The 143,286-nt window shown below is 41.0% G+C and overlaps 3 protein-coding genes and 1 long non-coding RNA gene across 7 annotated transcripts; all 4 read left to right on the forward strand.

Moving 5' to 3' along the window:
* Positions 1–5,880: 5,880 nt before the first annotated feature.
* ZC3H15 (zinc finger CCCH-type containing 15) lies at positions 5,881–18,252 on the forward strand. The gene is made up of 10 exons (XM_071434442.1): positions 5,881–6,113; positions 7,952–8,053; positions 10,637–10,748; positions 12,233–12,385; positions 13,315–13,406; positions 14,514–14,696; positions 15,365–15,511; positions 15,714–15,818; positions 16,049–16,175; positions 16,398–18,252. The coding sequence occupies exons 1-10, from the start codon at positions 6,036–6,038 to the stop codon at positions 16,589–16,591; spliced, it is 1,293 nt and encodes a 430-aa protein (XP_071290543.1). The 5' UTR covers positions 5,881–6,035; the 3' UTR covers positions 16,592–18,252.
* Positions 18,253–22,491: 4,239 nt separating this feature from the next.
* On the forward strand, positions 22,492–27,904 carry LOC139593507 (uncharacterized). Its single transcript, XR_011680330.1, has 2 exons — positions 22,492–27,679; positions 27,772–27,904. It is a non-coding gene; the product is annotated as an uncharacterized lncRNA (long non-coding RNA).
* Positions 27,905–29,531: 1,627 nt separating this feature from the next.
* Positions 29,532–78,078, forward strand: ITGAV (integrin subunit alpha V). Its single transcript, XM_071434444.1, has 30 exons — positions 29,532–29,830; positions 33,779–33,906; positions 46,265–46,356; positions 46,856–46,970; positions 48,202–48,263; positions 49,810–49,855; positions 51,293–51,418; positions 52,105–52,149; positions 52,333–52,376; positions 52,465–52,521; positions 52,917–52,969; positions 53,366–53,568; positions 56,955–57,146; positions 57,260–57,305; positions 57,850–57,951; positions 58,664–58,722; positions 59,748–59,902; positions 61,286–61,423; positions 61,907–61,974; positions 63,175–63,322; positions 63,649–63,741; positions 64,780–64,859; positions 66,678–66,758; positions 67,655–67,760; positions 68,383–68,541; positions 69,545–69,658; positions 69,977–70,090; positions 70,184–70,291; positions 71,311–71,433; positions 71,805–78,078. Exons 1-30 carry the CDS (start codon positions 29,664–29,666, stop codon positions 71,898–71,900), a joined length of 3,120 nt encoding a protein of 1,039 aa, XP_071290545.1. The 5' UTR covers positions 29,532–29,663; the 3' UTR covers positions 71,901–78,078.
* Positions 78,079–82,073: 3,995 nt separating this feature from the next.
* On the forward strand, positions 82,074–120,862 carry FAM171B (family with sequence similarity 171 member B). Of its 4 annotated transcripts, none has more exons than XM_071434448.1 (8): positions 82,074–82,543; positions 104,837–105,073; positions 105,813–105,905; positions 106,196–106,351; positions 108,117–108,284; positions 111,798–111,914; positions 112,437–112,560; positions 112,832–120,862. In XM_071434448.1, exons 1-8 carry the CDS (start codon positions 82,330–82,332, stop codon positions 114,165–114,167), a joined length of 2,445 nt encoding a protein of 814 aa, XP_071290549.1. In that variant the 5' UTR covers positions 82,074–82,329; the 3' UTR covers positions 114,168–120,862. The 4 variants fall into 4 exon arrangements, with proteins under 4 accessions (XP_071290549.1, XP_071290546.1, XP_071290547.1 ...); XM_071434445.1 differs by having other exon boundaries at positions 82,188–82,543; positions 104,840–105,073; XM_071434446.1 differs by having other exon boundaries at positions 82,188–82,519.
* The last annotated feature ends 22,424 nt before the right edge of the window (positions 120,863–143,286 follow it).

Raw genomic sequence — 143,286 nt, forward strand, 5'->3', positions numbered from 1 at the left:
GTTTTTCTCTTCATTTACAGCTAAAATAATACTCTTCATGTCCATGAAGATAGCATCTATTTCAGATACCACTTATTCCTAACTTAACTCCAAATAAAACCCTATAAATAAGGCTGATTAATAATGTAAATGCCTATTCAATGTACCTTATTAATTCTTTTATGTTTAGGGAATTTTAACTTCAAATACACTCCTGAATTAGTAATATTCAATTCTATAGAGAGATTATAACTCTTTAGAATTCTTCTGTAGGCACAGAGCAAGCTCCAAGAACCCAAATCCAGATTAATACATTGAGAGAACACTTAGAAACCACATCCTTGGTTAGGCAGAGGTACAAAATTCCCAGAGAACAAACCCTTTAAAAGCAGCACCACACATCATAGCATTGCTGAGAAAATCCAGGTTAGCACACAGAGAACTCCCAGAAGGATGTTGGTGCTACCCTCATGCAAATCCAGGGAAAATCACACTGTTGACTCTGGATACAGCTCATCTCCACATCTCCTTATGGACACCAGTCCTGTCCCAGGTACAAGTAAATGCTGTTGGAAGAATATGACACTTGAAAAAGTCCCTCAGGGAGTAAAGTGCAGGTTTATCCTTTTGGCTCTTCCTCATTAAATCTCTTCCCAAATCCTGTATTTCTCAAAATTACTTTGTTACACTCTACCTTATTTAAATAACCAGAAGCATTCCACTTTCTTTTTTGTCCCTTGTTCCTGAAATGGAAAGACCTTTCGTAAAGCTTAATTTAATTTTAAAGTCCATATACACATACATGGCAACCATACATCTTTCCAGCAGCTTGACTTACAACTTGTGAAACCATGTGAGCACTCTGTAAATAACAGCAGAGTTTGAGTGCACAAATTACACTTGTTTTCTGGGTCAGGCACTCGGAACGTGAGGCAATTGTGACACCTTATGGCTGTTCCTGTAATGACCTCGAACACTTTAAGGGTAAACCGGTGGAAAAAAGAGAGTTAGGGGTTGTAAGTTCTGGTTTGGTCACAGGGTATGAGTAACTCACCCACCACCACAGCCCTGTTTGCAGGAGAAGCTACTCAGGACAGGCAATCCCACCAAAACCAGTTTGTGCCTCAAGAGCGTCCTCAGGCCTCCTTCTGCCACAAAGATGCTCTGCAGAGTGTCCTGACAGAGCAGTCACCCCAAACATGCCCAGTAAGCCACAGTTACCATAGCAACAGACTATGACCCCAGACATCCCTAGGAGAGCCAGGGGCAGCACCTGAGTACTCCCACAGCAATGTGCACATGTTGGTACCTCCTGGACTCATCATGATGGACTTGAATAAATCCAGCACAGCCTCTCATCAGGTTATCTTGCCTATAAACAAAAATAAAAAAATATACAGAAATTGACATGCAAAATACCACAACAATACTCACTGTCTACAACATTTCCAGCAGGGATGTAAGATCACTACCAGTCTCCCAAGAACACTACAAATACTCTGCCTTACCCTCAAGATATAGATTTACCCCTAATGTTCTTCAGGTGGCTCTCATCATTAGCCAGAATGTCTCCAGCTGACTTAAGTTAGGCTTCCTCCTATAAAACCCTCCACTGGAGAGAGGGGCAGCTTAAGGGGAAGTGTAATGGTTTGAACAGGTTACTCTCCTTTTTAAAGCTAAGTTAGAGATAGCCTCTTGAAAGGAGAAGTGATTTTATGTTGTCTTTGTAAGATATTTTTCTAAGAGATTTGAAATTTTATTTAGCTTAACAGGATGATTTATGTTGGAAAAGACCCTTAAGGTCATTCAAACCATTATTAAACTGTCTCCTGAAGTTTTACATCTATACTTTTTTCATATCCTTTCAAGGAAGGTGACTCTTCTGGGCACCCTGTTCCAGTGGAAAAATTTTTCCTAATATTCAGTCTAAACTTTCTTTGGCACATTTTGAGTCTGCCTTCTCTTGTCTGATTGGGTTTTTTTTGGGGGGGGGAAGAGATGAGCCCCCACCCCCTGCAGAGAATGATAAGGTTTCCAGAACTCTTTTTTTTTTTTCCTAGGCTAAACATTCCTAATTTCAAGAGCTTTTCTCAGAGGACTAAAGCCTGAAAGTGTTATTTCATCACAAATATGAAAAAAAGGAGATGGGGAGGTGAAGAAGATGAAATGAGTGTCCTTGCCTGTGTTATTTAAATGCAAAACAAATATGAAGGTGAGTAGGAGTTACAACTCTACAGCTGGTTTGACAGAGAAGGAAGGATCTGGAGATCTTGCTTTTTGTTCCAATTTAGGTGCAAGCAGCTCTTTGGCTGTATTTTTGTAGGTTCATACTCGACTTTCTCACTTGGCAGAAATGTATGGCTTGGTTTTTGTTTGGGGGGGGGAGAATAGGAAAATTTTTTAAAAAAATTAAACTGGGATTATTTTAGTTGTAGAAGATGCATGCACACCATAGTGAAAAACAATGTTAGTAAAGCTCAATGAGCTCTTGGACTGCCCACTTGTCGTTTATTCCATTATTCATAAAGCAATCAATGTTCAGAGGAACTAGAGTAAGAATCATAATTTTTGAGGTATAGCAAAAGAGGTGAAAATAAGTCAAGAAGCTTTAGTTATGGTAAGCCTGATATTTCTGTGGTTACTTAGGATTTTTAAATGAAATATTGTAGATGGTAGTGACTTGTGTTTGCTCATAATTCTAGCCTCAGCTAGTTCTAAATCTAATGCTGGATGCAAATTAGAACCAAGTTGCATAAATTTCTAGAAACCAGAAATAAGATACTGTTCTTCAGGCTTAGATGGATTAATCTTCTAATTATGTGTTGTATTTATGATAATCTTTGTGTTATCTATTTATGTCAGATCACAATGAAAGGAGGCAACAACATGGGAATAATTTTGCCTTTAAATTGGAAGACACAGTGGCTTATGCCACAAATGAAATAAATTTCACAGGAGAAGAAACCATTATGGCCTGGCTCATCTTACAGTGGAATCACAGTGATGTTAGCAGGAGTGTGACTGGCAGCAAGTTGTCCCAATAGCTCAAACAAAATGGGCTCATTTTTAGCCTGAATTCCTCCTGTGCTAGGCTCCCACCACTGTGTGGTGTTATTACAAATATGACCCAATGTAAACCAGCGTGCCTGCAATCAGGGAACCTCCTAGACCTTCATCTCATGCCTCTTTGTGACTCTGAGCCCAAAAACAAAACCTGGAATTCCTTTCCAGCGTTGTTCAGACTATGTAGATTGCAAACTGAAGAACCAAAGGGTCACCTGCAGCAGGTGACACAGGGACACACCCAGGTGGATTTGGAATGTGTCCAGCGACATGGGCCCAGCCATGCCCTCCCTGGGCAGCTTTTCCAGTGCTCTGCCACCCTCCATGTGAAGAAGCTGCTCCTCTTGTTGAGGCAAAACTCCTGGTGTGGGGTGCGACAGCCTGGTCAGAGAGGAAACGGGCTTTGTTTTCTCACAGTGGACTCGTGAGACTTTTTAGGGAGTTGGATAAAAATGATGATAACTTGTTAGTATAAACCTGCAGGTGGTGTTTTCCTACTCTGTGAGAAAGATGTTTTTGTTAGTTAGCCAATCAAGTAGAATGTGTTGAACTTGTCTATAAAAGAGAGGATTTTTATATTAAAGTCTCCTTCTCCTGCAGAGCAGCCTTGGAGTGGATTTGTGCCATTTCTGGCTCAACAGTGACACTAGTGTTTTGCTTTATGCCATAAATAAGGTTCATCACATCCCAACTCTTAGCCTGACACAGGCTACCTTGAAGTCCGCCAGTTCCCTGGGGAGAGATGCCCATGCAAGTGGCTGAATTGGGATTAATTATCACCTAATGGCTGTTTGTCCCCTGACATTTGTTTTGTGTGTCCTTCAGGATGCAGGAGATCCTGTTAAAAATGACCAGATAATATTGGCTTTTGCATTTATGTATTAGCTTTTGCATTTTATTGATTATAAGTATCTAGATACAGTACAAATTATTACCCTTTTTAGCTGCTTGTTAATATGATATAATCAGTTTAAGTAGTGTGACGAATAGAATATCTATGTATTGCTTATAGAAATAATAGTGTGATGAATGTATTGTACTATCGACCTTAGCAAAACATAAGACGTGAAAAGGCTCTTGTGTAACCAAGAGCAGTGTCAGGCCATCCACTGATTGACCCCTCCAAGTGATAACCATGACACAAACCAGAACACCAGAGGATAATTAGAGAATACCATGTTAATTTTAAGGAGGATCCACTAAATCCTTATCAGAAGATGTGAAACAGCAGGATGGAGACACAAGAAGAAATAAAATATATTGACCTCATGCACAGGATCTCATGGCAGCATGAAGAAGCCAAACAAAGGAATTCCCAAAACCTCAAAGTTCAGAACCAAGTTTGAATACTGTATGAAACACATGAATATGCATGTGATGTAACTGTATAAAGACAACACTGTCTGCAACTACCTGCGTGTTCTTTGGCCAGGAGCACCCTAGCACCGTTTCTCATAATCCTAAGCATGTGGAAAATCACGCTGCAAAAAGCCAGTGTCCTGAAGAAGACAGCAGAGTCCTGCACGATTCAATTTTATTGGAATAAAGGGAAAGAACCCACTGCACCATAGTCCTCTGGGCTCTCTCCAGAGTTTTTGGAGCACTCATATTCCTTTTATCCCAAACTCCTGGCCACAGGTTGCCTTCTGTCCTTTCCCCAGTGGCCGAGGCACTAGGAAGGTACAGCGTATTCCTACCAGAACATGGATCCTTATGCATCCCACAGTGCATGACCACTAAAACTAGCTTTAAGCCCAGCCCAGGATGAAGATGTTAATACTCGTGAATCTATCAAGCCTGCACATTTTTCCTAGAGTTCAAAAGCTCAGGCTGTGCTGGGTTCTGCAACAAACACGACCCACACGCCCTCCCTCCCAGAACCTGCCGGGCCCGTTCAGACCCAGTCGCTGTGAGGGCACTTGCAGCCTTTTCCCTCACACAGAAACCATCCCCTCTGACCAGCAGAGCACTGTCCCTTTCCCCTCACAAGGAAACCACCCCCTTGGACAAGCAGAGCAAGGTCCTTTTCCTCTCACAGGGAAACCACAGCCTCTGACTAGCAGAGCACTGTCCCTTTCCCCTCACAAGGAAACCACCGCCTCTGACCTGCAGAGCACTGTCCCTTTCTCGTCACACGTAAACCATCGCCTCTGACCAGCAGAGCTGGTCCCTCTCCCCTCACACTACTCTTTTTCCTGACAAGAGTAGGGTTTCTGACGCTCCCTCACGATGAAACCCCCGTCTCTGACCAGCAGAGCAGTGTCCCTCTGCCCTCACACGGAAACCCCCGCCTCTGACAAAGAGAGCACTGTCCCTCATGCTCCCTCACACGGAAACCATCACCTCTGACAAGAAGAGCGCCGTCCCTTTCCCTCACAATGAAACCACCGCCTCTGACCAGCAGAGCAGTGTCCTTTTCCTCTCCTTCACAGGGAAACCCTCGCCTCTTACCAGCAGATCACTGTCCCTTTCCCCTCACAAGGAAACCATCACTGACAAGAAGAGCGCCGTCCCTTTCCCCTCACACGGAAACCACCGCCTCTGACCAGCAGAGTAGTGTCCCTCACGCTCCCTCACACGGAAATTTCCGCCTCTGAGAAGCAGAGCAGCGTCCCTTTTCCCTCACGTGGAAACCATCGCCTCTGACAAACAGAGCAGCGTCCCCCACAACGAAACCCCCGCCTCTGACAGCAAAGCCCCGTCCTGTTCCCTTACACCCTCCCCGCCCCCGAACACCACGCACGCACCCTCCCTCCACGTCACGCGTCTCGCCCCACCCCACCCGTGACGCATCTCGCTCCGCCCCCGCCCCGTGACGCCAGCGGCGCGCGCTGCCTGCCGGGAGGCGATTGGCCGGCGGCCGGCGCGTTCCCATCGTGCCCCGCGGGACCCGTTGCGCCTCCCCCGCGGCGGCGGCGCGGCCCGAGCCCGTCCCGGCCCTTCCCGGCCCTGCCCGGCCCGAGCCCCGCGGGAGCGCCCCGGCCCGCCCCGCCATGCCCCCCAAGAAGCAGCAGCAGCCGGCGGGGGGCAGCAAGAAGGCGGACCAGAAGAAGAAGGAGAAGATCATCGAGGTGAGCAGGCCCAGGCCGCGGCCTCTCGCTGGGCCCCGCCGCTCCCTGTGGCCTCCCGGGGGAAGCGGCCCAGGAAGGATCACGGGGCCGGCACCTCTCTGTGCCCGGGGAGGCGCTGCTCGGAGTCAGCTCTGGCCGGGACATTGCCGAGCTGTGTTGGGCCTGAGCGTGATGTGACAGCCCTGCTGTGCTGTGCTGGCTTTTTCCCTCGCCCTTTCTCGTGTGCATCCTGGTGTGCTGTGCGTGCCCAGAGTCCGGCTGGCTGGGGTGTGCGTCTGTGCTTTTGGGGTAGGACCAGATCTCTCCAGAGATCGCTTCACACCTTAGTGATTCCTTGGTTCTTCACTCAGATTTGCGGTGGGTTCTGTTGCAATTTGACCGGATTGTTTTGGGTTTTTTTCAAACCTGCTAGAGGGGTGTGTGTGTTTGTCTATGCTGTGTGTCTGAATTTATACTGACAGTACAAGCAGGGTAGTTACAGAAATTTAAATATCTCCCTGAATTATTGGCGTGAAGGATGGTGCTCAGGTAAAATACCCGTGTAATGAGAGTGTTCCCTTTAAATCTAAGGTTGTGGGTTGTTGTTTCTGTGGTTTTTTGAAAGGTCAGGTTAGTGCAGTTGGTCCTGTGTTCTCCTGATATTGGAGTTCCCGAGGTTCCTGCTGAATGCAGATGCCCTGGAAAAATTCTGCTTTTTATTACAAAGAAATGTAGCTGAAAGTGGAGAAACTGGCATTAATTGTTAGCAGTAGATTCTTATATAAATCATAGACAGGGATTATATTTTCCATCTGTAGTTACAGTGGAAATCAAGCACGTAAATAATAAATTTTCTTTCCCAACTAATTGTTTTTGATTTCTCCAGTCAGCACCAAGTAACACAGGGAGCATGTTGTAAGTGAAACCAGCATGAGTCTGGAAACTTGGACCTGTTTATTTTGTAATTAATTTGTAATATGCTTTTGAATTGTTAGACTTCCAAAACCATATTTGCACTGAGCTATTTTCACTGGATGAACATCTGTTACTTTTTCCTTCAAGGAGGAAAATGTTGGTATCAAATCAAAGGCATGGATAAATTTTTAAGGCAGGTATTTCAGTTACAAAAAATAATTTCTGCCTCAGCTACTCATGTGAAAATAAGCTGGGTTTTTTTTGTGAATTTTTTTTCATAGGTTTGGTATAGAAACTTCTCCTTAAGAATAAAGCTGAAGATATAGAAGAAGAATTGATTTAGGCAGTGGATTTTAGGAAGTAGATACACCTGTCCAGACCTGATGTAGGATAAAGACTTAACTTCAAATTAGTACAGTTGGAGAAGAAAAAGCTCCCAATACTTAAAATAAAAAGTAACATGTCAGATGTGGTAATAGAAGAGTGATGTGTGTTATATAGGTGCCTGTGTGAATAGTTGAAGACAGAAGTAATGAGTGATTTCAGGTAGATAGAAGAGAAACCAGCAGTAGCTATGGCTTATCCTGTTTTCCCCAGCTGTTCCTTGGGTGGTCTCCAGTGCCATCTTGTCCCGCTGCCTTGAGGGGCCTGAGAGTGCTGTGTGTCCACTCTCACACTGATACCAGGCACAAGGGGCTCTGCTGCTAAAAACAAGAGCTCACACAAGGGCCACCTTCAGCAGGGAATGCTGAAAAGCCACTTCTGAAGATGATTTGAGAGTCTATATTTTGTCCTTACTGCTTCTTGCATTGCTTGTGTTGCTTGAGGAAACAATCTGTGTTTTACTGAAAGCCTGAGAGGAGTGGCATGGGTGGGGTTTCTGTTGTTTTGGTGGTTTGGGGTTTTTTTTTAATTAATATGGTTGTGTTTATCTCTTGATTTAGGACAAAACATTTGGTCTAAAGAATAAAAAAGGTGCAAAGCAGCAGAAGTTTATCAAGGCTGTGACTCACCAGGTTAAGTTTGGGCAGCAGAATCCACGTCAGGTAAGTGTTTATTGTGGAATGTTTTCCCACTGCACAGTCAAACCATCTTTCACTCTGTGCAGACACGGTGAGGAACTGAGGGAGAAGACAGTTGAGCTGTTCCTTGTGAGTGGCACAGATCTAGCTAACAGTTGTGTAAATCTTGTCTAGCTGTACCTGTGTGAAGGTAGTACAGAGTATGGGGGTTTGTAGGTTTTTAGTTTGTTGTTTGGTTGGCTTTTGTTGTTTGAAAAAAACTGCATCCCATCCAAACTCAGCTGGTCAGATTTGTCTCCACAGTATTCTGATAGTAGCATAATTCAGTTTAAGGTAAACCTGAAATGAAATAGTAGATACTGGCTGTCAGCAAAGTACAGTTGCACCTTCTATTTTTTCTCTTTAATTCTCACCTTATTTGAGAAATAGTGAGCAATTAAAATTAACAAGAGTTTTTACTAAAACTGGAATTGAAAGGAGATAGAAGTATAAATCTATATGTTCTCATTCTTCTACTTACAGAAGTATTTATTACAATTTTAAGTGGACACAAGTCTGTCAAGTCTCCATCTATTTGGTGAACTCTTTGATCAAAAAACCTGAAATTTTGAGCTGCTGTGTGCAAGTTGGCTCTTCTGTATGATGAAATAAAATGAGATACAATGTTTACATTATACTCAGTCAGAATGGATTTAATATAAACGATCCAGGTCTCTTATTCCTCCAGTGCTAGGCAATCTAGCTGTTACATATTTACACAGCTTTCTGTCCCATGAATAAGCCTGTAAAATAATAACATTTGCATTAGCTCAGTTCATGATGTCACGATACATTTCTTGCATAACAAGGAGAATCTAGCATGGCAGGCCCAACTTGAAAAGTAAAGTTGGTATTTGAGTCATTAAATCTAATCATTATTTTTTATTTGTGGAAAAGATTCCTTGATGTCACTTCAGAAGCACTGGTGTTATTCAAACACTTCTGAAACTTGTGTATGAAATCCCTGATCTGTACATGGCATGTATACAAAATGTAAAATAGCTAGCCTAAAATAATATTTCTCAAATACTGTTTGAGTGTTGGATGTCAGGATCAATTTTTTAAACCTGATTATACCTCTCTTATCTTATAGAATAGCTTTCAGTCAGGATTGTCCCTGAGAAAGAACTTTTTAAAGCAATTTTCCTTATGTCATGAGATTAAAATAGAAATGCTGTCAGAGTTTTAGCTTAGCTTTGGTGGTGGGTTTTTTTGGGGTTTTGTTTTTTGGGTTTTTTTCTCCTTTTTTGATTTGTTACGGTTTCTTTGATTTTTTTGTTTCTTATATTTTGGGGGGGTTTGTTTGTTTTTTGTTGGTTTGTTGGGTTTTTTTTTAAGACAAGCTTAAAAAAGCTCATCTTCAAGCTTTTACATCTCTGAAGAGAAACAAAAACATTCTTAAAGTACAGTTTTCTGTAGTTGACATATGTGGGTCTGTGTGTTATTTAAAATAGCATTTGTGAACTTTTAGTAGAAAAACTAGCCAAGCTGCTAAAACAATTTGGTGTGGTTTTGCCAAGTTCACCAGAAGAACAAAGCTCCTTTCTTAATATTACACTGTATTTTAGAAAATAGTACCCCCAGCCTTGTTTGTGGTGTTAGTCTCACAGGACCAGAGTCAAATAAACACAGAATCCTTAAGGGCAGAGATGACCTCTAAGATCAGTGAGTCCAGCCACTCACCCAGCACTAAGCCATGTTCCCAAGTGCCACATCCACACATTCTGAACATTTTTAGGGATGGTGAGTCCACCAGTGCTTGACACACCCTTTCAGTGCTGAAATGTTTCCTAAAATCTCATCTAAACATTGTCTGGGGTAACTTGAGACTATTGCCTCTTATCCTGTCCCTTGTTACCTTGAAAAAGAGATGGAGCCCCACCTTGCTAAATCCTCCTTTCCTATCTGATGCAGGAATGTTTCTCCCATGTCCTCTTCCATGTGTTTTCGTACCACTTTGGTATAGACACCTGCTCTGGGTTATCCAAAGAAGGATGAGGCAGAGTAAGGTATTATTTTTGTTAGACATGCAGTTTTTCTTCCCTGGATGAGCTTATTTTCTTGTCTTTGGTCCTTAGTTAAACAATGAAGCATTCCTATGTTGATATGTTGAGTCGATCCAAGTTGAAATGGTGTTCTAAAAGCACTTTCAACTTCTATGGACAGATTTCCTGGAATTTCCACCTGTTGTATAGATCAGAGCAAAGCAACATGTAGGGGACTCGAGAGGCTTTTTTTGTGCAGATCTGCACTGCAAAAGGAGAAGTTTCATTGCCTTTCATTGACTTTCCTACCTGTGAAGGTGCAGTAGGGGTCACTGTGAGACTACAGGTACCTGCCAGCACCTCTCCTCTCTGGCAGATTTACTTTGCTAAATACTTTGCTGTCCCTCCTGTGGGACAGACCAGCAAACTGCACCAGCTGTACACACAAGAGCAGCAATTCTGAGCCTTGCAGGCATCACAGGTTCCTTCATTCCTGCCCTTGTAAACTGATTTTGAACTATTGGCTATTTTAACCTGCAGTTCATGTGTAGTGAGTCCTGGCATCCTGCTCTTCTCTTCATAGGTCGCTCAATCAGAAAGTGAGAAGAAATTAAAGAAAGAAGATAAGAAAAAGGAATTACAAGAATTAAATGAGCTCTTCAAGCCTGTGGTGGCTGCACAGAAAATTAGCAAAGGTATGACTAACAGATTTCTCTTCATTTATGTTTTATTATTCATATAGCTACTTAAGGTATAATAACCCTTCAAAAACACCAGTTATTTTAATGAAATAGATGTGACTATTTCCTTCTCCATGCCAAGTATTTTGTCAGTCATGACTTGACACTGTTTTGGGAAGCCCTCTGGGGTCAGTAGATCATTAGAATACCAAAAGCTACATTGATGTTGGTCAGCACAGCTGAAGATACTTGGCTGTGTTCTGATTCATCAGTTAGATACTTCCGGATGTGTGGCATGATTTTTGTGTGTTTTCTGATGGTATTTAAAACAGCCTGTGTCCCCAGGGGAGTGTGAGCATCCAGAGAAAGAATATAAGATCATAACTGTTGTCTTAACAGAACACTAATACTCAAATCAGAGCTTTCCAGTTACTTGACCTCATAATTAGCAGTAGCATTTGGTTTGGGTCTATCTTGAGGTTGGATATTGAACAAACAAATTTTTTGATATTACCAAGTTTTTACTGACCTATCTTCTGAAGTTTATGTGCAATAATTTTTGACAAAAGAAGTGTGATTTTCATATATTTAAAGTAAACCTATATTTACTCATTGTGGCACTGATCAGCAACAAAGGACACTGTTCTGTTTGTGACCCACAGCTTTCTGTATCAGTTTTCTCTAAATCCAGCAGTTTTTGATTTTGAGTTATTTCAGAAAACTAATATTACCCAGATTTTTAGGTTGCATTTTAAGCAGGTGTTGCTGTACATATAATCACTTTCAGTCAAAAGTGAAGCATCGTGTGAAAAACTCAACCCTAAAATCTTCCTTGAGAACTTAATTAACACTGCAAGTAAAGTATTTCTGATTTAGTCACGTCTCATAAATACACTTAGACCTGCTTCTTTCATTGCTAATGAACTCCTAATGGTCAAATGATTTTTTGGTAGGATGAATTTTACTTAAACTGTAGTTAGGATGATTGGATAGTTCATACTAGAACAACAGTTGCTTATTTTGGGGTCTCTGATCAGCCTTTTTTTTTTCTATTATTAAAGGAGGAAAGTGATTGGAGTGAGTGTGTAAATTCTTGTAATTGATTGTAGGGCGTTGTTGATCTGTTGGGAAAAGGCTGACATCCAGAAGCTGCTTTGCTGTGTACTAGGGGCAAGAATAGCTTCATGTATAGGGAAGAAGTTGCACAGAATGATCTCTCTGATGTATTGTAATACACAAATGAATGATTTGCTCAGGCACACCATATTTATTTCTTTAAATAGTTATGGGCAGCTCTGATACTTGATGTAAATACCATGCAGTAGAAGTAAATTTGGCATGTTCAGAACATGAATTATGTACTTGCCATGAACACTTGAAATAAATTTTAATTTTAAAACGTATTTTCATTCCCTGCTTATCCTCTATATTCTCAGAATTTCTAATATATAATTTTTGCTTAAAAACTGTACTAAAATATAAAAACTTCCTTCACTCAGGTGCTGACCCAAAATCTGTAGTTTGTGCTTTCTTCAAGCAAGGCCAGTGCACTAAAGGAGACAAGTGCAAGTTTTCTCATGATTTGTCCTTGGAAAGGAAGTGTGAAAAACGAAGTGTCTACATTGATGCTAGAGATGAAGACCTTGAGAAAGGTACAATAATTGTAGAAATATACTGTTAAGCTATTCTGAAACTGGAATTTTAGATTTAATGTCTTCTGTATTGTTATGATTATGAAGAACAGTGACTATGGCAGTGTTGTTCTGTCATACAAGTTGCAAGTTGAGCAGTATTTGACCTTTCTTGCAGTTGCTGTTTCCCTCTTAAGTTCTGTAGAAGGGAAAGGGGGAAGTGCAATGAGCAACCAGAGTTGCCTTCCAGAACTGCTACTAGTGTTTGGCCAGAGGTGCACATTTCTACATTTAGGGGTACTTGGGAATTTTTTCTGTGACTTTCTCTCCCCATCTGACTTGTTGGCTAAGTATTCTGGATTTTACTTTTATTTAGCAGGGATTAGAGATTTTATAGAACTTGTTGTTTTCACATTTCCTTAGTTTCAGTCTTTATTTGAATTTTAGCCTCTGTCATCCTAAATGTATCTGATGGGGTCCCACAGACTCACTGCTAATGTTGTCATTGGTGATTTGCTTCTTTTGGTGGAAGCTTCTTTTGACTTTTAACACAGATAATTTGGTATTATCTCTTTCCAGCCTCCAGTTAGATTAGCTATGTTTCTGGATATTACCATCCAACTTTCTCTTTTGTTCTGTTGTTTTGTTTTTCTTCTTTTCCCTTGTCCACACTCAGTACTGTACAGATGGAATGGCACATTATTGAGTGTTTAACTCACACTTTATGCATTTCAAAATTAAAATTTCTAGGGCTTTTGAGGTAATTGTCTTTTGAGTGGCATGGGAGAGTTTGAAAACAGTATTTTAAGCACCTAAATTTATTTTCCCTAGTATAAGCTACTTAAAATGTAAGAATTGCATATTAAAACTGTAACTAGGCAGAAAAGCAGCTTGCTGGCAATATTCAGTATCTGGATTTTTCTGTGAAACCATCTGTTGTCTTTTTCTAGATACAATGGACAACTGGGATGAGAAGAAGCTGGAAGAAGTGGTGAACAAGAAGCATGGTGAGGCAGAAAAGAAAAAACCCAAAACCCAAATAGTAGGTCTTTTTTTTTTTACTTACTATTTTCTTAATTGAGCTCTGCTAGAAGGAATTCAGTGCAGTGCAGTCTGGCATTAGATGTGTTTTATCATGATGTAAAAATTTATAATGGAGTATAATAATAATAATAATAATAATAATAATAATAATAATAATAATAATAATAATAATAATAATAATATTCTGAGTAGATGGCTGGCCTGATAGTATTTCTTGTAATATCTTTAAAAATTCAAAAAACAAAACCACAAAGAAAACCACAACCCAACAGCACTCTTCAGTCCCTAAAAAGTTTTCTCATGTACATTACAAATGGATAGTAGGTGAAGTGCTGTATAGAAATGCTCAAGGTTTCAGCAGTATAATACATGCTAATTGCTTAGAAAATGCAAATATTGTGATCAGTGAAATCTGTTATTGCAGTGACTGAGATATGTATTCATTTATTTATGTCCTGGTTGACATACAAGCATTATAAGCTTTTAAATTTTCACCTAATTTATGAATTGAGAGTAATTTGTAATTCCTGGGCTCTAAGTTCAGCAATATTTTTTAGTTCTGCACTAAATGGCATAGTGGCATAATCCCTTTTTCATTCTTTGGGACTATTTCACCTCATTTTTAATACCAAGTAGTTAAATAGTCTATTGGTACGGCCTAAATTTGCAAAAGTTAAGCATTACTGTGGCTAAATATAAACTATGAATTGCTATTAAAGTCCTAGGATGGCATCTTTACCTCAGGATCCAGAGCTGGAAGCTTTAACAACATGTGAGGCAGATGCAATTGATTTTGTTTAAAACTGCAGCAATGTTGATGAGCAGAAAGAGATGTGCTGTTGGGTTTACAGAAGTGCAGAATTGCCAGTCTTCTGCCATCTTGTCTCTTTTAATTGGGATCACATTGAGGGATAAAGCTGTTGACCACATGAGTTTTAGATACTCAGTTGCAGTACTTTGTTTGCTGTTTTTAGTAGCAATGCATTTCACACCTTCCTTCTGCTCTGAGCACAGTTGGCTTGGACTGACTGAACTTCTGCCATGGGGTGCAAAATGCTGAGGATGGAAAGAGGACACAGTGCTAACAACCACTGTTTTTATACAGGTCTGCAAATACTTCCTTGATGCTATTGAAAACAACAAATATGGATGGTTTTGGGTCTGTCCAGGTGGAGGAGACAACTGTATGTATCGCCATGCCCTCCCTCCAGGCTTTGTATTAAAGAAAGACAAAAAGAAGGAAGAAAAGCAAGATGAAATTTCGTTAGAAGATCTAATAGAAAAAGAGGTAAAGTTGTTATGTATTTTTTGGTGGTAGTTGTTTTCATTACTCTGAAGAGCCACACAAAAAATTGCTGATTTATGATAAAAAACTTCTAGATGTTTTTAGAGCTGAATGAGCTGGGGCAAAGGATGCATAGCATTGATTCATGGTTTTGTTTAGAAACTATTACTTAGTGAACAGGATTAACTAGAGCTGCATACTTAGTGCAGCTGTTGCTTACCCTTTTTTAGGAGGCTTCTATTTCTTAACTGCTATTTCTCATTTATCCATTACAACTGCTTCTGTGGCTTTTCTCATCCCCACCAGTGTCTCCTTAGTTCTCCCTTAACTCTCTAATGAGGGAGCAGCATCAAGAGCACAAGGCCTTCTGAAGGTGTTGCTGCTCTGCTTCTTTCTGTCACCATTGCTTGGCAGGGCTGAGCTCTTGTCTTTCCTTTATTTTCTCCTCCAGTTTTCCTATTGATTTTCATTCCAACTCATCTCACTAACTGGAAAATCCCATGTTGAGTCCAATGTTAAAAAAGCGGTGCATGTTTAACAGTGTAAGAGTCTCAAGAGGGACTTGGAAAGAAATGTTTTCAATTAGTTTCTAGAAAAGAGTAATTAAATATCCAATTTGTTATAGCCTTTGGAAAGAGTTTCTGGCATTAATCAGTCTCTTCTCTGGACAGCGTGCTGCCTTAGGACCAAATGTTACCAAAATTACTCTAGAGTGTTTTATTGCATGGAAGAGAAGAAAAAGACAAGAAAAAATTGATAAGGCTGAGCAAGATATGGAGAGGAGGAAAGCAGATTTTAAAGCTGGCAAAGCATTGGTGGTAAGTTTTACAGTCCAATTCTTAGTGTAAGAAGAGCAAGTAAATAAAGTTTTGTGAGGAGGTAGCTGGCCTGAAATTGTTTTGCTTATTATTATTGTGTGTCATTTTTGTTTCCTTCTTTTGTGGTTGGTTTGTGTGTGTTTTTTTGTAAGCAGTATGAATTGCATGAGGTGCTAACTGAAGGTTTTTTTGCTGTGAATAGATCAGTGGACGTGAAGTGTTTGAGTTCCGGCCAGAGTTGGTTGATGCGGATGATGAAGAAGCAGATGACACCCGTTATGTCCAAGGAGCAGGAGATGATGATGAGGTAAAGGAAACAGGATTAAATCAAGGAATGTTTTAGTTGCATTCAAGTTTGAAAAATGTCAGTTTGAAAGCCCTTACAATGAAATTATGAGGCTTGGTTTTTAATACTGCCACAGAGTATATTTTATTGGAAGGTTCATGTTGAAGGTGACAAATGTTGTAGACATCTTGCAGAAGTGAGGATTTTTGTGGAAAAGTAATTAATGCAGAGCATCTTGGTTTATTTTCCAGACAGAAGACCCTGTGTGCATAAATGATGTAGATTTGAACCTGTATGTCCCCAAGGCAGTAGAGGAGACTGGTATTACAGTGGCTAGTCCAGAGAGATTCAGCACATACACTTCAGTAGAAAAAGATGGTGAGTTGTTATTTTGTCCAGCCTGTTTTCATAGTTGATTATCCAGCCTTGCATATTAACCAGGTACATGCAATTTGGCCAATATAAATCTGTGTGAATGTCAAATCAAGTAGCTTCTTCATAGTTTCAAAAATCAAAAGCGTGTTTAGTAGGACTGTGAATTCAGTTGGTGATTGAGGAACATGTGACACTGAAATGCCTAAGAATTATGTTTATTTTCAGATAATAAATTAAATGAAGCTTCTGGTGGTGATATAAACAACAGCGAGCAAAATGATTTAGATGAAGATAATGATGGAGATGGGGAATTGGAAAATGGAGTCATTGATGCAGTTCCAGTTGATGAAAATCTCTTTACTGGAGAGGACTTGGATGAACTAGAAGAAGAACTAAACACTCTTGATTTAGAAGAATGAACTAAAAAGCTCCAGTGAGGAATTAAACCTATGTGAAAACTGACGACATTTTTTTCTCCTTTTTGAATAGAATTCTTAAACAAGATGTTTATGGTTATGCAGCTGAATATGACGGGCACGTGATATACCAGGAATGTTTTCCTTCAATCTCATCTACTCCAGTCTTGGCTATGCTCACAGTAAAACATTCAGAGTAGTTCAGAATTACCCAACAGCTGAATTTGCAGACAGTGAGATTAAAACTTCCAACTAAGAGTAGGAAGTGTAACTGCTTTGCCAGTATGCAAGTGGGCAGTTTGACATCAGGTACAGTACAAAAATCCAAGTATACATTCTTCACAAAAAAACCGCATTTTTATTAGTGATTGTGTTGATTTAGAAACTGCCTGAAGTGGTTTTTAGGCAGGGTACTCTAATGGAGCTGATGCAGATTATGCTTCTTTAAGTGGTGATTAGCTTTATTTGATCAGCTGGATACTGAAGATTGTGAACTGATATTTCATACAATACCAGTACAGTGCCCTCTGTTTAAAATGTTTTAAACTTTCCCACCACCTTTTGCCAATAAATCTGTAAATAAAAATCATCAACTTTAAAATACCTGTGTTGATTTTTCTCTGCTAAGTAAGGATGTCATACCAAACTGTTAAGAGCTGGATTTCCTAATAGAGTGGTAGATGTTTTTCTCTGCAGTCTTGATACAGAAGTGATGGTGTTGGCTTCAGTTACATTTGGGCTACCTGCCATTACAGTTTTTTTGTCTACTCTTGATGCAGTGTAAAATTCAGCAGCCAGCTTTTCTCCCTTGCTGTTCTTATTCCCTGCCCACCCATTAACTGATGTAATACCTGCTGTACATCACTGACTGCTATTTCAGCCTCATTCTCTCCCCACTGTCTTTTGTAGATTAGTGAAGACCTCAGGCTCTGCAGAGCAGGGATGTTACAGTCCAAAACATGCCTGTCATGCCTTTGGTGTCCTCTAGATAACAGGAAGTTGTACAGGGGTAAGTTGCCTCAGGTGCTGTACCCTGCAGACTGCACTTCATTCAAGTCAGTCTGTCCTTTTCCAGTGGACTGAGTGTCTGCCACAAAGATTTCTCAGCAGTGGTGCTTTTCCAGGAGGCTGCTCCTCCTTGCCATACTCCTGCTGTACTGATGATACCCTTTGTATTGATTTTTCTAAAGCTCTGAAATCACTCCTTCCAGACCAGTGAGAGTTACAGCATTGTTAGTGAGTTTTCCCAAACTGCTTTTGGGTGGTAATATTAGCTTTACTGGTTATTTCTGGCACTGCTGAATTGACTCTTGTTGCTATTTCTAAAATAGCAGACTTAGAATTGTTGGCCTTTTTTGGGATCTTTGTGGAATTTGTTTTTTCCTGTAGGAACAAGAAGCAGTGCTTGGGAGAAAGAGGCCTACATTGACTTCTAAATGTAAGTGTCTAAGGAAAAGCTGCACTATCAAATATAAATATTTATTTATGCAGATTTTTCTCCTGTGGCCATAAATAAACAGAGTTGATGGATTACTGTATTATACTGGCCAGCAATAGAATACCTGGCTATCAGGACACTTAAGAATGCAATTCATTTGAATGTATGTTGCATAATTTTTCAAAGTTGTATATTTTAAATTGGAATAAAAGTAATTTAATCATTATCAAGGAAGAAAATGGCTATGTTTTCTGTCCTAGGGGTTGGTTTATTGTCTGTAATACTCATTTGATAATACTTATCTGTTTCACTGATGTAAATAGCTTAAATCTTTGCCAGCATTTTGTTCATTTTACTTGAGTTTTACAGTGGAGGAATGTCAGGGTGCCTCATTAATTTCAGCTAATAAAACCCTGATGGATAGGCAGAGAGTGCCTGTGTGCCCTCTTGGGTCTAAAAGGTTGGTTGTGGTGCACAGCTCCTTTGTACAGGTGTCATTTAAACATTCAGACAGTAACCTTGTATAACCCTGAAACTCACTGAACATCTGTAAGCTAGCTAAAGAAAACCTGATTTTCCTAGGCAGTAGCTGTTGACAGGTGACTTCACATGGGCAGGAAACAATAGCTGGCTGTCCCTGTTAGGATTTCACTCTTTTTTCCTCTCCTCTTACTCTGGCACAGCTCCTGGCTGGGCTTCCTCTTCCTCTGCCCAGATTTCCCACCATGAGAGCAGGGTGACTGCTCTTCAGGAGCCCTTTGTCAGGGGAGCATTCACACTTCTGAAGGTGGGGAACCCTCTGCTGCTGCATGTTCCTTCTGCTTTCATAGGGACTGCTGAAAGTTCTTCATCTTCTCATTTAAAGAACCTTGCATTTGTAGCTAATGGGGTTTCAGTCAATAAATGCTCAGTTGAAAATGAATGCCAAGGCATTGCTTGGGGTAGATGAATTATTAATGTTCAGGAAATGAGCAGTGATAGAAGGGAGTTCACTTGGATGTGATGTCACTAAGTTGTTCTTACTGATGCACATTTCCTCTGATAAATTACTGATAATTCCTCTGAAATTACTTTGATAAAAGTCAGTGAGTCACTTCTGGAAAAATGAGCTATAATCTCAATGCAAAAATAATGGTATCTTCATTTCAGTCTGTATGGGTCAAAAATGCAGTATTTCACTGTTAAAAGATCAGGCAGGCTCAGTGCAGGACTCTTGCTGTGTTGAGATTAGGCTGTAAAGCATCATAAGCCAGGTCAGAAACACTTTGCAATGAACTTGCTTTCTATCCTTGCAGCCTAGGCCAGTGTTTGCATCACCCTATGTTGCTCCTAACTGACATGAGCACTAGGTGGGAAATGCAGCTGTGGCTTGAGGGAGCACCCTGGTGTAGCACTGCCTTGAAATCACCTTTGGTACTGGCCCTGTGTGTGAACAAAACCAGTTAAAGGTGCTGCAGCAAACCCATGCCTTTGCTTCCTGGTGCTTGCTGTTGTGGGAGTAGAGTGTTGGTTGGTTTTCAGTTTTGGGGTGTATTAAAATCCCATTTCAGTCACACACAAACTGCTTGGACTGCTGAAACTGGCTAGCTTTAAATTCTTTGAAGTTCTGGGAGGTTTTTAAAGCCTGTGTGATTAAATTTTATGCTTGCCACTGCTTTGTTACTCACAGCTCCCTACTTTTTTTTTTTTTGTAATGAACACTGTTCACAAAGGCCTGGAAAAATATTTAGAATTAACTGCCAAGACTGACCTTAAATATTGCATTATCTACGAGTTGTTTGTAATAGAAGTGTTGCCATTTCTTAATGGAAAGTGATCCCCAACTGTTTTTTATCAAGAGGAGGTTTTATTATTGATAAAACTTCAGACCAAGCAGTAGTACTTAACTTGGCAATTTAGTATTCTCATAATAGATTTGTTTGTTTAATATGTTGGTTACAGAAAGAATGTACACATTCAAATCAGTATGTTTTTATTAATGTTTTCTTTCACAGCTTAGTTGGATGGGGAATAACAGCTGTCAAAAACTGTGTTCTGAATACTGAATTCAAGACATTCTGAATGCTAAATTCTAATTCTTTTGCAATGCTAATGCCCCTTTTAAAAATTACCTGAATATAGTAAGTAATGCAGGCTTAATTTTGGTAAGCTTATATATCTTGCAAATAACATGCTTGGAGATTTCATAAACATCAGTTGTTATCCCTGTTCCATGTGCTGCTTTGTAAAAAACTACTAAAACTGCAGCGTTTTTAAGCAGCTAAACTAAATATCTTACAAGGTTGGGCCTTTGTTTTCCTCACAGTGAATTTATTACAGCCCTAAGCTGAGAGGAAGGGATTGTTCTCATATGCAAATATCACATACATATTCACCTGAAGTGTCTCAGGAGCAATTACCTCCTGAATAATATGAATAAGAATTGGAAGAGAATTGGAAAAAATGAGATGTGGGAAGGCCAGAGGAGCTGCAAAAACCCATGTGACAGCAGCTGTGCTGCATCAGACCAAGGGACTGTGAATGACACTCCTAAAATGAGACAGCTGAGGAACAAAGAGGTGGCAGAAGGACAGGCCTGTGCCCTGCTCAGGAACACTTCTTTTACAGAGCTTCCAGCAATTCCTAATCTGGAACATTTCCTCTGCTAGATGGAGCCTGTGGGGCCTCTCTCTTCAGAGCACTTTCCCTCTTGCTCCCTTGAATCCCTCCACTTCCCAACCAACTTTTGGGTACTCGGGAGTTCCACAGCTCTTACATCTTGTTTGGAACATGACTCCTGCTGGCTTGGGTTATTCCAGGAAGTCATAATCTGTGCTTTGCTTTGACTTAATGCCAAATAGAGAAGGGTGGTGTAAAAAGAGAAGCTGATGTATTTCACTTCTGAAAAACATAATATCTTGATGCACTTCAGTGCTAGAAACAGGGTTTTTTTCAAAATTAGAAGCTTTCTCTTGACATACTTGATTTTTTGCTCTAAATGGGCTTCTAATAAGCAGAATCTTTTGTGAAGCAAATGTTTCACGAATGAAGTCTTTGCTTCTGGTTAGGTACCAGGTGTATTTTTCGGAGCTGTGATCACCTGAAGTGCTTTTACTGTGATAAGAGCACGTGACCCTTTTCTTTTTCCCCCACACTGCTATTGCAGGCTTGGAAGTGACCTTGGCTTTGCCTGTCACACTTACTTCTTCCTTTCAATGGATGCTCTGTCTTTTTACAGAGAGCAGCTGTTGCTGGTGTTAGCAATAAGGCCAAGATGTTTTATTCATTTATGATGTTAGAGCCCTAATATGTGACCACAATAGGCTCCTTCATAGCACATTATTGAAATGAATGCCAAAAATAATCAGTTCTTGCAATCATAAAATAGCAGCAGCAGCATCTCATCTGTGTTTAGGGAAAGAGATCTTGGAGGAAATATTTTTATCTTACATTTGTGGTTGAAAATGTCGTGTTGTAAGACATTTGGACCTAAATTTGAGCAAGGTTGACTTGAAACTTAGAGGCATTCCCTGAGTTACCCAATCAGACTTCAGAAATGAGACAGACTCCTAAATTAAAGAAAGAAACCATAGAAAAGAAAACATCACAGCTTTCCTTCAGAGAAGGAAAAAAGCAGAAGCAATCCTGAAGGAAAGAGATGAGCAAAAATTACTAGAGAAGGTTCCCAAGGCGAAACAATGTTCTCTGTACCATCAGCCATTAGGGAAATGTTCTATGGAGGCTGAATCCTTGGGCCTGTGCTTGAATGAAACTGTCTATCAGCACATAGTATGGATGTAGCACATCTCCTGCAGGAAATCAGCTTGTAACTTTTATTTCTCAGTCCTCTACCATCCTTTTTGACAGGATTCCTCTTCTAGGAGAATTCTTGTCCTCTTCATGTTCCACCTCCACTTTTGTTTCATTCCCTAGGTTTCCCTTCTTGTGCTCTGAACACAAGGCAGGCAGAGATGGGATCAAAGAGGACGTGCTAGTTTGGTCACTGTTTTCCATCAGTCTTAGTGATCTCTGACATGACAGGTACTTTAGTTCTTTCATTTGGCAGCAGTAGACTGCTTCAGAAAAAAATTGACTTCCTCTTCAAAGATTCCATAGTTGCAACATAATGCCTCCTTAAAATCAGATAACAGCCAAGTTTCTAGGTAAGAAACCTTTACTCTTCATTCTTCATCACTTCCTTTTGTTGTCTTCTCCCTCTGCTGAGTATAAACACGGGAAGAATCCATACCAGCTAGGCCAGCAGTCCTTGTGGAGGCTGCTGCTGCCTTCTCCCTGTGGCTCCCTGCACAGGCCTGGAGCAAGGCATGGTGTCCTCAGCAGTGTGCTTCCCTAGGGTGACTCCAAACACTCCAGGGGTTTGGTTATCAAATGGAGACAAGGAGGATTAGGAAAGCTGCTCAGAAGGAATAGAACAAAAATTATTTCTTTGAATGCTTGACAGACTGAAGTCAAAATTAGAGGGAACTATAAACTGTAAGGGTCTCACTGATGTGAGCTATTTCCTTGAACAAGCACCTGGGAGGTGGCAGAGCTGCTCTTGGTCTGCACTGTCAGCCCTACACCATGAGCTCTTCAGTCATTTCTTGTCAATGGAAGTCTGTATTCTGTACATGGCAGTTCCCACACAGTGCCTTCCACACAGAAATACCAAGTTCCAGCTCTGCACAGCAGTTGCTGTACATGAATAATTGCCCATTCTTTGTATGTATGGGCAGCCAGGACCAGTGGAATGAGGAATCTTCCCCCAAGAGGGCAAAAAGGGAAAAGCTTAAATGTGCTCTTTATTCAGGGCATGGAAGTGTCTGTAGTTTCCACCACTGATAACTGTTGTCAGCATTAACTCCTGTTTGATAGATGCAAAAATAGTTCTTTGACCAGCAGTGCCCAGCTGGGACTCTACTGGAGTGACCCCTGGCAGGCTGATGGCCTAGAAGCAAATAGTACAAATTTGAAAACAAACCAAACACCCCCAGCCCTCACTGCCCTGGCCAAACCCTCTTTTAGAATGGATAAAGGTTCTGATTATGTCTTGGTCTATGTTTAGTTTTATTCCTTGAGGGAAATTTTTGTTATGTTACTCAGCAATGGCATGGTCACCAATGTACAGTGTTTTATAGAAAAGGACATGCTTTGGTTTAATATTAATGGCAGACAGGACAGTATTCCTTGGACACAGTGGATCAAAAGATCATGGCTTCAAGGTGAGGGGGATTTGGGGTTCTTTGGGGAGAAAGGAGCATTTCTGCTTAGGGAAGAGGGAGGAAGTTTGGGGCATGCTAGAAGGTGGTAAGGCATCTTCTGAAGGCAAGAGGCTGGAGCTTATGGCTGAGCTGGTGTGTCAATGTGGAGAATGCCTGGGCTCAAACACTTAAATGCTTCTTGAGAGACAAGGGGAAGGAAATATCTCTCTCAGTGTCAGTTCATGTCATTACCATCTTTTAGTGCTTTTGTATTTGAGTAAAAGAATATTCAGAGTATTGGATACTCATCTCTATTCCTCCACCGCCTTTCAATCCTACTTGCTCTGCATCCTGTTATTATTTTGTTATCTAAGTCTTCAACACATTTAAAGTCTGAGCTTGTTACTAAGCACAGAGCAGCCTGAAGAATATTCCTTTCCCAGGGAATTTGAAAGTTTTCAACTTGTTTTTGTTCCAAATCCTTCAGCAGGAATGTGGAAGCATTACTGTAATACAGGAGCACTGGAGGACAGATGCTTCAAGGCAGATGTGGCATTATGTGCCTGGAATGATCAGTTAAAAAACCAACACAACTGCTCTGTGAGTCTGAGCCTTGTTAGATTCCTTTGAAAATGCATGATGAAAAATATCATAGAAAAAAAAATCAGAAAGTTAACAGAAAAAAATAGAAAAAAAATAGAAAGTTTGGGGGAAAGATTCCAAAGTTGTACATAAGAAGCTGTCATTTGTACTAAATAGGAGATGATTTCCACTAAAGGCAGGGATAACAATATCTCAGGGATACAACAGGAAGCAGTGGTCTCTGGTATTTCTGTATAAGCAGAAGCAGTCAAGAAAGTAAGAAACCTAGGAAATGCCTCTTGTCATCTGGAAATTGTCCATAAATGGAAATAAACTAGAAAGTGACCCATCTTCTGTGCCTATAGAGCCTGTGTGAGGGGAAGTGCTCTGTTTCACTCTGTCCCAGCAGAATAGTGTTCCACAAGAATTTCTTCCACTTTCTAAATAAAAACTGGGTGCACACTTGCCATGGATGATGGACTCAGCAGAAATGACAGTACCTAAAATAGTATGAAAACAGTGGCAGGCAAAAGAAGAAAAAGGAAGATACTAAGATGATGGTAGAATAAATAAATCTCTTCCTCACCTTCAGGGAACTGCATAAAAGCAACATGTTCTAGAGGGTCCTTGTGAATGTAAAAAGGCAGAATTAAAATTCATGGCATCCAGCAAGCAATGGACCTTCCTTCCAGGAAAGGAAGCAAGAAGTGGAGGAGAGAGTGATGAAGAGATGGGAGGGATGGTTCTTTGTTTAATCAAGTGTACTGTTAGCACTCCAGTATTCATTGTGACTGTTGTGTGTTTCCAAGCTTTGCTGGATACAGGCAGAAGAGTGGATCAGGAAGAACTGCAGCTCCAGGTGCAGAAGAGTGGATCAGGAAGAACTGCAGCTCCAGGTGCAGAAGAGTGGATCAGGAAGAACTGCAGCTCCAGGTGCAGAAGAGTGGATCAGGAAAAACTGCAGCTCCAGGTGCAGTTCTGTGTGATGGAATTGGCCTGTAAAGGAGCAATCAGTGCAGGAGTAACTCACATGGGAGCTGGAGCTTTCCATCTCATGGGCTGCACGGCTGCTGTGCCAGGTCAGACATTTCAGTGGGAATGGAGAAGCAGATGTACAGAACTTTCATTCACAATACAATATTCCATGGGAGACAAGGGCACAGCCTGTTGATTTCAATGCTTCATCTCTTTTCCCACTCTAGGAGCACAAAGCCAGTTCCATCATGTTCTCTAGATTAACCAATTCTCCCCATTCCCTTCTAAAAAGCTTTCCTGAGACCTTTCCTACCAGAAGCCCCAAGAACCCCATGTCTCCATGGCTGTCTCCTGGGAGCTCCATCACTGGGATTACCCAAGAGCAATGCACTCCTTCTGGGATAGGTGTGGTGACTTCCCTCTGGGCTGGTGTGTTCCCACACCCTCTTCCTTAACAGAGCAGGGTGGTATTTAGCTTTTTGTCTCTCTTACATCTTCTATATGCACACATATTATGAAAACATTTTCAGAGAGATGGTGCAGAGAATATTGTGGAGCTTGTTGTTTGGGTTTTTTCCTGATCCATTTCTCCCTTATTGCATTGTTTCCTGTCCAAGTTGTTTTTTGTTTTTTTTCCTAGGGGGGAAGTACTCTTTAAAAATATCTAAGTCTTTGGGGGTGTTACTGAGCAGCATCTGGATTTATTTGTTTGGTAATCTGCTGAAGTGCTTTGTGAAGCAAAAACTGAGTCACATGTGATTTATAATGACCAATTTTGTCAGACTGAAGAAATATGAATCCTTGGGTAAATCAAGCAGTGCTGTCCCTGAATTTAGTGCTATGAAATCCTAATGTTAAAAAAAAAGTCTGGTGAGTAATGAGCACTCTTTAAAACAAAAAAAGGGTATTGCAGAAAGACTTTGACTAAGGCTGGAGTAATACAGCTATCAGTATTGAGCAAATCAGACAATATCCTGGTACAGCTCACTTCCTTTTGATCTGGGAGATCTCAGACTCTGTGCTAGGAGCTGCTTCAACAAATGTAGCCATACCCCTGTTGTGAAAACATTGCCCCATAGCCCCGGGCTAAGGACAGCTTTTGCTAACAGCAGAATGAGATTTGGCTGATGTGAATTGCTCATACAGCAAATCAAGCCTAAGCATCTCTAGTGGTTTTCTCTTGTTTCACCACTTAATGCTTCCACACTTTTCAGATATAATGTTTGATTTTTCCCAATGAATATCAAAGATATTACTATTAAACAAAATCAAAATAAAAAGGCACAAACGGACCAAAGCAAACAAATATGTGAAGTCCATCTTTTACTTTGTTTTCTACTGCCTTGTTAGAAACTGAGTTACTTCTTGAAAGGTTTGTTCAGAGCAGCTAAGCCTCTTGGGAAGTCCAAATGTCTGCATGGCAGGAGAGGAAAATATTTACTAAAACTCTCACATTGATGAAGGCTTTTCTGGAACACTAATAGTCATCTCCATAAACAAATGAATGGTGATTCTTTCTTTGCTCCAGAAATTCATTCTGCTGGTACTGTAAAGCACTGAATCCACTTAGAAGCTGAAGTTTATTGCTTACATACAGGACCCCTTGCTGGCCCTTTGAAGTAGGACCACGGTGGTTTGCCCGTTTGCAGTTTCTACTGAATTGTGGCACTTTGTCCATTTCTTCCTGCTGCCTTTCATGTCCTGAGGTGGAGACTCAAAGGCAAACATTCTGAAATACTCTGTGTTACAGGCTGGACACTCTGGAATAGCAAAAAATAATACCTGCCTACCAAAAGTGCTTTGCATCTTGTAAAGTTTAATTCAGCTGTGTTAACAGCTTGTTGTGTGAATAAAAACTAACAAGACCAGTAACTTGTAAGAGAAATATGAGTTTGATCTGTTGGATAGAATTGGAGTCTTTAGTCTCCAATCAATTCCAAAATAATTGCATTCTGTTTTGAATACAGGCAAAAAGTTTGGTGGCTTAGAAGGAATCCAGGCCCTGCCCACTTCTCAGTTGTTGGTTTTCACCACTGGATTATCTTAGCCTGAGAACTGAAAGCTACAGCTAACAAGCAAATATGGAAACACATAATTAACTTGTTTACATTCTGCACTATGATCTCATTGGCTGCTCCTTATCTATTTGTTAGTCATGCTGAGAACTGAACCAACTAGGAAAGAAAATCACATCCTCACTGGAAGGCTGCTTGCTGCTCTACATAAAGAGCAAAGTCTGGGTTTGACTTTCACTCTTCTGTCCAGGATTCTGTCAGGAAGGGCAGCTCGATGCAAGCAACAGAATCAATCACACAACCTCTCCTGCAACAGAAAGCACTTTCCTTCATTTCCAGTAAGATTGGCTTTGATTAGAAGTGCATCCCAAGCCTGTACACTCCACTTTCTTTTCCCGCGTGGAGGCTGGGGGCTGTGCTGCCATATAGGGAGCTGTGCCTCGGCTCTGGGGCTGTCTAGACTGCTTGACTCCGATCGTGTTGGGAATTAGGGCCAGACAGCAGCGCCGCCGCTTCCGCCGGCAGCCGTGACTCAGTGCCTGGGAGCGGAGCTGTGCTGAGTCAGGGCGGCGGCAGGAGACCTCACCTTGGGCAGCCCAAAGGGGCACGGAACAGCTGCGAAACAACAGCCCTCCCAAAGGGGGGAGAGCCTTTGGGGTGAGGCATGAGTGCCCCTGACTCTGCTCCTATGGACTGGCTTTGCAATTTCCGACAACAAGAAGTGCTGCACAGCCAGTCCCTAGGAAGCCAAAATTGATCATATGTAAAAAAAAATCTAATATCTTAAAGATAACTTGTGTGATGTTTTGTAACTGCTTGTGTGATGTTTTGAGGTTATACAGTCCCTAGGAATTTTTTTGGTAAAAAAATTCTAGTATCTTAAAGATAACTTATTCTGCACGTGTGATGTTGTGAGGTTATACAGTCCATAAGAAAAAAAAATTGATCATTTGGTAAAAAAAATTAGTATCTTAAAGATAACTTATCCTTCAGTGCTTGTGTGACATTGTGAGGTTATACAGTCCCTAGGAAGCCAAAATTGATTATTGGGTAAAAAAAATCTAGTATCTTAAAGATAACTTATCCTTCAGTGCTTGTGTGACATTGTGAGGTTATACAGTCCCTAGGAAGCCAAAATTGATCATTTGGTAAAAAAAAATTCTAGTATCTTAAAGATAATTTATGCTTCACTGCTTGTTTGATGTTGTGAGGTTATGCAACCAAGTAGAGAAAATCAATCCTCCTTTTCCCTTAGTTAATTACTGATCAAAATACTCATAAACCACTCTTTTAGTTTATTGCCCTATTTACTGGAGTTTGGAAACTTATTAACTCATCTGCAGTTTTGCTTTGATCAGGTCTGTAGTACAAAAGCTCTGAGATAAGTCAGTAAAAACCAATAAAAGTAATGTGGAGTTTGTTTGGTTGGGTGTTTTTTTTTTTAACCTGTTGAGGCAGCAAAGTTCGAAAAATCAGCAACAAGTATCAAGTTTATGTATTGAAACTCCCCTTCTTGATAGAACTTTTAAGAGGCTTCCTGAAGAAATGATAATTAATAGCAAGAACAATGAATGGAACACAGGAGTAACTGGTGGTTCTTTGGGTTTTTCTCTGCTTATTGTGGAAATGTTTTTCTTTTGGGATTCCTGTTAAACTAAATCAGCCCCTCGGTAAATATGTATGGGGTATTTTTAACTTTTATTTAAGGCTTGAAAGATCATTATTTGTCCTGTCGCTTTTTATCATGCTCACAATGAGGAAAGCAAGAAGTTTAGACTTTTGATGGCAATAAACTCCAGTCCTGTTATGTTGTACAAATGAATATGAATTATTTGCTCTTTGTAGGTGCTCAGCATGTTTTCTTTTACCTGAGGCACCGCTGTACTCAGCAGATGTTGAACTCTTCTATGGGCTGAGGAGGACAAGGCTGCAGCTGACTGAGCCAGGATGATAGTGCTAAAATGTTATTCGTGAGAGAGGCTATAAGAGCTACAAAGTGCAACTGAGGAGATTGGGGCTGCACCAGCTGATTCCTCCTTAGGCGGGCAGTGCAGGGGTGCAACAGTAACAGAGACCTCCATCAGGGAGGATTTGGGGGTTTCCTCTTCCCAGCCTTGCACCTGCTGCTGGGACCCTGGAATTTAAAATTACTTCATGTGTTTGAAAATCAGGGGTTTTTCTTTTCCTCCACGGCTGGGTCCACATTGGCACTCCCTTCACTCTTTGCCTAGCAGCTTTCCTGGAAGACTGGTTCAGAAACAGTCTTGGTAAGAGACTGTTCAGACTTGGTAAAAGACTGGTTCGCCAAACAGACTTGGTAAGACCACACACGGACGTCTCCCACTCTTCAAATTTCTAGCACTCCTTCATAGGCTGGTACAATGGTTTGTGCTGGAAGGGACCTTAAGGACCATCTCATCCACCCCCTGCCATGGGCAGGAACACCTTCCACTATCCCAGGTTGCTCCAAGCACCATCCAACCTGGCCATGAACACTTCCAGGGATGGGGCAGCTTCTCTGGACAACCTGTGCCAGGGCTTCATCAACGTCACAAGAAATGTTTTCCTTGACTTTCCTCCAGCCTTCGGCTCGGGCAGATGCCGAACGGGATGCCTGGAGCGAGGGCAGCTCCGGGCCGCAGTCCCGCGGGTGCCGGGCTGTGCCGGGCGGTGCCGGCCGCTCCCGGCGGAAGAGAGCGGCGGCCCGGGCTGGGAGCGCCCAGGGCCCGCCCCCGGCACCACATGATGCCGCCTCTCCTTCCTGCCGCCCCCGTCCCGGCCAGAAAGGGGAAGTGGCTGCGCTCCGCTCCCCGCCCCGCCGCGGGAAACGCGGGGCCGGCGCTGCTCCCGGCAGAGCCGCGCCCGCGGAGCAGCGCGGCCGGGCCATGGCGCGCCTGGCCACGATGCTGCTGCTGCTGCTGCTGCTGCTGGGCGCCGCGCTGGCCCCGGGCAGCGCCTTCAACCTGGACGTGGAGCGCCCGGCCGTCTACTCGGGCCCGGCGGGCAGCTACTTCGGCTTCGCCGTGGACTTCTTCGCCCCCGACCCGCTCTCGTAAGTGCGCGTCCCGTCCCGCCCCGTCCTGCCCCGTCCTGCCCCGCCGAGCCGCTCCCCGCGCTGTCCCGGCCGGGAGCCGGGCGGAGGATGCGGAGCTGCCCCCGCTCCCTCGGCAGCCGAGCCGGTGCCTGGCGGGCCGGGGCGGCTCTCGGAGGGGACGCGGCTCTGCTGAGGCCCCGGAGCGGGGATGGAGCCGGTGCCGGCCCCCGGAGGTGCCCAGCAGGGACCGCTCCGCATCCCTGCCCCGCTGGGGCGGCTCTCGGAGGGGACGCGGCTCTGCTGAGGCCCCGGAGCGGGGATGGAGCCGGTGCCGGTGCCCGGCAGGGACCGCTCCGCATCCCTGCCCCGCTGGGGCGGCCCTGGCGGCCGGGACACCAAACCCATCCCCGGCTCCGGCGGGGCACGAACCTTGTGCTGCGGGATTCTCTGCGTAGCCTGGTCTCACGCAAACGATGGTGGTGATAAATACGGTGTAGAAAGATGTAGTTATGGTATTTTGGTCCCTGAAGCTGCGTCCCGTGCGTTTCAGAAGATCTGCTGTTCTCTCCTTGAGTGTGCTTTGCGGGAGTGCTGTGTTTGAATTGTGGTGAGTCTGTGCGAGTCACCGAGCTGCTGAGGAGTCTAGAGAAGGAAAAGTTCCATGTAAGCACTCTCCACGTCTGCTTCCTGAATATGTTCCCGTTTCATGTTAAAGATTAGGCAGCGTATAGTCGCTGTTGCGTTTCAGACCTTTGAATCCTCGCCTCGCTAACTCGGTGTTGCCAGAATGAATCAGGCTCTGGCTCTGAAATGCGGGCTTACAGTAACATCCAGCTTTTGTCGCTTTTCCCCCACTCCTCTCCCATCTTAAGGGCTGTAAGACTGGAAAAGCTGCTGGCTTTCATCCTGCTGAAGGGATATTCTCTCTCCCCCCTTAATCTTTAGCTTGTAAAACTTTATAAGCAAATTTCACAGCTATTGAGCAAGTCTTTCTGCAGTACATCATCTAGCTTTGTTTGCATTTTTTTATTACTTACATATATTAGAAGCCATCCTGCCTTAACTTGCACATGTTGCACCATCTTTCTCTGCTATCTTAAGTCTTGGTACTAAAAGAAAAAAAGCTTCTATTTTTGTCCCGCCCTTTATTTTTAAGTCCACATGTGTGGCTGCAGAGTTATCAAGAGACTGGTAAATGGATGTAGTAAACTTTCTTCCTTGCTTTCTGATAAGGAATTGTGTGACACAGCTCTCCATGAAATCACTATTTGGAACCTTTCCATTATTTTTATAAGAACTATTGACCTCCAAGTGCACTGCTGTTAAAGAAAACAGTGTGGTTGTCAGGCAGCATGAAAAGCTTCTGTATATTTCAAAGGGAATACTCTCCTTGTTTGTTTGGATTTGGGTTTGTTTTTTTTTTTTTGTCATCACTAAAATTTTGTTTGTACCTGCTAAGCTAAACACTTTATTTTACATTAAAGTTCATAATTGACCCAAGTAGCTCTGCAACTTTCACAGGAACGGGCTCACATGAAGTTCAATTTTCAGTTTATGCCTATGGACACTGATATTTTGCCTCCTGGAATAGCCAGAAATACTTGTATGCAGTGTCCAGGCATATGGGGTGTCACATGGTTTTTATGCCTTTCTTTTTGCTTTGGTGAGCTTTTATTCATCACCTGTTTTAGAGCTTTTGTTCATCACCTGTTTTATACATCAGTACTAGAGATTAAGTCAGCTTCCTTGGGCTAAAGCTGTTTGGATTGCCTAGCCTGACAGCAAAGGCATGCTGTTAGTTCCTGAATGCTCAAGCTGCTGCTTCACAGTCTATTTTGACCTGCTGGATGCCCAACTGAAGCATATTTAGAAATCCAGGATGAAAGTCCCATTCCAGGAGTGGAAGTGGTGGTGTTGTGTCAGGGTGTCTGACAGTGCGCACAGCTTTCATAGGAGCACAGCTGCATAACAAATGAAATTTCTCACACACCCTCTGCTTCAGAGGAGCTGCACTTGATAGTCCAGGAGGCACCTCCAGGGAAGGCCCAGTTTCTTTGTTGCCCATGGAAAGCCCTGGAAAGGCACAGCAGAGGTGCCAGAACACTCCTAGTGTTGCCCCAGCATTGGGATGGGGTGGATGGTTCAGGAACGTGATGCAGGAAATTGGCAGTATCAAAGCATAGCTGGTGTATTCCCATGGAAATACAATTGTCCCTCTGCTCCCTCTTTCCCAAAGTATGTGGATTAGAGACTTCTAAGAATTTGGGTAATTTGCATGTTATTATAAGAGCTGTGGCAAAGTCTGCTTGCTTGGTCTCTGATGATGAAAGTGCATTTTTTTTTTATTTGGGGAGAAGACCTTTGTGGAGCCACAAAATGATTCCTATATTCCTGTTTAATAAACTTCACCACAAATATTAGCTTAAGAAAAATTTAAAATATATAATTAGAATGAGAAGAAATAAATCTTTTGAACAAGTGTTTCATTTGGGGGACTTCCCAAAAGTCAGTGGTACAAGAGTAAAATGGGAGGCAAGCTACAACTTGTTTAAGGGATTGTAATTATAATAATTGATATGTTTCTTTACTTGGCATTATAATGTTAATTTTTAAGCATTTCTGTTCTGCCCAGAGAGCTGATTTTAAGTTGATTAAAGTGTTTCAAATTCCTTTTCTAAAAATCTAGGCAGTCCAAGAATGCCAACTAAGGAAAATAAATTGATTGCCAGCTAGCCTGGATTTTCTATCAGGGTCCATGCCAGGACATTTCTAAGGTTCTGAAAATTCACACAGGTTGAAAACTGGTCGATCTTCACGTGAACTGAGCTTTGATGAGGTGCTCCATGTTTATACCTATGCTTATCTCTTTACTGAAAAGGAGCCTGGAGAGGGCTCTGAAAACCAGAGCAAGTTTGATAAGCCTGGGTTTGCCTGCCTGTAGACATTCTCTCCAACCAGTCCTGCAGCTTGTTCAGCTAACCCAGCTTCCAAACCAGAGAACTGCAGTGCCTGACAAGACTTGCTCCTGCAAGCTGCGTTCCCCTTCAGCAGTGCAAAGGGAAGAGACAGAGCAGACTCACTCTGATGAAAGCAAGCGCTCGATTTTGTCTTCTGAGCATGACTTCATGCTTCACACTGACTTTCTCAGTCAAGTGCTGATGTGTCAAGTGGGTCTCAGAGGTGCTGGGGCTCCTGGAAAGTCCTGGGAGGCACCAAGAGCCTTGCTCAGTCCGTTTGTTAGTTTGGCACTTCTGAATTTTGCCACCTGTGCAGGAACAGAGCGCAGGCAGTTCCTGCTCGGGGGGCACCGAGCAAGTGCCTGGAGAGGCAGAGGTGCAGAAAAGCACAGCAGATGCTAATGAGAGAGTGATGAGCGTGCAGTGAGTGTGGGTGAGGATTCATTAACATGCAGATCTGTCGCTCGGGGTGGCTGGCACTTGTAGGCTGTTTTTGCAAGAGCCCTTGCTCAGGCAGGGCTGACTCATCACGTTCAGTACGCGCTGAGCTCCCAGCCCGCTGCTGCTCTGTTTATACATTGTTTCCATTTTTGACTGACTTCCCTGAATTACCCTTACTCACAAAATTAACAGAGACTATGCCGCCTGATGGCTTTCGTAAGGTACAGAAGTGCACAATTTCCTCTGCTGCTGTACACGTACATATTTTTGAAAGGAAAAAAGAATAATATGAAAGGTGTTTCTCTCATTTAAAATATAATCCTAAGGAGGCCTGGATACTTTAAAATTGTCATATATTTTTTCCTCTTTTGGTAAATGGGTTTTTTTTTTTTTGCATGCAGAAAAGAGAACCTCATATGAATTTCTCTGTAACTGAGAGTAGTTGAAGTTGGATTTAGATTACAGCAGGCAAAACTTCTGCTTTATTAACCTCTTCAGATGTCATAAAGTTATAACAGCTGTGCCTTAGGTGTTGAAACTTTTGTTCTGCTTCTTCTTTTTCCTGCAGGACATATCTTCTGGTGGGAGCCCCAAAAGCCAACACTAGCCAGCACAACATCATAGAGGGAGGGCAGGTGCTCAAATGTAGCTGGAACTCAAACAGGAACTGCCAGCCCATTGTGTTTGATGCCACAGGTAATGTGTGGGTCACTGTGGGGGAGATGGGATGCCTCTGCTCTGATGTGGGGAAGCAGAAAGGTTTCAGGTCCCTGTGGGATTTTTTCCATGGTCAGTGTGAATGTGGTTGTTTTTGACTGGCAGCTACTCAAGGCTTGCTTGTGCTCTCCTTTTCCTCTCCTCTCTTTTAGAATGGTTGTCCCTGGTATGTGCTGAAAGCCTGAGTGAGCAAACATTATTCTTCTTGTGTTTTAACCTATTTATATTTATCCTCTGTACTCTCCAGCAATCCTAAAACATTTGGCAACCTAATTCCCAATGAACCCCGAGGGCTTTTCTTCCTATTAAGGATGTGTCATATGAGGAAAGATGCTTTTCAATATCAGCAAAGGTGGTTTAGGCAGAGATACCCAAAAGTTTCATCTGAAAACAGGAATTTGGCCTAAAAACTGTGAAAAAATACCTTTTTAATTTTTTTTTTCCTCTCAGTGTTTGTGGCCTCTGTGATAGCAGCACTCAGGTCATAGGCACTCCTTACCCATTGCTGAAGCACAGAGGAGCTGAGCAGCAGCAGTGTGGGCATGAAACATTTCAGTCATTCTCCATGCTCTGGTGCACACAGTGATTTCCACAGGCTGTGGCAGGTCATGAGAATGCTCTGCATGTGCTTTTCTGCTCCAGCCACTCGCTGCTGAATCCTGTTTTCCACAGCCTGTTTCGGGGCAGCGGAAAAACCTCCCCATGTCACGGCAGGGGATTAGCAAGACCCATGTGGTAAGGCAGAGGAAACACCTGTGCCTTGAAGGTCTGGTTGCTTCTAATTCATTCTCTTCTCTGCCAGTATTTTGGCTTGGCAGCCTAAAAATTGCTAGATTGATGCAGCCTTTTTAAATAGGGTGCAATAGAGTGGAGAAGCCCTTCTTCCAATTTCACTGTCAATAGATGCCACAAAGGGTTGTTGGTGTTTAGATTTCTGAAATCTTCATATCTTTTTGTGGAAACCACTATGTCACCAGTTTCCTTGCAAAAAACAAAAAGGACAAAAGTATGCAATGGCACCCACAAGCCCCAAGTCATTATCATTCCTTCACCCATTTATCATTCTCTCATATCATTCTATGGGAGCATATCTGTCAGATTACTAAAAATCTCTAATCTGCTGCAAAGTCTGACTTTTTTTTCTGCATCAGTGTCAAGGCAGCAAAACCAGATTACAACTATCTTCTTTTTGTTGTTGTTCTCTGGGCTTATTGTTTACTAGAATACAAGTGTGCTTTTTGTTAGTTTGGGTACTTTTAAGGAAGAATGTCCCTAGTTAATAATCATCATTAATATCATAGCATGTAGGTTCTAAACACATCTTCTAATGGGAATTACAGTATATTTATGGGTTTATGCTGTAAACATTTGCAGTAGGCTTTTCCATGTGCCAGGTGGAGTTGATAGAGGCCACACTGCTTTCCTGCATGTCTGTGCTTAAGGGACGTGCTCCTGGGCAAACAGACAAGTGTTTTGCTTGTCATTTTCCTTTAAGGTACAGCCATGTTAATTGCTTGAAATTTAACAGTAAAAATAGCAGGTCATGAAGGCTTAAGAGGATTTCTTTCAGGCAGGCTTTAACTCACTCCAGCTTTGAGGCAATGAATGGAGGAATAATGCATTTGTCAATTATTATCCTGGTGAAAAGGGGCATTGTATTTCAGCTTGATAAAATAATGAATGCCCAGAGACAAAAAAAGAAAATGTCTTTTTCTTTGTGCATAGCACAATGCTCGATTCCCTGTGTTCTGGTGACAAAGTCAGTGCCAGCACTGGGAGCTGCTGCTCCTGCCTGCCCCTGCCTCTGCCTTGTTAGGGCACAGGGATTAGGGAAGGCTCCTGACCCACTTTGGGAAACAGGAAGTGGAAGGTCTGACCACTAACTTGTGGTGCTGATGCAAAGGGGCTTTTTGTAGATGACTAAATGCAGCCTCTGCAGGAACCCAGGCTCATCCATCTCTGCTCATCATTTGTGCAATACCATCTGTAATTCCAGAGGTATTGCTTAGCTCTGCCATACAAGGCAGATTTTTTATTCCCTCCCAGATTCACTGGAAAAACCAGGGTCTGCATCATTACTTAGATGTGTTTCTTCAGAATAATTTTCTAGTTGCTTACAGCCAGTGAGAAATCTGACCTGGGAGAATAATGGGAATGCTTGTCCTTGTGGCATTTCCTTCATTTCCTCTGTTTGCCTGACGATGCCAAACTCTGTCAGTGGAGCTGGGTGCCCTGTAATTAGCAGGAGTCATGACCCTATTCCTGCTCCTGCTCCCTTCTGCCAGGTAGCACAGCTGGAAATGCCAGAGCAGGCCAGAGGGAACAGTGGCAAGGGAAAGGAGGAAAGAATAAGCCTTGTTCTGACTGTGTAGGGTTGTTTTTTTCCCATTTTTTTATCACAAATAAATATGAGACTAGGTGTTTACAGAGGTCCTGCAAGCAGGGTTTCTTCCTCTATATGTTGTTCATTACTATTAATTAGGACTATTTCTCCTTAAACATACCTTGTTTTTTATTTAAGTTTTTCTAGAGCTTTATGGGTCCATTTCTCTTCCCCATCTGTACAAAGGCCATGCTGAGCTCACTGGCTGGACAGGGCTGGGTTTTATTTTCAAGCTCTTGCTTTTGGCTTTAACATCATATTTGCAGACCAGCACGGTCATTTGTGTGATCAAATGCCACAGCTCTTGTGTAGCCCAGGAGGGAAGGTGCCAGCTGCTGGAGAATAACCTTTGGAAGAGTTGTTCCAGCCCTGAAGTTCAGCAGCATTGGTTGCTCCCTTGCACTTCCCCTCACCCCAGCTGCCCTGGAGGAAGCTGATATGAAGTGTCATTGAGCTGATAGCTCCTGCACTACAGAATTCACTGCTTTGTGTATTCCTTCCTGTGGGTGACCACTCAGCTCTGTCAGGAGTGGGGGTCCATTTGTGCAGTGTCATTTATGGAGCTCTCAAGCTGAAATTACATGTATTGCCCTCCTTTTCATATTTTCTTTTTCACCCTTCCCATCGGCCTGTAACATAAAATCCAAAATCAAACCAAAGCAGTTGTTATAATTTTTAAACCTCTGGCTAAAAAAGCAATGTTCTTTCACAGCATATTTTCTCATTTAAAACAGCAATATATTTCATGCAATCACAGAATGGTTTGGATTGAAAGGGACCTTAAACACAATTTAGCCCCCACCCCCTGCCATGGGCAGGGAGAATTTGTGGAAGGGAATCTCCCCTTGTCCTGGATCTCTCAGCACAGTGAAATTCACTGGAGAATATTCTGTCTGTGTGTTTCTGTGCACATTACACTAATTGCTTTTGACATTCTGGTATATATGGTGGCTTTGGAAGGCAAAATGTTTATATGGCACATTAACACTTCCCAAATGTAAAGATGCTTTGCTGTGGGGCTGCTCAGCCTTTCAGCAGTGACATCAGTTGGCTTTGATTTAGCACAGTTGTGACTGTGTGAAAGTGGCATAACAGACGCGTGTGGTGGAGCCTGAAATTCAGGGGTGCACGTGGCCCTGCTGCATGTGCTTGTGTCACTGGGCTAGAAAATGAATACTTTTTTAAAAAAAAGGACTTTCTAATGTCTAACACAGGCAAGTGTTTCAGGCTGGCTTCTGCTCTTAGGAGCACCTCAAGGTAGTAGGTTAAGAAGGACCCAAGCCCCACAGCAAGCTTCCTAACCTGCACACCTCTGCTGGCCCTACTGCAAAACTGAAATATGAAGCAGTGCTGCTGTTACTTTAATAGGTTTTCCTGCAAGTCTAGATGGAAACAGGTCTGATTTAAATACCTTTTTAACCTTATTCCTGTTTACCTTGTTAATTCAGCAGTGAAGGTGCCTCTGACACAAAACTGAAATTTCTGGCATTGGTTTTCTTCTATATCTTGACTTCTTTCTACAAGCGACAAAGCATGACCACAATTTCAATTCAATTGCTATGTAAAATACTTGGAATTTTTCCCCTCTGTCCCAGTTAACTTTCAGACTTTCAGAATGTGTAGGAGGCCCCATTTTTTCAGGACAAACACTGAAGGGAAATTTATATTCTCAAGATAGCATATTCTTCAAAATTTTCATAAACACAAGCAATGATGATAAATCTTTTTCCCCTCTGCAAGATGTTTTGCATTCAAAGTAACCAAAATCACAGGTTGTAGTTCAAGGTAAATATTGATCTTCATTCATTCTTATCTGTTCTCCACATTGAATAATGTTGTGACTGAAAATTTAGTTATTTTTTTTGTTTAAATCCATTGAAATAGGGGATTTTGTGAATTTTGTGAAGGTATCTGGGGAAGCAAATAGTGGAAAAACTGCTGTTACACCTGACTGAGCCCTTTCTACCAGACTGCCCAGAGATGTGGTTCCTCTCTTAGAAAGTTTAACACTTGGCTTTCTCTGCCAGCTGCTTAACAGCTTTTTCCAGGAAAAACATATTTCTTGTGGGCAAACTCTGAAGGGAATGCACTTAATAAGCAGCCCATTTTCTGTTCCTGATCAGTTCTGAAGCCAAGGCCCAAACCCATTCGTTTTAAAGATGTTATCAGTCTCCATTTCCTTTTTTCCTCTCCACAGCCTTCACAGACTGGCACAGCAAATTTTTCGTGGGCAGCACCAGATATTGCCAATAGTGCTTCCATAATCTTCCTCAGGAAAAAGATTCCTGGAAAGTTAAAGGGTATTGCACAAGTTAAATTCGCTTTGTGTAGCTGTCCATTTTCTGTGTAGAAAAGTAAACATATTTTTTTTCTGTGCCAAAGGAGGCTCAGAAGTTCACTGAGCCAGACAACAGAACCAGTGAGCAGAGGGATGGCCAAATTTGCTTTTTAGGAAAATCAACACATCATCTTTGTGTTTTACTTCTGTGTTTTACAGTTAGGCATGCATGGAATGGCAGGGTTGATACACTTAGCTAACTGTCTAGATAAATACCTCCATTATTTGCCCCTGGAATTTTAGAGGATGATTTTGAGTTTTCACTTCAACAAACAAAAAATTATTCAGAGACCCAAGTAACCAGTTGGGGTTAATCAGGCTACACATGTGGCAAATTAGTGTAAATCAAAGGTTTACTATGTGCTTGCTTTCCAAAATGAGACAATCTTCATAATTATTTATATTCTTTTACTTTTCTTATTGAGGTTCTAGCTCATTATGACTCAAGAATAGTGGGAAATGGTTTGGTAGAAATAGCATTTCCTCATGTGTCTATGGCTTTTCATAAAAGTTTGACCAAATTATTTTATTACCTGCTGCTATTTTAAGAATTAAAATTTTAAAATTTAGTTGAGAAATGTATCTGCTGCAGTACAAGAGACTTGAAACTGTAGCTCTTTATGTCAGCACCATAAAGTGCAGTCCTGAGGCTGCCCCAAGAGCTGCTGCATTTAGAATCATCTGATGAAATGCAGACAGCTCTACAAAGTGTTACAAAGGAAAATATGCTCATAAAAACCAATTTGAACTTCTATGCTAATGAACTGCAGATTTCTTGAGCAGATTTTGTGTTTAGCCTAGGAAGATTTGCTTGTTCAGACAATGGATTGTTTTGCTTTTCTGAGACCTGTGGTAAACCAGGGATGCGTGGCGGAGTGGTCATTCCTCCTCCTGGGAAAGCTTTCCCTGCTGCTTTCATTCTCTGCAGCAGAGCTCCAAATTCAGGGCTGGGGAGACTTGCAGAAGCTGCTGAATACCAGAATCCAGGAGTATATCAAGTGTGGTGTGTTTTTGCTGCTTTGGGAAAAGAATTCAGTGTGGTCTCTGCCTGGAGAAAGTTTTATCACTGACCCTTGTATTGTGCCTCCTCTTCCTCCTTCCCATGTTTTGATGCAACAAAGTGATTTTAGAGAAATTGTTCGTTCTTAAATGCTTTTAGATACAAATCTTTGGAGACTTGGATATTTTGTTTTGTGCTAAAAGAGGAGAAGGAGACTTTTCAAAGGAAATGCCCTTGTAAAGAACTCTCCTGATGACTCCTTACATTTGCAGATTTGTTTTTTTTCTATCCCCCGAGTGGGTGATCCAAGACAATAGGAGGCTTTGTTTGGAAGCCTAAACCACCAGTTTGGCATGGCTGGATCTATCTGTGACCTATTTACTTGAAGTGGGTGTTTTAACTGCCTCAGGCAGCTTTGAGCTGTAGCACTGCCCCGGTAAGATCTGCTGATGAAGTTATGGCTGCAGTGGGTGCCATGAGCTTACATTTCCCTTCTGGAGATTTTGATCATTTGTGCAAAACAGTCAATTGTTCAAAACTCCATCATTTCCACTTACAAAATAAGGAAGTGTGGGATAGGTCAGTGTTCTTTGAAAATAGCTTGTTCTAACAAAGTGCTGCTTTATTTTTGGCTGATTGCTTTATTGGTATCGCCACAGAATCCACAGGGGAATTTCAATCACAGAGACCATTGATTTCATCAACTATAAAGCAATAAATCTTGTGAAGACCACGCATCGATTGGGGGTGAAACTGATTGATTTTTATCTGGCTAAATCTCTCATTAGCTCAGTCCCTCTGAAGTTTGCTTGTTTTCCTTATCCTTGCGCTGGGTGAGCGGAGCGTGCCTTGGGATCCGGGTGTCGCTCTGAATGCAGAAGAGAGGAGCAGAACCTATGGCAACTCCTCCCCACGCTGTTAGAGCTGACAGCAGAGAGCTGCTCATGCTTTAGTGATTAGCTAGAGTCCAGCCTGAACACTGTTGGCTCTGTCTGCATCTGCCTGGCTCGCAGGGGGATGACGGCTTGGAAAAAATAAAGGCGGCTTACTTCTGTTAGGCAAGGGAAAAGATGCTTTTGTTCCAGCACTGCCCGGGGGAAAACGTGGCTGTTCATACCTCAGGAGAGGGAAGGGGAATAGTGGGAAGGTCTGTATTCCCCTCTGCCTGAGTCACTGCAAAACACAGTGGATAAACCAAGGTTGCTAAAGCATCGGCTGCCTCCCAGCGTGGGCAGTTTCAAGGGAAGGAGAGCTCGGGTTCGCTTGCTCCTGCTGCCTCAGCTGAGGCTGAAATCGCTCCGATTTTGGTTGTAATGATGGATGGAATTGACAGATAGACAGATAGATAGACAGATAGATGGATTGACACTGCATAGAGTTCTCCTGTTATGAAAAGAGGGCTCTTGCATATTTTATAGCTTTGTCTTTTGGCTAGCTGCAGTTTCCTTTCACCTAGAAGGGCAAATTCATTTCCGTACAATCAGCTTAGTTACAAAGAGATTTATTTTAAGGAGAGGTCTGTGAATTGGATGGCTATTTACATTTTACAGCTTCTTAAGTGTTTTTAGTGTGATGACACTGAGCCAGGTTGCATCAGTTCAGTGGCTCTTGACTCATGATCTTCTCTGTTAAGTCTGTCTGAAGATAGGGGTAGATGTTTTAATTCAGTTTGTTCATTACCATAAAAACAGGCGGGCTGCAAGTTACAACTGGATCCACTTACTCAACAGCAGGACTTTCCTAGTAACTCCTTTGTTCCTGTAACTGATAGCATTCACCTTGGGAAAAGAAGGAGCCAACTATCCAAAGGTGATAGTTCAAAGAAATCCATCACTGAAAAAAAAAAGTGATCTTTTTATTATATTTGGAACACGGATTTCTTATATTTTTATTATATTTGGAACATGGATTTCTTTTCTTTTTCTGCAATTTCTACCCAGCATCTCTCCACATTAATTTTCATTTTTCAGTTCAAATCCTAGGGAATGTGCTAAAGAGACAGTGCTCCATTGGTCCACCAGCAACACACCTTTTTTTTTTGTTTGTTTTGTTTTAATTTTAATTCTGTTCTTGCCCATCCTTCCACCTAGAAGGTACCTTGTGAGACAGCACAGTTGACTTGACATGTCAGCCCTTTTTCCCTATTGCAAGAGTCATGTAAAATCATCATGTGATGATGCCTGCTACAATCAGAAGGAGCAAAGGAAAGACCAGGGCAGAAGCTGCCTTTAGAAATAATAGCCCATGGCCATATGACATAATCCTGGAATTAGTGACCCATCAAGTGCAAGTCCCTGTAGCAGTTGCATTTTAGTCTGACAAATGACATTGTATAAAAACTCTGAATGTTTTCTGCAATAAATCTAGTCAGAATATAGTTTGTCCTGCCTGGATATATTTGTTTGAATGCCTTTTTAAAGGCTCTTTCAAGGCAAGGTTGGATGGAGCTCTGAGCAACCTGGTCTAGTGGAAGGTGTCCCTGCCCATGGCAGAGAGGTTGGAATGAGATGACCTTTAAGGTCCCTTCAAACCCATACCATTCTGTGATTCTGTGATTAAAATGTACATCATTGGCTTAAAGACATGTGTAGGGTATTTTTGGGATACTCTGAAATTTCGGAAATACAAGAAAAGGCTGTGAGAAATACAAAAAGGCTACGAGAACCCTTATAGTACTAAGGCTGATTATAATACATCAAAGCATTTGGGCTGGATTTATAAATCCCTGGATGTTTAAATCTTACTTGTAATACAGTTTGGTTCATTTAAGGTAGGTACTGTTTTTTGGGGGTTTTTTACTATGTATATATATATAACTACCACTAAAAGTTATACAAAGATAAAATAATAATCAAGTCAGGCTCTTCTTTGCAATAAAACACAGAAGTGTTTTATGGCAAAGTCAGTGTTTTATTGCAAATGCTGAAGTCAGTCCTGTACCTTCCCATGACACATCTCCTTTATGGTATAAAGTGGCTCAATATTTAACTGTGGTTAAAACTGCTTCAATGAGGGCTCACATTCAAGTGTTTTAATGTTTGTTTTTCCCAGTCATGAAGCAAAACTCGAATGGTTTCTTGTTTAAAGCGAGGGGATTTTTGTTGAGTTGGTGTTTTCCAGAATTCCTCATAAAATTAATTTCTCTTTGGATCTGAGAGAAAGGCTTGTAATCTATTTGCACAGTTTTTCCTGGGGAGAATTCTGAGTGAGTATAGGTAAAAAAAGGTTAATTTTCTTCTCTTATGGAGCGTTAACATCAGATTTAGCCTGTATCAATTTTTTAGCTGAGACTTCTTTCTGTGTTTCCAATGTACAAATTTTCCACTTGATCTAGATCTTCTGTCCTCATGTACTTTCCAGTGCTGCAGCCATTCTCAAGCTGAACTCAAGGCCCTCCCCCTAAGACCCCCTCACTTAAAGCTGTGAAGAACCTAAAGAAGCTTTGGATACAAGAAAAACCCAATCTAAGGCGTTTTAGCCTTATAGCACATCTTGCTTTGTTATGTTTGCTCTGACACAGGGCAACTTGACTGTGATGTTTGCAGCATGTTTCTACAATAGAGGCGCTATAAATAACTAAAATCCAGCTTGCCAAATTGCCTCATGGAACACATTTTTCTGTGGGGTGGTGGGGTTTTGTAAGAATTCTTCATTTGTTGTTCAGGCCTTCAGAAATGACGATGCTGGCTTCTGAAGTCATGACATCTGGCACATAAACTCCATTTGGCACACAATTATCTTTGTGGTCGTGTTCGTTTGCTTTCCGCTTTGGGGATTTGGGGTTTTTATGTGCCAGCTTCTGGTTGTATCTGAAAGATACATAGAGATTTCTAATATTAGCCTCAATTTAAAGCTGAATCAGGGCTTTTTAATACTGTAGAAAAAAATGTTTTTGTCCCCTAAACACCAAGGGAGATGCTGTCCTGGACACTGATCCCTCTTGGCAGCCGAAGGGTGCACAGGGAAAGGGCAGAGAGGAGCTGTTCTGGCAGTCTGTGCTGCTTGTTCTGCTGGCTCCCCTCTTCTCCAGTGCAGCATAGACCATGGGCAGGTGGCACCAGTAACCAGGACTTGCCTTTCTTTTTACTGGATGTTTTATTCTTATTATTCAGCCCAGACTTCAAGGATCTCATTTCCTTGGCAGCTGAGATAAAATCAGGCTGATAATGCAGAATAGCTGCTTACTCCCTATTACAACACAGCCTTTCCTTCTACTTCTTGCCTGTGGTTTTAAACTTAAGTGGGAGGTTTGCATCCTTTATAGCACCTGGGACAATAGCATTCTGCTTTACACTGTGAAACTGCTATACAAGCTTTCATTTTTGCCATGCATACATAGTGCTGTCTAAGTATCCAACAGAAAAGTACAAAATGCCACTCTGCAACTATCCCCAAGTTGAACATTGTTTAAAGCTGTGTTTGGCAAGTAGAGCTGAGACATTTCTTTGTATTCAAAAGTAGCTGGAGAAGTAGAGGGCAGAAGCCAAACCTGTCTTTCCAGGCTACGTAACCCAGGGTGTGGTTAAAAGATGAATTAACCACTTTTAAATCCCTGTTGGTGTCAAAAAGGATATAGTTCCCAGCCTTGTGTTGCTGTCCTCTTAGCACTGCTCCCCTCCCCATGCAGCCAGCTGGGTTGGAACCTCATCCTGCTGAATACTTTTCTAGGAGGGTTCATTCTTAGGTGGTTCATGATGTGAGCAGGGGGAGTAGTGCCAAGAGAGACACAGGCAGCAGGAATGAACCTGGGGACTGAAGCAAATGGGAACTGCTGCCCCTTTGGGTGGCAGCTTCATCTGAAACTCACCCAGTCATGCCTTTGAGCAAAACTGTCTGTGGGTGGATATCCATAGTTAAAGACAAGGAACAGGAAAAAATGTGTGTGTCAGAGATAGTTCCCTAATTGGAAAACATCTTGATCTGGGTTTGTTTTTCTGTGCCATTAAAAGGTAGCATGCAGGTCTCCAAGCTACATTTTAACCTGTACAAGGGTGAGAGTATAAAGGTTGAATGTACATCAATCTGTGATGTGCTGACCATCAGCAATGATTTATGTTCAATGTACATAGATCTGTGCAGATGTGCTGACCATCAGCAATGATTTATGTTCAATGTACATAGATCTGTGCAGATGTGCTGACCCTCCAAGCCTTCAGCACCAGCCCAGTAAGAGATGGAGGGGAGGTGATGGAGGGAGGTGAGGTTTGAGTTGCCTTTGATGACATTAGAAAAAACCACAATAGTTCTCTGTGTTGCAATGTGCTTGGCATTGGTTTCTGTGTAGTTCTAATCTGAGAGCAAAAATAGTCCAGATACTTGCTTGCTTTGGCTGAGTCGGCAGATTAAAATCTCTTTTGTCTTTTCCGTGGGACTTTCCTAAAGGAAGTAACACAATCTCTGCAGACAAAGCATTCTTTACAAGGTGTAAAACAAGCAGGGAAATTCTGGTCCAAGTGGCCACAGTCACTGATTCATAGCAGGGCTATGGGTTTGGGGATCCCCTGGCACTCTGCAAGTGATGTGTGGCTGCTGCCTCATCCATTCCTGTAGCTTTGGGCTCTCTAAACCAGCCAGTTAGGGAACTTTGAGCAAAGGTATGTTTTTCAAAGTGTTACATCGATTTTCTCATTATGCTGGCAAAGAGTGCCTCATTTTGGCAATGGAAGTACAGAAGAAACACCAAATAATTCTATTATTTTATATATATATATAGTGTGTATATATATTATATATTATTATATATTGTCCTATATATATAAAAATATATTTATATATTTTATATATATAAATATATATTTATATATAAATATATATTATATATAAAATATATATTTTATATATTTATATATTTTATAATAAAATATAAAACTATTTTATATTTATATATATAAATATATATATTATATATAAATATTTATATATTTATATATTTATATATAGCAAATAATATAATTATAAATTATATTATTTGCTATATATTTTCTATTTTTTTAGCACTCACACCTGCAGAAGTACTGCTTGTTTCTACCAGCCAGCATCGTGGAACAGACACCAGTGCAAATTACTCAGTCTTTACCTTGCTCTCTTTCCCCATATTTTTTTAAGTTTGCAAATTTCCTGCTTTGTGCATTGCATTGACACTCAGAATAGAGATGTTACCGCTTGGTGGAATTAGGAGAAGGAGCTCATTCCTGATTCTAGCCCAAGCTCACATGATTTAATGGAGGCAATATTTCTTTTAGAAGCTTCAGAGCTAACAGGGCTTTGGCTCTGCTCCTTGAGCAGTGCTGTAATCTGCTTGGAAGTCAAATATCTCAGCTATGAGGTATTTACTGTGTGGCTGTCAAACACGCTATAAACTTTGAGCTCCCACAACTAATCACCATTGTACCAAGGCTCTGTGTGCAAAAATAGCTGGTTTGGGCCCTTGATATAAAAAAAAATAGTAATAAATCATTTTTAAAGCCTGGTTCCATCAAAGTGTGATATTCTCCAATGTTGCTGTTCCTGGTTTTCTCTGTATGCATCAAAACCAATGGCTTAGTGTGGGGTTTCTTTTTCATTTTTGCTGTACAGGTTCCTGTGAAATTATGCTGCTTTTTTCTTTTCTTTGTAGGTAACAGAGACTTTGCTCCTGATGATCCGCTGGAATTTAAGTCTCATCAGTGGTTTGGAGCCTCTGTGAGATCCCAAAATGATAAAATCCTGGTAGGTCTTTGATGCCCTTCAGATGAATCAGTACTGAGATATTGCAGTGGAAGAAAATGGGAAGAGATCCAGATAACTTAGAATTTAAACAAAATCCTACTAATCAGCCAGAACTTTCTTTTTTTCAGAATTTCTTAGCTAGGCTTTGCTTAACTCCTTATAAACAAAGCTAGGAGCATCTTTTCCAGTTTTAAGGAAAGTAGTAAAATTAGTTTGAGTTAGAATATGTTATAAATTCTTGATAAACTCTTCACAGCTGTTGCTTTAAGAAAATATTATTTCTCAAATTTTTGATATAAATTAGCTGTTTATAAAACACAAACTGATGGTAATTCTGCCCCACTGCTGATAGTATAAATCTCCTCTAATAACACAAGACACATCTGCCAGGTTTTTTTGTTGCTTTTCTGTAGAAAATTGGAATTTCATTGTATTACTTGCTACCCACCAGTATTTTGAAGAGGAGTTTATTTCCTCACTGCTGTGTGCTCTTCCCTAGGCCTGTGCCCCACTGTACCACTGGAGAACTGAAACAAAACAAGAGAGAGAGCCTGTAGGAACTTGTTACCTGCTTGCTGGGTCAAAATTTGTGGAATATGCTCCCTGCAGGTCAAGTGAGTATAAGGCATTTGGGTTGCTTTTCTCCCTGGAATTCCTCTTGTGTCACATTTTGTGTACATTTTGGAGTGGAATTTCTGCCTTCCATGTATGGCAATGAGAACAAAACTTAAAAACTAGATCCAGACATCTGAATTCTCTTTCAGTTGAGGTCCATGATGCAGACCTTGTTTTCTCCACTGTAGGCCAGAGGAAAACCTTAGGTCCAAGAATCACTGGGCTTGAGGGCTTCTGTTGTTGAAGGGACCAATTCTGTAGTAATCACTCAAGCAAAATTATTTAGCAAGTGCTTTTTCCAAGACCAACTCTGGAATTCTTATGAATCTCAAGTATTTTATCATTATTCAAGTACATTAAGGTGCAAGCTCATTTTAGAAGACAAGATTTTGCCAAAATAGGTTCTGATGTCCCTATGTGTATACATCTGTAGTCATGCATTGTTTATATTATATCAACTGTTGAACATTTGGAATCTTATTTTCCAAATGCTTTGCATTTATTTCCTCTGGTTGGGCTGGATTATTTAGAAGTTTATAACCTAAAACTTGAATGTTGAAGTTAGGATTGACTTTTTATTTGCTGAATATCATTTGTGAACAGCAGGAATAAAATCCAGCCTGGTCCAGCATAACAAGAAGTTTAATAAGTATTAAATTAAATCATGCCTGTTAAGCAGTCACACTTTCAGAGAAGGGGCTCCCAGCATTTCTACTCTGAAGCTGTATAATCCTAAAATTGATTCAGCTATAACAAACCTTGCTGGGATGAGTCTCAGTATGGAGAAATTTTTTCAGCCAGATATGTTCTTTTTGTTTTAAGCCAATTCAGCTTTCTTTTCCATACCAAAAGAAAAAAAATTATCCCCTCTTTTCCAAATATCTTATTTCCTGAATAGAAATTGCAAATACATTTTCCCCAAGACTTTTGAAGATGAAACACAAAGGAACATGGGGTTGCTGTTTGTTTGTGCTAGGCTAGAGCACATGCTAATGTTACATGTCTATTAGGCCAGCCCTGAAATTGTTACAGCATTTGGTTGGGACTTGTTGATAAAGAGAAAATACTGATTAAGGAGAAAAGTATTCCAAGGTTCAAGTTTAGGAGTGCAAGTTTACATAGGGAGATGCATTGTAAAGTATCTGCAGTGCTGCAACTGATGGAGTACTGACAATACTTTATTGATTTCTTTTTCTCATCTTTCCTTTCTATCTTTTTTTCCTTTGGTAGCAACTATTGATGCAGATGGACAGGGATTTTGTCAAGGTGGATTTAGCATTGACTTCACAAAGGTATGTGATTTTTATTTTTGTCATTTCTGTGGGTCAGCAGACAGCTGCAAGTTAGCAAACCCTCCTGATACAGAGCACTTAGAATCACAGCTATTATGAAACCAAATTTTACTGTTCCTGGTGGGGAGCTAACCCACAACCAAACAAAATTTATGAATAAACCCAAAAATAACTTGAAACCACTTAAAGAGCTTTTATAAACCTTTTTCTCCCTACATCTTCAGAGCAGCACACTTTCACCTCTTGTAGGAGCCATGTCCTGAGCAAATAATGGGCTTTCCCAGCTGCCTGCCTTACCCTCTGCTGCAGCTGGTCCTCAGGTGAATTCAGTGTGATAGTCAGGATTTTTGTGACCTGGCATTGGTGTTACAGCTATTGTTATAGCTGTTGTTATTTCTTTAGGAATGACAACTCAGGGAGCTGGTGAACAATGTGCTTGTGAATCATATTTGATTTTCTCATCAGCCAGCAGAAGTACAGGGCTGTTTTACTGACTTGTGTCTCTTCTGTGCTCTCCCTGCCTGTTCTAGCTCTTTTTTTTTTTTAATTCACTATTACTTTTGAAGTCCAAGCACAACAAAACTGTGCACAGATCTGAGAAGGTACTATGGTGTTTTATATTGTGAAATGGTTGAGCAGAGTCAGGACGTGTTAGGACCACGCAAGCCCTGTTTGTGATGTGGCTCTTTTTTTTGGGTGCTCACATCTCAGGATGAGGTCATATCCCATCACTCTTTGCCCAGGGCCACTCTTGGTTTTCCTCCAGAGGAAACTGCCAAGTGCAGGAGAGGGCTGTGAGTGTTTGGGTTATTTTGCACACACCCTCAGGGTCACTGTGCAGATTCCAGGCCCAGTTTAAACCAACTTTGGGCTCTAATCCAAAACCTCAGAGTGGGCAAGCCAGGGTGTATCTCCAAATGTCTGACCTAGATTTTTCTGAGTGGTGAATACAGGAGTTTTTAGGATTAAAACCTGAATAAGTGGCTTAATTATGCAGCAAAGCCTATGGCCTAATTCAATTCTTACAGAGCAAATTCCCAGCCCTGGGATAGCTAAGGTGGTTAAAGTTTCATCAAATGGTTGGTGAATTGCAGCTGTGCCAAGAAATGTGGAGTGGGGGAATTACATCACAGTTATTCTGAATTAAGCTTTTCTAGTGTTAAGTTACAGAAAATGGCAGAGGCAGAAGATGACACTATTTTGTGTACTCACCCAAAACATGATGTAACACTGAGTTTTCTCCTAATTGTGTTCCTGTTGCCATACATTTGTGGGGGAAGAAGTGTCTGTTGAGATAAAAACAGAATTCTGCCTAGAATTCTAAACGGGTGGAATAGTCACTGAAGGTTTTTGTTAGCATTTTACAGGATGCATTTCTAATTAATCACCCCTTCAAAAAGGAAAATGGGTGGTTGTCAGCAGAGCTGCAGTGATGTACATACACGGGATTTCTTCCCACAAACACAGGATGTGTTTTCTGGATTTAGATGTGCTTCATGTGTTTTAAATTTTTCTTTCTGTCTTCCTTATTTTCTTCCCTTCCAAGGGAGACAGGGTGCTGCTGGGAGGACCTGGAAGTTTTTACTGGCAAGGTGAGACATGTCATTTAAGTCACAGAGAAGATGACCTTTATGATTTTTCTCTTTATCCTCTCACCCATTTTGATCCACAGTCTTCCAGCTGCTGTCAGAGTCTTTGTCAGTAAGAAAACTGACAGAAATGTTCCTTTGTCCTTAATATCTCCTGAATAATCAAGGCAACCACAGATAATGGTTGTAGTAATGATAGCAGAGATGACCTTTGTATTTTAAATAATTCCATGATCATTATAAGGGCGTTTTCCTGGCACATGGGATTTGTTTTCAACAGCAGGAAAAGTTTCCTTTAGCATATTTTGTTTTGCTATGTACACGTTTCATAATTTGACACACAAAGAGTGCATTTTCAATGACAAATATCCCCTCTAAAGAGAATTTCATTGTTTTCCTCTGATGGCAAAGATGTTTTGCATTTGTCTTAATTGGTTTGTGCCGTGGGGCACGTTTTACCTCTACCTGGCATTACCTGTATACTTTCCTCATGTGGGATTCAGGATTATTCAGCCTTTAGCTGCAGCTCTCTGTTCAAAGGAGGTGCTGCTGTAATCAGGACACAGCTGCCAAACTCTGCTGCCTGCTTTTTAATGGAGCTTCTAACATTATTAATAGATTTTCTGTATCATGCCAGCCTACATGTAGGTGCAGCAGCACAGGAGGCTTGTTCCAGTCCTGTGTTTTAAATTACAAACAAAATCGAATTATTTAAGCTAAATTGCAGATGCAGTATCATATAAATCAGGTTTCTGTATTTATTTTATAGTTTTTTGGCAAAAGTGACACTTCATCTGCCAAAACAACCTCATCCTCTTCTACTACTACCAAAAAAAGCCCACTTGGCTTTGAATAGATGACAATAGTATGCTTCTGAGAACAAGACTTTTCATCCTAAACTTTTATTCCACATGCTGAGCTGCTGGAGGAGGAGTTTTCTCTTCATACACATGTGAATATGTATGTGAAGTGCCGTTCTGAATGGGGGTTTTTGGTGATTCAAGCTTGAATTTAGACTCGAAGAAAAGAATGTAAAGGAGTCACCACCTAGTGGCTGATGAAGTGAAAATGGAGAACATGGCAATACACTGGGCTCGTCTCATTTTTGTCCATTTTATTGGCTTCTTGTCTGCCAAAATAGGCCCTCCTGTTGTGGTATTTGAGCCAGGAGCACCAACAGGGCTCAGTTCTACACAACCATGAGTGGATGATATCTCACCCCTGCCTTAGTTTGATCCCTGTTTTCAGTGAGAACTCAGTGTGTGCCTTTGATCCAATATGTGAGCGTGTTTTTTGCTGGAGTAGGATCCATATTTTCACTTGTGTCCTTCCTGGTTCTGCTGCAGTTGGCTCCTCTCTGGTCAGTGTTGTGTAAGAGCCTCTGCTTTTGAGGGCAGTGAATTCTGGTTGTGGTTTTCAGCTCTTTTTCTCTCCCTTTAGGCCAGCTGATTTCTGACAGAGTGACAGAGATTGTGGCAAAGTATGACTCCAAGGTCTACAGCACCAAGTATGATGACCAGTTAGCCACCAGGCCTGCCAGTGCTGCTTTTGATGACAGCTACTTGGGTACGTGGTGGGAAACCAGAAACCTCCACCTGCAGCACTCCCTGCCAACATCTAAACCACACAACTGCCATTTCCACATCTAACAGACAACAAGGGAGTGACATTCCTGAAAATGCACTCATTTATGTGTGATGTAGTTATTTATTGTAGTTATTTTGCCATAGGCTTGATTCAAAAAGCACCCGATGACAAAATAAATGGAAGTATTTTCATGATTTTCTGTGATTCAGGCTGAATATGGGAATGGCAAATGTATGATTTTTATGTGAGAGGTTAGTCACATAGGTGGTTGGTTGTTTGTTTGTTACTTAAAAGCAGCTGTTTCTAAATAACCTCCCAAAACAAAATAAAATGATGTTTTGGAAGGAAAACAATGAGGAGTGGGAAATCATCATTTTGCTTCATGTATGTCTAACCAGGCTCAGAAAAAAAAAAACAAGGCTGTACCAGGACAATTCCCAGGATAATAATTTTAAAATTTTCATCTTCTGCTCTCAAATTCCTGGATAGTGATGAGTTACAGCCACTCCTGGAGTTTTTCATAGTCTAAGCTGCTGCAAGGCAATATTTATACCAGTGCATTTTAAGATGAAGAGAGGAAGACTGTGCACAGAAACACTTGTGAAAAGTGTAAAGAGAGATGAAAGGTTCAATAAGGTTTTTAAAGCCTGATCTTTTCTCTGCAGGTTATTCAGTGGCTGTTGGAGACTTCAATGGTGATGGCATCGAAGGTAAGCCCCTTGCTTCAGTAAGAACACCATGGTAATAGGCTGGGCAGATCTTCCAAACCAGTGGTGCAGAGCACAGGGAAATGCTAGGAAGTGAGTGTTCAAGTGCTAGGAATGAGCTGTTCTGTTCAGCAGTCACTGTGCCTTGAGACCTGACTCTTATCTGTGTCTTGCTTTATGTTTCAGACTTTGTATCAGGAGTCCCACGGGCAGCAAGAACTCTGGGCATGGTAAAATAATTTGAAACATTAAAGTTTACAATAAATAAAAAAGGTGACTATTGCTGGTATGCTGTAATGTGTATTTCTCCACGTGCAGGTGTCCATTTACAATGGGAAAAACATGTCCTCCATGCACAACTTCACTGGAGAGCAGGTGGGTGGCTCTGCTGGCTGTGGTGGGTGACCAGGAAGCCTTTCCTATGTTGCAGCAGTATTTAGGGTACTAGATAATAGTCTGCATATTACTGGCTTGATTGCCAAAGCAACATTTTATGAAGTCTGAGGGAATTCTAATCTTATTTAAATAAAGGAAATGCTGCCTGTTTTGAGAGCTGGGAAAGAGACTGGATCATGAAAGGGGAAATTGGAAAAGTAACCGATGGGTTTACTTTCTAACAGAGTATGGAAGAGAAACAAAAAGGAAAGGAACAAAAAAAAATTTGTGGCATATATTATCATCACTCTGATGTGTTTTGTGTACAGATTTGTGTAAAGTTGTTTGTTTGTATCACTACAACTCATGGGTTTGGTTTGAATTTTGTTTTCCAGATGGCTGCCTATTTTGGGTATTCAGTGGCTGCCACAGATATTGACGGGGACAAGTAAGTGTCCTCTTCTCTCTCTTCTCACCAATGCCACCCAACTTGTTTCTGGAAAGAAAAATAAACAACCTTTTAATAAAAGGTCTTTCCCACAATCTAGATTTCTCTCTTCATTGCTGGTTTAACACATCTGCATGACTCCTTTGCTAACACTCCACATTTGTTTTAACATTTGCTTTTGTATTTATCTACATTTATTCATGTGTATATTCACATGCTTAAGGCCCATTAATTTTTTGTATATTTGTGCTTACTTGGTCAATAAATATTTGCTTTCAGCTGAATTTAAAGATAGCTAGCTTTCATCTGAGCGTTGACTTCAGTGCTGAGCTAACAGTGCTGAAGAGAGTGAATTTTCCTGCTGCTGCTGAAGAGCTCTGTCCTGTTTTGGTCCAGTTACACAGATCTGTTTATTGGAGCCCCTCTTTTCATGGATCGAAGCTCAGACGGGAAGCTTCAGGAGGTTGGCCAAGTAACCATCTGCCTTCAGCGAGCCTCGGGAGGGTTCCAGACAGCAAAGCTGAATGGCTTTGAGATCTTTGCGCGGTTCGGCAGCTCCATCGCACCCCTGGGGGACCTGGATCAGGATGGCTTCAACGGTAGGATGTTGATTTGTGGCATTCACATTCTCTGAAAAAAATCTTTTGCTAAGGTTCTTTCTTCTAGGAAGCTGAGAAGCTTCAGAGAAAAGGAAAACAATTTTTATCTTATTTGCTTTTCTTGTGTTTTGCTCATGTGGAATGTATTTGGAGATGGTTTACCCAGAGGTGATTGCCTGGTTGGATTCTGGTGTGAGCTGTTTTAACTCTTTGGCCAATTGGGGCCAAACTGTGTTGAGACTCTGGAAAGAGTCACAAGTTTTCATTATAATTTTTTTTAACATTCAGTAAGTATCCTTTCTGTATTCTTAACTATAGTTAGTATAGTATTCTTTAATATAATATAGTACTATAAAGTAATAAATTGGTCTGCTGAGAACATGGAGTAAGATGCATCATTCCTACCTTCGTCGAGGCATTCCCTGATTATACAATATTGAATCTTGATCAGGATCTTCTGGTTGTGGAGGGTGATGCCTCACGTTTTAGCTTTTATATTTTTCAGATTCTGTACTGCTTTAGTGTGTAATTCTGAGCTTCATATTAGGGAATGGTAACAATTCCTTCTCTAGCTGGGGACCAAGGACAAATGATCCAAATTTCAGGCCCAAGAGCACAAACAATATGGGCTGAAGAGAGAAAAACAAGAAGGGTGGGATTGCATGGGCTAAAGCTGTAATTGGACAATTAACTCCAATATGCAAATGGACCAGAACTTATAAAAGTGAGAGACCCCATGACCAGGTGTCCATTTTGTGACCATTTTTGTTCATCTTTGGTGTAGCCCTGGCTGGGCTCCTGTACTGCCCAAGGTGCATCCATCGAGGCCTTCTAATAAATCCCTACTTTATTCTTTAGGGCTCAGTTTAGTCTCTGTTGTAGGTCAGCCTGCACAAGGCAGCAGGGGAGCCCAGCCAGCCCAGAGAATGTGGATCCTGCACACAAACCCTCAGCGCTGTAGCCGTGAGCGAGTGAGGCACGCTGAGGTTTAGACTCCCTTCGATGCTTGTATGCTACTCCCAGGAATGCCAACGGGAGTTCCATGGATGCATCGAGCAGAGACTACACCACTGACACAACATGGACTGCTCTAGCTCTTACACTGACCACTTGATTGTTTCCTAAGCCATGACCACAATAGAAACTTCAATAAAATACCTGACTCTCCACTGTTACCTGTTAGGACATCTTCAACATAATTTTCCTCCTTCTGTTGTTTAAAGACCATTTTCCTCTCTGGAAACACAATGATGACACAGAAAAGAAGGTTTGATTTCAGATTGCTGCTTAAAAATGTTCATATAAAAAAGATCTTCCTGAGAAAAGAGTAGGATTTGTTTTTTTTTAATTTACTATTCAAAGTGGAAGAGTTTGGTGGAAATACTGCGTAGCGGCTACAGCCAGATGCACCAAGAGCTGAGTGTCTTGAGTGAGTAACTGGAAGAGAAGTTTGAGTCTGACACAACTGGAGCTGAGACTCTCAAACCCCTTGCCCAAGCTTCTGGTTACTTTCTGACAGGAATGAAAAACAGTAAAGCAGACAAGAATCACAGGGTGTTGAGATGGACATCTCCAGGAATCCTAGGGAGAACGCTTTTTAATGCCCATTATGCTCCAGTGTTGCCTGAAGAGTAGTGGGAATTTGAGTTCCACCAAAAAACTTCATTTATTTCCATTCTGCTTGCAAGCCAAGTATTTTCTGTTAGATCAAAAATTAAAATAGATGGTTACTTCAAATTCCCAGGTAGCTCCAATTTATTTTTGATGAGAATTTCACAGTGTAGTTGAAACTGAAAGAGACTTTTTTAGTTGCTAACTGGACATAGAATCAGTGTGAAGATGTAATATCACTGCAACTATTTACAGAAGACATCAGAGAGCTGACAGCCAAAATTCCAGTCACTTGATGAGATTATCCCAAACATTTTTTGATTCCACCATATTTACATTTGGAATACACTGTAGGAAAGAGAATCATAGCAAAAGCTGCCTCTTTCAAATGGCTTTGCTGTTATTTAGTCTGTTTGTTTTGGGTTTTATTGCTCTGCCTCATTTTGGGAGTGTTAATTAAAATGCCTTCCACCACCGCATGGTGCAAGATAGGAATTTTTACTGTCTTCATGAAGTTTGTAAATAGGAGTCAAAAATACGAAGCTGTAAACTTTTGAGTACTTATTCTTTTCATCAAACTTTCCCAAATTTCAGAAAAGGGGAAGGAGAAACATAACTATTCCAAGTAGTGCTTTGTGTTTGGTCCTTGAACTGTCTGTGGAAATGTTGAAATTAGATCATATGTGCACTTTTAAAGCTGTCCTTACAGATAGTATAATTAGCATTTTGTTTGCTACCGTTTATTAATCATTAACAGTGAGTACTTTTAAATTTAAGAGATAAAATAACTTCACTAACTGGAAGTTCTCCATAATGCATGCTGCCAAGCTATGAGATAGACTGGATTTGAATATTTACCATTGGCTTAGGATGATTTAAATTTTCCAGAATTATTAATATGTCCCACCCTTTGGAGGAACATGAGCATGTAAAGGAAATGGGAAGAGAGTCACACTTAGCTTTGTGGTTTGGCACCCACAGTGACTAACTCTGCATGTTTTAATAATCTCAAAGTCATCCCAAATCCTTATGATTCCATTGCAAAAAAAGTCACCAAAGTGGAGAAGGTTTTGTAGAACTATTTCTCCCCTTCCTCTCCCCACAAAAGGCTGTGATGTGTTCTTGTTAAACATTTATACTTTGTAGAAAAAACAGCATCCAATAATAAAAGGAAAAACAGAACAAATAAAAGGAGTAATAAACAAACAAATGTTGATGAGCATTTTAAAGGGTGGTTGCACGTCCTCCCTACTGACAAGTAATAGTTGCCTCTTTGAGCTCTTATAAGCTTTTGGAAGTCTATTCCTTACTCAAGATAGCTCAGCTACTTTTGGAGGCATAAAATTAGCAAGATGGCTTCTGTTGCAGTGTTAGAAACAAAAAAGTTTAATAAAAGGCAAAATAACAAATAGAGAAAAACTGAGTTAGGTGCAAGAAGTTTTTGCTCTTGGTAAAACACTTCACAGAAGCAATTAGTTTCTTTCTTCTTTTTCTAGTAAATTGCTTAGGTGAGACTTTTTGGCTTCTGTCTAATTAGCTATCTTTAAGTTTGAGGTGAAGTCTTCAAAGTCTTATGAGGTGTCTTAGAGAGAAACTTCTAAGCTTCTTTCCTTTTTGAGAGGACAAAAGATAATTTTGTCACTCCGTCAACAAAGAGCACATTCCTATCCTGACACACACTGAAACTGTAATGTCAGAAATTACTGATTGATGTCAGCACAAATGTGTTCTAATTTGTGTCTGGTGACGTTGATGGTTCTTCTTTTGGTTTTCAGACATTGCAGTTGCTGCACCATATGGTGGAGAGGACAAGAGAGGACTGGTGTACATCTACAATGGAGGAGCCAGTGGTTTGAATGCCATCCCGTCCCAGATCCTGGAAGGGCAGTGGGCTGCTCGCACTATGCCCCCCAGCTTTGGCTACTCCCTGAAAGGAGCCACAGATGTGGACAAAAATGGATACCCAGGTCCTCTGCCCCCAAATGGCACTTGGCAATAACTCAGTAGCAGCCCCACCCTTAAGAAATGCAAGATTTCACAAAGCAAGGTGTAATGTGTGGTGTGTCTCCTCTCTTTCTAGACTTGATTGTTGGAGCCTTTGGTGTTGACACAGCTGTTCTGTACAGGTAAGGGTCCCTCTGTGCTTGTACCTGACTGAAAGCTCAACCCACAAAAAGAAGCAGGATCAGGGAAGTCTGAAAATTTGGCACTCCACCATCCAAACCTCTGGCGGTGAAAAAACTCTATACTGCTTTTTTTTACTGAGTAAGCCTATCTGCAGTCTAAAATTCATCTTTCTCAATAATATGTAGTCAGGAAAAAAACATTAATAAGCTGTCTTCAAGGCTTTCTGAGTGACAGTTTTCTAGATTCTGACACAGCAGCTGCAAGCTGTTACACGGCAATCCCAATATTCTTATCCCAGCTTGCTCATTTTGGGAGAACATGTTGGCCTGTGCTATAAGTAGATAGGACTTCCTCTTTACACAGTTGTCCATGTTGTGGCTGATGGAAATGAAAAGGCACAGAAAAGCTTCATTTAGTCAGTGGTTACTTGTTTTTCTTGTGGTTTCACTAAATACTGTGTGTTTGTGTATATTGCACAATTTGATGGGGGGGCATTGTCAAACATGGTGTTGAGTGCTCTTTAAGAGGATGTTTTCTTTGCAGGGCAAGACCAGTTATTAGAGTAAATGCTGCCCTAGAAGTTAATCCAACCATTCTGAACCCAGAAAACAAAGCCTGTTCACTGGGAGACATAAAAGTTTCTTGGTAAGCAGAGTATCTATGGTTCCCTTTGAGGGGAGGGACTTCTTGGGTTTTAATTTTGTAAGCTTCCAATTTTGAAAGGTCTCAGAAAGTCTAGTCAGCTAATAAAAAAAAAAAAGGACAAACAGATTTTTCTGAAAGAGAAAACAATATGAAACATGAACTCTCTGACAGCAGTTGGAGGACTAGCCCTGTCTTTAGTAAATGCCAGCCTGAGTCTCAAAACCTGCAGGGACTGCCAGGTATCCCTGTGAGCAGAGTAGGGCCTTCCCAAGACATCAGCACATCCCAGGGTGTTTGCAGTGTTTTTACCCAGTAACAAACACACTGGGGCAATGATCTGCTCTGTAAACTGATTTTGCTTCTGGCTCCCAGGCCTTTATCCCAACCCACTTTCCCTTCCTACTGCTAACTTCCTTTTCAGGGTCAGTATGGTAGGTTTAAATATCAGACTCATTTCATTACAGAAGTAAACATTCCAGTCCATTCCAGGTGATTGTCCCTAGATGAATCAAGACTCCAGAACTTTGCAGTTTCTGCAATTCTGCCTACTTGTTAATGGATTATAGTTTCTCTTCCATCAGTAGAAAATAGCTTTTGGGAATGAGCTAGAGTCTCAAAAAGAGGATACATCTGAACAGAAATAAATAGTGAGGAATTTTAGAAGAAAATGAGAGAAAAAGTGTGTGAAATTAATTTTTTTCTTCCCAAACAGCTTCAAAGTGAAGTTCTGCTTAAAGGCGGACGGCAAAGGAAAGCTCCCCAACTCACTCAGTAAGTTCTGCTCACTTAAAAATTGGAATTTTTGTTGTATTGTTTGCAAACATGAGCACTGGTCATTGTTGTTTTCATGACAAACAGCTGGGTGCCCTTTGCAGCCTTGCTGCCACTGGGATGGCATGTATACATCCATGGGACTCTCCAGCAGGCTCTTTTGGCTGCAGTGCTGTACAAGTCATTTGACCATATCTGAGACTTTAAACATATGTTCAGTTATGTGGTTAACCAGTCCTGGAAAGCCTTTTGTGTTCTACAGAATTTGCAGTAACTCTCATTGAGGGGAGTTTCAGACAAGAATATTCAAGTATGTGCTTTGCTGGGCCTGAGAGATGCAGACAAGCCACAGAGAACTTGTCACATCCTGTTGAGATTATGACTTTCTGATTAATAGCAGTGACTTTTTTCATCAGATTCTCAGATCAGAATCAGGAAAAGATTGTTTCAAACAAGTGTTTAAGTTGTCTCCAAGAGATTTTGTAGTGTGGCAAGCAGCCTGCTGCAATCAGGTTTTGTCTACTCACTAAAAATCTTTTCCTTATTTTCTGTGGCACGTACAGAGGTGGTGTGATCTTGGACAGAGGCTCATATTAATATCTGTTATGTATTATAAGTTTTATTATCTATATCAAATATTTCAAGTAATTCGATTAACAATAGCATTTAAAAATACAAACGTTATGTGCGACATTGCTTTAAATTTTCTAGTGGAAAAAATTCTAACTTTGGTTCTTGCTGTTCTACAGCAATTGCAAATTATAAGTGTATCTGTGTTCTTAAATATTTCCAGTGTTTAAGGAAAAAGCAGAATCCAATTTAGGACAGCAGCAGTGCTTGAGAAGTAATGTAGTGACAGATTTTACATGGAAAGAACTGGAGGTTTTAAGAGGGGCAAGTACTAGCTTTGTGTTGTACTTGAAATCAGTGGCCAGCTCAATTTCTGAGGGAATTCAGAAATTGTGTTGCAATTCTGTGTTGAATGGAATGAAACATCCCTAACCCAAACCCTTTGGCTGGGCCAGATTTCCAGGTGGAGCTGCTGCTGGACAAGCTGAAGCAGAAAGGAGCCATCAGGAGAGCTCTGTTTCTGCACAGCAAACAGCCCAGCCACTCTAAGAACATGACAATTACAAAGGGGGGCAAAATGAACTGCGAGGAACTCGATGCCTTCTTGAGGGTAAGCAGCCATTCATGTTCCAGGCAAATAATTTTTGGTGCTTTGTCTTATTATAAGTTCATTGTGCTAGGTGTTTAAAGAAAAAACAACAAGAAAAAAATGCTAGGAAAAAACTTTGTTTTCAGTGGATGGACCTGAAATTACTAAAAGCATACATCTGTCCTGAATTACTGCTGCTGTTGCAGCATGAATGATGAATCTTCTTGTGGCTAAGGTCCTGGTCCCTAAATGCCTTGGAAATTCAATTCAGGACTTTGTTCTGGACTTCTTGGATAAGCCATCCAGGCACCAAATTAGTCATAATTTCCAAGGAACATGAAAGTCAATAAGCAGAGGTTGTCCCCTCTACTTTGGAGGTTAAAAATTGAAGAAAAATATGGACCTGCAATTGACATGCCAAAAAAAGCAAATAGCAGAGGAGATGGAGAAAGTTGAACTACTAAGTTTGCTTTTTCTCAGTCTTTCTGTTTTCATCCTCACAAATATGAACAGATGCTAACACAATTTAAAATTTTCATCAGTAGAAGAACCATTGTGTGTAGCTATGTAAGTTCTGTGCAGCTCAGATTTATCTCTGAGCACTTATAAATCAAACATAAACAATCCTTGCTTCCCATTAAAAAAAACAAATAAAAATGCTAGCAATCATTAAGGATTTCATGGAGGGCAGGTAATACTTTCTTTGACCTGACTTTTGTGAGTGGGTTATATACAGAATTAGACATCTCAGGGTTAGCAAAGATTTAGCACATTTCCACCTGGCGTTTTCATAAAGAAAGTAATGACACATGACCTATGTGAAATGATCATAAATAGGGTGTAAAACCAGTTTAAGACTATTGGTAATCAATAAGCTTCTGCCCATAGAAGGCATCTTCTGCAATAAGATCCTGAATGAGCTGTGCTAGAGTCAGTAGTTTTCATTACTCTCAGAAAGGAAGCAGGGTTTACACTGAGCAAATCTGTGGCAGATGTAAAGCTAAGAGATGTGAGTTTGTAAGTTCTCTGAAAGGCAGGATCAACATTTGATAAGCAGAATGATTTCAAATGAACAGCATGAAAGTCAGCAACTTCCAAGTGCCAAGTAATAACTTCAGGAAGGAAAAATTTGAAGTCCAAAGATGAATATCTCTGAGGGATCTTAGAAGCAAACTGAGGTTGGTCTGACAGAAAAGAGCAGAGCTGTGCAGCCTTAAGGCTCTACTGGATTTCCATGACTTCATATTTCTGTGTGCTCCAGTTTTCCATGTTTTAAACAGGCATGTTCCTGCTAAAATTGTGCAGGTTTTCTGCCAAGAGATTTTCTGCTTTGAAAAGAGCTCAGAATTTTTCATGTTTTGGCCTCTCCATTTGAACTATGATTGAAATGTTTGGTTTCCTCAGGATGAATCTGAGTTCAGAGACAAGCTGACTCCCATCACTATTTTCATGGAATATCGTCTGGATTACAGAACAGCTGCAGATGCCACAGGATTGCACCCTATCCTCAACCAGTTCACTCCTGCCAACATGAGCAGACAGGTACCCTGCTCACACAGCCTGGGATCAGAGAGCCCAGAGCATTGCTTCATCTCAGGGAGAAAATCAGTTAGAATAGTCCTGCAAGGGTTAATATTGAAGGCTTTCACCCATTCTCATACCATGCTGCTTTATGTACATTATGTTTTCCCCTGTAGTTCTATTAAGGTAACATGAATAGTTTTTCTGCTCTTTTTTACAAAGTTTTACATTTGTTTGTAAAGAGCAGCAATCCCTTAATATGAAGGGATTATTCAAAGTATGGAAGGATGGTTAAGGTGAAGTCCTAGAATTGCAGTAGGGCAGGATGAGGCACAGTGACCCTAAAAACTCATTTGTTTTCTTCTGAGACTAATGGCATGAAAACATTTCATAACCAGCTATGGGGAATTTCTTTTAATGTGCTGGTGAAACAGTATTATTGAAGATGTATGTTAGAACAAATGAAGGAATTATTACAACAGTATGTGTTTGATTTTTCCATAGGCCCATATTCTGCTGGACTGTGGGGATGATAACATCTGCAAACCAAAGCTGGAGGTGTCAGTAGAAAGGTAAATACATGACAAAAATACAGGGAAAAATAATTTCCCTACCTGAGGTCTAAAATTCAGTAACTGGTAATACTTTTGTTTAAGAGATGTGTTGAGATAAGTAGGACTCCTGATTGTATGCAATCTAAACTCAGGCTGATATGCTCTAATGAAAACCTATTTTCTGCTTTGGAACCTAATGTCTTTGGCATGTAATGCACCACTCCCACCCCAGCCTCCACTATTAAGTAGGCCATATTTATTTATTTATTTATTTATTTGCTAAGCTGGACATGTGTAGTGAGAATAAACCACAGCTAGCTGCCATTGTTGTGTTGTTTAATATTGGTATCTCTGTTGTGTTGTTTAATCTTAGATAGACACGTGAAGATGTGATTTTATCCAGCAAGGGGAGGAGTAGGGCTCTCTTGTCACATGTATGAAAAAAAATTCGTTGGTATTGGTAGTGTCTTTTATCAAACCTGAAGCAAAGAAACAGTTTGTCAGTGGTAATTCATTCATGAGCCTGAGCTTTTTTTTTTTTTACTTTGTGTGGCCTAAACCCTCTCTTGCTGTATTATCTCATAATCTGTTTTTTAATGCATTATAGCATATGCACATTGTAGATAGGACACTTCACAAGCACTAATTCATGCAAACACCTCAATAACATTTGACATCAGTGCAGATACCCTGATGTATGCTTGTAGTTGGTGAAATGAAAATGCATTGTTTGCTAAAATAATCTCTTTGTGTCTGCAACCAAAGGTATTGCAGAGGTCTTGGCTCTATTCTGTGTAGCTGAGCTTTCCCTTGAGTTTTGTTATAAATATGTGCTTGTACCTCTGCAAAGTGGGCCTGTAATTCAAAATGTGCACAGGGATTTAGGTGCCCATAATGATTTGTTCCTTGTGAAAAAGAGGTCTTTGTGGTTTTTCGTTTTGTGGTTTTATAGGCAAGATTCTCACAAAAGAACATGTAATACTTGCTCCATTTGTACTTACTTGATCCATGTAATACCTAATCTATTTGATTGTAGGCACAGGGTTTTTTAAAAGTACCTTAGAGCTCTCCTGACACTCCTGAAACAAAGGCACTGCCTCCAGATTTCTCTGATATTTTCCTGACATTTCAGAATGTCTCCCGTTTCTCTACGTTCAGCCACTTCCATGCAACGCGAAACCCCAGTGCAGAACTGATTTTCACACTGTTTTCCTGCAGTGACCAGAAGCAGATCTACATTGGTGATGACAACCCCCTGACCCTGATTGTCAGTGCCCAGAACCAGGGGGAGGGAGCCTATGAAGCAGAGCTCTTCGTCGTGGTTCCACCCCAGGCGGATTTCATCGGCGTCGTTCGCAACAACGAGGTAAAATCCCAGCTGCTTCTCAGGAGTCAGCCTTCACCTGCTGCTGTGGAAGTCTCTAGTGGCTTCTATTATTTCAAAGCACTGAAAAATGATCCATTTTTTTCAAAGCCCCTCTCTTTTATAACCTTGAGAACAGGTCTGTCTTGTATCAGAAACATTTTTCTCCTTGGAGTCTTCCATACTCAGATTTTATTTCATTTTATTACCTGGCTGAGAAATGATATTAAAATTAATACAGCATATCTAAGACTTCTCTCCAGGCTTTCATCCAGGTGCTCAGATGTAAAGAATGACATTCCTTAGTGGTTTTTTCTGGTTTATTGCAGGCTTTGGCCAGACTGTCATGTGCTTTTAAAACAGAGAATCAGACTCGCATGGTGGTTTGTGACCTGGGCAATCCCATGAAAGCAGGAACTAAGGTAAGGTTTGGTCCAACAGGTGTCTGGTAGTCACCCAGGGGGCAGGTGGCATTTTCCTTAATCACAGCAGTGTTTGGGCAGGAAGTTTTCTCCCAGGAATTTAAGATTACACCTGACATTTAGCTGCCCTCATTTGGTTAGTACAGAGGTAGTTGGTTTTAACTTTTCAGCTAAATTAAAGGCTGGAAGGAGTGTTCATGAGTTTTGTGATGCAACTCAAAAGAAGTCATTCATTAAATAGTGGAATTAATGGACTTTGGTCCATCATGAATTTTTTATATTTATCTGACATGTATTTTTTAGGATATAATCAAGAGCTAGCTCACAACACTTCTTTCTCTTAGCTCATCTCTTTTCTGCCAACTTTCATGAGGAAGGACAGAGTTTTGTCTAGTTGAAACCTCTGCAATTCCACCAAATGTAGCTGAAATTGGAAGAATTAAAAAAATTATTAGTGAGACAGATTTTAAGGTGACATGACATAGTAAGTCTTATTTTCTGAGGAAATGAAGTGAAAATCAGTCACAATTACAACAATTTCATGATGCTTTTCTTTCAAGAGCCATCTTGTATAAGATGAGTAAATACTATTTCCAAAATCTTTTGAAGTGTATCAAGCTGAACTGCACAGATTGTGTTAAGCATGTGTTAAGCACAGATGTTAAAGCAAATATGAATTGACTTAGACCAAACCTTGGGAATTAAGTTTGAATCATTAAATTAACCATTAGATTACAATACTTTTTGCAGCATCTGGGGAGGCTCAGTTATGTGTAGGAATGGCTGAAGTAAGTGTGGGGAGCAAGATACCCTCGTTATTTTGTATTTTATGGCAGTGATGCCTTGGCTGGACATACCAGAGGGCAGTACATTTCCAGCCTGGGGGAACTGGACAACTTGAATTTGCCAGTTCTGTGTGTGTGTTCTCTCATCACCAGGAGTCTCAAGCAATTTCACTGGAGTCTAATAGCACTGAGAATCTTTTCATGTGTGTTTTATTGTGCTTCCAACTGAACCACAGTGCTTTTTTTCCCCCAGCTCTTGGCTGGCCTGCGTTTCAGCGTGCACCAGCAGTCTGAGATGGACACCTCTGTCAAGTTTGACTTGCAGATCCGGAGGTATGGAGATCCCTGAGGATGAACCTCCCCTGGGAGAGGACACACACAGCAAAGAGACTGCAAGCCAGCATCATTCTGGCCTAATTCTCTTGTCTTTGCCTTGTGATGGCTTGAAACATAACCACACTGAGTTAGGTTTCCTGAAATATGGGAAAAAATTAAGAATATTTGTATGTGCACACCACTGTGCTCTGCTGGCACTTGTGGTGCCACAGAATGACTTTGGGTTTACAGCCCTCTTTTCAAACTGGTGCTTGAACTCTGAATTCCTTCTGAATTCTATGTATTTAGAGGAGGAGAGTCTTTCAGGGCAGGCAGTGTATGGGGTAGTCCAAGCAGAAGCAACCTGCAGTGAACCATCACATCTGGGGTGTCTGTCACCTTCCTTAGGCTGACTGGGGTTTCACCTGAAAACCCCTGACACCAAAGTTGAAGATTCTATGGAATTTAAGTTTGTACTATGTGAACCATCCTAGCAGCCAGCCAGAAAGAGCCTGAAAACTAAATGGAACAAAACAGTAGTGTTCATGTTAGTAATCAGATGAGCACTGTCATATAAATCTGATATATGATTCTGAATTTGTAACTTCTGGAAATGATATTTAAGGTTGGAGATGTGATCATTAGGACTATCTTTAGCCAATGCAGTTTTATGTTGTTTTTAATGGACAGTATGAATACACCTGTTTTGGTTTTTCCCCATGGTGGACCAAAAGCACTTTTTTTATTTCCATTTAAGGGATTTTTTTTTTTTTAATGTAGTGAATAAACTCATCTCATCCACATATGCATTTATCATCTATGGGATTAGGAAAGATTAAAGCTGCCATTCTATTTTAAGGATGGCTTCTTTTGCCATACCAACCAAAGGCCTTGGCACATGAAATATCTCTTTGATCTCCCACTGCTCTCTGCTGAGTTTTCCCTTCTCCATCAGGTGTGCCAGTGGCATGGGACTGTTCTTTGCAGGAAATTATCTGCTCTGGGGTGTCTGTCACCTTCCTTAGGCTGGCAGCAGTCACACGCTGCTGTCCCAGGGTCAGAAACAGTCAGGGAGGCTGCTCAAGCCATGCTGGTCTCCTGATGGAAGAGGAGGGAGGTTCCTGAAGTGTTTCAGGCCTTTCAGGGAAGGAAATTCCTTCAGTGACTGGTGGGTGCAGGAAGGGTGAGCAGAGGTGCCATGGAACAGAGTAATCACAGTTCCCAGTGACAGGCATCACCAGGGATTATCTGGGACAGCTTTTAGGGATCCCACTGCTTGGCTTAAACTCACAAAGCTGGATCTGCAGTGCTGGCTCAGTTCCTAGCAGAGCAGGTCTAGTCTCTAAAAGAGTGAGGTATTTACAGGTCAGGAGGCAAACACTGCTGCAGGTGTTGGCTGATTACAGCAGCAGGGAAGAATAATTAGAAGATTCAGGATTCTTTGTAAAGGAAAGTGTTTGGCTGGGGGGACAGGATAATCAGATGTGTCAAAGGAGATCAAAACTCTGCTCCCAGCAGCACTTTGAGGGGGTGTGTTCCCTGTATTTTCTTACATGAGAGCTGTAGGACAGAGTCAGCATTAACTCTGTGTCCTTCACCAACCTCTCCCTGCTGGGGCTGCCCCACACTCTGCACAGGCTGGGGCTCCATGCATGTAGGTGAGAACTTGCTGGAATCTTATCCTCAAAGCTATCCATAGTTTTTAGCAACTCTGCTTTCCTACAGGGGGTCAGGAACCATCCTATGTTACATGCAATTACTTTCAAGTGTGGAGGGTTTATTAATTAAATACCTTGCTTATTTAATTTAAGAATTTACCTTTTATTTTCCCTGCAGTTCCAACCTGTATGACAACCTGAGCCCAGTAGCATATTATCAGGCTGACCTTGCTATTTCAGCAGCTGTTGAAATTAGAGGGTAAGCAATACTATTTTAATTAACACTTTTAAGGAGCTTTGCACATTTGCTTCTTTATATTCACTGAACTTCCTTTCAGGTCTGCATAAGTTTTCCAGGAAGGTTTAGGGAATTTTGAATCATAAGGACAATATGGTTTTCTCTAACCAGCCTTTGGACTTTTGGATCTTAAATAATTCTAAATAATTACAAAATTGATTCCAAAAAGGAATATTGTGTCTCCAGTACTAGAGATATTTTTAGAAGAAGAAAAAAATCACCCCTTCTCGTTTGTAGTTTTACATTTCTGCAGGTCACTTTTCTCCTCCACAAACTGACTGGGGTTTCATCTGAAAACCCCTGAAACCAAAGTTAAAGTTTCTATAGAATTAATTTTGTAATATCCTTCTTAAGCATAGTATTAATATTGTAATGACTTGGTTACTCCATCACCTCTACTTCCCACCTAAAAGTCCTCTTTCTTGACCAGTTAACTTCGATTCCTGAGTCATAATTTTTAAAATTTTCCCCTACATTCATTATTGTGACAAATTTGTTCAGTATCTGAGAGGTGGGGGATGGCACACTGGAAAAGCATGATTGGCATCTTCACTGCTTTCAGGGCTGAATTACTCTCAGGACTGTACTGCTAAGGCTCTACCAATATTTCTCATTATCACAATATTTCACACTGGTTTTGTTTGGATTACATGTGTTTCTTTTATCTTTTTTTTAACCTAGAGAACAGACCTGAACATTTAATACTCAAACCACTTCTGTTCTTTCAGGTTTTATGTAGAGGATGGAGGAGCGGAGATTACATTTTAAGCATGTTGATTTTTCCCTTTAGGTGTTCTAGAGAATCCCATTTCTTTTTTCATGCTTGCTAATAACACCTCCTTTGCTCTGCTGTTTAGTGTGTCGTCCCCTGACCACATATTCCTTCCCATTGCAAACTGGCAGCCAAAGGAGAACCCTGAAACAGAAGATGACATTGGGCCTCTAGTTCAGCACATCTATGAGGTGTGGAATTACTGCTGATTTCTGTGACATGGTTCTGTGATAAATGAAAACAAATCTTTTAGTGTAGCTTTTCTCTGGTGTCAATTAGGATTTTTTTTTTCTTTTTTTTTAATTTTATTTTTTTAATGCTGGGCCAATAACTGGTATATCCAAGAAGGGTTGGAATGCCTGAAAATATTGTAACAGGGCTTGATTACCTACATAACTACACATATTTTATTTTCTTGCCTTTTGAAATCTAGATAAAACTTTTGAAGTAACGTGAACTCAGGGAATGGCTAATGCCTGTAAATTATTGTATTCTATCTGTTCTGAATCACTACTCTGAAGTCTTTTGCTGTGAAAAAATTTAAGTATTTAAAATTTCCTTTAAAGAATTATCACAGATTTCACCTAGATTGTTTAATTAAGCAAAACTTACCAAGAGAACTGTGCGAATATTAATAGTTAAAAGTTTTAGCACTTTTAGGTAAAGTTTTGATGCTGTTGCCATAAGTGGTTAGGGGTGGGGGTAGTGGCAGTATCACATTTGTGGCTCAAATATAAAGTAACAATTCTATGCACTTTAACAGAGAGAGTAGCATTATTTATTTACATCTGTAAATTTTATTTTCATAATCAGCTGAGAAACAATGGTCCAAGTGCATTCAGCAAGGTGATGATGACTCTGCAGTGGCCTTACAAATACAAAAACAACACGCTCTTGTACATTGTGCAGTATGAAATTGATGGTCCCATGAACTGCACTTCTGACATGGAAATCAACCCACTGAAAATTAAGGTAAGCAGGACTTTCCCTCTGAGTGGAATGAAGTTTGCTTGGCTGTTTTGTAAGCACTCGAAATAGCCAAATCCCTGAGAATTTGACAAACTGAGATAGTTTTTCATCTGTGGCTGATGAATAAATCTTCACTTTTCCACACTACCTATCAATGTATATAGCAGGTGAAATAAAAGGTGAACAGCAGCTGAAAATTATCAACTCAAAGATCAATTTGTCTTGTTTCTTTTTATTATGGGGTTTTCTTTTTTTTTTTTTTTTAATTTAACTTCAAGGCTGTTCTATATGAGTTCTCAGTCAAAACCAATGGAATTATAATAAATGTGGTCATGAACTCAAACCTAAAACAAGCCAGATACTTCTGGATTGTTTATTTAAATTTTCTGGGTTTTGTTTCTTGGAAGAAAATGGTATTTTTTTAATATTAAGTTATCTATTTATCCAATTGGATAAATTCATCCAATTTGGATCAATTTATCTATTCATCCAAAGGCCACAAAGGACAACAGGGTTTAGCTATCACCACCAGCAAAACATGGGATTTACAGAACAGAAGAAACTCCTTTTTCCTGGGCTGGACTAGGCAAAGAAACACCAGATAGAACCCAGCAAGTTTAATTGAGTGTAAGGAGATTTGATTTCTAGGAGAGTTTAGAACAAGCAACAGAAGTCAGTGTGCTAGTTCAAGAAGAAGTCAGTGTGTTAGTTCAGGAAAATATCAGTATGTTAGTTCAAGAGCAAAAAAAGGGCTGGGGGAAGATATTCAGTGTATAGAGCAACAAAGAATGCTTGTGTATCTTTGATAACCAAAAAGCAACATCAATGAATATATAAATACAAAGTTCCTGTGCTTCTGCTCTGCCATTTGCAGTGATTTATTTTCAGCCAGAGTCTGAAGTACAGCTAGCATAGGAAGAAACTTGCAGTGAGGTATTTTCTTGGCCTTCAGCTTGAAGCCTGCAGTATGCTGAGCCACTGTTTGTGTTCCCTTGGTGTGTGCTAGATTTCTGCTTCCAAGGATGAGGAGAGGAACGACACCCTTGGCAGGGAGGAGCAGCGCGGGCACCGCGTCAGCCGGAGGGACGTGGCTGCCGTGGAGGGGGACGTGCACACCCTGGTGAGCTCCCAGCACTGCGCTGCTGCCAACACACCTGCACTCCTGGCCTGCTAGGAGTCCTGAAAAACAAGTGCCAGGAGGATTTTAACTCCCTAAACATGATTGGGAAAAAAAAATCTCTAATAGGAAATTAACTTATTGCCTTATCACTGCCTTTGTAACTGCCAGCTATAAGTAATTATCCAATAGTGGAGGTTATTTAATGTATTTCAGTAGTTTGTGGTGCTTTGCCAGTGTAGGTATATGGGTAAAGTAGTGCCATTAAGGACTTTTCAAATATTTTCACACTTGGAACATCCTTCCTATTTTTATACACAGGGCTGTGGAACTGCTGACTGTTTAAAGATTGTCTGTCAAGTTGGCCACCTGGAGAGGGGAAAAAGTGCAATATTGTATTTAAAATCACGCCTTTGGACCCAAACTTTCATGAATGTGAGTGACTGGGAATATTCTGTTGCTGTTTCTAAAACATTTAAAGTGGTTTTTGTACCCACATGCAATACTAATTTTGCTTTTCTTACACAGAAGGAAAATCAGAATCATTCCTACTCTCTCAAATCATCTGCTTCCTTCAGTGTTATAGAGTTCCCTTATAAGAACCTTTCCTTTGAAGATATTCACAATTCTACAGTTGTAAGTCATTTACATACATATACAATCACTTCAGAATTGGTGCAAAGACAGTTATTGTTGAGTAATACTTCTATGACTTGATATCATTTTAATTTTATCAGCTATTTGTTTCATGTATTTATTTCACTTGTGCACGTAGAGTTGAGGGTAAAAACAGACTGGAGTTGACAATATTTGTGGCTTGAAAGATTTAATTGAAAATGAAAATAATGATGGTGAACAGTCCTCATGTTCCTCTTAATGCCATTATTGCTAGAGAAATATTTTATTTGAAATTTGTTTTCAACTGTAGTAGCGCTTACAGCTGGAATAATGAACTTTCATCATATTATATGAGGCACTATATATGAACTTTATATGTGAGGGTGGAACAAAAAGACCTTCTGTGCCTCAGGGGGTTTCAAAGGGAAAGGAGACAGGGTGCAAACAGAAAGGAAGATATATCTGGGCTGGCAAATTGAAAGTTTTTGGTAAGCATTATAGGATTAAGAGATCTTAAGGAAAAGGTAGAAAATTATTATGATTAACTTATTTTTGAATATGGTTTCTAATGTCTGTTATTAACTGGGGCTTTTTTGTCTCACATCATGTGGACTTGATGCTTTGTTTCAAAGTATACTGCCTTTTAAGAAAAAAAAAACCTATAAAGAAAAATCCCTTAATTATTTGTCTGTAATTCCATCATATTTCCAGATTCCTAAGTTTTACTGAAAATCATCAAGAATTACAGAAGACATGTTGCCATGTTACCACTGATTGCAAAAAAAAGAAAACCCAGGCAAAACAATCCCCAACCCCCTACTATAATTTAACTTTAAAATCCTATTAAATTTGGGTCAGTGAAGTCATTATGTCACCAAGAATCTATGGCTTTTCATTCATTCTGGAGAGAAAAAGCAATTTATACTGGATTAAGATTATAATCATGATAGGGTAAAGGTATACAAGATTGAAAATGCATGGATGAACTCAGCATGTCACTGTGGAGCAAAATGTGATTTATTGTGTTTTTCTGTCAGGTTGCTACAAATATTACATGGGGCATTCAGCCACAGCCCATGCCTGTGCCAGTGTGGGTTATCATTTTGGCTGTGCTAGCAGGGTTACTGCTCCTGGCTGTTCTAGTGTTTGTCATGTACAGGGTAAGTTCCTGTGTCTGGGGGGGTTTGTATCATTTGCTTTTCCCTACTAATGATGTATTATTTCATAGAGTACTGGCACTTTGCAGAAATGCCTTGCTCCCTGTATCATCTGAATCTGTTGAGTTTTTGAAATAACTGTAAAAGCTTTTCAGCTTTGTCAGGAAGAAGCTGAATAGAAGAGCATGTCTATGATGGTGCTGAACTCAGTTTTAGTTTTAAACTGATATTTACTTTCTTTGGAGGTCAAAAATGAGGGAAGAGAGTGAAAAGACAGCTTAATCAGTTAAGATCTGATCATGAAGGAAAGGGAAAGGATGTGTGTATGTTCTGCAAGTCCCAATGCAATTTCTTCCTTGTTCCCTGAATCACAGATGGGCTTTTTCAAACGTGTGAGGCCACCTCAGGAAGAGCAAGAAAGAGAGCAGCTGCAACCACATGAGAACGGGGAGGGAACGTCAGAAGCTTAAGCAGAGTTTTATCTGTAAGACATTCTGAAGTGTACACTTGCCTACATCTTGGTCACAAGTATTGGCTTCCCCCTTCATGAGCAAACACTCACCAGAGCAGAGCTGCTGGTCTCAGAAGGCATCAGCACTGTGTGCAAAACAAGGGCAAAACACTTAAACCTCCCTCCTGCATTAATGCTGTTCCTGCCTGCCACTAACACATCTGCACTGACCCCTGGGGCAAACTCCAGTGACAGCAGTGCTGGGATTCTGCTTGCTGGGACACAGGACACATCATCTTCTCTGGTTCATGCACTGACTCTCCATGAATTGCTACCCAGATTCTGCATTTGCCCTTGGAGCCAACAGCCTCCAGAAGTGCTGGCTGGATTCCATGGTTGGTTTTGGTTGGAGCACACTACATTTCATTGCCTAGCTCTTGAAAGTCAGTTGCACAAAAAAAAAAAAAGGTGAATGTAGCTTGTTTTACAGTACTGAAGAATGTTCTTTACCCATTTGCTCTGATGATGATTTTTTTTCTCCTGCTCAACAAATAGGAAATATTCAGTGGAATCAGTCACAGCTGATACCTGTTCTGCACACCAGTCATCTGTCTTGTGGTTTCTCTCCAGACCTTACAAATGCTGTTCTCCATGTCCTGGGTCTCTTACTGTAGGGATTGAGCCTGCAAGCACCAAGTGAGGGATAGAAATCTGGGGCTGATGTACTTTCTGTGGGATTTGGGGAAAAGATTCAGGGCAAGATCCCAAGACTCTGCTGTGTATTTCCACAGTGCAGGATCCAGGTGTTCCACAGAGTCCTTGGCACCATGGATGCATTCATGCCCTGCCAGGGACAAGATGCTGGGCTGTGGCTGCCAACAGACATGTCTGAGAAAACCTTGGATGCCCACAAGTCACACCTGTGCAGGGTTTGAGGTGAAGGATAAATTACTTGGATGGTATTTTGGTTTCTAGCAGAGCACTGGAGGGGCACTGTGTGGCACAGGTTACCTGGTGAACTGCAGGGAAGCTGTGAATCCTCACTTTCCCTGCCTGGCCATGCCCAGGTGCAGGATGGAGTGACACAGGGGCTGTTCACACCAGGCTCTCTGCCAGCCACACCCATGGATCTGGATTTCAGCTGCACTTCAGCCACACTCACACCTCCCTCACCTCCTGCCCCCAGAGAACAGTGAGTCAAATGAGGCAGGGAAGAGCTGGCAGTGCACAAGGGTTCAAAAAGTAAAGGCTGATTTGGCTTGTTTCATTTCACTCATTCATTGTTCCATGGGCTTGTTTCATTGGATTCATTCATTGTTTCAGTCCCTGCATGTTTCTTTGCACAAGACATTTCATTGCACAAGACATTTCATTATGTTTAATGCATTTCATTACCAGAAAAGACACTAAGTATTTTGATCCATTGCTGGTTTTTGAACATACCAAAAGGTCAGTGGTTTAAAGCCATGGGTTTACATCACTCTCAGCTTATTTCTCTCACCATTGGTGTAGTAAAAGGAAACTTCTTACACTGATTGAGACAAGAGCATTGTCTGTGCATTTCAGTAGACAAGGAACTGCAGAGCAGGAGGTTGTTCAGCTTGCAGCCACAGGTTGCACAGATCCTACATACCTGGACATACCTGAACCATTACTAAGGTGCCTTCTATGAGATGTGTTTATTCTCTTTCCCAAAAAGAGAATAAATTACACTATAAACTCCCTGTGTGCAGTCAGGCACACAAAGGAAGACTTCTACTGTTCTTACACCAGTGAGATTTCTATGTAGACAAATTCTTGAAAGGGCAAAATCTCTGGTTTGGTTTTGGACCTTGGGGTTTCTGTTCATAGCTGCATCTCCCCCATAAATACAGCAGTGCTCACTAAACCCAGAATTTTCTGAAATGAGCAGTTTGTTTCAACTCTGATTTTTGCATCCTTTCAGGGGTTTAAAATCTGCCAATGGCTTTTGTTAAGTCCATTTTTACTTGCTGATCCATGATGGCATCTGAGAGCACTGAGTCTGGGAGGGGCCAGTATGTTCACCAGATATAGGCTTGCATATTTATCCATTTACATGGGTTGGGTTTAGACACTTTGTTTAGATAAAATTAGTTTACATGAAAGGATGTAGGGCATGATTCTGCTTTCAAGGTCTTCAGTGTGGCCAATGTTTTATTTTTGTCTTTATTTTTAGTATTGTTACTAGTAATGTAGTTGAGAATCAGGAGTCAGGCTTTGATCCTGGCCTCAAAATGTGACTTTGGCATTTTCAGTTTCTTACATGGGCTTGTGGTTCTCATGCTTTGTCAGCTGATTATCTGTGTGCAAGCAGCTTGGTTTTACTCAGTCTTAATCTCAGTAGGGTAAGAGGTTTAAGAGACTGCCAGACAGATTATAGCTCTAATTCCTCCATGTGTGCTTTCATTACATGTACACTCCATGGTGACTTGAAATTTATTAGACTACTTGCATGTGTAGGCTTTATTAGGAGGTGAAAAAGAGTATTTAAATAAAAATCATGGTCAAGATCCCTCCTGCTCACATGGAGGGGATACCATAGCATTGCTAATGTCAGTGCTAATTGCATCCTAATTTTACTGGAAATTCTCTTTTTGCTGATTTTCAGGATAAGAAGGTACATTTTATTGGTACAGCTGCTGTAGCTATAGAAAGTATCTTCCATTTTTGAAGTTACATAAAATAAGACTTATTTAAGTGATTTTTATTTCTTGCCTTCTGCTGAAGGATGAAAACAAATAGTTGCTTCTTCCATGTCCATTAATTTCCACTTAGGTTCAAAAGACCACAGTAGCATATGTAAATGGAGTATACAGGTTATTTAGTGAGCATAGGTGTAACACCTCAAATTCAGTTTAAAGTAGCATTTGTGTTTCAGGGAGATTCCAAACTGGAAATTTTCCTGAATGGGGGTGCAGGAAACTTTTGATAGTGTGTTCTAGATTCAGCAATAAGAGTCCAGATTATGTATGTACTTGTGTCAATATAAATTTTATACTAACTTACAGGCATTGATGTATTCTTATAGCAAGTGCTGTAGAAGGATGTTAAAGCTTTTAAAGAAACTTTAGAAAAGGTATTTTAGAATGAAATTAATGCCTTTGAGTCGAAATTGGTATGCACAAGGTGCATACTGGAAGCATTTAAAAAATACAAGTACAGTAACAGAGAATTAGCCTTCTTTTAAGAGCTATGTTTCAGGAGCAGATTTTTTATGACTATAAAGTCAACAGCTGTGTAATTATTTAGACAATGAAAACATTTTAAAAGAGCTATATCTTTTATAATGAAATATGAAGTTATGTAAGTACTCCAGTTTGCAATTGATGCAGCATCTCATGATCAATACTGAAAAGTGATTTATATTACAGAATGCATATTATCTATTACTATATTTGACAATATTTAGAAAATGTAAAGCAAGGAACCTAATTTATAGGTTTACATTTCTTTCAAGAAACTATGAAATTGTGGAAATAGCTTTTGTTTAAGCATGACTGTAAAATCAAATATGGGCTCTATTTATCAACATAATTTGAAATCTTTGAGTAAGTTTGCCAAGTTATCAGGGTTTTTTCTGTTTTAAATCTTGATCTACACATTGATTTCCAATTCACATAATGCTTGTGGAAACTTTTTAAAGTTTACTATGTGTGCTCTTTCTTTATAAAACATTTAATCCAAGCAAAGGTATTAAATATTTAGTTGTTTCTAAACTTGAGTCCATGCTTAAATAGTCTTAAAGGGTATTTTGAAAATACTTTAGCTATAATCTTGGTGATTTGAAGGAATCATGCTGCACTTGGATTTTTTGCAGCATTTGGGTTTGTTGTTGGTTACCCTGACAGAATCCTAGAGTATTTTTTCCTCCACCTTCCCAAACAGTCTCAGAGCAGCATTACACTGGTTTTTGGTTAGTCTGGACCAAAGACAAAACCAGGTTTTGTCTTTGGTCCAGCCTAACGTGACCCTTTGAACGTGATTCTTTGTGTCCAATGCTGCTGGCTGTTAATGAGTTGGGAAAAAAAAAATAGATATTTTATTACAGAAAAACAGGACTCCAAAAGCTAAAAAAGGTGATGGCAGGGCCCAGAGGAGATAATTTTGGTTTGTTCCTGAGGCGTGCTGAGCTCTGTTAGCAGTGGCCCTGTCACAGCCAGATGCCACAGTTGGGATCATGACTATTGCTGAGCTCTGTGACTCCTGTGGGATCTGAACTCCTTGGATGGGACCATGGCTGTTGCTGAGCTCTGTGACTGCTGTGGGATCTGATCTCCTTGGGTGGGACCATGGCTGTTGCTGAGCTCTGTGACTGCTGTGGGATCTGAGCTCCTTGGATGGGACCATGGCTGTTGCTGAGCTCTGTGACTGCTGTGGGATCTGAGCTCCTTGGATGGGACCATGGCTGTTGCTGAGCTCTGTGACTGCTGTGGGATCTGAACTCCTTGGATGGGACCATGGCTGTTGCTGAGCTCTGTGACTGCTGTGGGATCTGAGCTCCTTGGATGGGACCATGGCTGTTGCTGAGCTCTGTGACTGCTGTGGGATCTGAACTCCTTGGATGGGACCATGGCTGTTGCTGAGCTCTGTGACTGCTGTGGGATCTGATCTCCTTGGGTGGGACCATGGCTGTTGCTGAGCTCTGTGACTGCTGTGGGATCTGAACTCCTTGGGTGGGATCCTGGCTGTTGCTGAGCTCTGTGACTCCTGTGGGATCTGAACTCCTTGGGTGGGACCATGGCTGTTGCTGAGCTCTGTGACTCCTGTGGGATCTGAGCTCCTTGGGTGGGACCATGGCTGTTGCTGAGCTCTGTGACTGCTGTGGGATCTGAACTCCTTGGGTGGGACCATGGCTGTTGCTGAGCTCTGTGACTGCTGTGGGATCTGAACTCCTTGGGTGGGATCCTGGCTGTTGCTGAGCTCTGTGACTGCTGTGGGATCTGGGCTCCTTGGATGGGACCATGGCTGTTGCTGAGCTCTGTGACTCCTGTGGGATCTGAACTCCTTGGATGGGATCCTGGCTGTTGCTGAGCTCTGTGACTGCTGTGGGATCTGAACTCCTTGGCACTGAGTCTCCAGCCCCCAGGTGCCATATGCCATGGTCTGGCCTGGCTCACTGCCAGTCCTCTGCCCACCCAAGGGCCGTGGTGTTTCCTTTTTTTGTGAGGACCTTGCAGAGCCAGCATGCTCACTGGAGGTGATGGGTTAATTAATTCATAATGCTGTTGGAAGCCTTTGATCACCCACATTGGGTGAAGCTTGGTGTATATTCTAAAGTGTGTCCACTACTAACTCGTGAGTGCTTCAGAACTGGGACCAGCTTCTTTAAGGCCATGGTGGAAAATTTGAGTAGAGGCTATAGGATAATGGGGTTGAGTCTGTAGTACTACTGCTGTTTCATGTGGCTGTGGTATTTAGTTCTGTTTTTTCCCAATGTGTAGAATTTTAACACGGCACAGGAAATCTAACCTTTCATGCAATGACTTTCTCCAGATATGCTGCATTAAAGGTGAATAACTTGACCTTTGGCTTTTGCAAAGTAATGAAAGATTTCATGTAGCATTTGCATCTTAAAAAAATCCTTGTACAGGTTTTGCTTTTCTAGTCCATGAAGGAAACCTGTATTTGCTATGATACACATATGCTGAAAATGTAACATTTTATTTCTTCATAATGGATATTTTTTTTGCCTTTCTTTTGTGTTTGCTCGTGCATTAAATCAGTAAAGCATTATTTGCACAAGCAGAAAATTAACATACTAACGAAAGTGCTGCATTTTATGTTTCTTTGTCATGCAGTAAATACTTGCAGCATAAATGGGAATATTTTCAGTTACTATGAACTTGTTTCAAAGGTCTTCGGTACATTTAAGGAGAGCAATATACATTTGAAGTCACCTTATTTTGTATTAAATTATAAATTGTGCAAAGAAGTGGGTATTGTGGCACAGTAATTTTGTACTGATATGAAATATATAGCTATTAAAGCTATGGTTTGCTTTTTAACTCATTCTTTTCATCCTAAGGCAAATTTGAGTGTTTTTATTAGGTTGTATTTTTCTATGTATATATATACAATTTCAAAATACTATTGATTGGGTAAACTGAAAAATGTAATTATTGATTTGATTCTGATATTTAGAATTTTGGAATAAAATACCTCTTAATCAACAGAAATTCTGTTGTAGGTTTGTTTTTGTTTGGGTTTTTTTAGCTGTATTTTTTAAATGCATTTAATTCACCAGAAATATTTCATAATGTATATTTGTACTCCACAATTACGTGCTTAATTAAAAAACCTTACATTTACACAACTTTTAGGTTCGCACCTCAAGTGGCACCTTGAGTCAAAAAATCTTGTAAAAGTAAGAAAAATTATCTAGTCACAGACTATATTCTATCACCATCAAACTGATTACCAGCAGAAATTTCTGCATACCAGAAATAAATATTTTAGACTTTATAGGTGCCAAATTGCTGTAAAAAATGATGGCATCTTGTCCTGAGGTTAGGAAAATTCTCAGAGAGCTGGAGTTTCTTTCCTTGTTGTATATTTAGTCTCATTTTATCTCAGTGTTACATTTTTTCTGATTACCAGTCATACTCACCTGTGTGAGTGGGGTGACAGCAATATTTTGTGTCACAATAAAGGCATACATGAGTGTGTTTTATTGATAAAACAGTGAGAAATAAATGTGAGATTGTGAACACTTCAGAAAAACTCCAAACTAGTGAGTTCCCTGGCTTGCTAGTAGAGAATTTGTCAACCTAAAGGGAAGAGTGATAAAGGAGACAGAAAAGGTGAAAATCTGATATTTGTAGTTTATTTACACCTCCCACTGATGTCACAGTAGCTGTACCTGATGTAGGAAACACGACAGCAGCAAAGATGTTTGTTAAAAGCCAAACATGGCTCTTAGCCTTTGTTCAACACACCCTGCAGCCAACACAGGCCTGGTTCCTGTTAAATAAGATACCTGCACTTGGAGAGCAGCACAGGGAGCACTACATCTGCCTAGCAGCCCCAAATTAATATATTATTATTGAGAAATTAGTGACAACAGCTGTCTCATTGCAGGAACAAGGCAACAGAGTGCTTTTTCAAGTTCCCATTTTATGGTGTAGCCACTTCAGGTAAGATGGTGGCCCATGCCTCGAGGTAATTTGCATTTACACCACTCCACTGGAGCTCTGCTGCTGTGCTTTGGCTCTTTGCACACCTGAATGATGCTTCACTGTGTGTTTTGATCATTAGTTCGTTTGTAAATTAATTGCTAATACATTAATACTTCACTGCATATCAGTACATTAATATTTTTAAATCCCCGGTTCAGACATTCTCAAGAACATTGTGAACAATTGGAAATAATTTGAAAAAAAATATTTATAGGAACTTCTCATCAATAGATTGTCTGATCTGCATAAAGAATTGAGGTTAGTGCTGTCAGCTGCCCATCTTCTCACAAGGTATTTCACAATCAATCTGTTCCACTGCATCTTCCTGATAAACCTCCTGAAAGTCTGGTGCTGAATTATTACCCCTCTTGACAAACACTCAGGACATGCTAAGACTCGGTTTGCAGGACACAAAAGCACAAAACAGATCTTGAAAATGTGAGAAGAATATTGACAGTAAAATACCCCATTGTAATTGACGTTATTTGTAGTTTTACATGCAGACCTGGCCTGTGTGGCACTGCTTTTGAGAGTTTTGCAGAGTCCACACAGATTGACATTTCTGGGTCAGTTGTGCACACATTTTCAGCCCTGGCACAACAGCAGATGCCAAGTTCAGTGGTTGATGGCAATGGTTGTAATTTCTCTGCAGTTTGAGGAGTGTGTAACAACCTTTAATGACTGCAGGAGTTACTGCTGGACACAATTCCTCAAGAGAATACTCAGGTAGTTGAAATAAATCACAACAAACCTTCATTTCTTCAAAGAAAATTTGTTTAAGAAGAAAATCCTGATTGTGATTGCATTTTTTTCTGAAATTAATGTTATTGTGTATCCTGATTTTTCCTAGTAATTTTTCTAAATGTAATACAGACAATTAATTTCCACATGTTATTCCCCATTTGGAGCCATTTTCAAGAAAGCTTTTATCACACATTTAACAGATTTCTTCCCCCCCAGAACTTTATAAATGAATAATTGTGCATATTCATATCATCAAAATTAATTTAAAATGTTCCAGCTGCCAAGTTGGTTCAACTATTCCTCAGCAAATAATTTATATCTTGTTAAAAGCTCACGTCTGCAAACATTTGGGAATGAATTTGTGATCTGCCACACCCTCAGTCACCAGACAAATTCCTGAACAAAGGAAGCTCAGAGCAGCAGCAGCAGCAGCAAGTTTTCTGCAGGTCCCTTTCTTCCACCTGGGACCACAAACAGTTGCAGGGAATCCAAAATTAATTCAGCTCTAAGAGTGGCTGTGCAGGAACAGCCACTTTTCCTTCCCAGTGCCCACATAAAAGGTTAAATTAGGAAGCTGGGTGAGAGGATGCTAATTAAGCAAATAGGCACTGAGCATGTCTGCTAAACTAAAAAGAGATTTTTTTTTTTTCTTTATGAGCTCCTGGAGGAGTTTCACATGAAATAAATGATTGTTTTATTTGTCTGGTTTTTGTGGTCCTTTGCTGCCTTTCAAGAAAAGTCAAAATGAAATCAGGTCTTCATGGCAAAGGTTTTTTTTTTGGTGCTGATTAAGAAAAAAGAGATTGACAGATTGACAATAAAGAATATTATTGAGAAGTACCTGCTGAGGAGAATGTGCATTTCCCACTACCCTGCAAGCAGTGACTGTTCCAAAATGGTGCCAATGGACTATCAGCAACTGCAATAAAAGCAAATTGTATTTACTATGTCCAAAATATATTTCAAGTCGTTGTTAATGGCAGTGAAATAATTACTTTGTACTGTATAGAATCACTGGAGGCATAAGGAAAAATATTTTTTTTTTCAGATTTTATAAGAGATATGTTGAAAATATGCACAGTAACCTGTCAGTTCTTCCTTTCAGTATGGGCAAATTTATACCCTGCTACAGTTTGTGACTCTATTCCTCCGTTTCTCTTTCAATGAAGAAATTTTCTGCGATCTGAAAATGACAGGATTTGGCCTAGTATGTTCTAGTGTCTAAAATAAACCTTTTATTTGACTGATCTTTGTTTATTCGAAGGCAATCCAAATAATTTTATACTTTCCAAAGAAGTTTCTATTCACCATTTCAACATCCACTGAAGATTTAGCGTTCACCTGTTCTGTAAGTGCTCACAGAGAATGGGATGTTGGCCTCCCTGGAATCCTGGCACGGGCAGTGTGAGCCCCTGGGGCTGATCCCAGTGTGTGCTCAGCTCCCGGGCACACAGGTGGGGCTGCCTGCTCCGGGCACTTTGGTTTGTCTGGATGTGCTCCTTTTCCTCGGGTTTTGGGGTTTTTCCCCAGCCTTATCTGCTGTGACTGCAGTGGTTTTCCATTACCCACCCTGGGCTGTGTGGATACACCCAGCTGGATACACCCAGCTCCCTCATCAGGCGTGTGTTCCAGTCGCTGTGACAGCCTGGAAAATGACATTACATCTCCTAAAGCCTTGATCCTGCACACAGCCATCTCCCTGCCTCGTGTGCATGTTTATCATGTTTATTCCTATCAGCAGTTCCTGATACCCAACACTGCACCGATCAGCAGTATAGAGAATAAACATTTTAGCTCTCTCTCCTGAATGCAGTTTTTAGAATTAAGGATGCACAAAAGTGAAATTGGAATGTGTATACATGTGTTTGTGAGGCCAGAGAAGGGCCTGAGGAGCAGCTGGGGGAGCCGGGCGTGTTTATTCTGGGGAAAAGGCGGCCCAGGGGACACCTCGCCGCTCCTGCAGCTCCCTGAAAGCAGCAGCAGAAGCCAGATGGGCTCAGGACGAGAGGGCACAGCTTAAGGGGAGGCTTGGGATGGACATTAGGCAGAATTTTTCGCAGAAAGGGTGATCAGACATCGGAACGGGCTGCCCAGAGAGGCGGCAGAGTCACCATCCCTGCGGGTGTTTAAGGACAGCCTGGAGGTGGCCCTCAGGGCTCGACACGGCGCTCTTGGGCCACAGGCTGGACTCAGTGACCTCGGAGGCCTTTCCCAGCCTTCCCAGTGGATTCCGTGCTCCCGTGGCTCACTGACACCGCTATCGCCGGCAGCAAGCGCGGGGGGCGACGCGAGCGGGCGGCCTCGGAGCGGCGACATCCCGGGCACCGGGGGCAGGGGGGCGGCGACATCCCGGGCACCTGGGGGAGGCGGCCCCGCTCGGCCCCGCCCCGGCACGTCGGTGGGCGGGCGGGCAGCGTCGCCGCCGCTGCAGAGCCGGGGCCGCGGGTGCGGAGCGCTGCGCCGGCCGCGCTCCCGCAATATGCCTCCGCTGCCCGCGGGCTGCTCGCCATGCCGGGCACCTGCGGGCGCCTCTCCGCGCTGCTCCCGGGGCTGGCGGCCGCGCTGCTGCCCGTGCTGATGGTGATGATGATGGTGATGATGGGGCGGCCGCCCCCCGCCGCCGCCGCCGCCGCCGCCGCCACCCGCCCGCAGCAGCAGCGAGCGGCGCTGCCCGGGGGCGCCCCCGCCGCGGCATCAGGTACCGAACCCTCCTCTGTATCAGGTACCGAACCCTTCCCTGCATCCGGTACCGAACCTTCCTCTGCCGCCGGTACCGACCCCATCCCTGCGTCCGGTACCGCCCCCATCCCTGCATCTGGTACCGAACCTTCCTCTGCGTCCGGTACCGACCCCTTCCCTGCATCCGTTACCGACTCCATCCCTGTATCAGGCACCGACCCCTTCCCTGCGTCCGGTACCGACCCCGTCTCTGCATCAGTTACCGAACCCATCCCTGCGTCCGGTACCGACCCCATCTCTGCATCCGGTACCTATCCCATCCCTGCATCCGGTACCGATCCCATCTCTGTATCTGGTACCGAGCCCATCCCCGCATCCGGTACCGAACCCTCCTCTGCATCAGTTACCGACCCCATCCCTGCATCCGGTACCGATCCCATCTCTGCATCCGGTACCGATCCCATCCCCGCATCAGTTACCGACCCCATCCCTGCATCCGGTACCGAGCCCTCAGCCGGTACCGACCCTTCCCCTGCATCCCCGTTCCTCCCCTGCGGGATGGATGGCTGCTGTCCCCAGGAGCGGGCACTGACCCGCACCTTGGCTAGCGGGGCTCCAGGGATTGCTGCTGGCTGGCAGGAATGGCCCCAGGGAGCCAGCCGAGCGTCCGTGCAATAGAAATGTATATGCGTGTCTCATAGACGGGTGTTTATTTCCGTGTATATTTCTGTGTATATTCCTGCGTCGCTTTAAAAATAACCCAGCTGATACGTGTGCGAGCATCTTGAGCCTGTCAAATGAGTGATGGGGCTGCTGAGCTCGTTAGTTTTTGCAGCCCCTCTGCAGATGCTTACCCAAGAGCACGGAAATAATGTGCATGTTTCAGCTTCAGGCCTTGGTTTTGCAGCCAGATATTTTGGGGGTACCCCTTTGCAGAACCAGAGTGAATAATGACGTGACTGTACTGTCATCTGGTTTAAAAAATATATGTATAGTCTGAAGTTTAGGGGCTCAAATGAGGATAAACCCACTATTTTTCTTGCCATACCGCCTTTCACCAAAGAATTTCAAGATGGTTTCAAGCATGAATTAAGACCTTTTAACACCAAGGCTCCATTTCAGCATATCACTGGAGCATATGTTTCATTTTTAGCATATAGGCATGCATGCTTCTGTTTCCAGCTGACTTCAGGAAGGTATAAAATGTGCTTAGGCAGATGGTTAATATTTTCCTGAATTGAAGCCAATTTGCAACGCTGCCGATGTATATTTGTTAATTAGGAAATACAAGCAAAGATATTAAATAGCAGTATTTGCTTGCAAATTCTTTAAGATGTAGGATAAGTAACTAGATTTGATAGAAAATGAACAGAGTCTTAAAATTTTCTTTATACACTCCAAAATGCCTTTATTTACTCTTCAGGTCTTTTTTTTTGTGTGGGTTTGGGTTTGTTTTTATTATTGTCTTCCAAACATTTAAAACTGTAGCATTTTGAAGAAGAGCATTTGATGAACATCTTGGTCCTTGTTTTGTTTTTTTTTTTTTTTCATTTCCTCTGATGATTTTTCATTAGTTTGCTTCTTATCATACTTTTAGTAGAATATACCATTAATCACCAAGCAAACACCACTTAAAAGGCATTGGCAGCATTTCTGGCTTGGGCAGTGAACATTTTGCTCATTAAAAATTGAGTGCCAAAAAAAAAAAACAAAACCAGAAGGACAGTTTTTTCTAATTCAATGATCCTCTTTGGTTTCAGGTATTGATTTCTTTTCAAGAAGCTCTGTTACCTTATCTCCTTCAGCCCTGGCCAAGGTCTTTGTTGGTATCTAACATTTTGATGCCTCTTCTCTTGGTTTGCTGTTGTTTTTGCAGGCCCACCTGCCCAGCTCTTGCTGCTTTCTTTTATTTGCTTTTTTGAGGTATGAGAGTCCAGAAAGTGTCTCCTAGTCCACAGCTTTCATCATGATCACTCTCAATTTATGAATGTTAAAAGTTATTATTTGAGCTGGTTGTCAGCATTTGTTTATGTTAGGCTTACATATAGAAAAAGGTTTATTTCACTTGTTGGCTGGATTTCTACATGATCTTGATTAATTATTTTTCTTTTATAAAAGCTGAAAAAAGCCAATGGTAGACTTTGAAAAAGATAAGCTAATTGCTGCTCTGAAACTTTTATTGCTCTGAAGAAGCTACTGAGCACCCTTGGTTTTTTTGTGCGGCATTTCAGCAAAGCATGTAAGCAATTTTTGCTTTATTGACATTTTGGACATTTTTAGAAGGAGAAGAGGACTCCAGACATATCTATAATGGACACTAATGTCTTTTAGTGTTAAATGATCATCGGATGGTTCACAGCTGCCAGGTAGGAGGGCTAAAAGGCTGTTGCCTTTCCAGCAGAGCCATCCCCCAGGGCAAGGGGCCACTCCTGCAGCTGCAGGGGCTGGAGGCAGCTCTGCCTTCTGCCATCCAGGAGGAGCCTGCTGAATTTGGGTTTGTGCAGGGTGATGGGGACCTCAGGGCAAGGAGGAGCCTGCCTGAATTTGGGGTTGTGCAGGGTGATGGGGACCGAGAGAATTTGGCTTTGTGCAGGGTGATGGGAACTGAGGAGGAGCCTGCCTGAATTTGGGGTTGTGCAGGGTGATGGGGACTGAGAGAATTTGGGTTTGTGCAGGGTGATGGTGAATGAGGAGCTTTATCCTGCCTGAATTTGGGTTTGTGCAGGGTGATGGGGACCCCAGGGCTGCCCAGCAGAGCAGGTTTATCCTGCCTGAATTTGGGGTCGTGCAGGGTGATGGGGACTGAGGAGGAGCCTGCCTGAATTTGGGTTTGTGCAGGGTGATGGGGACCCTGGAGCTGCCCAGCAGAGCAGGTTTATCCTGCCTGAATTTGGGTTTGTGCAGGGTGATGGGGATCGAGAGAATTTGGGTTTGTGCAGGATGATGGGGACTGAGAGAATTTGGGTTTGTGCAGGGTGATGGTGAACGAGGAGCTTTATCCTGCCTGAATTTGGGTTTGTGCAGGGTGATGGGGACCCCAGAGCTGCCCAGCAGAGCAGGTTTATCCTGCCTGAATTTGGGTTTGTGCAGGTTGATGGGGACCCCAGAGCTGCCCAGCAGAGCAGGTTTATCCTGCCTGAATTTGGGTTTGTGCAGGGTGATGGGGACCCCAGAGCTGCCCAGCAGAGCAGGTTTATCCTGCCTGGCCGGCAGGGCACAGGGCAGGGCTGGAGCTCTCAGCCTGCTGCCCTTTGACGTGTGTTCCCCTATCGATGGCCCTGTTCTGTCGAAGCTCATTACAGCGTTTTACAGATCAATTCCCTCCCGGATTTAAGCGGCTCCTGCCGCTGGGATTGCTGTGCTGGCTGAGGAGGGATGCTGAAGTCAGCACAGCTGTGGGCAGAGTCTGGGGTGCACACTCTGTGCTGACATGGAAGTGCAGCAGGGAGAAGGTAGTGGCACTTCATGACTTTTTGTTCATCTTTCTTTTTCCCCTGAAAACAGCAGCAAACTTGCCACTGCCAAGAGAAATAAGTAAATTCTGTAACAAGGCAGAGAACACATCCAAGAGGGACCCAGTTCATGGAGTTATTCTGACTTGTCACATCTCACAGATACAGGCATTCTTCCAAATTAAAGAAGAAAATAAAAAAATTGGAGAGTGAGAAAGACAGGCCTCTCTGCTTAGGGTGGTGATTGCTGGAGTGGAGAACCTGCCTTGGTTCTTCCTTGTTCTTAGTGATTTTTTGCATTTTCCTTGTGGCAGCTTGGAAATCTGGGCTCTGGTGTGCGGGAGCAATTGAAGAGAAACCTCTAGGAGCCCCAGATATTCATCATTGAGGTCAGCAGGCTTGAGCACAGAATTCAGTGAATTATAGTCCTGGCTCTGATCCAGGCCAATCTGGTTTTGTTTTCCATGTTCCCTTTTCTTTATCTTTATTGAGGTGCATTCTTCACAGGAGCTGAGAGTTACATTTTTTAATGTTCATGAGGCTTGGGCTATCCTGATGTGGGGCATTATTATTCCCTTTCTAATGCAGATATTGCTCTATAAATAGAGCAGGGACCACTAATTGAATAAGTGATAGTTATCTGTATCAGCTCTGGGGCACGCACTGAATGAGCAGCTGCAGAAAAAGCAGCTGTGTCAGTGGCAACTGTCACTTTACACAGGGTGACATACAGCAGCTTCATCTTGGAGGCGTTTTACCATGTTGAGACATTAAATTAGACTTGAACAATGTTTTAAAATAGGGGTTTTTTTTCCCCAAGTGTGGGTAGTCCCTGTACCTTTTGTAATCCCGGCATGAACAAGAAAAACCTTGCCCTGTTATTTGTTATAGACCATGCCCAATCTGCCTCTTGGTCCAGAATTCAGGGAAAAAGGAATTTGTCCTGATTTTTGTGATTTTTTAAAATTTTTTTTTAAGCAGATAGCTTTGCATGCAGTGGGGAGATTAGCTTGGTTCTGTGGGGTGAAATTCTGTAGCAGCTAACAGCGGTGCTGAACAAAGGAGAGAGGGGATTTTTTGGAATTGCTGTGTGTATTTTTTTGTTAATACACAAACCCCTGTTAGTGGAGACAGATGAGATAAATATGTGATTGTTGACAAATGCAGAAGAAAATCAGAGATTACTTTTTTACCTGCTGGAGGCAAATGCACTGCCTGGATGCTGCCTGTGGAATTTGGGTCTGAGCCCATGTCTCAGCACTGTCTGCCTGCATGTGATGATCATTGGCTGCCTGATGTGAAGCTGTGCTGTAGACAAGTCATTTCTGGCTCAGAGTTTTCTAAACTCTTTTGTATGTTGGCTTAGTTTCCTCCTACTGGAATGATCAGGAAGAATTTCTCATGCTTCCTTTTTATTTGAGACACCAAAAGAGAAACATTTCTCCAAAACAACAAGGTGTTTGTGTGATTTACTGCTTTTTTAATCATGGTGTTCCATGTTTCTTGCTGTAGAATATTTTTCCTAATGACTTGAATATTGGTGTGTAGCTGATACTAATACTTGGGTATTTAGAGGAGCATTTGGTTCTGGTATCTTGTTCCATTTGTCTGGGTTTGAATTTGAGCAATAACACATAATAATGCACTTAACCCCATGGTGTAGTGTGACTGTCTTCTTTGTCACTTGATGGAATAATCTGTATGGTTCGCTGTCCCCAAAGTCCCTGGATTGGGGATTAGTAGGGCAGCAATCAATCCAGTTTTGTTTTAGAGCTTTTGTTGCAGTCAGATACCACAGGAAAATGAGTGAGGAATTAAAAGCTGTGTGGGAGATTCTTTAGCATTCCAGTAAGGAAGGAAATTCAGTCATTTTCATGGCTCAGCAGTTATGTGGGATACAGTTGCTGCTCAAGGAGCCAGGGCTGTCTGAATGGAGGCTTCTGATCAGAGCTGGCATTATTTTTGTTTTATACAAGCAGCAACACAACCCTCTTATCCTGTGGATACTGGAACATAACTGGTGTCAGGGAAAAGGTTTCTTTTCCTTGAAAATAGAAGTGTTACATGCACATCCCAGCCAAATGGTTTAGTGGTTTAAGATAACTCCACCTATAGAAATCAGCTCAGAAAATGGCCTTTGATCTGCTGTTCATTTTTCTCAGGATTCCCAGCTCTGGTATTTCCAGTGGTGGCTTCTCAGCCAGGTGAGACAATGCAAGACTTGGACATGTCCTGATTTGTTGGAGATGATGTTCTTAAATGTCTGAGCTTTCTGTGCTGTTCTAGGACTTGGTAATGCCACCAAATATCAGGGAGGGCATTAGGACACTGAGAGGGGATAAAGCATCTGCAGCTGGAAATGGGAATGAATAAGGAAAAAGAAATATTCATAGATGCACGTGCTCCAGGATATAGGTCACTCAGTTGCTAACACAAGAAAAAGAGGAATTTGGGGTTTTTCATGGTAAAGCACACATGAAAAAAATATGTGCTACTTTTTTTTTGGTTTTTTGTTTTTTTTTTTTTTTTAGGAAGAGAATCTGCATAAACACAGGGGTACTGAGAAGCTCTGAAGAGTGAGAGACATCTCTCCTGAGCTGAAAGTTTGCTTTCACTGAAACCTGTAATACATTATACAGCATCATGCTCTGTACTTCAGAAAGCTTGGTTTCAGGAAACTTGCCTTGATAGTAGCTTTCATTGTGAAGAACTGAGAGAGACAATGTCTTTTTGGGAATTGTTGAGAGAGACAATGTCTTTTGGCATTCTTGGAATCAGGGCCCATGGATACATGGTCAGAAGTGGCAGGAAAGGAGGGATTAATGATGGCAGGAAGGTGCCTGTTGCAAGGTGGTAGTTTTTGCAGCTCTTGTTTGTTTTGCTAAAGTTTGCTTCTTGTCAATCTGTTGGCAGAAAGTGCACCATCAAAGGGCAATTGCTATGTAAAAACATTCACAGCATTACTGTCAGGCTGAGAATTTGGAATGCAGCTGCTATCTGGGTCACTGGGGATCTGTAGCAAGCTTTCTCTGTGAACTAGCTCAGTAGATGAAGTCTTTGAAGACACAGGCAAAGATCTAAGAGGAAAGTTTATTCCAAATAAACTCAATTCCTGGTGTGTCAAACTTAGCAAAACAGCACGGGTTACTTTGTTGTCTTGAAAGTTGCATATTTTTACATCACTGTATCCATCTGTAATGAGTGGGGACTTGAGGCACAATGTGACAGAGCAAATGTGTCTCCTTTATTGTTCCTGAGACTGTGTTTCACTCCTGAATCACAGGTTTTACATCTGGGGTGCTGCAGGAGCACCCAGGTTCTGTGATCAACCATTTCCCTTGAACCATCAGAGTTATTTTATTCTCAAATAACTTTCTTGTGTTCAGCAGGTTGAAACCACCAGGTCTGGTTCCTCCTGCTTAATCTTGGCTTGCCAGGGGTGTTGAAACCATCAGGTCTAGCTCCTCCTGCCTAGTCCTGGCTTTGCCAGGGGTGTTCCAGCACAGCTCCTGCATGAACTGCCCCCTTCCACACATGGCTGCAAGGAGTTGCATTCAGGGGGCTGCAAAGCAGCTGCTGCATTTCCTGCCTTGCTTCTCTGGCACTGCTTGTAGCAGAAAACACAAGGTTTGAGAACACTTTTCCTGCCAGCACAGGCTTGAGGGGAGGATGTATGAGTGTGCACAGCTTTACAACGAGCACTAGGGAAGGGTATTTGCTGGGGGAAGCTGAGCTAGGGAATTTGGGGTTGGAAAAGTAGAAGAGAATGCATTCATCTTGCAGAGCTCCCTAAGCCTGGTGTTTAGGAGGGCAGGTTTCACTCAGGGTGTGCTCAGCTGGGAGAGGCATTCCAGATCCTGTCAGCAGAGCTGGGTTCCTGGGAAAGGGAGAGGGCAGTCCTTCCAAATTCTGAGCCTGCAGCACGGAGCACAGCTCCCTTTCACATCTACACCAGGTTACAGAGGGCAGCCTTTGGGCAGCTTGCTGCCCTGGAATCTGGGGGGATTTAGGTCAGGATGGGATGACTCTTAGATCTTCCATACAGCAGGGCATTCATGGACTGTTGTGTGAGCAGGTTCTTGCTCTGGAGCACTCCTGTGTGTGGAGGACCCTCCAAAGCACCTCCTGCCTTAGCACAGCTTCTCAGCCAGAGTGCAGGGCTGTGTGTGCCACCAGCACTTCTGGCCAGTACAAAAACATCTGCTGTGAGCTTCACAAGGAGCTGTGAGCTGTTTGTAGAGGATGTGGATAAAGTCTCCTCCAGTCTCAGGTGGACCAGCTCCCCTGACTTTCCAGATCCTGTGTGCCCTCTGGCTGTAAGCAGGTTGTGCATTGTAGCTCGTGGCACTTGCATGGCATCACCCTGGTGATGTGTGGCCCTGCCTGATGTAGCTCCTGGAAGCCATCTGTGTGCCCTGCTGGGGTGGACAGGCCTGGCAGTGATGTTCTTGCCTGTCTGTGTGTGCATAAGCCCCCTAAGTCTCACCAAGGACAGGCATGAACCCTTCTTTCCCCTCAATTTCTTGTCCTTCTTTCTCTTCCCTGTTTATGCTTTATCCTGTGGACTCCAAGAGAGTCTCTGCTGTCTGAGAGAAGTCAGGCTTCAGGGCACAGTTGTCACAAGGTGGAAATGAGGCAGTTGCAGGGTCAGTTCTTCCTTCTGGACTTCCACATGACCCTTTCTGCAGCATTCTGCATTTACTGTTGACAGGGCCAGGTGCATAAGAAACTGCACTTCTACCAAGGGAACAGGCAAGAGGTGGCCTCTCATTGAGATTACATGGAATAAATTGTGGCTTGTGGTGGGTTAGAGAGCAAAAACCAGTTTTGTCCCTCTACCTTGTGATTTTTCCTTGCCCCATTTTGAGAAATGTGCTGGTTTTGGTGTGGGCCTTACCTGAGCCACTGGCAGTTGCACAAGTTAAGCTGCATGCCAGCTGTGGTGGGGGATTTTGGGGGCTTTCTCTGTGTGTTGAACCTGATGCAGTGCTTATGATGAGTGTGAGGCATGCACTGAGCCATGTGCATGAGGAGCTCATGAAACAGAAGAACAGAGAATCTCAGAGCTGCTTCAACATGTCCCCAGCAGGCTGTGGTTGGTTGAAAGCCATTACTGATGTGAGCACTGCACCCCAAAAGTGCTCTGGGGTCTGTGGAGTGTTCTGGGATTGATGAGGGCTCCAGCCTGTGCCTCTGAGTGTTGGCTTGGGTGCTTTCACTAAACACAGTGTGGCTGTAGGCAGATCAGCTGGAGCACTGACTCACTGTGGGGCAGCTTACTGTGGGAAAGAGCTGAATTTAGGTGGGTTTTGTGTGTTTGCTTCAGTGTGGTCCTTAATAGTACCTCTGCCTCTTCTGAAATGTTTTCTTGTATTTCACATACTTTTATTTTCTTTATTTCTCATTAATCTTTTACCTGTATTTAATGCTTGAATTTTCCCACTGGTGTGTGCACGTAGCTTTCAGGGTTCAGGTTGTTTTAGTTTCATGTCAGAGCAGCCCTTTCATTACCTAAACTGATTTTACTTTCAGAATCGTTGGTATTACTGTTTTCACTTACTGCAAGAGTTATCATGTAATGCCATGCAAGACAAAGTATATCTTTTTACCCCATTTTCCATAATGAAGCATGGAACTTGCATCACATTGTGAGCCCTAAATTATCATAGGATGGTGTACTCCAGGTAAAACTTCCAGACAGATTTGCTAAATGTATTAAAATTAAATTAGCAGCTGAAAGAGGTGAAGATGATACTTGTTGGTTTTATTTTCTCTGATTTGAGAGTAACTGAGAGTCTGGCTGGGTGTTTAGGCTGGAGGGGCCATTCTTAGAGCAGGGTTGGCACTGACCTCACACCTGGGGGCTCTTCCCTGTCAGGCCATGGAAGGCTGCAGGATTGGGGAACCTCTCTGGACAACCTATTCCCATGGCTGTTTGTCCTTAGAGAGAGAAGCAAATCCCTTGTCCAGTCAGATCCTTGCCTGCAGTTGGGAATTGTTGCCCTGCCATGCATCTCAACAGAGCTCTTGGCCCTTTATCCCTGGTAAATTCCTGGGAGAGGGAAGGCTGTTGTTTAGGGGCCCCAAAATGTTGTTTAGGGCCCCCAAAACCTTCCCTGTGCAAGGTTAACCAAGGCTCATGCCCTTCATGTGCCTTCCCCTAATGCTAGAACTGGGACAAGGTGGAGTTACACCCTCTGCTGCAGATTTGGGGCTGTTCCATAAATATGATGCATGCAGTTGGCTCAGTCTGCTGAAATGGATACTGGTTATGAATCTTGGCAAAACACCAAATCTATTTATTATTAATGACTCTGCATGAGCAAGGCTCCCAAATGAAACTGATTGGAACACTCTCAGGGAAGTCATTTTCTGTGAGGTAGCAAATCTGGTTGGTAATTTCTACGTGCTAATCTGAGCTGTACTGGAGAGAAGGTCAATGATGTCAAGATATTTGAAAATATTGTCTGTTTTGCTGGGATGAAGAAGGAGGTGCTTGCCCTCTCCACCTATTATAGGCTCTAATGGAATTAAGAAAAGCTTCTTCATGTAATTGTGGAAAATATTTTTCCTCTGTTGTGAAGCATTTCATTAAGTGACTGAACAGGAGAAATGAGTAGTTTTATGTTGGGTAAATGCAGGATTTTGGTAGATGATGTGTTTAGAATGATAAAAACTGTTAATAACGTGAATTATGGCTTGTGATAAATATCACAGATGCTTATTCTGTTTCTGGGAGCAAAGGAGAAAACTTACTCTCACTGGGCTGCAGTAGGGAGTTTCTTTGGATTACAGACCACTGAGGTAGAGAAAAATCCTCTAATTAAATTCAGCATGAGACCCAGTGAAACATTTGTGAGACCCTGCATAGTTTGGGTGCAGTGTTGGGCAAAAGAATCTGTCATGGCTGTTTGCCTCTTAATTAGTTGTCAGCTTCCTTCTCCCTCTCTTGTGGTTTTTTTGGGGGTGTTTTTTCTTAAGAACTTCCAGTAGAGAAAACCTGTCCCTTGACAAGTCAGTCTGCTGGATTCTTCAGTGCTCCATGGCACAGATTGTCCCAGAAATACTTAAGGGGATTTGTTTCCCCCCAGTCCAGCTGGCACCATCTCAGAGGTGCTGAATGAATCTTGAGTATTTTGGGGTGGAAAAAAGAAGTTGCTTACTGCCCCGTTCTTAGCCTGGCTGTCAGCAAAACCATTTCCACCCTCCTGGAAATGTTTCCATGGAGCTAAATCGTTTTCCCATTGCTCCCTACAGGACTTGGGGCATCTGCTGGGAAGGGAGAAGTTGTGCTTGTGCAGGAGCCAGCACAGCTGGGGCCTTCAGCTGGCTCTGGAGCACTTGGTGTGGGGCTGAGCTGCAGCAGGCAGGGGTGACTCTGAGCAGCAGTGCCTGAGCCATGAGTGCACCCAGCTCTGACACCCTCCTGCACGGCACCCTTGGCCCAGTGCAGTTCTTGTGCTGCTGTCCTGCTGCCCTTGTTTTGCTCCAGCCTGTGGCCTGATGTGCCAGAACTTCCTCTTTTTTTAAACCTTTTTAAGCTCTGGGCAATAAGACTCATTTAAAATGAGTAGGAATCTGCAATCATTTTTCTAATACCTGGTGCTCCGTATTCTTTATGTTGTGTTTTTTCATCATTCACTTTATGAAACTCCACTTTAATGAAAATTTCTATATGGAAGAGACTGTAGCTTGTTGGGTGCTCTTGCTTTGTTGCTGCAATATGAATTTCCTAACCCTTGTGATAAAAAATTCCCATTCCACATGTACAGAGCTACCCTTAGGGAATGTTGTCCTGCAAACTTTAAATTCTATTTCCTCCACATATGCCTTTATACATTGGCCTTCTTCCAAGGGATTAGAGAATCTTTTCCTGCAGGTGAAAGACAGACATTGCAGCAGCATTAGAAATATCTTTCTTGAAGGAGTGGTATGAGATTTTACAGCTTTAGGGGAAGAAAAGTACTCTCAGACAAGGGTAGTGACCAGGTTGTTATTGAAAAAATATCTCTGAATGCAGCAGTGGTTGTCCTTTGCAATTAGTGAATGATGTGCACTGATGTTTGAATTTCTGGTTTGTGGGCTGTATTGTGCCACAGAGTCTGTGGATGCATCTCTGGCTGAAGGTTTCACAGCATTAAATGTCATGTTTGAACAGGTGCTGCTTTGTTTTCCTGTGATTTTTTTTTTTCCTCTCCTTCTGTCAAATTGAGGGTGTGTTTAAAATTGTACAGGGTTTTTTTTCTGTAAATTCCACTCACAAGCCACCACTAGGAATTCCACAAGACAAATGCTGTACCTGACTCATTAGGACTAAAAAAATAAAAATAAAAATAAAGGTGATTCATGTTGTAAGGGTACTGGAATATTCTTTCTGTCCAAGTATATTGACTGTTAGAGGGTAGGTTTGACAAATCGTTCAAAATTCTCTACAAGAAATGGTCACATTTTTGTCAAGATGCTGCTGCTCACTGATTTATTTTTGCTGTGTAAATGCTGAAGGTTTAATTGTGAAGTTCATCAGTGGGAAATCCACATTGTTGGCTTACACTCTAATAGATACTTGCCCATTTTTCTTGAATATAATTCTTGTATATATATATATTGTGGGGTTTATGTATGTATGTATATCTTGAATATAAATGTATGTACATTATATCTTGAATATAATTCTTGTATAATATATTGTGGGGTTTATATAAAACCCCCATATTTAAAATAGAGTGTTATGAAGATTTCATAGTATAACCCTGTGTACTTTTTCCCCCAATATTCTGTAACAAACTGAATTTTTAATATTTTCATTCCCTCAGCTCTGGTGCAAGGTAAAATGATACTGACAGTGGTTTAAAAAAAATGAAAGAGCAGCATTACAGGCTTAATATTAGCCTGAAATGAAAAAAATAACCTTATAATGGCCTCTGAAATGCCTGGGCAAAGCTGTTTTATTTTGTAGGTTTTGGGAGCTCTTTCTAGTATTTGCTTGCTGATTTTAATCTCTTTCACTTGCAAATTTATCTCAATTTGAAAGGTAGATTTTATTTAAGATTTTATTCTTGTAATATTAATAATTTATCTCACTTATATCAAATTACAGAAGACGATATTTAAAATAAATGACTCCTAAATAAGTGAAGCTCTGCAGCATTTCATCTTGTCTGTCTCCCTTGCCCCAGGAAGGTGAATTTCTGCTTCAGTCTTCCATAGTAACCACAGCTCTGAGAGCCAGGCTGGCTGATTCAACAAAATAGCAGCAAATCAAAATGCAGAGTTGCTATGGTAATTTTAATTCTCATAGGTTTATTGTGTCCTGTGAGTTCCCATGTTCTGGCTTGGGTGGTGACACAGCCTGATTTTAATTTGTGAGGAAGGCACAAATGGTGGAAAAAGCATCTTGCAACTGCTCACCAAATGAGTACCTTGCAGCAGTACATGCTGTGCACTTGAAATGATCCCAGTGAATTTTTTAAATGACATAAATGCCATGCAGTGTTGAAGGAATACAGGGGGAAAAAAAAATCCCATCTAACCTTCATGGCTGCTTTCCTGTCTGAATTTCATGGCTCTTGCTTAGGTAGCCCATAAAAATATATCAAGGGGAATTTTCCTTCTATTTTCTATTTCTCACCAAGAGCACTTCAAAGTGCTTGGGGCTTGTTCCCACTGGATAGGAGGAGAGTGAGTGCTTAGCAGCTTTATGGATTAGCCTGATGGCATTCTGCTGCACTTCTTACAAGCAGGATCCTTCCAGGAAGGTGTTCATTGATTATGCAGCAGTAATCATCAGGGATACTGCCTATGATCATCTGGCTTATTTTATTGATTTTGCAGGACTTTAATTTCATTAATATTTGGTTCCTGTCAACATTTGTGGAATGATTATTGTGCTTATGCAGCTTTTTTATGCCTCTGGTCTGAGACTTTGGGTGGAAGTGTAACCACTTCTAAAGGCAGAACACATCTGGTTGTAGAAAATGGCTATTTTTGTTTATTTATTCAAATAAGTCATCAGATCAGTCCTCATATATACAGCAGATCTTCAAACTGAAAAAGCTATATATGCCTATGCAATCACACAGAATTTGAATACTGAGGCCACCCATATTATAAAGTAATCCAAATCCATTAAAATAATTGCAAGCACTAAAAGTTAGCATTTTTAAAAATGTTTTTTGTCTTTTTTTTTTTTAATGTGAACTGAAGGCATTGCTGCAATCAGTACCTGCACAAGTGTGTCATGGAATGAGATGGATGGGAATTTAATGTCTGTTGGGAAGTACAGACATAATTATACTGGGCAAATATCAGATCAAAATGTGGCAGCTCAAGTTTGCCAGAGTTGAATACTGGGCATATTTAGTCCTGACTAAATTTCATCTTGCCTTTCAGTTGCTTTTGAATTTGGATGAGCTGATAGCAAAAGCTGTGGGGAGGGCAGTTTATTGGTTTACACTGACCTAATGCCTATTGGCTACTTTGGAAATCCTCTCAGTGCCTAAGTACTAATGAGGCATAAATTAATATTTTTCAACAAGTATTCAAGGACAAGATTTCTAGTAAGAATGTTTTGCAGTTTTCTTTACCTCTCTCTACAAAAAGCAAATCTCCTTTTCCTCTTGTTGTTTGCTTAAGGTTTGTATTTGTGTATGCACACAACTCTGTACAAAACATAAACCCCTGAAAATGTAAAAGGAAAATAATTCTGTTAAAGTGAAAAAAGTAATTATTCTGCTGAAGTGAAACAAAATTGTTGTCAGTAAATAAATGCAACTAACAACTTTTTTTTTTTTGTGAAAACATCAGTAAAATGCAGTGTTAATTCTATGTAAAAGTGGTGCCATGTCTGTGAATACTTTGGCTGGGAAAAAATGGACAAGGTATGACTCAGATAAACATTCCATTTCACTGGTGTGTTGGGGTTTTTTCTTTGTTTATTTACTTCTGTTTCCCATCAAAATCCCTTTAAGAAGGGAAAAAGGCTTTGTTCTTTTCTGTAAAATATCTAACTGTGTGTTAGTAGGCAGTCAGCTTCTTCTTACTGTCTGATACAGTTTTATTATCATATGAACCTGCATTGGGGGTCTGTTTTGAGCTAAATATATAATTAGTCTTAGACCTATTAATTTACTGAGAACCTTGAAGTTTTCTCTGGATCATGCTAATTTCCCAGAGGCAAATCCCTGGCAGTTTTTCAGTCTGCCAGATTAGAAGTGTCCCTTTCAAGTGCTCACCCTGACGGCTTTGATTCAATGCATTTCATTTCATGTAATAAATTCACCACTCTTTTCAGTGTGAGGCTTGCAGAAAACCTCATCTTTAGAATAAAGTCTTTTTTCATAACCAGTGATCTCCCTGGCTAAAATATTCCAGGGACTCCTCATCAGAGAGTTGGCTCCAGGATGGATTGAAATGTGGAGGAAGGAGACTGAGCAGAGCTCTGCAAAGGAAGGAGGACGTGATCAAAGGCAGGGGGAAATAGGAAGTGGGAAAGGGAGTTTTCAGAGCAGAAAGCAGGTGTGTTTTTGTTTGAGATGACTGTTGGGTTTACATCTCTTCCTGCATTGTTTTGTTCAGCTCTCAAGAGCAAAAGCATCCAGTTGTTCCAAGAGATGCAGCCCCTTCTTGGTGTGTGGCACTGAGAACAGTGTGTGAAAGGTGTTCTGAGGCTCTATTTTGAATTTTCCTAATAAGGTGGGAGGAAGGGCCACCTGAACACTGTAGTGTGTGCTGAAATGATGCATGTATTGACATGAATGAGCTTCTAGTAAATAATTTCCATTTCCTCCTAACTCATATAGAGGTGCCTGACAATTCTGGCACTTTGGTCTGCACGTGCCTGTCACAGAATAGCTGTGATATTCTCATCAGAGAAATAAGGTGAAATAAGGAAGTGTTTCTCTGTATCGGAAATAAAGCATTGTTTGAAGCAAATATAAAAGAATTTGTTTGAAAAACTCTCAGAGTTAGAATGTAATTTTTTTTTTCCCAGCAAAAGCTCACTTGAGTAGCCTGATGTGTGACAATGCTTGGCCAACAGTGTGCTAAATTTCTTTTTTTTTTTTTAATTTCGAATCTGTTACACTTTTTCTTGACTGTGAAGCAAGAGCTTGGTGGAAGCAGCTAGATCTGACTAGATTGGGTTAAACTTCCTCCTACAATAAAAATTACTGTAACAGCTTTTCCCTGTGTAAAAGGGACTGCCTGTTCCCCCCAGGATCTACCTTTTGCTCCCTCCTAATTGAGATTTTGTAGATGCCTTCTGTGGAAATTGCTTGACCAGAAATAGGGCAGTGGGAATACTGTGGTGTCCTACTTTCCCAGACCCTGTTTTGCTGCTTTGTCCTTGGAAATTGGTAATGTGCTCTGTGTTCCTGCAAAAATGTTTGCCAAAGCTTCTCTTAAATGTACATCCTAGAGTTTGACTTTGCATTAAAGTATTTTAAGGGAGTGCAGAGCTACAGAACTGTGCTGTACAGATGATGTGGGTTGGCTGTTCATACACAAATGCAGCAAATACTGATCACCTCTGTGCTTCACTTTGTTTTAAAATATCTTTTATGGTATCTGTATTGTTTAAAAGCAGGAAAACATCAATATCTTTTCTCCAAAGAGCATTTCAAGGTGCAGCTCCTACTTGCTTTAAAATGAGAGTCACAATGCTGCCACTTTGCCTAAAGATCCACCTAAATAAGGCAATTTTTAGCAATTGCTGCAGTCTATGTCTGCCTTTATGTACCCCTGTTCTTCACCCAGCACTTTGGGGTTAGTGTTGAGTCCCTGGCTGGAAAGTTTTTAACTCCCAGAGTGATTCTGGAGAGGGTTGGTGCAAATTTAGCCTCCTGCTAAGTGCAGAGTGAGCCTGTCAGTAGTTGTCAACATTCAAGTATTTTCTTTTTGCAGCCAGGTGGAATGATTGTATTTGTTATCCTAAGCATGTGTTGTTTTTATCTAAATCTAAGGTTCTCTTTTCCTGATTTTTACAGCTGGTTAGGTATTTGCTGAATTTTCTCAGACCTTTTGGGAACAGCGTGAGCTTCTTTGCTTCTCAGTTCAGTCATAAGTTGTAGAAAATGAAATATGCAGATTGTACTTACAACTAATTAATACAGACAAAGTGAAAATTGCACAGGCCAAAACACTTGTACTGTATTTTTTATTTTAGCAGTGTTCCTGTTCCATTTTAGGGAGGACAAATAATGTTCTGCTATTTATTTTCTGCTTCTGTTTTAAACCAGAGGAGTAGCACATAAAACATCCTTCTCAAGAATCACGTAATTAGTTTCTAAATGAGATCTTCTGATCCCAATTTGGAGCAGATAGAATGATTTGTGCAGAGTTAGGAGGATCTTTGTACATGTACATGCCCATTTGTACTAGGGCCTATAAATTACTGCATGCAGTATGACAGGATAAAAGAGCACTGATAGCTAACAAATGAAGCCCACATTTGGCTGTAGTGGTTATTAATTAGATTTGCAGCTTTATTTGATAGCTATGAGAAGCATAATTGAAAACCAGGCGGAGAGCTTCACCCCAGCCTGACCATAACTCTCACAAGGCACCCATAAAACAGTTATGGGAGTTTAGGGGTCACCTATTGTGTCATTTCCATGCACTGTGCAAGGCAGCAAGCTCAGTCCTGTGCCAGTGACTCCAGAACAGAGGTACCCACAGAGGGATGGGGTCTGTGGGGAGGGGGCTTGGCCCTGCACTGTCACCCCCAGCCCTCAGGGGCTGCACAACTGACCCTCATCTGCATGGGTTTTTCATGAACTGAAGGGGCTTCTACTTGCCCCATCATCTTTCTTTCTTTTTTCCCCCATTTCCCCCATCTTATTTTCCCCCACCTTTATTTTTCCCCCACCTTTATTTTTCCCCCCCATCATTTTCCCCCCCATTGTTTTTTTCCCTATCTTTCCCCCCCTTTTTTTTTAATTTTCCCATATTTTTCCTCTTTTTTTCCCCAGCTTTTGTAGCTTGTCACTGCTATTACTTTTAGTAGTTTTAAGGGAAGTAGTTTGCTAGTTTTAAGGTAATTCTAAGAAGTAGCAATTGGTGTTTGTGGGCAGGGGGATGGCTTTGGCATGACCTTTTTGTTACTGAAGCCAGATGTGTGTTGCCTGTCTGGATTGTGTATTCATTGATTTCCACCCCCCATTGCAATATTGGATGTGTAGTAAAACCCTTTATTCTGATTACACATTGTTCCCTTACAGATCAGTGCACCCTTCATATCCCTAATTGTGCTAAGCCAAAAAATGTGGTGTTCTATGAAGGTAAAGGATGGAAGAAGGGTTCTTCACTCAGCTAAGATCAAGGAAATGGCACAGCCTGGGATTTCTCTGCCTGGTTAGGAGGGAGCCACAGAGCTCATATCAGCTCATATTGTCTGCCATGGGTTTAAACACCTCTGGGCAAGGGTGAGAGAGGAGTCTTCTCTGAAGGAAGGAACTAAGGAATAATTTGATTAAATTACCTTTCATCCCATTAGATAATTGTTAACTGGGTAGCTGTCTGTATGTTTGAGAGGAGTAGCTGCCTCCTTCCAGGTGCAGAACCTCTGTGGCTGTAGGAACTTGGTGATTAATAGAGGGAAAAAAAGGGTTTAGGGCTGGCAGGATGTGTAGGAATTCCCGCTGGGCAGTGCCCTGTGTGTGGGTTTTCACCCCCATACCTCAGTTATGTGGAGTTTGGAACATATTGGTGCCTGTGAGGGCCTTAGCCTTGACCATGGTAATTAAATCTCACATACATGGTAACCAGATGACATGCTTGTCTGCAGAATTAAGAACAAATTACATGCACCATAATTAAGAGGTTGTTTTTTTGTTTTTTTGGTTTTTTTTTTGCACTGTTACATTTGTACCCAGCTTGCAATTCCAAGCAGTTTTTTGACTTAATTCTGTGATAGGATTTCTGAGTTAGGACAAGGATATGAAGCCAAATTCCAGGCATTAGATATTTCTTCTCAAAGAAATCAGGTGTAAATTCAGTAAAATCAGTTTTACTGATCAGACTTAAGTAGCTAAATGTAGTAGGCAGCCTTTTTTCCCCTCTGTGTGAATAACTGCTGCATTTGTATGAAGGTTTATCAGAAACATTTTATAATGCTGTAGGAGTTGGCATTTCCAGTGGACCTGCCAAGAGAGGAATCCCTTCCTCTGAGGCAGCACAAATCAAATTAGCAAGGACTGAGTTCTTTCTTCTAATTGTAGGAGTTCTGTCAAATCTGTTTAATACTGAGATACAGCTGACCCACTTGTGTTTGGCACGTGTCAGTGACCAGAAAAAAGCACAAGGTTCATCCATTGTTTAAGTTTTCAGCTTTGGTTTTGTTAAAAAGCTAGCCAAGTGTTCATTATTTTTATGTGAACAGGTTTTTCAGTGTATTTTATATATACTGAAAGGATACATAAAGGGGTTGAGTTTTATATGAAAGAAAAGGGGCTGAGTCTCCTTTTATATATTTATATGTTATTAAAATATCCTCCTGCAGTTTCTATCAGAGTTGAGACTTAAAATTGTTGTTCAAGGCTTGTAAATTAAGGCATTTATAAAAAGAAAAACAAAGGCAGTATTTTCTTTGCAAATTAAGTGTCTTGGATGTTACTGTGACATGGTTAATAACTGAAAGCCATTAAATTAGTGATAAATTTGCACATTAAATGGATGTGGGCCTTGTGAGGAGGGAGCTGGTCAGGGGATGTGAAGGTTGGAAAGCAATGATCAGTGCTGTAGGACCAGAACTGCATTCAAACTCTGAGCTTTGGGCCCTGGGAATCTCCTGCTTTTCACTGGGCTGCAACAACTGGTCTGAAAAACTGTGGTCAATGTGGCTTTGTGAGTGGAAAATTGTTACTGTTGGATTCTGGCTCTTTTTCAGGTGGATTTTTCACACGCTGCTGTTTCACAAGCATTTGGATAGAGGCACAATGAGGTGTCCTCATGGCTCCTGTGCTGTTACTCTCAAGGAGTGCAAGGAATAATTATTTTCAAAAGTCTCTCCCAAACCATTGTGTGGCAGTTTAAAGTGACTTTTTGGCAGAGTTGATATTAGCAAATCCAAGTGCAGGCAGGACACAACTCCCTCTTGTCAGGGAGATTCTTTGTTAGCACAAAAGAAAAGGCCAAAGGCACCAAGAGCAGGGGTTGGGTCTCCTTTAATTTGTGTCTGCATGTTGAGGGGCACAAAGTGAGCACTCCTGTGTGTGACACTCACAGCAAGCCCCAGCATTTCAGTCCCTGGGATTTCAATCTGCATTTCCAGCCTGATGTCTGCATCTCCTCAATGCCCCTCCAGGCAGAGCATCACTTTGGGGAAATGCTGTGGCAATTCCTATACCCATGGGAGAAAGAACTAATTAAAGTTCAGCATGGCTAAAACCAGCCAATGATATTCTTTTCAGTTCACTATCAGAGAGTGAAAACAGCACAGCTATTTTTTTTCTTTTTTTCTTTTTTTTAATTTTTTTTTTTTTTTTGAACCTCAAGGTTGTAAGAAATTGGGGTTTAATCTGGCTGTAACTGAAGGAGATGAGAGGAAGAAATAGTTTTGCACACAGACCAACCTCTGAATTTACCAACAGCTGCAGGAAGGCTGTGGCATTTGCCCTCTCTCCTGTGTTTTCTTGTTAGGCTTTTTGTCAGCAGGAAATGGAAGATACTCATTAGAAGTATGAAATGATTGAAAGAATGTGTCTTTCTGAGTACATTTTAGGTTTTAATTTTTTATGACTGGTTTCAGCTGGTAAAACTAGGCTCTTTTTCTCCTAACTTGACTCCAGCTGTTAAAATGCCAGTTTATAACAGGCATTTCTGGTGCTCCTTCTTACTGGCATGAGCTTGAATTTTGTACCACTGTATTTCTTACTTTTAAATACCATTTCATGATGGACTCCTGACTTCCAAATGATTACTGGATAATAACATTGTACACAGCCTGTTTCCTCTCCTCTGTAGCCTTTTAACTCATCATTGGCCAGGGGCAAATGACCTGTTTTTCAAGTTTTGGCAGCCACTGGAATGATGCTGGTATCTGTGTAACTGGATCAATGCCTGGAGGAGCTGTTTGGAGCCTGTAATTTGCTGACAGGACATAATTTTTTTCCCCCATTATCACATGATTTAAAACCCCTCTAGCACAGCAATTTAAAGCAGTTTTATTCTCGAAATATCTTACATAAGGAAAAGAAAAAAAAAACAGATTACATTGTTCCAAGATTATTGTGCATGTTTTTATTAATTCTGTCAAGTACATTTGAATGCCACTGGGTTTTTAAATTTTTTTTTCTGAAAATATGTATCAATCTGCTAAAGGAGATGTAGATTTTTGTATAACATTGCAGAAAATCAATCTGGCACAGCTGGTAAGTTTTTGCTGTGTATGTGGTAAACATAAATGAGACCAGCGTAGCTTTTGTTATGTGCAGGTCATTTTTTTCATGAATATACAATATGCGCCATGCATACAATAGATCTAAATAAATACTTATTTCAGACAGGCCCACCTTGGAGGGCATCTCCACCACATACTGGGTTGTTTTTTTTTTTTGATGGATTGCACTGGGTTCCTCAAGACCTATTCATTTCAATCAAGGTCAGTGGCAGTAATCTCTTGGTGCAATGTCAATCTCAATTATAGTGGGGATAACACAGTGAAATTGAAGTATGATTTTGGGTAGATACATGTCAAATAACTTAACTTGACATTTGACCTAAATAGAAATACATATTCATGATGAATGGATTTGAAAGTGTTAGGATACAAAGTAGTGCAGTGATACTGAATAGGGGTAGATCTGTAACCAAAATACTGGAAAATCTGTTATTGAAACTATTTTTAATAGTAATACTTTAGGTATTTTTATTTCTAAAATCAATTTATTATTTTATTTCTAAAATCAATTTATAAATAATGTGGAATTCTGTCCCTTTTCACATACTATGAAAAGACTCCCTAATAGTTTATTTGCCATCAGGGTGAGAGAGAAATTGTGATTCAGAGCACCTCGAGACTGTTGTTCAAGTGGATTAATTATTTTCAACATACTTTTTAGTCACTGTAATTATGATCTCTGCAAGACACTGGGTATGGTATGAACTATCTAATAATATGGTATGAACTATCTAATTAGAGTAGAGGAATGGTGTTTAGAAGTTGCAGTGTAGGAAGGTGAAAAGTAGCCAGTAAAAAGTAAAAGTCTGGTGGGAGATGGTAGCTTAAAATAGTGTCTGGATGCATTTATAATAATGTTACACATGTCAATAGAAATGTGTTGTCCCACTGTCTGTAGACATCAGGTTCTCTGCCTTTACAAACTCAAGGTGCACCTTGAAATGTGTGTCCCAAGCCAAGGGTTGGATAAGAAGACCATCTGTATTATCAGTGTGATATTGCAGAGCACAGTAAATCTCCTGTTGTCACAGATGCATTCTTCAAGCCTAAACAAAAAGGGGAAGATTGCTTTGTAATTTTTTTTCAAATGTTGGTGTTTTTTTGGGTTTTTTTTTTTTTTTTTTTTTTTTTTTTCCTTACTGGTTAGTTATTATATTTGCTGAGTTTAATAAACTTTTTGATACATTTGTGCTTGGTAATTTGGTGTCAAATGTTGGGGTTTGTTTTGTTTTGGTTTTTTTTAACTGGTTAGTTATTATATTTGCTGAGTTTGATAAACTTTTTGACACCTTTGTGCCTCATCTTAAGTTTTTTTGTTTCCCCCTTCTCTGGGGTATAAATTGCACGGTTACCCCTGCCTTTGGCCAGAGATAGGGATCCACTGGTGCAGTGCATGAACAGCAAAGACCTGAGCTCCAGGACTTCTTTACAAAACCATGGTCCTTGGCTGTGATGTATCACCATGACCTCCTGTTTTTCTTTTTGTCAGCAGGATCTGTTTTTACCCTAAAAGTTCAAGTACATGACATCATCAGCCATCAGTACCTGCGCCAAGCGGTGGTGGAGGTGTTTGTCAACTACACCCTGACAAATTCTACTCTCACTGGGAACAATGGAGCAGTGCTGATAAAAGTCCCCTACAAACTGGGATTAAGCTTAACTATTGTCTCATACAAGGATGGCTACCTGCTGACACCTTTGCCTTGGAAGACTGCGAGGATGCCAAGTACGTAAGCATCTTACAGTCCTATTATTAAACTCTCTCTGGCAGTAATTAAATTTCTCTCCTAAGCTGCCTGGGTGGTTGCTGTCAGCTGAACACAACTCAGAGAAGTCAGTCAAGGGAGATGGTGCCTGTCGATGCAGATCTAAGGGTGAACGGTCTGTTAAACTTGTCAAAATTCTGATTACTCTAAAGCAGAAAATAGCCCTTTGAAAATCTAAGTGGGTTATGTTGTGACACACAGTGAATTCTTAGATTTTTTTTGTCTAGAGTTAGCAAAGAGCTGTTAATGTGTCCTGACAAAAATCCTGTTGACCTGAGTAAAAAAAACCATCCTGAGTAATTCTTAGAATGCCATTGCTTTCTGTCCTCTAAGCAGATATAACCTGTTACAGCTCTGCTTCTGCAGTGTTTCCTCACAGGTTTTCTTGTTTAACTACTTCATGATCCTAAAAAGGCACATGATTTTTATTTTTAAAAAAGGAGAATTTTATGTCACTTCCTAGTGACTTTCTAGTCACTTGTTTATCCATAGAAGGTATGAAACAGTAGCAAACATTCAACAGAGGTCTTTCTGCCTAAACACTGAAATATCTGCTCTGGATAACAGTGTAATTTATTTAGTCTTCATATGCTCTCTGGTTTATTAACTGCTCTGTTCAATAGATCTTTAGATTTGGAGGCCTTGGAGGATTTTTTTTTGGTTGCACAGTGTAATAACAGATATTATCATTTTCCACAGTCTACTCATCCGTGACGCTCTCATTATTCCCACAAAGTCAAGCTAATATATGGCTGTTTGAAGATACTGTCTTAATTACTGGAAAACTGTCTGGTAAGTTCTGTGCATGCAGACTGTAACTAAACACTTTGTGATAGCCATCTGCACCCACATGGAAAAAAAAATTAAGCATCATTTTATATAATACCTATCTACTTAAAGCCAGATTTTCTGTTAATTATGTAGCTGTACGAGGGGCTGTGACAAGTGCTAGACTGGAAATACAGAAATCGTGGAGAAAATGGGGGAAAACAGGTTGTTATGCTAAGTGGATTGCTGAAGGGTAATAAAGACACTGTTTGTCTGTTTTACTGTGGCTAAGACAAAATATTACTCTTTTACAGATGCCAAATCTCAACCGAGTGTTCAGTTTCCAAAATCTTTAATGAAGCTTCCAACAAATCACATTGCAAATGTTACAGCCTATCTGACAGTGCCAGAGCAATTTTTGAAAGTGGACAGCTTTCTCTATACAACAGGAATTATTCTAAATAAATCAGGTATGTGAATATGATGGTTAGGGATTAGTATAAAGAAATATTATAATGCATATGAGTGCACAGTGTTTCAGAAAAACATATGTTCAATTTAAGAGGGCCTGAAGCTGCTTCCATTGTATTGGATCAGAAAGCTTTGTTGCACAGGAGAGTAAGCTGTGAACACATTGGGCCAGTAATCAGTGTTACTCTATTTTGGTCCATGCAGTATGAGAAAATATCTTGCTGCACTGAAATACAACTTCAGAATCTGCTTTTTACATTTATATGTATGTGTATGTATTTATGCTCAGGATTTCATGAGACTGTGGAACTGGCTTAGTAAACACTTTAAAAATGCAATTATAGCCAGACTGTAGAGTAGGTGAAGCTAAAGAAATCAGTGAAACAGCAGCAATGAGCTTCAGCTGTGGAGTTCCTGCATATTCACTGGAGTGACTGGTTCTAGGGGTTACCCCCAGCACAGAGATTGCATGGAAGCCCCTCTTGGCTCAGTCAGTCAGGCTGGGCAAGTCTGGGACTTGAGAGCACAGCTGGAATAATGTTTTCTGTGCATCTCTTTCACTGGAGAAGCACTAAGTGGTTTTATGAGTTGTAACTCTGCTCTTACACCGTTGGATTTTGTTAGTATTTGTCATTCTATCAGATAGTTTTTTAATCTGCACAGGTACAGTAATCTCTGGTAGGTTGTACTGTGTGCAGTTCCATCTTTCTTTTGTTCTTTTCTTTCTATTCCCAGTAGATCTGAAGCCATGAGGCTCTTAAATTCATCGTGGTGCAGGGAGAGGGCAACACATGGCTTATTTAAAGTCATCATATCCTATTTTTTAATTTTCATTCCATTAAAGGCAGCGTATATACTGCTATTTTGACAAAGATATTTAAAAATCTTTCTTATCTGTGTTTCACCTCTTTAAATGGAAGGCAGAAGGAAAGAAGCATAGGAGAATAAGCAGTGTTTATCCTCTTTGAGTTTTCCCTTCAATCTGTCTGGCATGTGTTTTAAATTATTCATATACCCCTGAAGGAATAGGCTTCCTTTTAGGGCAGGTGGAAGCTAATTGATATCTGATGTGCCAGGAGTTCTCTCACAACCAGCTTCTAACAGCCTGCATAGATTTAACATTATTCTGCTACTTAGTAATTCTGTTTCAGCTTCTCTCACCATCCTGTCAAACTGGGCTTTCTGGAGCATTTGCAAACTGGTGAAAGGAAAACAAAAGAAAGAAACTTGCAGGCTGCCTTGTAAATGCAACATTTCCTCTGAGTGCTTTGACAAGCCTCATGATTAACTATTCAGTTAATTCTGGCTGCCAAATTAGGAAATTAATCCTTACAGGAGAGGTTCCATATGCTTTCACTTTAATTCAATGTTATGCACGTTGTGATTGTACCAAAACTCTTGTATGATCTGCATTTAACATCAATTAGGGGCTTTGCAATCTGATGATCTGAGGGGAAAAACCCTTCCTCCCCCACCCCAAACCAAGTTTTGCCTCTTGGTTAGTTCTATGGGCAGCACAGAACCCAGATGTTGCAAATGTGTTTTTTTTATAGCATTGGTATAGAAATAACTTGGTTTTGTTTTAATCCTAAGTTGTTAAAAGCTCAGAAGAAAAGTAATGTTGATTTTCATTTGAACAAGTTGGTAACAGCTGACTGTGTAGCTGGATGTGGATGAGGACTTGCCTTAAGTAGCTTAGTTCTCCATGTATTTCTTTTAAAATAATCTGTGAAAGGAGAATTACAAGATATTTCTTGCCCTCAGGTTTCAAAAGCATGGAATTAACTCCTCTTACTGCCATCTGTGTAAATGTTCTGTTGGCTGGCAAAGAACTGAACATAAAGGGTCCCATTCAGGTCACACTTCCTCTTCCCACAACTGCTGTAAAATCAGGAGATGCTGTACCTGCCTGGACATTTGATATGAAAATTGGTAAGTGGGTTATTTGTTATTTTGCCTTCTAGCACATGCCTGTAGGTTTGGGCACATGGCACTGTGGGTCAGGGAACAGTGGTGGCATTATTCTGTGAGGTGATGGTCAATAGGTGGTCATTTATTTTAATGGACTAGCTTGAATTGTTCAAAGGTATTTCTCTGCTTTCATTAGTTCAAAAAGCTTTGGTAAAATTCATTAGCATTCCTCTTGCCTGCATTTAGTGTACTGGATTTTTAGTTTCATGGGAGGCTGAGTGTTCACAGAACATATATTTTAGGTGATGTTAAATTTCAAGCCTAGTAATTTTGTGAATTCCTTCTTACAAGAAAGCAAACCAGAACTGAAGGTTTGGATGCTTTGTCTCCTAGAGTGCAGCTCTAAAGATCCTTTGATGCTAGAACTGGAATAGATACTGCTTCAGTTAACAAAAACAATTCAGAAAGTGAAATGAAGGGGAAATAAGAGTTATCCAAGGGAACAACATAGTTCTTCCAGTATGCAAAGAGGAGGCTGGGGATTAGTCATTCTAAACCTTTTGTCATCCCTTCACATCTAATTTTAGTCAGGAGTGAGTAATGAGCTATGTCCATGTAACCCATTTAGCTGACCTGTATTAGGTGTGGGTGCATTAGTGTCCTGATTGTCCTGCACTGCACCTCACAGTCACCATCACCCTTAAAATGTGAATTTATATTGAATATACAGGCTTGAAATATGCTAGTGAGTGAGGTCACATCTTGCTCCTTACCAAGGCAAAAAGCTTTTGTTCAGTGTGTGGAAGTACAGGAGAGAAACACCAGCTCTAACAAAGTGTTGTTTACATGTTCAAGAAAGAAACTGATCACCTTAATGAAAAAAAAAAAATGAAGAACATGGATTTGAATTAAGGACATGCTAATAAAATTTGGCTAGGCTGTCTTGTGGGGAAAAAGTGAATAGGATAAGTTTTGGCATAGAAGATTAAGTCTGTCTATACACCTAGAAGACTTTAGAGGGGTAATTGGTGAAAAGAGATGGCATTTTAGAGGGTTTTAGTCTGAGGTGGTAAAATATCACTCAAGGTTTAAATTTCTTATTACCACAGCCACTTTTCTTATTGCCATTGCCACAGCCAGCTCCTATGCTGATCCTGTGCTGAGCTTTTTTACCTCCCTAAACAAAGCTAAATCAACACTGTTGTTAAACAAGGAGTTGACAGAACTGGAGCAGCACAGGATGGGGTTAGAATACAAACCAGTGTGAGGTGTTTATGTGGGGGTCCTACTCAGCATTCCTGCATGGGATTGTTGGCCTTGGGAGTAAAACAGGAGCCAGGAGCATGGCCTGCTGATGCAAACCCCAGTAAAACCAGCTGGTTCTTCCTCTCCAGTGGGATGTACTTTACAGAGATTCCATAAAGGCAAGCTGTTTGTAATGGATGCTCTCTGAGGTGTACTGTTCACTGCTGCTTGCTGAGGAGAGGGACAGAAGGATGGTGAAAAAGGACAGCAACTTTTGGGGCATAAATTACCTTGTACTTTTTCTCCCATTTCTTCCTCTCTAACAATAAAAATTTGCAATTGTATTTTTTTTCCTGGGTGTTTATACTTAAGTATGCTCCTTTTAACTTTTTACCTTTGATCTGACACATGCAAAATTACTTTTTCCCAAGGTAACTGAGTAATAGCAAGGTGTGTTTTAGTCAAGGTTCTGGTGGCTGAGTGAAGCTGAACACCTCAGCTCTGCAGCAGGCATTGCAGAGCATCCATAAGGAGCAGCAGGCCCCCATCTGAGCTGAATGCAGAGCTCCTGCTGCACTTAGTAATGAGGCTCTGGCCTCCAAGAGGCTGCATGTGGGATGTCCCCAGCAAGACACTGACACAATTTTTAACTCTGAAGTCCTTGGATAATGTGTTCTGATGGTAATCAGAGCTCTCATGTCAGCATTGATAGTGGCAAGGGAACAGGTCTGTGTGGGCTGACCCATATGCAGCAGGAAAATTATAGAAACTGCTTTGACAGGTCTGCCTGAGCAGTGCTCCTGGGGCTTCCTCCAAGTGGAGTAGTACTGAGACTTCCTGGAAAATGAGCTTTGCTAATTGTACTCAGCTGCTGTAAATGCAGAGTTTGTTCATCTGTATTGAGTGTGGCTTCCTTCTTACGAAATATTTTGCTGCATTAGTGCTAAAAGTACTTTGTGGATTTTAATAGAATTACAAAAACCAGAAAGCTTGCATTCAACATTAAATTGAGAATTATATACTTCTGCTTGAATGGCAGTAAACCATAGAGAAAATGGGCTTACCCATGAATCACATTTTAATATTTTTTCTTAATACCAAGTATTTTCAATGTAGTATATTGGGGGAAGATGTAATTTGCTGAAAAGGACAGCAAACATTGTATAGCTTCTTATGGATTTTTTCAAGAGAGAACTTCTGGAGACCTAGAAGTTTTTTTTTGCCTTTTATACAAGGTTTGCTGGTATTACTCCTGACTCTGGACAAGATTTCTCAGGGGGCTGAGAAAGCATTTTCAGAGCTCTAGGTGTTGCTGCTGCCTTTCCCCTCTGCCGGCCATCACAAGCACCAGGAGACGGCTGATGCTTTATTTTCTCTGCATCTGTGGCAGGTGTCCATCCTCATCATTACCTCCTGGCTGGGAGATATTTACTTTTCCTTTGCTGAAAGAAGGGTCCTGGAAGAAAATCAAATTGAAATTCATATAAGCTTCAGCTTACATGAGTTATACTGTTTTCATACTTTGATTATTGGTGTTTTAAAAAAGCTGGCGGTTCTCTCTACTTCTCAGTATTTGCAGGTTGAATATATAACGTTGGTTACATGAGGTTGTTTCCTGTCCTTAGAATTTCAAAAATGGCCCACAATAAACATATTTTAGTGAGTTAAGTATAGTTTTCTCTCTTCTAACGGATAATACCTTTCCTTTGCATTGCCAAACAGATGGTGTGGAATCTGTGTCCTAACAATAGCACTTCCTTGGGCTAACTGAACTGTTACAGCCTCGGGGCAGGGAGGAGGAGAGAAACATTCAAGACAAACATTGTTTATCCTATTGTGGCTTAATAAGATTAAAATGTTTTCCCACTAAGTTCTGCTAGCCGATGTTAAACTTGTGTCCATATGCATGAGTTACCTGCTCCCTCATTTTTAGTCTTGGACTTCATGCACGCTGAAGGTTTTATAATAGGTTTTCTCAAATTATTTATGTGCATATCCGTGAAAGACAGTTATTAATAGAAAATTAATCATATTAAGTTTACTTCTGTAATGTTGTAATGTTGATGCTTTGTTTCAAAGTAAATGGCTACAGATGGAAGTTTGAAATGAAATTGTCAGGAGAGGAAATTTGCCTGTTTGGCTAAAGCTGTGTAATAAACAGCTTCTGTCAGAAGTTTCAGTTTTCCTGTGATCTTGTGTATTTTTGATAATGGCCTAATTGCTGGTGGTTTGAGGTACAGAAGAATCCTGCATGGCATGTGCGATGTTTTGTCCTTTTTTTGCCCCCAGGTGCTTGGGTGAACCGTGGGCTAGGAGTGGTGAAGGAGGCGGATGGCCAGTTAGTATGGACATACACTGCTCAGCACCTGGGCTACTGGATTGCAGCTCCACTGCCTGGAGCAAGAGGTATGGCAACCACTGGCTAAGCAGATCCTGAATGCCCCATGAGGCTGTCAGTTTGACTGCTTCATTTAACAGCAGGAAGGGAGAAGTGACATTCAACTTCACCACCTGGATAAATTTTGTTTGAGTCCTTACAGCGATTTTCTTGCATGTTTTGTAAATTCATATGAAGGGATCTGTCAGAGAAACAGTGTGGCTAATTGTAAAAACACAGCACTCTCTGGCAGAGTGCTAAGTAGAAAATGTAGACCACTTTTCTAAGTTAGTTTGGACAATTAATACAAATATAATTTGTCTGGAATGAAGTAGATGTCATGGTAAGCCTTTAGTATTTGAGATGAACACTAAGGCTTACCATATTTGAGATGAATTCCTGTCATTTGCACCTAGCAAGGTGAAAAGGGAAGGATGAACATAATGCCATTAGAACACAAAATCACTGGAAAAGTACTGTTCAGTTTATTAGCTCTGCACATAATTGGGTTTTAAGAACTAATGCTTGTGTGGTTTTGTTTGATAATCTAGAATCCATTATTAGTGCTGTTTCCAAGGACATAACAGCCTATCACACCGTGTTCCTTACGGCCATACTGGGAGGAACTGTTGTCATTATCATTGGATTTTTTGCTGTTCTTCTTTGTTACTGCAGGTAAGCAAAAGAAGTTCCAGGGAGCTCATTATGAGTGGAATTTGAGGCTGATAAAATAGTCTTTTGAGGTTAAGACTTGTTTTCTTAGCTAAACTGTAATGTGTAACCTTATATTTTTTTAAAATTATAGTTCTTACAGAACTTAATTTTAAGTTAATGATGTCAAATTACACCACAACTTCTTAACCAAAGTCTAACCTCCAGCTTTGGTAGTCAACAGTCCAGTATTTCCTAATATTCTCTGCAGTCACCTTGCTTCTCTTTTGCATAGGGATAAATGTCGTCAGACACAGAAGAAGGAAAAAAACTCAACCAAGCTGGAGGTCATAAAAAAAGACCAGACAACATCAACAACTCACATAAATCACATCAGTGCTGTCAAAGGGACTTTAAAGCTGGAGGATAAGTCACAGTTATATGCACCTAAGATTTCTTCATACAGTCCTCAAAGGAGGCTGTCCATGGACACAGAAGATGGAAAATCACAGGACAATTTTAAAATCTACCCAGAGGATGCTTCTTATCAGTCATCCTGTCAGACTGGTCAGGCAGGAAATTCAGCCCATTCAGTGGAGCCTAGTGCTGGAGTGAGGCTTTCACAGCAGCCAAAGCACAGTAACAGTACTCTTTCCCAGGCTCCCAGGGACATTCCAGACCAAAACAGGTACCTTTCACTGAAAGAGGAGATGTATGGGCTTTCCCATATCCCAGAACATCTAATGCATATTTACAATCAGCCTATTGCTATTCTTCAAACCTCAGACCTTTTCCACTCCCCAGAACAACTGCATCCTGCTAAATCAGCAACTTTGCCGAGGAAAGGGCAGCTGGTGTACGGCCCCATGATGGAGCCCGTGAATCGGGACAGTTACATGCAAACACTCCCCAAAATGCCAGTGCACTCTCATCCCCAGCCTTCTGCCTGCAGAGATGAGAGCAGTGCCCTGGATGGTGAAGAGGGCTTGCCTTCCCAAGCATCCAACTGGGGCAGGTACACCAACAGCTTGCTGGAATCTGTCTCTGTTCCTGGGACACTGAATGAGGCAGTGGTAATGACTCCCTTTTCATCTGAACTTCAAGGGATTTCAGAGCAAACACTGCTGGAGCTCTCTAAAGGAAAACCATCTCCACATCCTCGAGCGTGGTTTGTGTCCTTGGATGGGAAGCCAATTGCTCAAGTGAGGCATTCTTTCATAGATCTGAAAAAGGGCAAAAAAACTGAGAGTAATGATACCAGTCTGGACTCTGGTGTGGACATGAATGAGCATCATCCTAACAGAAAACTGGAGAGAGAGAAAACTTTCATTAAAAGTATGCCACATTCTAAGATTCTTTACTTGGAAGATCTGGATCTGAGTAGCAGTGAAAGTGGGACCACTGTTTGCACTCCAGAGGACCAGGCTGTGAGACACATTATGGAAGGAGGGAACGGGCCAGTCCTAGAACAACATAATGAGGAAGGTCTAAGGAAAAAATCTCTGCCAGGAAGTCATGAATCTGGTATCCCTTCTGCTAAAAAAAGGGATAGACCACCTCTCATGAAAAGAGATAGCAAAACCAATATCTGGAAGAAAAGAGAGGAGAGGCCGCTTATTCCTATAAATTAAAACACAATGTGCTTTGTGCTGTTGCTCTCCCTGCTGGTTGTTGATCTCTTGCCTGCTTCTGTAATTCTGCAGTGTTGGGTTTACAAGGGAAATGTTGTTTTCTAGTATCAAGAAAAGTTTCATTTTTTAACATATAGATTGAGTTACCAAACTTCAGCTGGGCAACTGATGTTCCATGTGAATTGAAAACAGGGAAATGCTACTATTAAACTTTTCCAGTTCCTAATTTTACTGGCAGTATGAGGAAGGCCCACATTTTACTTAGCCTGTCATTCTTGGGCACACCTTTGGGAATGCACAGTGAGAAATGTAGGCACATGGTTTAATTGTTTTGTACTTGTTGCTCATGCAATGGTAGCCTAGTTAAAGCCATTCCTAGCCTTGTTCCTAACCAACGTGACCATCTGTACAGTATTTTATATGTGAACTTTTCTAGCTGTCTGTTACTACTCCTTTGTACAATGTGAAATGTTTCATCCGTTGGTCCCACGACACCAGCAGATGAGCTGTGCTGGATTTATCAGCAGAGCTCTATAGCATTACTGCCCTCCCTGTGTGCCCATCCATGTGCAATTCCATACAACACTGGGGGAAGTGTACAAGTGTGGCCACTGCAGTTCATGGTCCCCACTACCTTAAGGTGTTGCCCATCTGTTTTGTGAAGATCTGCTTTGCAGAAAAGGACTGGTTCTGGTAGCATTTGGAGCTGCAGCTACTCCTGATCCCAGTGTCTTGTTTGGCTTCTTTGTCAGTGAACATCTTCTCTATGCTGTTGGGCCAGCTGTGCTCCAGAATATAGCCTTGAATCTCTGCCTATTTATAAGTGAGAGTTTGGCCCATGATGAAGTGTGCAGGATTAGACAAATGAAGCCTTGGAAAGAGTTTCTTGAGCAGGAAAGCTTGGCACTGTTGCTTTTTATTTTATGTTTAAAACAATGGGAGATCATTTGAGGTTTATGTGCCTACATTTTGCCAGCCTGAGCTGCTTTTGTCTAGGTTTGCAGAGGAGTTAAACAGGCTTTAAAAGTTGGGGGGGGAGGGTTATGAGCATGAGACAGCAGATTGCAAAAATTTGGTCTATAATGCAATATAAATACTATTTATGACTCATCTTAGAGTTAAATTTACCAAAAGTCATGAATGCATGAATTGTAACTAAGATATATATAGAGGAAGGAAAGGCCATCAGAATATTCTTTAATTTTAATGTTCATCTTGTCAAAGTGATCATTTCAACTTTGGCTAACAGAAAAATGGATGCATCTCTTAATGTGCTTCATATAGTGAACAGAATGTATTTCTGTGGCTTTGAGGCTGTTTCCCTGGTGAAATAAGTTCCAGCATTTTGGCTTTGGCAGTTTGATTATAAATCATCCTAAAAAGGCTTTATAAATATTTCCCTTAGAGCTTGGTTAAGGGTCTGTACCAAGATCCAAACACACAATGCCTGTATTTGAATCGTGAGGTGAGTGGTGCTTGGTTGTCTGCCCTGTAGTGCACTCAAGAGTTGGGAAGTATCCTATGCAGCTGGGCTTCTGGGAATATTTACTCAGGAAATATTACTGTGAAATATGTCTGTGGTGTTGGGATTGTCAGTTGTCTGTTGGTGTTTCTAGAAGAATATGGAAGGTAACCAGGATGGTACCAGCAATGGATCAGTGCAAAGCGAGCATTTGCTTCATGAACAAAATGTTCCTATTGAATTCACAAGTATGGAAGTGCAAATTAAGTCTGAGATAGGTGTGTGTGTGGTGGGTTGGCCTTGGTTGGATGCCAGGTGCCCATCAAGCTGCTCTATTGCTCCCCTTTCCCAGTTGGGCAGGGGAGAGAAAATAGATGGAAAGCAACTCCTGGATTGAGATAAGCAGTTTGCTAAGGCAAAAGCAAAAATTTGCGTGTGCATAAAGAGATAAAAAATAGGTTTAGGTTTGTTCTCTACTTCTCATCAGCAAGCAATGTGTGGCTGCTTCTTGGGAAGCAGGGCTTCAAGACTTGCAGTGGTTGCTCCAGAAGGCAAACCTTGTAAGTAACAAATACCCCCACTTCCTCCTCCTTTCCATAGCTTTTATATCTGAGCTGATGTCACATGGTATGGAATATCCATCCCCTTGGTTAATTTGGGTCAGCTGGCTTAGATGTGTCCCTTGCCCACCCCCAGCCTGCTGGTTGGCAGGGAATGTTGAGAGTCAGCACTGATGCTGTGCCAGCCCTGCCCAGCAGTGGCCAAAACACTGGTGTGTTATCAGCACCTTTCCAGCTCCCAAGGCAAAGCCCAGTGCTGCTATGGGGAATGAACTCCAGCTCAGCCACACCCAGTATCCATGGGCATCACCATCACAGGTGGGAATCTCAGCTCTCATGCCTGGAGCACCTCCTCCTCCTCCTTCAGCACTGACCTTGGTGTCTGCAGAGTTGTTCCTCTCACATGTTCTCACCCTGCTCTTCTCTGGCCACAATTACACCTGCACAACAACTCCTTTTCCTTCTCAAATCTGGTATCACAGAAATGTCACCATCATTTCTGACTGGCCCAGCCTTGGTCAGCAGCAGCTCTGTCCTGGAGCTGCTGGCATTGGCTCTGCTGGACATCGGGGAAGCTTCTGGCAGCTTCTCATCCCTGTAGACCTCTCCTACCCCCACTAACAAAACACATGGTGAAGCAACTGTCCCCCTGCAACCCCTGGAGTGCAGATATCCACCTGCAGCCTTTGGAGTATGCCTCAACATGGGAGACCTCTGCTGCAGCAAGCTCCTGGCAGGAGCTGTGAGAAGAGGAGCCCATGCTGCAGCAGGTATCCTGGAAGTACTGGTGGGGGACTCACACTGGAGGCAGGCTGTGCCTGAAGGACTGCACCCTGTGGAAGAGTAAGTGAGCCATGTTGGAGCAGTTTGTGGAGAACTGTTGCCCTTGAGAAGGACTCAAGCTGGAGAAGTTCATGGAGAACAGCCTCCTGTGGGAGGGACCCTGTGCTGGAGCAGGGGAAGGACTTCTGTCCTTGAGCAGTGGCAGAAACCACTTGTGATGGACTTACCCATTCCTGTCCCAGAAACCACACGTGGTGGACTGACCCATTCCTATCCCCAGAAACCACACAGGGTGAACTGACCCATCCCTGTCTGCCTGTGTCGCTGTGGGGAGGAAGTTGAGCTGGGAAAGAGGGAGGGGTAGAGGGAAGGTGTTTCTAAGATTTATTTCCCTGGTCATTCTCCTGCTCTGGTTTTGTCAGTAATAAATTCAGTTAATATCCCCAAGGTGAGTGAGTCTGTTCTGCCTGTGACAGTATTCAGTGAGTGATCTCTCCCAGGCCTTACCTCAATTCAGGAACCTTTCATTGGATTTTCTCTCCTCTGTCCACTTTTGGTAAGAGTGGCTTTGGTGGGTGCCTGGCATCTAGCCAGGGCCAAACCAATACAGTGTGTAAATAAGTCTGTAATTAAATTGGCCTCAAGAAAAAAGAGGTTTAATTCATCTGTTTCAGATGTGAACATGGCTTGTCATATCAGCATGCCTTTGGTTCTCTTTCTAGGTAACACAAATTTTGTTGTCCAATATCAAATACTTTTTCACAAGAACTTTTTGTTTTTTTAATGTACAGTTGTACTGGATTTTTTAATATGACTTTCTAGGCCCAGATATTGATCACATCATCCTTTGCTTTGTTGTATACATTAGTAGGAATCAATTTATATATGCACATTTCTTCTGAAAGCTGCCCTTGAAGTTCAATATTGCCCTGTTTGCAGAGTTGCATTGGTTCTGATGGCTCCCTCTTCAACAAGAGATTATTATACATTCTGTTGAACATAATAGAAAATCCCTGACAAGCTAATGGTTTTGAGGAATTCATATCAGGTTCATATGTCTTTACTTGAAATTTTGTTCACCTACAGTAATATTTCAGATTTTTTAAATGCATTTTTCATTGTATATACCAAAAAGACCTAATTTCTCAAACTTACTTGTATCATTAAAAAATACAGACTACTATAAATGGCTTTATTTATGTGAGTTCAAAGGAAACAAGTTTGGCACTCCATTGTTCTCATTCTCTGACAGAGTAGGTGTCTGGCTGTTAAAGAAAAAGGATTAGAAATCCAACTTTAAAATTATTAAGATTTAAATTCATACAGAATATTTCCAAATATATCAGTCTTCACATTCCAGCTGTATGTTGGAATTTATGCTCTGGAAAAACCTGTATTGCCTGCTAGAGATTAGGATTCTTTTTGGCTTTAGATCATTAAAAGAAGGAATTTGACTATGCTGAGCTCTAAAAATTTTAATTCCACAAAACATTCTATGTGATGTGTAAGACGTGGAGAAGACAGAATGTCACAGTGAAGTATCACAAACTTATGGTTTTCTCTATTTCTCTATATGATTTCAGCATATGAATTTATAGGAGTCCCTGAATTTATTTTTTAAGACTTTTTTCTGTTGGCTCTTTGTGGCATTAACAGACTGATAAAATGCTGGTGCCAGAATTAGGCCTATACAAAAATTAGCAAGGATTTGTGGCACACAGCTCTTGGAAAGGCTGGGGAAACATTCAGAGGGTTTTACTTCTTTGAATCTGCAGGTTGCTTACCTTGAGAATAAGAAGGGAGAAATATCTGTGAGGACACAGGAGAGGGGAACGAATAAGGAAAATTGGAAAGGATAGCTTCTTTCTGATGCTAGTTTGCAAACTGATATGTGTTTGGGCTTTGGTGGAATCAATTCTTTCTGAAGAACACAAATGTTTGCAACACTTATGTCTCAGTTTTTCACAAGGCACTCCTTGAGCTGGCAGCTTTTGCAAGAAAAGCCCTTATTTATGTACATATAGTTTTAAGTGCAAGCTCATTGACAGTAATTTTTAGATTGTTACCAAATGCTAGATGAAAAAAAAAAAGATGGGGGAATTGCTTAAAAATCACATTTGATCAAGAGAAAGAAAGTCCTTCTAGTGCAATCAGAAAATAGAGCTCTGGTATTACAAACCTGAAAGTAAAAATTATATGTTGATTAGGGACATTATTTACCACCATAAAGCTAGAGGTGACACACCAAAAATAATCCAGGATGTAGGAATGTTTAGTTGTCTCCTTTGTTTTTATGCAGTGATTTGTACCAAAGAGGATGAAATGAACTGGCACCAGTATAAATTCTTGTTAGTTAAAAAGTGACAAAGTTTCACTACACTTCTGATCAAACACTGTGCAGATGAAAAGGCAGTGCACTACATCTGTTGTCTAGTGCTTTACATTAGGAAAATCTGGAGATAAATTAGCCTGCTGAAGTGCCTTTCTCTTTCATCAGACTTATTTTATCAGTGGGACATCTGACTATCTGAAAAGCACAGTATGGTTTTATTTTCTGTTAGCCAAAACCCCCTGAATTCATACAATTACGTAGCTTTTATAATATTTTAAGAGGCAGATCTAGTGCTTTTTATGTTGGAATACTGACTTCTGCATGTTGATGATGATGGTAGTTGTTGTAAAACCTAGTTTTGATATTTTTTGTTTGAAAAGAAATTTAAAAAAATATATCTTTAGCAATCTGAACAGTAGTGTCTTTTAAAAATGCTCATATGGGATCTGATTCAACTTTGTGTGTCAAGTGCAAGCATCTTGAAGTCACTGGATTTACAGGTATGAAACTGACTGGGATATTAACTTAAAAAAATGAAATTAACGTATGTTTATATATAAACACTTACAATGATAAAAGTTCTTTTTTCAGCTGCTAACTTTGCTTGTCAGTAGCAGCAGAAATTGTATGGAGATTGGTACGTAATTCTTATTTTCTAGAACCAATTTTTATCTCAATTTGGAGCCTAACTTGCATTGGTTTTTAATAGCTTTTTATTTTTTTTTAAATTCAGTGGTACTATGAAAACACAGTACTATGCCTACAGAGCTAAAGATGAGCATTCTTTTATAGTAATTTGTACTAATTTGTGCCACACTTCTAACAGTAGGCAGCTACATTTGTGTTAAAGAGTTTATATGAAAGGTGATTTAAATGACTTGAATCTGAGCTTCGTTTCCTTTCAAAAGCAGTATTCATTGTGTTCTGAAAAAATAAAAAGCTTCAGCTTTTTTTAAGACTGACAGGGCAAACCTCTGTCATTTCTTGTTTTGCTAGCACCCTCAGCCTGAAAACTGTTTTACCAAATGAATATTTTCAGTCAGTTTTAGGACTTACTGAACATTCCTATATTACCCCTCCCCAAAACATCCTGGTACTTTATTCCCTAGGTAATGGATTTAGTTCCTTTGAAGCACTCATTGCACTTCAGTCCACGTTAGAACAGTACTATTTTTACATGTCACTGTGTAGAAAGGCAGTTTTTAGTGCTCATTAGAGCATGTTACTCGTGCAAAGCCTGGCTCTGGGGGTTGCAAGGCAGGTGAACTCATGGCCCTGACTGTGCTCACCACCTTGAATTCTGGAGCCTCACATTCAACAAACGCTTCATGACCTCAGCAATTATTTTCAAAAACTCTCTAGTATGGATATTGTTTATGTAAAACATTCTTGATATTCAGCATCCTGGTTTTAAGTATTTCTACCTTTTTATATTTTGTCAGAGGTGTCTTTTCATCTCTGTATTTACTACAGTATCAGTGTATCTGTTGCTGAAAATGTAACTAAGGTTTGTAAAATGTTACAGCTTATGCAATATAATAAAAATTTGAAAAAGTTATCGATGTCTGAAATGTTATTTGTTTATCTTTGAAGTCATATGTTGTTTAGGGACATCTCTCAACACTTTTTTCTAAATATCATTAAGGTATTTCTGTCATCATCATAATTCCCATGACAAAAGAATGTCATCCTCCTTCAGGTTACCAATTCTAATAGAGTCACATTCTCTATTCAGTTTCTTGTGAAGAAAAACTTCTTGTAGTCTTCAGCTGGACCTTGGAGACAATTTCCTTGCAAACAAAAAAGAGCACATCAGCAGATTAAGTAGCTAGCTTAAAGAGTTTTCAACCCTTTGTGATAAAGTCATAGCTAAATTATTTATTTGGAAAAGGACAATCCAAATACATACTACAGAATCATTTGAAGATGTACTGCACTAAGAGCAAGTTTAAAAACATTTGCTTTGTTTGCCATAGATGTTTGTTTACAAAGCATATGTTGTCTATGCTCTAGGTGAAGTTGATGCCAAAATTTTTATTTTTTATACATTTTTCATAAATTTGTAGCTCTGTAGACTACTATTATATAGTTATATAGCTCCTTAACTAACTTAAGTACTTCTCCTACCTTTTCTCTTAGATTTTACAACAGCAAGCTAACCTTCCTGGAATCCTAATTAGTCTTTCCCCTAGTGTGAACCAAGGATGTTTTGTTTTTTTCCAGATACTGTAGGCATAATAAATGTGGGGCTAGAAGTTGGGAGGGGGCTTCAGAGGGGGGCAGAACCAAAAGGGGGAGGGGGTTACTTAATTAACTGTTCCTCTAATTGGATCATTTCTGTTAAGTATGCTATTTGTTCCACCTTTAAAATTGTCAGTCCTGTATTTGTGTGCATTGTGCCACACTTGCACCTGAAGGACCTTCATTGAAGGTAAGCCCTTTTTGTCATTTAATATTGTATGGCTTGTGATTTTTGGCATCACAGTCAGTTACTTACATTAAGGCAGAGAAGTAAGTGACAAGCTATAAGATATACTCAAAAACTCTCAAAATACTGGTTTGAAAGTATTTATTGTAGCGCTTTCCTATGCTGGAAATGCTCTGCAGTTATCACAAGGGTTTCCAAAGTGGTGTTCAGTCTTGATTTTTCTGTTGCATTCACAAGTTGTTTAGTTTCTAAATTCTATTAGAATGAGAAGAAGTGCGTGCTTTTCTCTGTAAAGTGGACACTTCGCTGCAGAGCCACGCTCCAGTTCATCTTGGTGGTTTGCCCAAAGTTTTATGTATTTAATGTGAACATTACCACAGATATATCTACAGAAAATGAATTCCAATTTCTCTAATCTCTCCAAAATTAAGAAAAATCACATAGCAATACTAAGTAGTCTCCCCCCTTTTTTTTTCCTCCTTCCTCTCCACTCATATTTTAGCTCCTAAGATTGCCACATTTTCCCAGATTGCAAAAGGGCTGTAACAATGGTCAGGTATTTTTTCTTTTGGATTTTTTTCTGTTATTAGAAGTGTAGCAAGTCAGAGAACAAATTTTATGCCTAATCTGTACTAAGGGAACTGAAACACTTTCCTTAATAACACCTCCTGACATATGGGACAAACATCCTCTTCATCAATTTCTCCCTGATCAATGCATTTGTCATTCTCTGCCTTGTAAGAGTCATAAACTGATTTACAGGGAAAGTATTAATTGTGTGATTGATTATACGAGAGAAGGTGAGTAATCTTACTGTAGCAAATTCAGTTTAACAAATTTAAATCAGTGTTTAAAACTAAATTTAAATTAAGGGCTTAGTCGCCCTCCCAGTTTATATTCCAGTCACTGATTTCTCCAGTGACCTAATCCAGCTCTCCAGACTGCCAAAAGAACAAACCTAGCAAAACCCACCAATTTTCTGTTGATGTGGTGGGTATTAATTGGAATTTGAGGTCGTTAATACTTCCTTATTACTTCAACAGAGATGGTGCAGGGACAGGAGAACAAATGTGATGAGGAGCAGGTGAGGGAGTTGGGGTTGTTTACCCACAGATTTTATCCAGAGATTTTTTCGCTCTCTACAACTCCCCGAGAGGACGGTGGAGGACATCGGGCTCTTCTGCCAGGTAACAAGTGATGGCATGAGAGGACACAGCCTTAAGCTGTGCTGGGGGAGGTTCAGCTTGGACATGAGGAAGAATTTAATCACATAAAGGGTGGTTAGACATTGGAACGGGCTGCCCAGAGAGGTGTTCAAGGAAAGACAGAATGTGGTGCTAGGGCTGGGTCCCAGGCTGGAATCACTGGCCTTGGAGGTGTTTGTTTGGCCCAGGTTGGGCAGGCTGGCCTCGGAGGTGTTTGTTTGGCACAGGTTGGGCGGGCTGCCCTCAGAGGTGTTTGTTCGGCACAGGTTGGACGGGCTGCCCTCAGAGGTGTTTGTTTGGCACAGGTTGGGTGGGCTGCCCTCAGAGGTGTTTGTTTGGCCCAGGTTGGGTGGGCTGCCCTCAGAGGTGTTTGTTTGGCACAGGTTGGACATGCTGCCCTCAGAGGTGTTCGTTTGGCACAGGTTGGACATGCTGCCCTCAGAGGTGTTTGTTCAGCACAGGCCGGACGGGTCGCCCTCAGAGGTGTTTGTTCGGCACAGGTTGGGCAGGCTGCCCTCAGAGGTGTTTGTTTGGCACAGGTTGGAAGGGCTGCCCTCAGAGGTGTTCGTTCGGCACAGGCTGGACAGGCTGCCCTCAGAGGTGTTTGTTTGGCACAGGTTGGACATGCTGCCCTCAGAGGTGTTTGTTTGGTACAGGTTGGACAGGCTGCCCTCAGAGGTGTTTGTTTGGCACAGGTTGGACAGGCTGCCCTCAGAGGTGTTTGTTTGGCACAGGCTGGACGGGCTGCCCTCAGAGGTGTTTGTTCGGCACAGGTTGGACAGGCTGCCCTCAGAGGTGTTTGTTCGGCCCAGGTTGGACGGGCTGCCCTCAGAGGTGTTTGTTTGGCACAGGTTGGACAGGCTGCCCTCAGAGGTGTTTGTTCGGCACAGGTTGGATGGATGGGCTGCCCTCAGAGGTGTTTGTTCGGCACAGGCCGGACGGGTCGCCCTGAGAGGTGTTTGTTCGGCACAGGTTGGACAGGCTGCCCTGAGAGGTGTTTGTTTGGCACAGGTTGGACATGCTGCCCTCAGAGGTGTTTGTTTGGCACAGGTTGGACATGCTGCCCTCAGAGGTGTTTGTTTGGCACAGGTTGGGCGGGCTGCCCTCAGAGGTGTTCGTTCGGCACAGGTTGGACAGGCTGCCCTCAGAGGTGTTTGTTTGGCACAGGTTGGACAGGCTGCCCTCAGAGGTGTTTGTTTGGCACAGGCTGGACGGGCTGCCCTCAGAGGTGTTTGTTTGGCACAGGCTGGACAGGCTGCCCTCAGAGGTGTTTGTTTGGCACAGGCTGGACGGGCTGCCCTCAGAGGTGTTTGTTCGGCACAGGTTGGACAGGCTGCCCTCAGAGGTGTTTGTTCGGCACAGGCCGGACGGGTCGCCCTCAGAGGTGTTTGTTTGGCACAGGTTGGACAGGCTGGCCTAGAGGTGTTAGGCACAGGTAGCACTCGTTGGCCTAGGAGGTGTTTGTTCGGTACAGGTTGGGTGGGCTGCCCTCAGAGGTGTTTGGCACACGTTGGACATGCTGCCCTCAGAGGTGTTTGTTTGGCACAGGTTGGGTGGGCTGCCCTCAGAGGTGTTTGTTTGGCACAGGTTGGACATGCTGCCCTCAGAGGTGTTTGGCACAGGTAGCACTGGCTGCCCTCGGAGGTGTTTCCAGCCAGAGGAAGCCGTCACTGACTCAGTAATGGACGCGCACACGGAGCCCCCGTTCCCGCTAGGCACACGGGCGTCCCGGCAGGCCGGGCCCCGCGCGGCCCCTCAGGAGCGGCCGCCATGGCGGGGCCGGGCCTCAGCCGTGTCCGGGCACTGAGGGGGCTCCGCCTCAGCCCGCCCTGCCCTCGGCCCCCGCCGCTAGGAATGGGCTGGAAACACCCCGTGGTTTACTAGTGTGCCTTTAAAGGCTGAACAGCCCTGAGAGCCTGCGCCAGACGGGTTCCTGCTCTGCGCGGCTGACGCTAGGAGGAGCTATTGCATTCCCTCCAGCCTGCAAAAATGCGTTTATTTACCGTCCTATCTTAAATATTTTTAACAGTTCTTCAACCAGTTAGTAACCAGATACTTACCAGTCTTTCGGTAATAAAGAGTAATTGATGTAGTTTTTACACATATACACACCAGTATGTAATAGTATATATATATAATATATAGTATAGAAATATACTATATATAGTATTTATATACTATATATATACTATATAGCATATACCAGTATATATATACACTATATACTATATATACCAGTATATATAATTGGTGTGGTTTTTACTAGTGTGTATATTTATACACACATATATATAACATATATCATATGACAGTATATATCATATCATATGTATTATAATATCTATAATATTTTGGAAATTATATATTATATATAATATTAGGAAAAATGTTCTTCCCTGTGAGGGTGCCGAAGCCCTGGCACAGGTTGCCCAGAGAAGCTGTGGCTGCCTCATCCCTGGGAGTGTCCAAGGCCAGGTTGGACAAGACTTGGACCAACCTGGGATAGTGGAAGGTGCCCCTGCCCATGGCCTTTAAGGTCCCTTCCAAATCAAACCATTCTATGATAATGTGGTAATGGAGGTTTCAGTACCATGTATGTTTTTTAAGGCATAAGGAATTCTTGCCCTGTTCTTGGCTTCTCTGAAATGCCTTTTTGTTTCAGAAGTCACTGAGTCCAGCTGGAACATGACAGAGACATAGCTGAGCTCCCAGAGAGGCAGGAAGGGTCAGCAGAGGGGATGCCAGAGGAGGTGGGATAAGCCAAAATGGATGAACCCTCCCTGTGCCAGGTGGTGAAAGAAAAGTGTTGATAAAGAAAAGCTGATTGAGCTGCAGAATCCAGATCAGTGCAGAGGTGAGATCAAGGTTAGACAGAAAGGTTTTTGAATGCTTGACTCATGAAAGAAAGAGGGGCCTGAGTGAGAGAGAACTGTCGTGTGAAAGGCACTGACTGCACAGGGGCTTGATACAGCCACAACAGGGAACAGCTCAAGTGAGCTGGTCACAGCTGTCACTTGAGCCAGCTCAAGTGGGCACATCAAACTGGAGCAGTGGAGGGGCTGTTTCTGACTAAGTTGTGTATTGAATAGTCCTCAGAGTTAATTCTTTCATCTAATTTTAAATAATCTTTAAAATAACCCTACCAGCAGAATTAGGATGAAGGGAAGGGAGCAGGAAGAGCATCAGTAGACAACATCCCTTGGTACAAAGTTCTTAAGCAAAGTCCTCAAGATACCATTTTTAGCTGGGTATCACAGACTTCTTGTAAAATCTCGTGGATCAGCTTTTTCATTTTCTCTTCCTTGTCTTCACCACAGCGTCATATCTCCTGAATCATGTTTTAGTAAATAAAAAGTTATTTTTCATTTTTCCTTCCCTGCTAAGCATGAGAATTTATAGAGTTACAGCCATGATTGCACCTGCTGTGTGGTAAGAGGGATCCTAAGAGTGGATAAAATCAATCCATGATCTTGTGATTTATACAATTCTTAATCCTAGGTTTGAGAATGGTACCTAACAATGCTTGTACCTTGCAAAACTTCTGAAGCATGGAATTACAAATACATTTAAAGATTTAGTTACAGATTATTTTGGACTTCTCCACAGAAAGAGGTTCAGAAAAGAAGCTGTGAATTTTACAGATTAACAGCTGCACTGAATATATTTTGGACATGTTTTTCCCAGGTCATTTTATGGAGAGCCCTTTTAGTGAGAACCCAGGGAATGTTGTTTTATTTGTTATATATAACACATGATAAACAGCTCCCTTTTGCAGTTACAAAATTACATGACATGGCACAAGATGCATCAATTTACCCTTACAGACTGTTTGCCTCTTGAGCTATTCCTGTTCCAGAGCTGATCTGATATTTATTCACTTTTTGTTCTGTCTGGCTTTACTGGCCTTGGAGAACAAGTGTTCTTAACCCCTTTATTTTAGTTCCTTAAAATAATACAGAATTTGAAATTACTCTGGTTTATTCCCCATTAGAACAGATCAGCCTGTACTGATTTTTGCCAGCAGAGCTTGAATAGCATATTCTGAATATGGGCACTATCATGGTTTGTCTCACTTGCATTAATGATCTTTAGAAATAATTGTGTGTAAAAGTAATAATTCTTGTAGGTTTTGTCCTTATGTTTTTTTGAGATGGCACCTGCCTTTAATTTGTTTTATTGCATTTTAAGGCAATGCTAGCTTCATCTTTAGTGTCACTGCACAAAAGCTTCCTGAACCCTTAGGATTTGTTGGCTGTGCAAAAGGTGCAGGTGAGTGGCACCAGCTGTCTGTGTTCATCTCTCTGAATTGTTACTGTGAAATGTCCAGGTAACAGTGGATTATTTTGCCCTCATGGGGTGCAGTTTTGAATACTGTGGGATCCCAGTTCTGAATTTCATTTTGATTAGAAAGTAGAAAAAAAATTGAGTTCCCACCTCTGTGGAAGGTCAAATCTCTACTTTCTGTGTACTTGGGAAATTCTGATTTCCAGAATTTAAGCTATGTGAAATAATACAGGAAAGGGAACTTTGATCCTCTCTTGTCACCTTCTCAAGATTTATTGGGTCAGAGAGCAGAAAGTTTACTTTTTTTACCTTGCTACTTTATATATTGTTCTGTGAACACTTGGACTTTTTTTTGAGAAAGTCTCTCCAGTAAACAAAATAAAACAAAATACAAGCAAGTAAAAACCAGATATGTAATCCTAATATTTCTGAAATCTCCTGCAAATAATGAAAACAGAATATATAACTCCTGCCAGAGATAATGGTGAAAAAAGCTAAGTATTGTGAGACTTAAAAATTAAGATGATCTTGTGGTAGACCAGGCCTAAGGAGAAGCTCATCCTGGTTCTTTTATAGGCTTCCTGAGGGGTCTTAAACAAAATAGTTCAGAGCCTCAGTTTTATCCCAGGGGTGTTTCCTTGCTCCTCTTCCCTGCCTGGTCTGATAGACTGATCCTCCCTTTCAAGGAGGGGGTTTCAGGGCTCTCAGTGTATGTTGGCAGAGACACAGTGGTATATATATAATATATATATATGATCAGAACTCAGTGGAGTTCTGATCAGCTCTTTCCTGCTTTACCAAAAATCACTAAGCAGTCCTTAGGTATTTGGGATTTGGATTTGTCCAATAGAACCCTGAGCTCCTGAAACTGGGCAGTAGTTTCTGAGCAAAGCCACATGGGTACAGGTCTCTGGCTGACATCAGCCAGCTGCATTCTTTCCACATAATTTCAAGAGCTATAAATATAAGGGAAAAAAGCCAACAAAGACCCCATATCAGAAAAACCGACTTGTCCTTTTCCTCTCTACCGGAAACATGAAACTTGCATTGTGACAGAGAGCTGGAACAGAGAACAGCATTGATAAATTGGGCAGATTTGCAGTGCAATGTTGTCCTGACAATAAACTTGCCTGGATGGTATTTTTAAATAATATGGAGAATAATATTTACTCTTGCATGCATTCTTATATAGACACCATCAGAATGATCTCCAGTGGGATTTCGTGACTCCTGAATTATTTAATCATTGCTAAAGAGAACGAGTGTCCTGAGTGTGAAACACAAGATTTTCTTATATACTGTGCATTAATACTGCTATAGGGGCAACAAAAACCCACAGAAAATGAAAATCTTTTCTATGAAAATCTTTTCTATGAAAAGACTGTGAAGCACTTCTGTTGCTGATGCTTCACCTGACATCTGCAGATTTGGTTGTTTTTTCTTTCAGTTACCTAAATTGAACAATGGGGATTATACTTTTTTAATTTTTTCCCCCTACTGTTCATCTCCAGTTGTATTAACTAGAAATGCTCCCCAGTTATGTCAGTGAAGATACTGAAAAATTGCTTTTCAGCTGGTGTTGCCACAAAGTGAGCACATCAAAAGGAAGAATTGAGTTTCCTATTCCTATCTCTGCTCATAGTCTTTTCAACCTTGTGCTTGTTATTAGTATTTTGTTTGGATTTTTTTTTTCAAATATCATATAAAAATGTCCAAGTGTTTTTTTTTTTTCTACAACTTCTGTGTTTGTGGTGTTTAACTGTTTTTGTGACTATATAGTACAAGGTAAGTCACATAGGTGTTTTATCATTATAAAACTGCATGATTCATATTAAAGTTTTATATACTAATGCTACCTACAGTATCTGGCAGGTCAGTAAGGACATAACACTAACACTAACCTGAAAATACATTTTTTATTATGTGTGCTGTTTTTGTGGGGGTCATTCCATGATCTTACTTTGCTGCAGTTCATCTAGAAGACTTTGCAGATAAACAAAACCCCTGAATGAACTGTTCAGTGGGAAAAGTTGTGTATAATTTATACAGTACATGACCTTTAAATCTCGACTTCAGAAAATGACCAGAGAGAAATAATCACTAAGATGAGTTTATTTTGGCACTGTAAAATGAAGCAGTCTTGGTACTACTGACTACTGAGTGATATGTACTTCAGTTTAATGTGTGCTGTACAGTTCTTCCTCACCACTTTTACTTCAGTTCGCTTTGTACAAATGACATTGTCTAGCAGGGACTCAGATTTGCAAAATTATGTTTTTAATGACATTTCAGAAAGATTAGTACTGACAGGTTTTTATATATATTTCCTATGTGGGGCCAACTCTTCCAGCCCATTTCCTTCAGTGATATCTGGAGAGGATCTGATAAGCTTTATACTGCTTTTCACAGTTCAAAGGGCATTGTCTTCCCCTTCACTCCAGCTGACAATAACAAAGTCAGACATATGTTATCACCATCACACAGGAAGCTGTGAGGCTGCTTGTGTTCAGCAAAGTACAAATGCAGGAAGAGCGTCAGGTTGGTTAAAAGCTGAGGGAGCTGTGCTAAGGTAGTAGAGAGCTGATAGTACTATAACCCAGCAATCTGTGTGCTGGGGATGTTTCAGTTCCAGGGAGGGTGGTTATCTATTGCTGATTGTTTAATATCATTATAACATAACTGCAGGTATCCATTTAAAACCTTTTACAGGTGAGATCATCTCCAGTGGTGGGGCTGCATTGCATTAGAAGAATAATTGCTTAGGTAATAAAGAGCAAAGCTGCAGTGGGATTAAGTGGTAAAGAATTGAACATGAAGTTCACCTGATCAGACACATTCTCACTCTGTCAATTAACAAACAGGATGCAAGGTGCCCTACATTCATTCTGGATTTTCTCATTTTAACATACAGTGTGTTGCCATTAAAATCATGTTCTCAATATATTAGCAAGCTCATCTAGTGAAATGCTGTGAGTCGTGACAGCCTATTTCTGGGAAAAGTGCATTTTCTTCCTCTCTGTAATTTTGGAATGTGAAAGGTGGCTTAAGAGAAGCTCTAGATATCATCACTGATATCCAGTATTTTGGAACCTCAGTCATGAGTGCTAAATTTGGGTCTGTTTGCAGCTTCTCTTCTGCTTCCGGTACATTGTTTACTGCTTGCCAATAGGAAAGTCTTCCCAATACATTATATTAGTTCCTATCCTCTGGCTTTTGCTCAGCACAGAACAAATCACTTCAGCACACTGAGTTCCAGCTTCTGTCTCTAAGGACCACTTCAAGCTCTGCTTGGATGTACTGCCTCTACCTGGAACTTCTAGGCCACACCATAAATAACATACACAGGTATCTGTGGGAATAGAGTAGAGCTATATATGTCCATGCCTTCAGGGGAGCCAGGAATGGGGTCTTTGGTCTGATGACAGTGACTGTGAGTGCCTTACTACAATTTGTCCCATCTCTCTACTTGTTGTATCTCTGTTTTCACAACATCAGTGGCTATACCAAGAGCTAAATATACATTCAGAGGGGCCTTAAAATGGTCTACTTCTTCTGTTGAGAGCAGTAGATTATTTTAAAAGAGAAAACAGCACTTGAGCTTTTGCCATTCAGAAGTACAGATAGATCCCCTTCCAGTTCCCGTGCCCTGCCACTTTCAAGTGCTGTGTGGATGGAAACAGCAAGCAGCTGTGAAAGTCTGGTGAAGAGGTGTGATAAATGAGTAAACAGGATCATGCTGTGACTCAAACACAACCTTCTGCACTCCTAAGCTGCCCGTATATCTAGCAGGGGGCACCAAGAGCAAGAAATGGTGTATTCACAGCAGCAGAATCTCAGAGACACTGCTGGTAAAGCTCTTCATCTCACACAAGGGATGGCAGCAGCTGGGCTCAGAGGTTGTCCCTAAAGACTGCTGGCATTAAGCTCTATAGGGCACTGCTCTGAGGTGGAGAATGAGGGTAACAATAATACTTGAGCTTTCAGTCCTGAAACAGGCCATTATGGCAAGTAACTCTTGCTGTTCCACTGTAGAGTTACTGCAGTGAATATAAACTAGCCATTGTCACATCCTGCTATAATCCTGTCAATCTCTTCTGTTTTACTTGAAAGTGCTTGAATTATTTCACATTATTTTATACTAAGGTCTGTATGAGTACTGCAGACTTTGTGTATGTGTAAATGTCTGGGTTTGCATCACATCAGAAAGGTTTGTCAGGATTTTACTGGGGGAAAAGAAGTGGGAGAGGAAGTGGACTGTTAATAGATAAAATATTTTCTACCAGCTGGAAAAGAGATGTGTGACCACATGACATTACAGAGCTCTAGGCTGTGTAGACATAGTGAGTAGCTATGCACCTGTACCAGTGACAAGCATGGCTAGAGGGAGGAGCAAGGGCAGGCTGCAGAACTGAAGATAGGGTATTGCATGAAAAATTAAATGGCAATTATAGCTTTAGCCAAGCCTATTGCCATGCCATTACACATCTGCTTTGAACTTAAACCAATACCTTTTTCCATGACTTCAAACTGAATTATCCATTGCTACAGCAATCTGTAAGTCATACGTGGCATCCCTTTGTGTTAGTTACAATCCAAGTGCTGAAAAATCTGTGCTCACTGATAGAGTAAAAGATAAGAAGGTGTCAGTGAGGAAATGGCCAGAATTAAACAGATGGTGAAACTAGAGAAACAAGAGATGAGGCTGAGGGAAACCTTTTAGTGTATTGGCATTTAAACTGCCTATTCAGAGCAGATGGCCCACTCAGAGAAGAGGTACTTGGAGAACTATGCTTGTGGTTCTACAAGAAACATGAGGGATATTATTTTTCTTCTGCCATCTTTGAATTTTTTTGTGTTCTCAGTCTTTGAGCAAAGCCAGTCAATGGAGTAACTTGAGTTGAACTGCTGAGATCTGGTACATTAGTTTTGATATGGTCTGAGGTGAGTAGGTAACCTGTTTGTATGTATAACTGATCACCTTAATTAATCTGAAGCTTTTGATCTTTGTCTATCTGCAGTTGACAGAAATGGCTTTAAACAATCCCAGTTCAGTATTCTAGAAGACTGATTCTTAGCAATTCTCTTCAAAGCTTTGTGCAGCTTAATACAGATTTCTGTGGCCTCCAGTGAAACTCTACACTGTGTGTGCATGCAAGCTGGAGCTACTGAGATGCTCTGAGCTACAAAAGTTTCCAAACACATCTGATGACTGCACTTTCCTGACTGTACATTTTGGAAATAACTAAGAGGGCTTTTTTGTCTTAATGGATGTGTCTTTGTTATGAAGGGTTATGTTGATAACTTTGGAATACCATTAGTGTTTGAGGGGGTGGTTCAGAGCATTTGTATTTGGAAAGTTTTTAGAAAGTGGTTTGCACTTCAAACATTGGTGTACATTTGGATGCAAGGGACTCTTTCCCAGTTATGCTCAGTAGAAGGTTTGTTAGCTTGGACCAGTATGTCTGAACAGAGTTGTCAGCTCATCACAGCTCTGAACATTGGTCATGTTCAGGACCCTAAATGCTTCTTCAAGTCTGCATAGCAGAGACAAACCCCTTTTCTACATCTGCAGAACATCTGCAATGTATTTTACCTACCTGTGGGTAAAATCCTGGACTAGAAATTGTATTATACAGGAAGGGTCAATTCAATCCTTTTGAACCATGATAGTTAACCCTGTTTGGGATCCTGCCTGAGTCCTGCAAGTTATTAGCTTTGTCATACTCTAATAGGTCTCTGACAAATTTCCTTTACAGCAGTGAAAATGGCTGCTGCTGCTGGTTTCCCAATACTCCATTTGTTCAGTCAGTCAGTGCAGTGCAGGCTGATATTCTCTTCACTGCTGAACTGTAATTTCTGAGATACAAAGTCTACGAGTAGTTGTATGTATATGTATCTAGACAGATGTATATCTAGTCAGACCAAGTCAAAAATTAATGGGCAGTTTACCACGTGTTCTTTTCTTAGTTCTTTACTCTTTTGCCAACCATATTAATGAAGAATTTATGCTACAAGTGCTCTGATTAAAGAGAATTTGACAATGTTGTGGTCTGAAAAGCCGTGTTCATTATGCATCACTGGAACAAGCTGTTATACCCACACTACTTTCTATATCCAGTAGGCTTAACAGCCCTCGAGTGACAGAGATGGAAGGAACTAATGTTGGTTGGTAAAAAACCCTTTTTGTTCTTATTTGGTGCAATTTTATCTGAATGCTACCTTTCTGTCTAAGTTAAGACAGAGAGGATTATGACTACAGGAAACCAAGTTATCTCCTTCCAGCCTCACAATCTTTCAAAAGGAATTTTATTGGGATGGGAACAACTTCAAACTGTGCAGTGTCCCACTATGAAGCTGTGCTTGTCTTCTGATTTGTCACAAGAGGGGGCTGGAGTTCTTTACAATGACTAAAAGCTGATCTGTTTCAACTAACTGAACGTGTTCTAGTTGGTTGGTTGATCTTATTTTGGATTCTACTGTTTTTCAAGGATAGACTTAAAAGTTATTGAAATGCTTAAATTAAAAAAGGCATTTGCTAAGAAACCAATTGTTCTATTCTGGTTTTTATTTTGTACTTTGATGCCAAATACATAATTGTAAAAACAATGATGTAAAAAGGATTTTTGGGCATGGTCATACTGTATGGCAGTGAAATTCATAGAATAGGAGCTGAGAAAAAAATCTCTGTGAGAAACTGTATTTCTTTAGTGAACCATCATGAGGTAAACCCAAGCTATGAGCTGTCCAAGCTAAAGTAAATGAAATAATCATGCTTTGTCCACTTGAGACATTATCCCTGTTTTTATTGGTACTTTTAGGATGCCAGCATCCTTTTTAAAGGCTCTGTCCTTGCTTTGTAATACCATTGCCATTGCCCTATTTTGGAATGCTAACTTTGAGTAGGTTTTGGAATAAGTAATAATAGAGCTCTAGATCCAATTTTATTTGGTGGATAATCTCTGAAAGATCTGGCAGTTTGGAGGATTCCATAAATTCTTGCCTCATTCATTCACCTTTTAGCATGCAGAGTCAGAAGAGGAGTGTATTTCATAGCACACAGTGCTGGAAGAATGGCTGAGTCCCCACATTTCTCAGTGCAGGAGGATGATGTGACTGAGGAGCCAGTGTCTTTCATGTCTAATGAATAAAAGGTCTGGAAGGGTCTGATCTCCAGCTTTACAGCAGGAAAAAAAACTTGTCTGAAATGGTAAATGATTGCAAAGTCTTTGTTTGGTCAGTAGTGAATTATTATGATGCAAGAAAAGTAATGTAGAAATTCTGTTTCTGTCTGAATGGAGATCTAAACCTTCTTTTCTTTCCAATTCTGGGAAGAACTTAGTAATTTTTCCTTGAAATATTGGTTTATGTGCCTTAAGTCTTAGAAAACCTTTATCATTCATATCTACATTAGCTACTTTCTGAGTTTCTATTGTGTAGTATTAAATGCCTGTAAAAATCATGAGGGTTGGACCTTTCTCTAGAAAATCTCACCCTGCAGCAATAAACTGATTTCATATCTTGCACATCTGGCAGCAATTCAAATGTTTTAAAACACCAACAATGCTCCTGGAAGATCTCTGTACACAGCTGAGCTGCTTTGCAGGGTGGGGGCAGTGGCTCTTTCATTTTATGCCTTAATGTTTTCAGTGTCTGAGAATATTTATTGTATGAATTTTCTTAGAACTAAAATAATAGAATACAAAAATGCAATATTTTTAGGAGAGAAATGGTTTTCAAGGCAGCAGCACATATACTTTGAGAAACACTAATGAATGCAAAATGAAGAAGAATAATTTTTAAACACTGTTAACACATGTGAAAGCATATAGGCAGCAGGCTGTATGCATCTCCTGTGAGCTACAGCATAATAGAGGCCTATTTTTTGTTCCTGAAAAAGAACTTTTCCTTTTCAACTTTTTTTTATTTCATTTTGATCTTCTGTTGAGAATTGCAACCAAAGAAGGGAAAAAAGAGAGAGAAAAAAAGAATAAAGGGAAAAAATGAGGGAAAAAAATTACAGAAAAATCTCTTGGGCATTGCAATGGTAAATAAAATAGCTTACACTTAAGTGGGTTTTGTCTTAGAATTACTGAAGAATTGAAGAGGGATTATATCCTCACTCTTTTCTGCTGTTGTTATTGAGTACAGCAGAGTTCATAAATCAAATGTAGGCACCACAAACGGTTGCCACAATGCAAGCTGTGATTTGCTTTGTATTTACTCTTGGGAACTTTGAACAAAGGTCAGCACTAGTTTCATTACCCCTCCCATTTGTATTTTCCCACACTTTTCTTTTTCCCACAACTGAAGGAATCTATCTGGTGCTCGCTTATGTCCATGGTGTTGTTTCATGTTTGAAATGTGACATGTAATATCCATAAACTGGAGTTTTATGAGGTACTGTCATTAATTCTGTCATGTTTCTGTCAGTGAAATGAGGACTCTTTCCTCCTCTTGTTTTCAAATCAGAAATACTTTTTCTTTCATTTGCAGTCAATTCTCCTCTGTAGAATTTTTTTATTTTTTCCTAACAGTGTTTTTTTTTTTATTTAGAACAGAGCCTGGACATGAAGATTTTTTTCAGCCTTACTTCATTGTGACCAAGAATACAAAATCTAAGGGTAGGCACTGGCTGTCCACCAGGAATTGTAGCTTCTCCTACCTTACTATTTGTGCTGACCTTGATCCCTAGCTGAAAGATGTGAAGAAGGCTAAAAACCCTTTTTATTTTTGTGGGAATTATTGCTGCTAAGAATAACATCCATGGGGAGAAAAAGAAAAAAATTGTAAATTTTTGTTTTTAATTTCTCTTCAAAGCATCAGGTAGAGCATTTGTATCTTTCACTTCACTATGTAAGAAAATCCTAGTTCTTTGTTATTTGTGCTAGAGTTTCAAATTGATACAGGTTTTAAAAACAGCTAGCAATAGAGAAGATTTTGTAGGTCATGGTCTTCCCATCATAAAGTCTTTGCACTGCTCTTCAGCTGTTCAAATAAACATACCTCTGCTTCTTGCCTTCCTGCTGAGAAATTAGTACATCAGCCCAAAGAAACAGGTGTCATGCTACACTACCAAGCAGAATAGCATTTTCTTTGGAAGACCTTTCTACTGATGCTGTTAGTTCACTTATTGTCTTCAATATTAAAGATATCAAGTTTTCAAGAGCCTCAAAGGGTAAAAATTACCAGGGAAACTTACTAGGTTTGTGTGTCTTTTAAGATAAATATATATTTTGCTGACACAGTTATTTCTGTTGACCTTGTTTTAAGCAGGAGGTTTGCCTACAAAACAACCATAAGTTCCTTCCAGTTTAGTGACTTTATCATTTGGTGCTGGTGACATTACTGCATGGTATGAGTAATCCATTTATCCTAGACAGGTAAACCTGATGAAACACCAAATGGGCCTATCAGCTGTTGCTCCTGTTGTGTAGTTCTTGTTTTCAGGCTGCCTTTTTGTGGTCTGCAGACAGGAAAGCTCTTGCATTGGGAAATCCTGTTTTTCTCAGGTGAAATTCATCTACAGTCTGAGCAATGAACCAGCTAGAGTGATATTGGCACAGTTAACTGTTCAGCTCTGGAATACCAGAATGTCATTGACAACAAAGCAATTTTACCCTGTGATCTTGAATATCCTGTGGGAACAACAAGCTGCTCTGGAATATAATACAAACAGCACTTTAAAAATATGAATTGAGGAGTCAAGAGTGTGTATTTGAGAAAGCCCATTAAAAGAGTGCACAGAAAAAGGCTGAGCATTCTGAGATGTGCAGAGTTAGCTGCTAACTCAATTTATAGCTGAACTCATTGTTGGCTCTTGGTCAGTAATGGATATCCTCTCATATGCAAGAGATCAGACAAAAAAAAGCAAGTTTTATTGTATCCTGTTCTGTTAAATAAACTTTGCTCATTCTCAGCACAGCTGAGATGCCATTGTAATAGCTCTAATATTTTCCTAAGCAAAAATGCATTCAGAAGGAAGGGTAAAAATAATCTCTGAAATATATTTTAGTTCTAAAATGAAAAAAGAAAAATCAGCAAGTAAAGCTGTCTATTGTTATCCTGAAGTTTTTTAGATCACTATTCTTCTGACAGCCAAAAGTAATGAAAAGAAATGGGTTAATTTTCTATGTGAAAAATGTAATAGAAATTGGATACTTCAGGTTTGGGGGTTTTTTTTGGGGAGGAAGGGGAAATCAATCAAGTCTTCTCCGCCAAAATCTCCAATGTTAATGATAATAAAAATTGGTACTTTCTGAAGAAGAGCATTTAATACAAATTTTCTGACCAGCTTTAGTTTGTTATTTTATTTCATAATGCTTGTAATACTGCAAAAGGGTTCTCTAGGAAAAGAACAGGACATTGGTGACTGATTTATCTACTGACATTAGCTGTGGGAAAGTCACCTTTTGGCAATTATGTTTTGCAAATGTAATTCTGGTCGCATAAAGATTGTAAGCACTGAGGTTTCTATAATTAAGGTTACCTTCACTTGCTCTTTATTGAATTAGTTATATTTTTCTATTATAAGGGTGGTATTTCCAGTGTTCTGTTCCCATGGGAAATTTTATTTATCAAGCCTCATCAGATGCCTTGTTATGAAAATGTATACCCAACTCTTTGCTAAGTTAGCTGATTAGTTTGTATCAAATATCACCATCTGTTCTTATTATCTGACAGAAAAGCAGATGATCAGGCTAGAGGTGCCTTAGGGCCGGCGTGAGTTGAAAGTTCAGATGTTAGATACACTGGCATAAACTGTATCTTCCTTCCTACCATAGAATTGGAGTGAGAAAAGGATTAGAGGTACTGCTTCTGTGGTTTGTTCCTGTTTCTTTGGGAAGGCACACCCTCAGAATGTGGGAAAGCAGTGTCTTTCTCCTGAGTGCTGTGATTATTCCATCTCTAGGCTGCTTTGCTTGCTGCAAACATGTGCTGTGTGGACACTGTAGGTCATAGTGAGAATGGAGTTAAAATCTGGGAGAGGAGCCTCTGCTGCTGCTCAGATTCCCTTTTACTTGGCAGCTGAGCTCTGTATGGTGCTATAAATCAGGTAGCCATAAAAAGAAAAATTGTCACAGAAGGAAGTGGAATATGATAAACTTCTGTTTACAGCCCAAGTGACTTCCTTTTGAGCTCTCCTTTAGGAAACAGAAATATCACCCTAAGCTATTTGGTGAATTAATGCCCATTGAATATATTCAATACACATTCATTGCTCTTGTGATGGAGAATAGACACTTTAATTGGAGACTCGGGCTCTTTGTGCTGGGCTCTGTCCAAGAACATATTGAAAAGCCTGAGTTGGCTCTAAAGGCTTTACATTTTAATATACCAGACAGAAAGGAAAGGGCCTTCTTTTTCCTCTCTCCTCCTCCAACTGTAGGATATTTGATGCATGTTTGTAATTCTGGCTAGATGCTTTTCTTGATGGAGAACCACACCATACAGTATGGCCATTTTGACTGTAAATGAACTTTTAGTAAAACTTGTATGTAGTTCCTGTGCTTCATTAAAATACTACAACCCAACACAGCTTTTAATTCAAGGCACAAAGCACTACATTGAAGGTGGGCTGTACTCTTCAGAATGACCTTGTTCTGTCATTCCTTCAAAGCTACACTGATGCAGTGTGTTCATCAGGGAGATACTGTTCAGCTAATGACAGTCAATGGTATTTAATGATGTTATTGCAATGTTTAGGAACTTGGCTCTTGGGCCCTGCATGCCTTGTGCCATGCAGGGGAGCATAAACTCCAAATGATTGGTCCTGTGTTAATAAGTTTAACCTGCTTAATTTTTTCCCCCTAGGTGAGGGGAAAAATAAGAAAAACTAACATAAAAGGAATTAAATAAATGGTCAAGATGACAGGTGAAAAATATCCTATAAAAGCACATTTGCTCCTGAATCCTAGAGTGCCTTTTATTCCATTTTCCCAGAAACAGAAAACTGGTAAACTTCAGCATTTCAGTAAAACAAATGACTTAAAACCACTGAATCAGTGATTTAAAATCCAATCTTTGGAAAAGTTTCTTATGGCCAGCCACCAGTAAGCTTGATGATTCCATGTGTTTTTTACAGGTTTAGGGATCTCTGTGTAACTACAGTATTAGGGAAGATGAAGGAATGAGTGGAGTTTTTACTGCTGCTTAATCTTCAAATTATAGTTAGACCCCTGCCTGATACTATGAAAAGTTGTGAGAAGTGTTCAGTGTTTTAATCATGTTCTGTCTACAGAGAATACGGGTTTTTTCAGTCCTCCTGAGCTGTTGTGTCTGCCCCTGTAAATTTTGTGATTTGGACTAATACAAACACATCACATTTTCCTTTACTAATAGTGCCCAGTGTTAGATGTGATAATAAAATACATGTCTTCATTTTTAGCTTGGATTTTGGAAATCCCCATAGACCAACTGAGGAAGTGCAAAGAGAACAACCCGAAATGTCCTGGGAGAATTTCCAAAAAAAGCAAAGCAGCAAGAAATAGAAATCAAAATAATATCTTTAATTTTCTATGCCCTAAATTCTTAGAACACAACTACTGTTTCACCTCCCTGGCAAAATCACAGTGTTGTGATTTTGATATTTTGCAGCTACTGTAGACTGAAAATATTTAAGGCTGTAGTTAGTGACTATCTCTGTTCCTGCCTCATCAGCCCCTGTCCCACGGCTCTTTAATATTGAAAGCCTGTGTTGAGCTCACCTGAGAATAGGTCTGAAAACAGAGAAATTAAATATAAGCAGCCAACTGGAATCTCCTTACTTTCCTTCCCAGTTCAGTGGAGGACTGTGACCTGTGCAAACTGGTTTGGATATGGCTTAGTGGTTTTTTCTCTCTGCTGCTGCCCTGACTTTTGCTCTTGCCTGTTCATGGTCTGCTTTGACTTCAAATCAGTTTGTGATGCTGGCCCTACTTGGGGCAAGACACTGTTCCAAAATTAAGTTTCAAGAGATAATATAAGATGAAAAAGTATTCCCAAGGGATTGTGCAGAAAACATGCTTATAATTTTTGGGAATGTGTTCCTTAATTCTTATCTTGTGTTTTTGAATAAATCTTCTATAGTTATGAGGCTTCAGAGACATCAGAGTATAAGCTCACAGATCATGGTAACTTGAGATATCCAGAATAATAAAATTAATAGATCCTGTAGTTGCTTTCTCTACTGGGCAGAGCTAATTTGTTTTTACTGTGGGAAAGTGGGTCCATGGTGGGAGTTTACTATGTCACTACTGTGATTCTGTGGTCCTAGTGGGTTTTTTCTTGATTATTCAAAGGCAAAATGTTAGGATTAAAGATCTGACATCAAAACATCCCATGATAAGCAAAAGTTCTCAATGCTACACCTGTTAAAATAAGTAATTGTGTTGCATTTAGTAGGAGTAGATGGGCTGACAGCTTGTTGTGCACTGAAATTATTTACTGGAGACCAGCCAATGCATTCTGTAGCTCACCTAGTCCACCTTTATTATAATGCTGTTGCTGTTGATATATGTGGATAAAGAAAAAGGAATTACAGGTTGCTGTAATGAGTATTTAGAAGATTAACCTTACCAAAAAATTCATCCATAATACTTGTCAATGATTAATCCTTATGCTTTATTAATTCTACAGTTCTGTTGGTTTATAGCAAACTATCCCTAAGCACACAATACTGCAGAGCTGGTGCTATGTAGTTAGAACTATTGATAAAATCCTTTGTGGTTCTTAGCATCTTATAGACCAAGGTGATAATTGCTTCCTTTTCTGATTTTCCTTGACTGTGTGTGATGTTTTTGTGCTAATGCCCTCTCCCTTCCCAAAGGGGTGTCACAGGGCTCATCTTGGTTTTGGCTTTCTGGTTAACCTTCATGAGTAGTAAGGAGATTGTTGTGCTTCTCTTGTCTGACAGCTTTGGTGATGTGAATGCCTGCTTCATGCACACACACTCCTGTCCTTGCCTCTTTGGAGATCAACATATTGATCACATATTTGTATAAATTGTTTTTACATTATATAAAGGATGAGAGCCATATGAAAAAATATTATTAGATTCAGTTTAATCTCTCTCCTGGCAATATTTTTTTTTAATGCTTTGCATAATGCATGACACAAAACTGACATCTGGGTAACATTCATGAGAGACACTTCAGAAGTTCTTTTCAGATTAAACATTCCTACAACCAAGCTCTGCAACCATTTAGATGAATATGCTTGAGTCTCACAGAGTGAAAGGCAAATCTAAATGTTGCTTCATCTCCCTGGGACACATTTTCCTTCCTTCCACACATTTTTCTGGAGGACTTTACATCTCACTCTAACACCAGCACCTGCTTCTTTCAGTGGTTGTTTCCTTGCCCTAGCAACTCTAGCTGGCAGCAACTGTGTTAAGCTACAGCAGAAAGAGAAGGGTTTTGAATTTGGAAGAGCTTTCATTGCTCCAGCAGCTGTTCCTGATGTTCCATCAGAAATCTGGATGGAAGTCAGTTGGACCACATGGATTTAGGTCTCTTTCTTGTGAAGTTATTGCATTATACTTTCTAAGAGGTGCAAGGATATTTTAAAGGTGATTTAAGAACCAGTTATTGGCTGTCACATATGGTAATTTCTAAACTGCATTTTTTTTCATCAATTCTATGTGAGCATTTTTTTTTTTAAGTAATTTTTATTCAAAACTTCAAAACATTGGTCCAAACAGATTTTGTTCATTAAGCCTTTTCTCCATAATACCACATTTCAATTATAATAGTTGATCTGGAAATCTGTAATATTCTCATTTCTAGCAGCTCTTCATTTGAATATTTTGTTTCATAAGAGCAGTAGCAGAAAGAACAGCCCATAAAGAGTATACAAGTGGCTTAAAAATGCATCAATATCCCATAATAAGGAAAAAAAAAGGCAAAAATCCACTCACTATTTTTGTTCAAGACCTACTACAGGAGCCTAAAAGCGGCCTCACAGTCAGGTAGGCAATGGTTCAGTTAATTGATTTGTAATGTATATGATAAAATTCTTTCCCAATGGCTTGTATGAATGAATTTTCCTCAAGGCTAGATAATTCTAAAAGACAGGAAAATTCTTTCAGATTTTTTTCTTTTTTGGTGTAAATAATACAGTTCCATAATTTTGGACCGTTGTATATAATGACTATTTTAGACTTCACACACAATTAAGTTATCATGTTATCTCCAGTGTGTACAAGCAAATTTAGTATCCATGCTGCTGGAAAGCCACTTGTGCCTGTCAGCACATCTGTCCTGGACAGAACAGAGGTGTTGACACAACCCTTGCCTGTTCTTGTTCTCCCTGCTCTTGTTCTCCCCAGGCTGGTGCCTTTTTCTCTATTGTTCTTCAGCATATTGAAGTAGAAATGTTGCAGATGGCTGAAGAGGTAAGAGAGGGGTTTTCAATGTGCATCTTCCATCGTCTCTAACAAGTTTCTCTCTTTAAAATAATGAGTAAGTTATCTTGGTTGGTGACAAAATAATTGCAAAAACCACAAAAAAGCCCCACATAACTTACATTAAAGTCTGATTTTGCATGAGAAGAATGAGTAAAACAGAGGAAACAATGGTGTCAGAAGATTAACTTGTGTTGAGTTGCATTATAAGTTCTGGTATGAATGGTGCTTGTTATGCCTGGGCTCGTGCAGTGACCTGTACACATGCCAAGCTGCCTTTCTGACCCCTTCCCCCTACACATGTTTACTGTTGCTGGCTTAGAACTGTACTCAGGGTTTATTTTGAGAGCTGTCCAGAGTCTTGAGCCAGCTGTTCATGCTTTCTGCAGGTCTGTGGGAGTCCCTTGGAGTAGAAATGCTCTGGACTGCTCACCAGGAGCCAGTAATGCTCTGAGAAAGTGCTGGCTTCTGAGGAGAATTCTTTTGCTTTAGAATCATCCTGTGTTTAAAATGTTCTACTTATCATCAGCAGAGTCCACCTGCTCCTGAGTCACAGACAGTGCCATGTATGTTTGGTGGATGTAGCTCAAAGACATTACTTCTGCTAGATTGGTTTCCTTGACAATTTAGCTGCTAATATTTCAATATTTCAAGTTCTTTGCTTAATGAACCATGCACATAGTTTT

This window comes from Agelaius tricolor, unplaced genomic scaffold (genome assembly GCF_023055355.1).
Source record: "Agelaius tricolor isolate 1412-34295 unplaced genomic scaffold, bAgeTri1.0.p SCAF_10, whole genome shotgun sequence".
NCBI lineage: Eukaryota > Metazoa > Chordata > Aves > Passeriformes > Icteridae > Agelaius > Agelaius tricolor.

Excerpts from the sequence above, each read along its gene's own strand:
- ZC3H15 (XM_071434442.1), top strand. The coding sequence starts at position 6,036 with ATGCCCCCCAAGAAGCAGCAGCAGCCGGCGGGGGGCAGCAAGAAGGCG. Across the intron at positions 6,114-7,951 it reads AGAAGGAGAAGATCATCGAG|GACAAAACATTTGGTCTAAA; the intron begins GTGAGCAGGCCC and ends CTCTTGATTTAG. Across the intron at positions 8,054-10,636 it reads GGCAGCAGAATCCACGTCAG|GTCGCTCAATCAGAAAGTGA; the intron begins GTAAGTGTTTAT and ends TTCTCTTCATAG.
- ITGAV (XM_071434444.1), top strand. The coding sequence starts at position 29,664 with ATGGCGCGCCTGGCCACGATGCTGCTGCTGCTGCTGCTGCTGCTGGGC. Across the intron at positions 48,264-49,809 it reads TTAGCATTGACTTCACAAAG|GGAGACAGGGTGCTGCTGGG; the intron begins GTATGTGATTTT and ends TTCCCTTCCAAG. Across the intron at positions 57,147-57,259 it reads GGACAAAAATGGATACCCAG|ACTTGATTGTTGGAGCCTTT; the intron begins GTCCTCTGCCCC and ends CTCTCTTTCTAG.
- FAM171B (XM_071434448.1), top strand. The coding sequence starts at position 82,330 with ATGCCGGGCACCTGCGGGCGCCTCTCCGCGCTGCTCCCGGGGCTGGCG. Across the intron at positions 108,285-111,797 it reads GACATTTGATATGAAAATTG|GTGCTTGGGTGAACCGTGGG; the intron begins GTAAGTGGGTTA and ends TTTTGCCCCCAG. Across the intron at positions 112,561-112,831 it reads GTTCTTCTTTGTTACTGCAG|GGATAAATGTCGTCAGACAC; the intron begins GTAAGCAAAAGA and ends TCTTTTGCATAG.